This window comes from Malaya genurostris, chromosome 2, assembly GCF_030247185.1.
Source record: "Malaya genurostris strain Urasoe2022 chromosome 2, Malgen_1.1, whole genome shotgun sequence".
NCBI classification, from domain to species: domain Eukaryota; kingdom Metazoa; phylum Arthropoda; class Insecta; order Diptera; family Culicidae; genus Malaya; species Malaya genurostris.
Genome location: NC_080571.1, coordinates 83,186,349 through 83,330,527, shown reverse-complemented (window position 1 = coordinate 83,330,527; position 144,179 = coordinate 83,186,349). Strand labels below are relative to the sequence as shown.

Below are 144,179 nucleotides of genomic sequence, written 5' to 3'. Positions count from 1 at the left end.
TAATAAATTTAAAGAAGTCGACTGTAATAAAATGTTTTACACTGACGGATCATATCTAGACGGGTCCACTGGCTTCGGTATATTCAATGTAAATTTCACCGCTTCCTATAAACTCAGTGATCCAGCTTCAGTTTACGTCGCAGAACTAGCTGCAATTCAGTATACCCTTGAGATCATTGACACTCTGCCCACAGATCACTACTTCATTGTATCGGACAGTCTCAGTTCCATTGAGGCTCTCCGTTCAGTGAAGCCTGGAAAGCACTCACCGTATTTCCTGGGGAAAGTACGGGAACAATTGAGTGCTTTATCTGCAAAATCATACCAGATTACCTTGGTTTGGGTCCCCTCACATTGTTCCATACGGGGCAATGAGAGGGCGGACTCGTTAGCCAAGGTGGGCGCACTAGAAGGTGATATCTATGAAAGACCAATCTGCTTCAATGAATTTTTCAGTTGCTGTCGTCAGAAAACTCTAGCTAGCTGGCAGAATACATGGAATAGTGGAACTCTGGGACGATGGTTACACTCAATAATCCCACAGGTATCGACGAAAGCTTGGTTCCGGGGGTTAGACGTGAGCCGAGACTTTATTCGTGTAATGTCAAGGCTCATGTCTAATCATTATATGTTCAGCGCGCATCTCCGTCGTGTGGGGCTCGCCGAGAGTGGTGTCTGCGTTTGCGGTGAGGGTTATCATGACATCGAACATGTTGTTTGGACATGTGTCGAGTATTGTGATGCCAGGTCCCAACTCATAGGTTCCCTTCGGGCCCGAGGTATACCACCCTTCGTACCAGTCCGCGACGTCTTGGCAACTCGAAATCTTCCTTATATGACTCTCATCTATAACTTCTTGAAAACTATCAATGCTCAAATTTAGTGCTCTCCCTATCTCTTTCTCGTCTACAGCTCTACCGCACTCTTCTTTACGTTGCTGGAAGTATGGCCTGTGTAAACGATGCTTCGGAGCATGCACCTGCCTTGAACTGACTGAGTTGCTGGAAGCTACCCAAAAACGTCACATCAACGTCAGAACACACCAACGAAGCATCCCAATCCAGAATAATCTCTTCATTGCTACAAGCTGAAAAACATGAAGATTCATCGAACGCAAAATGTGTCTAAATGATGTATGCCACAAACCAATGATGTATTCAAATTTCAATTCAATACTGTGTAGGTCCCACCCTCCCTATGTCCCCTTACTAACTGGGGAGTATGCCGCCCCGTAATACGGCATCCCTTTCTCTCTCCCTAACAACAAGACAATCGGCCACGTTAAGCTAAAGCAAATGAGCCTAATAAAAATTTTATTTGAAAAAAAAAAAACAAAGCGCAATCAAATGAACTAAGTGAAAAACTTTCATCTCATATTCTTAAAGACTTTTATTGCTTGTCGGGAAATTTTTGAAGTTTAATTAATCGTTAATTAAACAAGTGGCAAGTGAACATTACTAATTATGAAGTAATCCAGCATTCAATAGTAGTGTAATTATGCGAAATAGTGACCATGTTGTGAGACGAATTGTTTAGCAGATATTCAGAAACATGACGAGCTGTAAGTCTTGAAACGAAAATGTGTCCTAAATTGAAAAGTGAATTTGTTTTAAATGAAAAAAAAACGATTACCGAAGAATTTAAAATCATTTCTTCCAATGGAAAAGTGTGACAATAGCTTAAATATTAATTTTTAAACATTTGACAGTTTGGTTCAGATACGTTGTAAGATATTATTCATGTTCAAAGTGATGAAGTGAAGGGATGAGATGGAAATAGGAGCTCAGATGAAATAGGAAGCCCTTACCCTATCTTTATTTGGAAATTATGAACAACCGCACCGAGTACACTATTAACGCCGGCGAATTATTTGATCTTTTTAGTTCAAGTTTGACTGTCAAGCAGTTATTTTATGTCGAGTATTAAAATTCAACTACTAAAACTTAGCAGCTTATTTCAAAGTTTGACGGATGGAAAGTTATTTGGGTTTATTCTACACTTGAAATAAAATGATATCAAGTGATGTAATAATTGTAATACAGTTGAAGAAGAACTTCGAGATAAATTTATTTCGTTTTGAAACATTTTGTTGGAGTATTTGACTGAAAGTATAATAAAAATTACACAGAAGAAAATTTTTCTATAGGTTTTAAATTTGAATTTTTTGCAATATTTCATATTTGTATAAAAAAATATCGACAAAACAAATTTTAGCACCCTACAAATTGGAACAGTATCGAATCAAATTAAGATTACCTTTTCTCCTATTTTGTATCGTTGCTCATCATGAAGGCTAGAAACACTCATCGCCTTGTATTTCCGGAAACGGAAGGCGGGCAAGAACAAAATTAAGAAATCTCGTATAGATTCGTAAGACCTTTCATTTGAATCTCAATTTGTGAAAAATCGGCCATCTCTGGGAAAAGTGAGTGAGTTACATTTTGAAGTACATAGCCACTTGTTATTTATTTATTCATTTCGTCAAGCAAATGTAGACTACATATAAATAATTTACAATGTTTACAATGCTGTATTCCTACGATTAAGTTGAGTTTTATTTTGATTTTTTGACATAGTTAGGTCAAGATGATTAAAAAAAAAAATTATGGTGACGCATAATTCGACTAACTGAACTATTCTTTGTATAAATTGTTCTGTTGTGTCTTTCTAAAACTAATTTCCGTGTTGCGATAGTAGTGAAGATGATTGTACGCGTTGAGAAATAATGTCGTTGATAAATTGAAAGATTATGATGTTCCTTAAGTGTTTGTATATTGAAAAGCATGCAACGTGCTTCATGCGATGGCAGAGGAAATGCTGTCCAGTTTAATTTACGAAGTAAATATACAAGAAATTGTTTCGGGATCGATTAAATCCGTTCTTCGTGAATAATATTATGCTATGCTGCTACTATATAATAATTTAGTTGTATATGTGCCCTTGAAATTACTACAGAAGCGTTTAATAAAGCCCAGTACGCCTAAATCTCGTACAACTTTACGTTTTTCTACAAGTTGGTTTCCTAGATGTATGTCTATAGATAGAGTTTCATTTTTTCCTATTGAATGTTATTGAAATAAATTATTTTTTTACATTGAGCTTGAGTAGAGTTTTGTGCACCAAATGTGGAATAGATTGATTTCGTTCGGGAATATTGCGACGTCGTTTATGTTTCTTATTTCCATGAGCCTCTTCATGTTGTCAGCATATATAAGCACTTTTAGATATTTGAATATGAAGAAAATGTCGTTTACATGCAGTATGAAAAGAAGAGGTCCGAGATGAGAGCCCTGAGGTACGCCAAATGTTACATTGATTGGTTCAGACCGAATGTTATGAAAGCGAACTACTTGTACACGTTTCGTTAAATATGATTCGAGCCATTGTAGTAGATTGTGTTCTGTTTCCAGTGCTTCCGGAATCGAGAACGAAGAACCAGTAAAGTCGGGAGGCCGAATGTCGTATACCATTCGAATCAGTTCGTCTAGATGACAAAATGTCTGTTTGCGTATGTGCAAAAATATGCACTTGATTTCCTCGGAGATGGTCGAATCGATTTTTTCAAGCTTAGATTCATATAAGAGGCCTCACTATCTCACTATTGAATTTATCCGGAATCGACTTCAGGTTCGGAGTCAATAACTCCGAAAATGGAGCCTCCTTCCTTTTTTGTTTTCATTCAGATGAAATGAAAATTTTCTTCACGACTACCTCTGTAATATTCATGAAAATATGAGTTATATGAAAAAAGCATCACTCCCAGAGCTTAAAATTGTCACGCATTCTCAATGAAAGAATACAATCCAACAGTCTCATATTTGCTTTTTTAACCCTCTCACTCGTAAATGACCGTATCCAAATCAAACGAAGAGATACGAAGCATTTTCTTCTCTCATTGTCACAAAAAAAAGAATATCAATGGCAACATCACTCGTTCCCCTACGACAATGCGAAATCAAAATAACGTCTGCAGGAAGAATCAGTCGAATTTCAATTTTCATTCTTTCATCGATTTGGCTATAAAGAGAGCCCAAAAACTTAATCAATGACTGTCCCTGAAAGTATGGACGCACTTTGATTTCGCTGTAAATAATTCACAAGTGTTAGATATTCAAATTTTTTTCGATATACTGATAATATTAGACTACAACAACAGAATATTATTCTCAACATTTGCTAGTTAGCCATTGTAGACTAGCTGGCGCACCTTCTTGCGAACGTTCGCCTCATTATATTCCGTACAGACTTCTTGGCGACAAGTTTTGACACTTTTTTTCCAATCTTTTTCGAACTGTTGAATGGTTTCGGCTGCCGAGACATGTTTCCTAAGATGTGCCTTCGTTAATGCCCAAAATTCCTCAATTGGTCGAAGTTGTGGGCAATTTGGTGGATTCATGTCTTTTGGGACGAAAGTGACATTTTTGGTAGTATACCATTCTACCGTTGATTTCGAGTAATAGCAAGAAGCAAGATCTGGCCAGAAGACAACATCCTTGATCCTTGTGGCTTCGAATCATGTATAGAAGTCGTTTTTGTAGACATACCTTGATCGGTCTGATCGATGCTTCTTGTTTCGGACTACGTTTTGGTTGTTTCTGCTTCTTATAGGTTCGAAGCTTCAAACGTTCTTTAGCACGAAGAACTTTTGACTTCGAAGTGCCGACTTTTTTGACCACATCCCGAACTGAAACCTCCTTCTTTTGCTCGAACGCCTTCAGTATATGTTTATCCAACTCAGGGTTAGCAGGACATTTTTTTCGACCCGTTTTCGGTTTATCCTCAAAGGTGTTATCCTCACCGAACTTCCTAATTGCATTTCGCACGGCTTTTTCACTTACTCCTGACATTTTTGCTATCTTTCTCAGTGACAGTCCGCGTTCTGTGCACCATTTGTACACAATTTTTCGACGTTGTTCTGCTGAAAGTCCACGCATTTCGAAACAAACTAATGAAAACGAATAAACAACTGCACAAGTGGTTAGAGAAGAGGACGCAGCCTTAAAAATTGACAGATTCTGAACCATTGCGAAATGGCAGCGGTTTTTGGTTGTGTCCATACTTTTTGGGATAATCTTTAATCGAAATAATTACACGGAAAGAACCTATTTGAAAATTGAAGATTGCTCAAAGTGTTGTCAGGGCAACTTTGGAAATGCTCGCTACCTATTTTTCACGACCAAATCGATCAAAATTCGAGTAGATAACGACCTAATTTTGAGTAGCTCACAGAAGAACTCGACAATGAGCGATTTCTTCTCAAAAAATAAATAAACTCGATATTCAGTGTTGATCTCGTTCTCATAATTTGCAAGCGGAGCTGAATTAGTTAAGCGCTATTCACACTAGGCCGTGACGTATCCGGAACGGGACTGGACCGGATCCCGACCGGGTTACGCTTCAAAATTGTTTAATAGTATGTTCACATTAGCGCTGATATCAAGTAATATACGGATATACTTGATATCCGATGATATCATGTGCGATATCACTTGATATCCCAAACAATTTGATGTCAACGCGTATTATCATTTTGGCATGATATCCGGGATATCATGCACGATATCATGTCGAGTTGTCGAAAATCGCAACTAGCAACACGGATAATGGCATTGAACGCACTCATTTATGAACGTCACTTCGAGAGTGACAATAAACAATCATAATAATTTCGAATTTTTCAACGAATACTGGCGTTCGGAAACCATAAAATGCAAGACTTCAACTATTGATTTAATTTTAATAGAGAAAGGTAATATTATTGATCTTATTTCTAATGGGAATATTCAATATGACAACTTGATTGTCAAACGATATCATTTCGATCATATGTGAATCTCGGTATATCAAGTGATATCCGCGCTAGTGTGAATATGGTATAATGCAGCTTCATGTGAATATTCTCACTAGACCGTGTCGTACCCGTGTCTGTATCGACACACGTCCGAAGCACGATCAAAGCATGCGTTGACTCAAAGCTTTCCATCCAAGGCTCCAAGACACAGCGGGAAATTCCACAAAAATGGTTAACAATCTTCTTCCGCATATCTTCTGTTGGTTTCGGCAATTTTTCGGTAATTATACCACAAACGAATTTCCAGACATGACAGTCACGATCTTTTCTTGGCGCACATCTACGGTCCTCCGTGAAACTGGCACCAATGGTGATAAATTGGTTGCACTGCTGAGTTCCCATCATACATTCATAATCTAGGACAGGACCAGACAACTGGCTTCTTTTTCCAGAAAAATATTTCTCTTCTTATTCCGGTTGCTCCCTGCTGTAAATAATAAATTCCTCGCGATCACTGTTGCCAGTAGAGATAATTATTCATTCTGAAAACTTTCTCCCCTTATAACATGCAATTATTTATCATTTGAAAACATTTAGACAAATGTTATATCGGTCAAAAATATAGCTCTGGATTCATTTGGATCAGATGTTTGTTTTGAAGAAAACGTTTAGTTGAAACAGCTTAATAAAATTTTTCTAAAACACTCAATTTTGGGTAATTAATTCTTGCAGCTTTATTAACTAAAGTATTCAACATATTCTATTTGAGAAAAATAATAACATACAGAAGTATCCAAAGATTCGGTGCTATTCTCAACCAACATAATCAATATTCTCGTCCATATCACACTTCGTGATTTCAGGCTTTCTCATTGTATCATCCAGTGATTGTTAAATGTACTCGTATACTTTCCACATTGACAAGACTTAAAAACAAATTGAACTTAAATCTTATGGAAATTAATAATTTTTAAAAGATGATCCGAAAAATAAAATATCCAATATCAAGCTACACTGTTACCGACGATACTGACAACACTTTTTCTACCACCCTGCAGTAATATTGATTTCAACAACTTGTACTTGCTTATGTCAATTTCAACCAATCACGAGCTGGTCCGAAATTGGTCCTAAAAGTGGATTAACAATTGTCAGGTCCTGTCCTAGTTCATAATGCAAATGTCAAACCGTGAGAACCCTTTCGATTCGGTAACTCATTTGTATATATTGAGATTTTATGGCACACTTTGGTTGAAATGATAACAATGCAATTGATCTCGCACTCCACCAAGCGGTGAGTGCGGTCATTTCAGAAGGTACCGGGAACGAACCACATTTTTTAAAAATATTCATAAGCACGTACTTGACTTTATTATTTATCTTTGATTATACGACATATCTCGTGAACAATCTGGTAGACCGCCCCATGTCTGTAACTAAATGCTATGGTTTTTTGCGTGTCTCCTGTTGCTAAATATCTGAAATCATGAGACGAACACAAACTATAAGCCATCTCAATGATCGTTATACATTTTTTGGTTGGAGTTTTCTTGACATTTACAAAGAAATCTTGTAAACAAATCAATGCAAATATCTTAAACAAACTGCCAGCCTCTCGGGAGTCACTGCTAATCGGAATGTAGTGTCATGCTTTTAAGACACTGATGAATTTTACTCAACAGCGAGTTGAAACAGGCTTCTGGCATTCGAAAATATTCCTTGATATCGTCATTCACAAGCTGCTTATATGAGGTGGTAAATTCACCCTCAACTGCTCTTTTTCGCCAAAGTTCGTGCATCCAAATCTTTTTTCTTTTTTTGTTTGTTTTTAAACTGCTGATTATCTTCGTCATTCAGAGCAATTGCAATTCTGACCAATTCTTCGTTGGAAAAATGTACCATTTTCGTGAGGAACAGAAGCACATCAAATTCAACGATTGTGTATGTTACTAATAGCAACGGTAGCGACACGGAAGGTTCACGGTATGATGAGAATATTTTACAAATAAATCCCGGCACGTTGTGGTCCCGTTCCGGATACGTCACGGCCTAGTGTGGATAGCGCTTTAGTCTTAGACATTTTCGTCTATTTTTAGAAAATTAAATTGACTTAGCTCTGATCACACCACTAGGTGGATTAAAACAGGTTTTTCGCTTTGAATGACGGTATGACATTTTCAACACTCTTTCCGTTGTAATTCTGGAACCGGCAGTCGGATCCGGATGAAATTCAGAGATGCCGTAAAGGACCATGTGATTTTTCATTCGAATCTAAGTTCGTGAAAATCGGTTGGGACATCTACGAGAAAATGAGGTGAATTACATTTTGGAGCTTTTGATCAGAATCTCCGGTACCGGAATCTAGATGTCGACCTTTAATTCGAATCTTAGTTTGTGAAATTTTCTTAACAATAAGGCATTTTTAAAGTGTAATCAATAGGACCTCTTCAAAGCGAAGTTTCTGTTGATCGATCCAGCTATCATGGAGAACAGTGAGCGCATATTTTCGTCACATTCATACACAGATAATTTGCGACCTTACCGAACTGATTATGATGGTATATGTATTCTTCCTCAAAAACTTATAATCAAGCAAGAAATCTGCAAAAACATTCCGACAAAGGTCAGCGTTCGGTAGCATGGTTCAAACTGGCGCCATCAAACAGTTCGTACATCACACGCACATACTCAACCGGCATTCAAGCTGGTGGCGGTGTGAGAGCGGCATTTTTGCACGCTCGTAGTTTTCATTCAAACATTCTTATACCGCTACGTTTTTGCCGAGCCCACACAACAAACAAAAGTGTACACCATCAGGTTACCACTCGTCCATCGATCTTCTGTTGATTGTATAATATTTCGCGTTGTTCCTTTGAGCTAACCAGATGGGAGCTCCCTTTCGACCATTCAGTATTCGGGTAGCGCTCAGTTCAATCAGACTTGTTCGGTTCCAAACCGTCCGGTAACGGTTTGAGTGCCCCCTCGTGTGTTGCGAATCATTTATTTTTTGTTAATCGAAGGAAGCACCAAAAGCATTATTGTTATTGTTGGTTTGAATTTTCATTGTAAAATGCTGACTGTCAAAATTTTCGTTTGTGTAAGTGATTTGTTTGTTTCAATTTGTCGGTCGATGGTTATTTTTCTCTGAAGGATGGCTTGGTTCCGTACGATTAGATGTTAGAACTGTTTTTATTTTGTTGTGCAGTGAAAAACATGTGATTAAAAGTGTAACCTAGGATTAAGGTACAATCGATCCTGAATGACATGTAGGAAAGATTAAAATATTTTGTTGCCTAATGTTGATGAGGTTTTTCTTTTGTATCTGATTGGCAGCTGAATGTAAAGTGATATAAGTGACACGGAAGGCAATATCTTATCGCATCGTGAGGTTGTTTTATTTCACTACTTGCCCAATCATTCACCAATAGAGACAATAATGACAGCGATTTGATTTTGCGGTGAAACAGGGTGGGGTATGAGTTGCACAATTAAAATACATTACAGATTGCGTTTTACCTGCTCGTCAACAAATACACATGAAATTGACGAGGTTATAGATTAATCGTATTCTTGATCGTAGAAACGAATTACTTAGTTTAGATTGTTCATTGAAAACTAACCATGTATGGAGATGACCTGATCAGCTGTGATACAAATGTGTTAATTGTTTTCGGCATAAGTACATACGAGTAGTTTCACACCCACCGAAAGGAACATACAGTTATCAAAAAACGGAAGAAATGTGGCTCAATTCTCTTGGTGATTGTTGACAGACCGGTGAAATCCTGTTTCGGATGCCATGAAAGTAGCTATATTTATCGATTAACCGGATGCAAGTGTTGCTTGTTCGAACCTTCAGAAAGCAAAAGGCTCAAGTGATATGTTCCACTGGATATTCAAAGATGGCTTATCAATTTGCGGATGGAAAGTCAAGGATAAAAGAAATAGGGAAAGCACTTGCGTAGTGGTTGAGGCGAGAGGATAGCGTCAAACAGAAAGAAAAAAATGTACGGGTGTGTAATGTCAGAGACATAACTGGATGTCGTGAATACGAATAAAACTGACACGATTTCTTTATACTTTCGAATAAGAATTGGTATTTGATCGATTGTGTGAATTGTGAAACTTTCTCCCGTTTCACTACTAGAATTTTAAATGATTTTTGACGTCGATTATATCATTTCGGATTTGCATATTTCATTGAAAGAAACTATCAAGATGATGTACAGGATTCATTTCTGCCTTTTAGAAAGATCAAATTGTGGAATTCTCTACGATATTTAGTACAGTTCGGAACATTTTTCTTGGACGATTTTCGCACAGCGAAAAGTGCACGAAACGAATCAAATTATTTTGGATTTTCACTAAACTGGTGATTTTTACCTTCGATTTGCAAAGAAGTAATCTTAATAGTTCTTTAGAGAACATTTAGTGCCATTAGAACGGCTGATTTTATATAATGTCCACTTTTCGTTTCTCGTTTTCTTTCTCTTCAATGTAAACGACCAGCAGCTCTGTTGTCTGATGCAATCGTTCTTGCTTGAATTGAAACTAGCTTTACGAACAAACAGCGCAACACATCCGCTCGCAGTGCCAAATGATGCGAAACTGGTTCTCGCCTTGACGATCGGAAGGCAAATGAGAACTACGACCTAAGCGTTTGAGGTTTTTAACCACGCAGAAGGTGCGCTCTCCGATGCCGCTGTTTGAATGCGTCTTCTCGCCCCGACGTCTGCTTCCATCCAACGTACAAGAAAAAATGATCGATGTTCGACCACGGTTCCCCTTTTATAACGTTCAGTTGAAAATATGTGCCTGACTACCTCAAAATCCTCGTCCTTGCGCGAAAACCCCAAGCAAAAGTAAAGAGTTTTCAGCTTTGTTTTAAAATTTTCAGAAAATTTTATTTTTGGGTTGTTTGTGGTTATCTCACACTGTTCAAAATATTATCCTTACCTATTTAAACAATATTTTAACTCGAAGCATACTGTTGAATCGAAGGTAGGGCATAATGTCCGTAGAGTGACTGTTAAGAGAAAATTCGAATATCAAAGAAATGGCTTTGTTTCTCTGGATTTTTATACTGTAAATAGAGAGATTAGCACTGCTAAAAGCTAATTATCAGATGTACAACTTTTCTTCCAAAATTAAAAGCTTTATTGCGAAAAAGTGCTTACAGATGTATTATTCAAAGTATTGTCCGTCGCTAGCGACAACTTTCTCCCATCTTTCCGGCAAATTTCGGATCCCGGCTGCCATCGAACGGAATAGGTGGAAGTCAGAAAGGGCGACATCTGGGGAATACGGCGGGTGGGGCGAGACTTCCCATTTCAGCGTTTCCAGATTCTTTTTGACCACTTTTGCGACGTGAGGCCGAGCATTGTCGTGTTGGAGGATGACTTTGTCATGTCGCTCTTGGTATTGTGGCCGCTTTTCTTTTAGCGCGTGACTAAGGCGCATCAGTTGCGTCCGGTAGCGATCTGCTGTGATGGTTTCACCCGGTTTTAAGAGCTCGTAGTAAATCACACCGAGCTGATCCCACCAAATACAAATCATAACCTTGACACAGTGAATATTCGGTTTTGCCTTCGACGAAGTAGCATGCCCGGGCTTTCCCCATGATTTTCTGCGTTTCGGATTATCGTATCGAACCCACTTTTCATCACCGGTTACAATTCGATGTAAAAACCCCTTAAGATTTTGTCTTTGAAGCAGTTGCTCACATACAAATAGACGGTGCTCGATGTCCCTCGGTTTCTACTCGTACGGCACCCAGTTTCCTCCTTTCTGAATCATGCCCAGAGCCTTGAGACGTTTTGAAATGGCTTGATGACTCACTCTCAACGATTCGGCAAGCTCTTCTTGGGTTTGGCACGAATCTTCATAATCCAATGCTTCTAGTTGTTCATCGTTGAAGGTTTTTCTCTTCCACCACCATGTTTGTCTTCGACTTCGAAATCACCATTTTGAAAACGTTGAAACCACTCCCGACACGTTCTTTTACTCAGAGCAGCATCACCGTAAGTTTATGAGAGCATTCGATGCGCTTCAGCTGCATTTTTTTCGGATTGTAACAGAAAAGTAAACTTCCCGCAAATAGCGAAAATTGGGCACATAAACAGACATTTTCGAGCGTGAATAATACGAAAACAAGAACAACTGTCACTGAAACGGCGATGACAATTCGTTAGGCACTATGTATTTGGTCAGCCTCAACCGGTACAGCCACCTATCGGAAAATGCCAAAGTTGTACACCTGATAATAAGTAGCAACCGACCATTAGTTTTATACGGTAAAAAGGCTTGTTTAATCGAAGCAAAACCTTACATCGAAAAGCTGCCTAATGATATTTTCAGTTTGTTCCTATTTTTCAGCACACGACAACTGTCAAGCTTGCATAGCAGAAAGATCCTTACGAAAAGATAGTGTTAGTGATACAAAATTTTTTAGGAAAAGTCTTGAATACTTAAGGGGTTAACACCACTGTAGAAGAAAAAGAGAAAAACTTTTTTGGGGAATTATTTTGGGATCCAAAAAATGGAGTAATCCGAATTTTGTATAAAGCACTTTTTAATATGTATATTCAAGAACAAAAAAATGATAAGTTTTTAAAATTGAAAAACAAAATGGCGGCTTGGTAGGGCATAGAGGTACGTAGGGGTTTTTTTAAATTAATTGATCATCTGTAAAATGGCAGCCCTTTAGAAATAAAACCGTATTTTTTCATCACAAAATTGTTCACAAAAAAAATATTGACAATTTTCCAAAACCCTCTACGTACCTCTGTGGTGATAAATATAGAGAAAATTCTGTAAAATTTTTGAATCGATTGGTCAAGATTTACTTGACTTATGTTTCCGGCCAGCTCAAAAAACGTTGAGTATAATAGTCGGAATCTCGCGGGAAAACTCCAAATTAGGACGTCTAGAAATTTTTCCCGCTTTCCATATTTTGGAATATTATTTTTAAGACCATACATGACCTTTTGCAATGAAAAAAAAAATTTCAATTTTTTGAAAATTCTACAGTGGTGTAACCCCTTAAAAAAGGAAGGGGACGTTTTGGCCAGCAGGACGCTTTATATCACTTTCCCCTACATTTCTTTTGGGCAGCATCCCGCATACGCATGCATGGCTGCCAGATGGCTGACTAAACGCTGCCAGCTGAAAAAATATGGCTGGCAGACATTCTGGTGAGCGACTGCCTCACCGCTGTCAGATATACAACTCAAACGATACAACCGTATCCACCAGGATTTTCCCACATTGAAATCTTTGACATTTTCAGCGAAGGTGAGAAGGTGAAAACGCTCGGCTAACTTAGATACAGGCGACTTCAAGGGGCAAATCACTCTAAACTTTGTCTGAACTCAAACAAGTTTTACCGGGAGTAAAAAAGTTTAGCAGGGATCTCGCTGGATTAGAATGGGATTAGAGAAGTTTAGCCGAGATCTGGAAAAACATTATTTTGACATAAGAAGCCGTAAACGTGGAAGCAGAGTTGCCAGATATTTTCATAGAAAACTGTACTGCTTTGTATAAAAAATCTGTATTTATCTGTATTCACTAATGAAAGGAAATTTCGGAAAAAATTATGTTTAAATGTGTTATTCCATTAGATTATTGTTAATGAATGGCAAATGCAAGGAGCATTCCTTTATATCGTAAGTCCTTGCCGCACTGACAAGAGCATTCAACGACGAAATTTAATTGTTTTTGTTATCAACCACAATTGAATTGAAAATCCATATACATTTTTCGTTTGAAAATGATGACTTGGAATTCAAACATGGAATTCAAACGCCCAATACGCAACGTCAAGTCAGGTCATAAAACTTTTCAGTATAACAATAAAGTTTCATGACGCCATGACTGCCTTGAACATGAGTTCAAATTGGTTTCAAATTATGATATAAATGTATTTCAGCGTTCATCATTAAACAGCTGCACGAAAAAATGTTCATTTTAATATGGGCAATCAAACACGCTTAGACGGAAAAGTTTCATTATTTCTTTCTTACTTTTTGTGGTATCTGTATAAATCTGTATTTAATTTGAAAAATCTGTATAAAATCTGTACTCTGTATTAAATCTGTATGCGCATGTAAAAATCTGTATAATACAGATAAATCTGTATAAATGGCATCTCTGCGTGGGAGCTCGAATGACAGATACACTTCAAACAAGATTAAGCAAAACTAGGTTGGATTAGTTTTAAATTACACAAGCTTATCTAGACTAGTTGGGATTAAATGAGATTAGAGAAGATTATTTTGGAATTACATGAGTTTATTAGTATGAAATTGTCTAGAGTTTAGAGTGATTTGCCCCTTGGGCGACTTTGTTTTGTCAAATTGGATTTGGTAGCCATCTGGTGGCCATGGCTGCCCATGTAGCCAAAACGCTATGCGGGATGTGCTTGTATGTGTTTATTGGTTACCTGGGTGATGCGTTCACCGTTTTTTGATGTCTTAATTTTATAATGGGGCGCCTTTTCAAAATACGCCCCGTGAAAAATGAGTGGAACTTAAGTTAACTTCCGATTAGTTCGTGTTCCGGTTCCGGAAATAGTGGTCTAAAACTTTGAAATTGAGCTCGCTTCGATATCGTAGTGAATACTCAAACGTTTTTCATTAACCTAGATTCAAATGGATGGTCCCACACAACATTTCTGAATCTTTTTGAAACCGATTTTCGATTCCAGAATTACAGAATAATTGTAAATCTTCATTCAAATCGACGTTGAAAAGAAATCTCGATAAATAAACCTATTTTGATTGACAAAATATTTCCGTATTTTTGTTGGAATGGATAGTGGAAAAACAATTCACACTGAAGTAGTGCGGTCTTTACGTATTACTGGGCCCGGAAGCAAAATTTAATTTCTGTGCACTGAAGTGGGTTATGTTCAACAATGGAGTAAGTAACTACTCGACTGTCAGATTTCAACCAAAAGTTAAAATTATTCGCGAAATGGTTCACAGTCTGAATTACACTTATCCGATTTTGGCACTCAGCCACTCAAATATGCTTGATTTTGACCCAAGTCCATCAATTCATCATGAAGTGCATTGACTTCTCTTTAGCCACCATATATTTATATTTTTTTTTGAATAAATACGGTAGTCTAATTGTGAAGCAAATAAACCATATTTCAATTTCAAAAAATTCTAGGTAGCGCTTCGCCGTGGTCACGGGAGTTCGCTGCCTATCCCGGGGTTTCACGCAATTCACCCAAAATTGTGAGAAAACGGGGAAGAAAACGGAAATTCCAAGAACATACGATTCTAGATAATTAATTTTTCTATCGATTCGTATATAAATTGTGCCTGATAAACGTTTTTATCGAAAGATTTCGTGCGAGTTATAAAAATAAATGAGTTTTTCCTTATTCTTTCGCACGCACACAATGTCAACGCATGCATTGGGGTGTGCAAAATGCCACATGCGGTAGACGCTAACAACATTTCTTTTGTTTTCATTGTCCGTTCTCTCTGCGTAAACATTGAACATAGATGAGTAGAAAATGTAAGTAAGTGTTACTACTTTGTAAAATAATTTCTATTCATGTTTCAGTAGAAGCAGAAATCAGTAATGATTTTCATCGCTACTGGCTTTGACGCTTTGTTGAAAACGTAGCACATCCCTACTTATGCGAGTTGTTTATAGCGAGAAAAGGAAAAAAAGAAAACAAAACGTTTTACAAAACTCGCACGAAATCTCGCGAAAGAAAAGCTTTCTAACTGATATTTTTCGCCAAATGCATAGTAAAATCGTTTACCTACAATCGTATGTTTTTGATTTTTCGTGAATCGGGTTAGTATTGGAGAAATTCGCAATTTAGGGTGAAATTTCGGCGACAAAGCAAGAGAAAGCAGTGAGTTGTCTCGCTTCGACCTGACCACAGCGAAGCGCTACCTTAAACTTGAACTATCGTCACCAGGTGGACTTCCTTACATAGAAAAATTCAGATCAGATTTATGCCACTTATTGAAATGGTCCGTGATATGATTACTCAAAAAAATTTTTTCCTACGTGGACAACATGTAACAGTATCGAATCACCAGGTGAAAGATTCTTACCAGAATTGAATTCGTTAAATATTTATTCTTCGACCAACAATCCAAACAAAGAAGAATATTTCATTCGATTGCGAAACATGCGATGCTGTACTATTATCTGGCGCACCGAACCGTCAACACCCATGGATGGTTTGCCCGCAAGCTGACAGTGACGAAACGTCGACGCTTTGCTTTAGCACACAACCAGGCAAATCTGAGCGTTTGATGATTTGTTTTCGCCGTTCAAAAATCGCCAGTCATTGCGCATATTTAATTTGCTAGGTAGTAGGAACTTGTGTGTTTTCGTGAATCTTTTAATCGTGGGGAGCGAAGGCCACGACGAGAGGGAACAGTGGAAGTGGAATTTACATACTTAAGTCATTTTGAAGTGATAATGTGACACTAGTAAATGCGAGCATGGAAATTATCAAGGATATATACTGGTTAATCACAGAAAATAGTGTATGTGTCACAATTTGCCTACTACAACAATATCGCACTTTCAGGCAATAATTCCCTTTTACATTATGTTACTGATGGACTGATAAGATAACGAACTTGGATACAGTTTTTTAAGCACACCCTTCCTTGGCAATGATGACAAAGCATTTTGGTGCTATCGCATGCGAGCATTTAAGATTGAAAAAAATATATCCCTGCGATTCTCAAATGTATCATTTATAACATCCAATTTTGTCTCAGTAAAAGATTCATTTCTTCAAGCCAGCCATACACAAATGTTTCATGGCCAGTGCTACGATTCTACGGACACTACGAATTCTTCCAAGTGCCGATTCGAACATACGATAACTAACTTGCTAGGGCAGCACCTCATACTCTGAACCGCCAACCCGGGCTCGATGTTCAGGTACGAGAACTCAAATTCAGATAAAATGTGTTGACCATTTAGAAGATTATCATTCATTTGACTTATAGACTTTGTGACCATTCAGTATACTCCAAGCAATTGGTGTGAATTGTGCAACATTAATTATTGCTGCCATTCGCTTTTGACTAGAAATGTTGAGCCGCATGAATAAAATGTAAAGTCTGTTGTTTGTAGCATCTTCTCAAAAACAAAGTCCACAGAGTATAAAGCGGTTTGGTTTGAATAAAAAACAAGTTCGAACATGTAGTTAATGTTACTTCCGAATTTAAGCATTTACTGCATACCGTATCGAAACAGAGCCTGAAAAGCTGGCATAAGCATGCACAAAGCAAGAAACCTACTTACATCTGTAAAAATACCACTTTTTTTAATTTCTGTACTTCACTTTATCAGCAAATACACGAGTAGCAGCCTCTAGAGCTACCTACCGAAAACTTGTAGTAAATACTACAGTTTGTAGCATGTTTTGACAGGAACGTGATCCACACGAAGCATTTACTACCAAAATTCAAGCATGCTACGTTTTATTCATACGGCCCATTATCTTCATCCAATATTGCTTGCAATTTGGTGTCTGTCAAACTTTTTATCTACGTTCTTCATTTCTTACGACAAAATCGATATATCTGAAACGTTTAAACCAGTGGTTCCCAAACTTTTCTGGATGAACGCCTATTTTTAATATATTATACGCTCTACTGTCTACCAAGTAGAAAAAAAAATATTAAAATTCTCCGGCAATCGGAACATCATTTTACAGTTAACTCAAGTTTTACGCGGTGGAAATTAATTAATAATTCAAGATCTTATCGATCAAACATTGGGTCGTATGAATAAAACGTAGCATGCTTGAATTTCGGGAGCAAATGCTACGTGTGGATCACGTTCCTGTCAAAACATGCTACAAACTGTAGTATTTACTACAAGTTTTCGGTAGGAAGCTCTAGAGGTTGCTACTCGTGTGTTTGCTGATAAAGTGAAGTACAGAAATTAAAAAAGTGGTATTTTTACAATGTAAGTATGTTTCTTGCTTTGTACATGCTTATGCCAGCTTTTCCGGCTCTGTGTCGATACGGTATGTAGTAAATGCCTAAATTCGGAAGTAGCATTAACTGCATGTTCGAACTTGTTTTTATTCATACCAAACCGCGCTATACTCTGTGGACTTTGTTTTTGAGAAGAGACTACAAACAACAGACTACTACTTACTACATTTTATTCATATGGCCAAAATAACATAACAAAATCTAACGCACAATTGGTCAACCGACGAATTAAAGAGAGATCGCCTGGTAGGAGAAATGTGCAATAAGTTTTTGCCTGCGAAGTTCTACCACACCGGCCATGCACTGTCAGATCAAATACCAAGTTCTTTCTTACTGGGAAGTCTTCTGAGCTGTGTATCATCACATCCACAGTAGTTCAGTTGGCAGAACGATTCGATTTGTAACTGTCTCTAAAAGCTTGTGACGTCAGTTTTTCAATTTCGTTTTCTTTTCTTTTTTTGATTTTATCAGTCATAATTTCAGTCGGTCTTTTCGTTGGGCAATAGAGAAAAGTTCTGCCTTAGATGTGTTTTCTTGTGGCGTATGTATGACATTTTTTTCTAGTGCTCGACCAAAAGTAAATTTTCGTGTCATTTATGTTTTTGGTTTTACTTGTGTAATAGACATAAACGAAAACATTTGAAATTAAACAGTTTATTTGGAACCCACAAGGTTCCACGGAGAAAATAATGACAAAAATTAAGTTTTGGGGACAAAGCTGTGAATGATTGTGTGTTTTACTTTTGTTAGTTGTTGGTTCTATGATTGTTAGGAAAATTCGCAAGTCTTCTCACTCAATAATAATTAACCGATATCAGGATCTGTATTTTGGTCCTGAACACTGGAACAGGTTATCGAGTAAGCTTTCTGGATCATAATACTGAATTTGAACCTGGATTCTGGATTGAGATTCGACAAGTTTTCTAGATCTGAAACACTGAATCTGGGCATGCATTTTTAACCAGTAAGGAGTGTATCGATAAGGAGTTAGCAACATGCAAACAGTTATTACTCTGAAATGGCATAATTTTTTGCAGCGTGTTCTGCGGTGACATGTTTGTTTACATGTCAATAACAGCTGCGCAATCGATTGGTTTCGGTACGGTTTATCGTTTCAATGATGAGTCGAATTGATCCGGAAACGCGAAAGAAAATTCTGAACGCTTGGTGCTCAGAAAGTGGTGTCACGTACAACGAAATTGCAAAACGCGTGAATGTGCATCACACCAGTGTCAAAAATATTATCGAGAAGTTCAGTAAGTCCTTTCTATGAAGGATTTGCCCCGATCCGGTAGGAAAACGGGTCCCAGCCAGCCCGGCCGGGACTTAAACGTGGTTGAGTACATCAGGAAAAACCCATCGGCGTCGACGCGGGATTTGGCCAAGCAGTTCAACACCAGCATCGGGATGATTCAACGGATCAAAGTTCGGAACTCCCTGAAAACGCACAAGAAACAGAAGGTGCCGAAAATGTCCCTAGTACAGCAAGTTCAGGCCAAAACGAGAGCGCGAAAACTGTATAATCGGATTCTACGGAATAAAGACGGATGCATCCTGATCGACGACGAAAGCTACGCCAAGAAAAGTCTCTCGAGCGCTGCCCGGACCGCAATATTATACGAAATCGGTGTACCAGGACCTGGACGACGCTGACACCACGATGACTATGGAAAAATTTGGGCAGAAAGTGTTGGTCTGGCAAGTCAATTTTCTTCACGAAGGGCACAATTAACGCCAAGGTGTACGAGGAAGAATGTTTGAAAAAGAGAATGCTGCCAATGTACAGAACGCATAAGGCTCCTCCTTCCTTCTGGCCGGATTTGGCTTCAACCCACTACGCCAACTCCGTTCTACAGTGGTTGTCAAAAAATAATGTACAATTCGTGGAAAAGGACATCAATCCACCGAACTGCCCAGATTTTCGGCCAATTGGAAGGTATTGGGCAATTGTCAAGAAGCACTTTCGGAAGGAAGGTACAGTGTCGCAAAACAAGCAGGAGTTCAAAAAAAAACTGGACAGCTGCCACTGGTCACAAAAGTAACTGTGCAGAATTTAATGAAGAATGTCAAGTCCAAAGTGCGAGCGTTTCACAGAAACTAGGATTTTCTTTAATATAATCAGTGAAATACATCAAAATGTAATTTTTCTACAATATATCGAAAACTGATGTCAAAATATGTTTTTTTCGCTTTTTTATTCAATAATCAATGTTGCTTGCTACTTTTCGATACACTCGTTAGATGTACTAAAATTTGCTCTACAGTGATAAGTTGCACAACCGTTTTTAATAGATTTAAAAATCTTTTTGAACATATCTAACATGAATAAGGCTCGGATCCGTACTGTATTTTACAGTATTGTACTGTATTTTGGACCCAAATACTGCGTACTGTTTTTCACTCTAAAATGTACTGTATTTTTCTTAGTACTGTATTTTGCATTTCAAAAGTACTGTTTTTTTTAAACAGAAAAAAATAAATACACAATTTTATTCTTTTGACGTTACGAATTTTGGTATACCGAATCTAGTTTATGTTCTGTGGCAATAAAATAAAAATAATGCCTGATATCAAGTGATATGCGGATATACTTGATAGTTGAGAATATTCCATACAATTTGATGTCAACGCATATCACAACCGCATAGCGAATATAAATACATGCAAACAGCCAGGGATTAATCTGTGAATCTGGCATCTCTGCACACAGCAAACGGTGAATTTTATCGCTCCACGATAGAAGGGCATATCTGCAAATGAGAGCCTCTCTTTTTTGACGTTCTTTTTCAATTATTGCTGCGCTTTTATAGAAATTTTCTCAGTTTCTAATAATATTCGAAAGATTAAGGATTTTGCTTGAGACTTATGCGAAGTGTTAATAATTATCAAATAAAAAATCAATCAGGTATTTTACGAACGCCAAATAAACAAAGACAATCTGTCATTTATAGCTCGGCCCTTTTTGTGAAACGATAGTACAGAACGAATGGAAATGTCAAAAAATTTGTCGTTCTCCTTTTCGTCATGAAAATATCACAAAATTGAGAAATGGCAACGTTTCAATTGTGAATCGCTGGGTGGAAATATTCAACCATCTTGAACGTGCAGATTGCGAGTATAAAGACATTGCTATAATAGTTGAGTATATTTCATGCTTACCAGGAACATCAGCATCAGTGGAACGCATATTTTATGCAGTCAATAAAACTTGGACCACAGATAAGACGTGCTTGGAAGTGGATACACTGGAAGCGATACTGATTGTGAAGTGCAATTCAAAGTACGAATGCGTTGAATTCTACAATTACCTCAAAACAAAATATGGACTGCTTCGTCAAATTTCATCAAAAGAGAAATACGAGACGGCAACTGCAGAAAGATCGAAATCGAAGGTCGATACAAATGTATACAATTGATGGTTATTTCATGATTCGTATATTTTGTTATTTTTTATTTAACTTAAATATTTATTTTATTTCAACTGAGAAATGAAAAAAAAATAATTAGAATATTAATTAATAGTATCTGATAATAGTTTTGCTTTGTTTTAGTCATCATTTTTATATAAAATGTGTACTGTAAAACGTACTGTTTTTTTAAAGCCTGTACTGTATTTTTTTGTTTTTTTCTGTAAAATGTACTGTATTTCAAGAAAAAAAATATCCGAGCGTTAAACATGAATAACAATTCTGAAACAATTGTAGAACATCTTAAAATTTCGATAAGCTAATGTAACTAGCTATTTGGGAAATGGCCACTTCGCAACTGGCATAAATGACGTTCAATTGCCATTGAAACGTTTCTGATGAAATGAAAAGGAATTTTGTTTTGCGTGTCGTTGTCTTCGAATTCGAATACATCTATTTCGTTTACCTGAATGGTTTTGATAAAATCAACAGATATGTTAGTTAAACTAACAACATTTTTCCGATGTTCGAATTTTCGGAGAAGTTCTTAGTAATTTTATTGAATATCCATACATACAATTGAATTGTTAAAAAGTCCCAAGAAACCCAGAAAAAAAACTGATAAATTTCTCTTTTAAGATACGTGCGAACTTTTTGATTTTCCACTAGAACTAGAAATTCTCTTGTTTATAACAAATAAAACTGATACGGTTCATTCAAAGAACACACAAATAAGGTCATAGATAAAATGAACCATTTTTTTTATATACAAAGGTTAAGTATGATCAAATCAACAAATACATTACCAATAACATCCACTTAGCCTTTGTTGACATGTAATAAATAGCTAATCTATTTCAACGATAAAATCAGCTGAAACAAATCATTCTTTTGTTAGCCTAGATAAGAATTTTGCCTCAAATCAAACAGTTATAATTGCGGCTGCTGAAGGGGAAAAAAGGGTTCAAAACAATCATATTCTAGTTTGAAATTAACAGAAACCAAACTTAAAGATCTACTGACAGTTCTGTTATTTGAAACAAGCTCCATTTCTCTGCGTGTAAATATCGTCAAACTATCAAGAATAGGGTTTGGATTATACATGGAATAATTTATAACACTGATCAAATGGTACTTTTACATTCCCGGTATATAAACAAAATTAACTAAAACAGAGTTTCCTTGTGTCATTTCAAAGTGTTATTGTACTATTAAGGTACAAAGTTAGGATGGTGCCAGTATCAGTGTTTTAATTTTAGGTTGTGCTGGATTAGTCAGCCGGGTAATCTATTTTAAAAAAATGTCTATCATTCATAAAAATATTGCATACCATATATATAGAGAGATAAGCTACCAGGGTAATTTCCCATATTGTAAGCAGTCTCAAAATGAAACCCCTTGAAATACTACCGTTAGAGCCAATAGCATTGTAAAAATTCGGTCGTGTAAGCTTCGTGTGCTTCCTTAATTTCCTGTAGACTCAAGTGGAATTGTGAAATCAAATTTTTGGCGACACCATCAGCGAGATAAGTAACTTTCGCGAATGTTTGTCTGCCTATGACGAAGCAATTATATTATATCAAGTGTGACGAGCCATCCATCCATCCATCCATCCATCGCGAGAGACCCGGAACCTTATCATTCCGGCGGTGATACTCGACGAGTGCTGAAGTGTTTCCATTTCGATTGCATTTCCATAGGTGCCGTTCTCGTTGTGACGCTGGAGAGTTCGGAAAATTAATTGCGAAAGTTACAGTTGAAAGTTAGTAGTGTCTGGTAGTGATAGTGCAATGTCAGTATGGAATCAATTCGAAGAAAACTGCCACCAAATCCACGGGAAAATGCCAACCTACTGTCCATATTGACGTTCTGGTGGACTATCGATCTGTTCAAGAAGGGCTACACCAAAGTGCTAGAACTGCAGGATTTGTTTCGACCGCTCGAAGTAGACAAATCGGACAGTTTGGGGGATCGGCTTGAAGAGTAAGTATTCTTACATTTACACCATCATCTGAGTAGTTGAATCATAAAACGAAGTGTTATCTATTTGTTATCTATGGCGAATTTATATTACGATACAAAACAGCCAGCATTAATCCACCGATCGGTGTTATGATGTCTTTCTCATATGTTTGAATAATTATCCCAGTTGAAGTTATTACAAGAAACTACAGAAAATTTATAAAATTACTTGTCAATAAAGCTGCAAATTGAACGCAATTCGTTTAACTATTTTGAAGATTTTGCACCTTTTTGCTGTCATGGTTATTTCAAACTAATACCGTTTCAATCTAAGTTGGCGAAAACTGATCCTGCTGTTTCTTATGTCGTTTTCGCTTGAGAACACTGTAACTGACTCAGGGTAGATTCATAAAACAAACACTTTTCATCAAACCGTGTTAGGTTCGCACTTAACAACGGGGGTTTGAACGAACCCGATATTAGAATCAGGTTCAAAAGTGATTCGATTTTCAGTTCAAGGACGTTGAAACTGGTTTCAAATCAACGGTTTGACAGCAGCTAGAGTGGAAACTGTGTTAGGTTCGGCATCAAGCGAAAGCGATATTTGAATATTCAAACCGGACTTCGAATGGATTACATAAGCTTTCTTCATGAGAATAATAGAAACATGTTCTTCGGAGTAGATTGAGATAGGTCGACTTTTTAATTACTAGTACACCTATCATCAAACCAAACTATTGAATACACTTTCCGAACAGTACTCCTGGATTCCATATACACAGTTATAGAACTGCATGGGGAAATTATAAGGTCAAGTGTGACGTAACCCCGGTAATGGAAAGATAGATAGATCTCTAATCAACGATCGAGCGACATATGGAGGGAAACATTCGTCGGGTCTGTGAATATATTCAGTGTTGGGAGGAGAGTTTTGAAATATGATAGCAGCAGCGGTTACGCTGTTATTAGTAATTGTTGTCGTCGTTATTGCCGCTACATCAAATTGAATCATACCAAACAGAGTAAAGTAATCAGTAAGGGGATAGCATATTGAAAGAACTACCTTGTCATTCCCGGGATGTAGACTGGTCTAGTGAGGAACCATTTTAAAATATGGTTGCTTTGATGGAATATTAGAATGTTTTCATATCCCTTCAATTTAATGTCGTACCTCTCTTATCTCGAACACATTAGATGATTAATTGTTTTGGAATATCAAACACTTTCCTGAACTAGCTTCTGAACTTTCGATTGGTATCAATAAAAGCGTCTTTCTCGATTATGTTATGTCGATGTTACAAGCTGACTAACCAATCTGCTTGTAGATAAGGATAATACTTATCATCATTAGTTACGGATAAATATATCGTTGAATTTTATTTGTTTTAATTTATGTTTCAAAGCGCACGGTCATTGGAACTAACTTTAGCTAATCGCGGTTTACATTACTTGCAAGTTTAATTTACCAGCATGCGGCTAGTTGTTTACTAGGAAATCTCACGAGTGTCTGGAGATAAAGACCCGTGTTATCTTGTTGCTGCAGTTTTAGATACGATATGTAAATAACGTGAATAGCCTTGAAAAAGAATAGCGAAAATTAAGGGCAAGAATTATTAGAAATTCTGAGAAGTAGCACAGATAAGCAGGTTTAATTTTCCCTGTAGTTTACTGGGTGAAGACATTTGAGATTCACTCCATAGTATAGAGTATCGTACACGTGTTTAGCACTATTTAATCGAGTCGCTTTCTAGAATGTTGCTTCAGGTGGTAGAGCATCTACATTTTTTTCTAATTTATGCTGTTTCATCCATCTTTTTCCTGGGTCTGTTTCTCGTTGGTAGTGATGAGTAAAAAACATGTTTTGAGTAAAAAACATGTTTAAATCCAGCTTCCTCATAATGTTCCTTTTTCATATAAATAACAGCAGAAATTCCCCGAAATGCTACAATTTAAAACAATGTTTGAAGATTTCTATTGCATAATATTACTACATTGATATAATAGGGGCGAATTTGAATTTTGAATTCAGGGGCGAGTAGGGTCGAACACTTTAGAAAAATTAATTAATTTTTTCTTTGTATTTTCTTGTAGTAAAACATTTCACGAACATTCTTATGAAACTTTCAAGCCTATCGTAACAAAACTCCGCAAGTTATGGGTCTTTATCTTTGCTTATCTCATACTGCGAAGAAGTAAGAGCTCGGCACACAGAGCCAAGATTTCTGCTTCGATTGACTTAAAAATTTAACGAAACATTAATGAAATGTTTCATTTTAACAAAATACAAAAGAAATAATATGTTTTTTTCGTAAATTTTAGACCCTACGGGCTCCCTAGAGTAATAAATTGTTTCCTTTGATTTTATATACGAAAACCTTTAAACGTGTTTGTCTCGAAAGCAGGTTTTGAAAGTTCGTGTCCATCGTCATTCAAAAACTACTGCACCAATTTTTTTTTTCAAATTTTGCACACACTTTCTACATGTAAAATACTAGACCATAACGTTTTGCTTTTCGTTGTTTGTTACTTTGGAAAGGTTTTACAGGTACAGGGTCCGGCACTCGAAGTGTAACCAATTAAAAAGGCCATAAATTCAGTTTGGAAAATTACTTTTACTTAATTCAAAGTACAAAATGTGTAAAAATAATACAAAATTCAGAATCAATTCACTTTTGCTCGATATGACCACCTTTTGCCTTGACTTGATGACTTGAGAGAGCGAAGGAGTTGCTTCGTTTGGCCGAAAGCGGTCAATTTCCGAACATTGTATTTTCTGACGAGAAAATTTTTCCAATTGAGCAATTCGTAAACTCTCAAAACGATAGGGTTTACTTGACCGACCGTTCATACGAGAATTTGAGTCATCGATTGGCCACCAGGAGGCAGCACCCGCAACAGATGATTGTTTGGGACGCTGTAACCGCAGATGGACGCTCTCCAATCGTTTTCATCGAGCCTGGCGTCAAGGTAAATGCGACATATTATCGGGAAAGTATTCTGGAGGTTGCTTTGAAGCCGTGGGCAGACAAACATTTCGGTGGCAGACCATGGACGTTTCAGCAGGACTCGGCACCGTCTTACAAAGCTCGAGTGAACCAAGAATGGCTGAAAAACAACGTTCCGAACTTCATCACGTCCACACAATGGCTCTCGAATTCACCAGATGCGAATCCAATGGATTATTCTCTTTGGGCCATTTTGGAGAGCAAAGTCCGAACTAAAAGATACACCAGTCTCGAGGCGCTGAAAAAAGTTATTGTCCGCGAGTGGGCCAAAATACCTGCAAGTCACATTCGGCCAAACGAAGCAACTCCTTCGCTCTCTCAAGTCATCAAGTCAAGGCAAAAGGTGGTCATATCGAGCAAAAGTGAATTGATTCTGAATTTTGTATTATTTTTACACATTTTGTACTTTGAATTAAGTAAAAGTAATTATCCAAATTGAATTTATGGCCTTTTTAATTGGTTACACTTCGAGTGCAAAATGTTGAATTTTTTCGTGAAAATCGTAGTTTTGACTTTATACAACTAGGGTAACGGCTCCCTATTTCATCTGAGTTTCCATTTCCATCTCTTCCATTCACCTCATTACTTTTAACATGAATAATATCTTACAACGTACCTGAAGCAAACTGTAGAATGTTTTAACACATGGATCAATAAGTCCCGAGACTAAAGCAGAGATGGCGCTCGTAATAAACCAGTAACCACGTCTTTCTAGAGTACTAACCTTTGCTTGAAACGGGTCAACATTTTAAGTCGATCCGACCAGAAACAGCTGAGTTATCGAGATTGGAGTAAAGTCGTTTTGTAGTTGGTTTAAAAAATGGAAAAAACCGAGTTTCGTGTTTTGATAAAACATTGTTTTTTAATGGGTAAAAACACCGTGCAAGCGGAACAATGGAATGAAAAATGTTATCCGGACTCTTGTCCATCAAAAGCAACGATTTGTCGGTGGTTCACCGAGTTTAAACGTGGTCGTACCGACACAAATGACGCGGAACGCTCGGGTAGACCTGTGGAAGCCGTTACACCGGAAAATGTGAGTGAAGTGACAAAAATTTTAATGAAAGATCGTAAAGTGAAGCTCCGTGAGATTGCTGAGATGACACAGATATCACATGGAAGTGCATTTACTATCCTTCATGAAAAATTGAGCATGAAAAAGGTTTTTTCCAAGTGGGTGCCGCGATTGCTTTCGATGGAATAAAAACAGCAACGAGTCGATGATTCAGAAAGCAGTTTATCGCTATTTACTCGCAGCAAAAAAAAAATTCTTGCCTCGTTACGTGACCATGGACGAAACATGGATACATCACTACACTCCAGAGTCGAAGCGGCAGTCATTTGAGTCCGAAGCGTCCGAAAACGCAGCAGTCAGCTGGCAAAGTATTGGCTTCAGTTTTTTGGGATACGTATGGCGTGATTTTCTTTGACTACCTCGAAAAAGGTAAATCGATCAACAGTGATTATTATATTGACTTACTGGTGCGTTTGAAGGAGGAAATCGCAAAAAAACGACCGCATATGCAGAGAAAAAAAAATCCTTTTTCATCAAGACAATGCACCCTGCCACAAGTCGATGAAAACAATGGCGAAATTGAACGAATTGGGCTTAGATCTGCTTCCCCACCCCCATACTCGCCAGATTTAGCCCCCAATGACTACTGGCTCTTTGCTGATCTTAAAAAAATGCTCCAGGGAAAAAGATTTGGCTCAAATGAGGAGGTCATCGCTGAAACTGAAGCTTGTTTTGAAGCGAAAGATAAATTTTTTTATAAACATGGTATTGAAATATTGGAAAAACGTTGGAATCATTGTATCACCCTAAAAGGTTATGTTGATGTTGATTATGTTGATGAATAAAAAAAAATTTGCAAAAAAAAGTTGTTTCAATTGTTTGTCTCGGGACTTATTGATCCATGTGTTAAAATGCGTATTCAAGCTATTGTCACACTTTCTCACTGGAAGAAATGATTTTAAATTCTTCGGTGATCGTTTTTTTTTCATTTAAAACAAACTCACTTTTTGATTAAGGACACATTTTCGTTTCAAGACTTACAGTTCGTCATGTTTCTGAATATCTAGTAATCGATTCGTCTCAAAATATGATCATTATTTCGCATGATTACACTACTATTGAATGTTGGATTACTTCATAATTAGTAATGTTCACTTGCCACTTGTTTAGTTAACGATTAAAAACTTCAAAAATTACCCGACAAGCAATAAAAGTCTTCAAAAATATGAGATGAAGGTTTTTCACTTAGTTCACTTGATTGCGCTTTGTTTTCATTTCATTTGGTTTCGCAAAGTTGCCAAGTTTTCTAATAATGTTACAAAAAAAATTTCTTTCTTCAAATGATCATCAAAAAGTATGTTTTTGGTATTCGTAACATTAGTTCAATTATATTGTTGATATTTATATTTCAATAAAACTGTTTCGGTTTCGAATATTAGCAGAAAGAGCGTGTATTTAACTAATGAAATAACCATTGTGTCAAATCTAGTAGCACTGGTTTCTTTCCGCTATACGTCACCATAACACTATTAAGTGTGTGTGTTTCATCGACTGTGCACAGAGATGCCAGATATTTTCATAGAAAATATGTATCCGGTATATTTGTTTTCACTAATAAAATGAATCAGTTCAGAAGTTTAAAGTTTTAATACAAATGTTTATTAGTGTTCATCATCAAATATTTGCACAAAAGATTAATAAACTTTTAAAGAAGTACTGCAATCAAATACTAACAGATACTCAGAGAGAAAAGTCTAACTTTTCACTTCTCACTTTTTATAAACCTTTATAAATCTGTATTAAATTTAGAAAATCTGTATAAAATCTGTAATCTGATTTAAATCAGTATGCGAACGCAAAAATCTATACAATACTGATAAATCTGTATAAATGGCATCTCTGGTTCTGCATTCTATTTTTCGAAGGGCTAATGCCTAAATAGTAACAATTCTTTTTTTGTTTTTCTTTTAAGTTCTCCAAATTAACTGCAAAGTAAAATTTTAAACTTAAAACGAAAGGTAACGAAAACGATCCAAAAAATTTTAAACGTCGATATGATTCCAAACTGTTTCTAAAAATGTTGTCTCATAGTTGGCATTAGGCCCTTTTTAAGGAAAATTCTGACATTTTGAACCTGAGAGTGTAATGTACGATTCCGACGATCCGGCTTCTTCCGTCACCGTCACCGGAACGTCAGCCTCCGTCAAAATTTGTCAAATGAGTTTTCCCTTTGCGCATTCACACGATCCAGCAGAGATCCGGAATGTCAACGTCCGTCAACGGCAAGCTCCGTCAACATTTCTCCGAAAGAATATTTGACGGGCTGTGATTATCCCACACATGCACGATTCATATGATTACGGTATTGAGCTGACGTTTGTTATGTATGTATTCCGTGTCAAGATCCCACTCTTAAACGAAATATACCACATGTAAGTAATTAAACTTATCAGTAGATTTGCTAAATACGTTACGTTGTTGAGTGGAACTGATTGTATTGTTTTTTCCTCTTTCTAGTTAATTTTGAAAGTTATTTATTCGATTAAAAGGTAGGAAAACAACAGATCGATTGGCTTCAAAAGCTCCCAGATTTTGTATTAGTGGAATAAAATTGTGCGAAACTAAGTTCTTCAAATTCAACGTGTTAGAAAATGACATGACGGACACGGATAGGAAACCGGATCGTGTGAATCAGAATGACGGTGACGGACGTTGACGTTCCGGTGACGGTGACGGAAGAAGCCGGACCGTCTGAATCGTACTTCATAGTTCAATATTTTGGTTTTGATTGCTGTCGCCATTGCTAATTCATGGGATGAATCAAGGACCAAGGATAGGATGGATTCAAATCCTTTGAGATGAAATTAGGAGCAGAGTAGTGAACATATCAGAAGTGTTTTTAGCTGATTTTTTTTAATTTCCAAGGAATGTGAATCAATTCCCAATGTGGAGCAAGGCGAACTAAGCAGAAATATGAAAAAATCGTAGTTATTTTAGTGACTAAATCAGATTTTTAAGGTAAAGTCCTTACAAATGAGATGAAACAGGGTGCCCTTACTCTACCAAAAATTCTAAAAAATTAAGAAAAATCAAATAATCTGCGCTGAGATACAGAGGACACTGCATATCATGATTTTTAAGAAGCGTTATCAAAATCACTTCTTCTACAGCTTATTTCTCAATATTTTCCACGAAAAAATCACGGAATGTTGTTTGAATTCATTTTGTTTAACGATAGTTCTAAATAAATCGCAAAAATGATGTTTTTTTCATCATTTAGACCCTACCCCTGCATTAGCCAATATAAAGAGGTAGCGTATGAAAAAAATATTCTTGAAATTGACATTTTTACACTAAGCACCATACCTCCGGAATCAGGGAATTGATCCGAATGAAAATTTGAATATTATTATGGCATCTTAAGACCTTCCAGTTGAATCTAAGTTTATGAAAATCGGTTCAGCCATTTCCAAGAAAAGTGAGTGACATTTTTTTCACACTTACATATCACCCTGTAATTCCAGAACCGGAGGTCGGACCCAAATGAAATTCTAGTTTGTAGAAAACGATTGAACCGAAAATTGACTGAAATTATTAGTCACACACATATATGCGAACTGTTTCGAAAAGAAATATACTGACCTCGACGAACTATTTCGAATAGTATATGGGTGTTATGTTCTTCCAGCAGCTATTGCTGTAAGCGGATTAAATCGATATAATTATGGATTTGTTTCGAATACGAAAATACTGCCATCTTTCTAAACTATATGTCATATTCGAACGATTATGTTGTCAAAACGAACCGTGCTAAAATGTCAAATGTGTCAATACGAAGGATGATGAAGAAAGTCTTTTTGGGGCTTTGAAACAATTGCATGCAATAGTATTAAAAATCGTGTTTCGCTTTGCTTCCAATCAAAAAAATTCCTACTGCTGGAACTCTGTTTCTGTTTTCAAGGTCAATGGTGATAGATATTGTCCAAAAACGTGACCGTCGTTTTATATGAAATGTAATTAAAACTTTGAAACTGCAAGACGAATCGAAGATAGAAATTGTATGAAACCTTTAAATACATCCTTTCAATCTAAACGTGTAACAATCGATTAAGCATTCCATGAGATGTGGAAGTTTGAGTTCTTTAAAGTTTTTGTCATTATTTATGGTACTTCCAGAAACTGTATTCAGAGACCAGCATAACCAGAAATAGTTCGTATGTCCATGAATTAGTATGACAAATAAATTGTAATTGTAATTTTGAGCCCAACTTTAAAGCTTTTGATAACGTCATCTTCTATGACGGTTTGAATTTTAAGAACTTATCACCCTGTAATTTCAAAATTAGAAGTCGGAATCGGATAAAATTCACCTATTTTGTATGGAATGGGATCTATCATCCTGTATCTCCTGAACCGGAAGTCTAATCTGATTAAAAAACAAACAGTTTTTATGAGACTTTACGACCTTTCATTTGAATGTGGACAAAATCGGTTCAACAATCTACGAGCAAAATGAGTGGCATTATTTTAATTTCATTACATATATCATCCTGTAGTTCCGAAACCAGAAGTCAGATTCAAATAAAATTCGGAAACCTTATATGGACGCATAGGACTGTTCATATGTGTCTAAGCAGGTAGAAATCAGTTAAGCTATATCCGAGAAATATTTATGAAATTATGTTTCACACACAAATTTTCTGACCCCGACGAACTTCTTCGAATGGTATAAGGGTGTATGAAGTTGTGTTCTTCCAGCAATTATTACTGCAAGCAGTATCAATTAATATAAATATGAAATTGTTTACAGTTCGCGCTCGCATCTCACCCGACACAGTCGAAAATCGTTAACGGTCGAAACAACAGAAACAAAGACAATACAGTGCTGTGAACAATGGAGTGTACGGAATGGTCAAACACGATTTAGCAAAGCCTGGAACTTGGCCTACAAGACCAAATTCAATTTGTATGTATTGCAAGCGTTGCAAAGTTAGACCAGCAGCAAATGAAATTGAAATCTTACTTAAGAGGGGAGTAGGGTCTAACACTTTTGAAAAATCATTTATTATTTTCTTTGTATTTTCTCATAATAAAACATTACAAGAATCTTCTGTGAAATTTTCAAGCCTATCGGAGAAAAACTCGGCAAGTTATGGGCCTTTATCTTTGCTTATCTCATACTGCGAAGCAATAAGAGCTCGGCACACAGGTCCAAGATTTCTGCTTCGATCGACTTAAAAACTTGACAAAACATTCTTGAAATGTTTCATTATAAAAGAATACAAAAAAAATATGATTTTGTGAAAATGTTAGACCCTAAGGCCTCCCTTGAGTAATAAATAGTTTCCATTGATTTTATAGACAACAAACTTTGAACGCGTTTTTCTCGTAAGCAGGTTTTGAAAGTCCGTGTCCATCGTCATTCGAAAACTACTGAACCAATTTTTTTCAAATTTTGCACACACTTTCTACATATAAAAAACCAGACCCCAACGTTTTCCTTTTCCTTGTTTGTTACTTTGGGGAGGTTTTACAGCTACAAAAAGGCGAATTTTTTCCTGAAAAATCGTAGTTTTCACTTTGAACAACCACCAAAAATTCAAAACATTAAAAAAAAATCAAACAGAAACGTTGGGGTATAGAAAAACTTTTAACAGATCGGCTGAAAAGTTCGTATCGTTTCTATGAGAGGGCGCCACTAGAATTAAATCCATACCATTTTCAGTTAGTACCAACCTTCAAAAGATACGTGTATAAATTTGACAGCTATCTGATTATTAGTTTGTGAGATATTGCATTTTGAGTGAAGCTACTTTTGTTATTGTGAAAAAAATGGAAAAAAAGGAATTTTGTGTGTTGATGAAACACTACTTTTTGATGAAAAAAAGTGCCGCCGATACCAAAAATGGCTTGATGAGTGTTATCCAGACTCTGCACCGGGCGAAGCAACAATTCGTAAGTGGTTTGCAAAATTTCGTACTGGTCATATGAGCACCGAAGACGATGAACGCAGTGGACGTCCAAAAGAGGCTGTTACCGATGAAAACGTGAAAAAAATCCACAAAATGATTTTCAATGACCGTAAAGTGAAGTTGATCGAGATAGCTGACACCCTAAAGATATCAAAGGAACGTGTTGGACATATTATTCACGAATATTTGGATATGAGAAAGCTTTATGCAAAATGGGTGCCGCGTGAGCTCACAATCGATCAAAAACAACAACAAATTGATAATTCTGAGCAGTGTTTGGAGCTGTTATATCGAAATAAAACCGATTTTTTTCGTCGATATATAGCAATGGACGAAACATGGCTCCATCACTTCACTCCGGAGTCCAATCGACAGTCAGCTGAGTGGACTGCACGCGATGAACCGAACCCAAAGCGTGGAAAGACACAACAATCGGTCGGTAAGGTTATGGCGTCTATATTTTGGGATTCGCATGGTATAATTTTCATCGACTACCTTGAAAAGGGAAAAACCATCAACAGTGACTATTATATAGCGTTATTAGAGCGTTTGAAGGACGAAAATTAAAAAAAACGGCCTCATTTGAAGAAGAAAAAAGTTTTGTTTCATCAAGACAATGCACCGTGTCACAAGTCGATGAAAACCATGCTGAAATTGAACGAATTGGGCTTCGAATTGCTCCCTCATCCACCGTATTCTCCAGATTTGGCCCCCAGTGACTTTTTCTTGTTCTCAGACCTCAAGAGAATGCTCGCTGGTAAAAAATTTAGAAGCAATGAAGAGATAATCGCTGAACTGAGGCCTATTTTGAGGCAAAGGACAAATCGTACTACAAAAATGGTATCGAAAAGTTGGAAGATCGCTATAATCGCTGTATCGCCTATGATGGCAATTATGTTGAATAATAAAAACGAATTTTGGCAAAAAAATGTGTGTTTCTATTAAACGATACGAACTTTTCAGCCGAACTGTTACTCTATATATGCTGCTTTGATTTGTTGACTTTTTACCAGTCTGCGCTGAGATACAGTGGACACCGCAAATCATGATTTTTAAGAAGCGTTCTCAAAAATACCTCTTCACCGACTTATTTCTCAATATTTTTCCACGAAAAAATTACAAAATGTTGTTCGAATGATACTTTTTATCATGCAAAAAATTCGAACTTATTATAATTATATATAATTATATAAACGCTACTAATGTAAGTGAGATTCAATTCAACAAGGCGTCTAACTGTGTGTACATTATCTTTAAACTTGAAAGCGATGCAATTGCATTCGCTTCGGTTAACAACGAGGTGCACAGCGTTGAATGTGACAACATTAAATACAAAATTCCTGTGCACATGGTGGACAATGCCATACAAGTACGCGTGCATGACCTTCCCCCGCAGACCAGCGATCAGTGCGTTCGGGAAATCATGTCGCAGTTCGGTGAAGTTCTTTCCATCGAAAGAGAAGTATGGCGGAATATTTTCCCCGGCATCCGGAATGGCGTACGAGAGGTACGTATGCAACTACGTAAGGCAATTCCATCTTACATCATTTGTGGTCAAGCTGGGACACATCCGTGTAAAACGCTCATTACCTATGAAAATCAGCTGGTTACATGTCAGTTTTGTGAACAACCTGCGGTACTACGGTAAACCTTGCACTGAAACTGCGAAAAGGACATCTTAAACTAAAGACAAGGTCTACCGTTCAACAACGAAATCTAGTCAGCGCAGTCCTCCTGTTTCACTATCAAACCAACCAGCAACTGCAACCAATGTACAACAAGGCGCATCTACAGCAACTAATTGCAATTTAAAAAAATCGGTTAATTCGGTCACGTAAAGCTTGTACGCAAATAGTCCTGAATCGAAATATCTTTTAAATAAAATAAATAAATTAAATTGTTTTGAATTTGAGAATACTGTCATTTTTCTAATACACATGTCATGTTCGAACGATTATGTTGCCAAAAACGAACCGTGCTAAAAAACGAAACGTCATGAAAAATGGTGATGTACATAGTCTTTTAGGTGCTAAGAAACAATTGCATAACACAGTATTGAAGCTTTATCATCAAGCGGGTAAAACTCCTACTACTGGAATAAGGGAAGATCAAAAATATCTCCGTTAAAAATGGATTTAACAATCTAAAACTTGTTGCATAGCAATCAACGTGCGGAATCGAAGTTTAGAAACACATTTTGCTTTCAAGGTTGTGACAGATATTGTCAAAAAACTGAAAATTTTGACATAAAACTTCGTATAACTAAAAAAATAAACATCCGATCTCAAATCCATCCAATAGCGTTCAGGGTAACGGGGTGACCTTTCATTTGCGACTTGTTTGATCAAAATCGGTCATATCTGAGACCTCGACCTTATTGTTGACAACACACATACAGACACACACATACACACACGGACATTTGCTTAGTTTGTCGAGCTGAATCGATTGGTATATGACACTCGGCCCTCAATTTTTTTTTCTGAAGTTTGTACGAATCCTATACCTATTTTTTATTTATAAATGTTTATAAAAACCTGTTTTAATCCACCTAGTGGTGTAAGTCTTTCTCAAGTACATATAATATTGTGGTATTCTATTCAAAATTTTTCTCTTCGATTTTTGAAAGAAACCAAGAGATTGTTTATGCATAACATACAGAATAAAACAGTGCTTCGATTGCGTAGGTCATCCTTAAGAAAAAGAAGTGGGTTCACTATTATATGCACTTTCGGCACCGGAACCCAAGAACCGGTATAATTAAAGTCGGTTCGTACGGCCACCAACTAACATGACATACAAACTCTACTAGTATGCACTCTAAATGACGATTAAAATGTTTGTTGCATCCGAAAATATGCAGTAAGTTTTGGTAGGCCCATAAGACCCTTCAATTGACTATAAGGTTGGGAATAACGGTTTAGAGTCCAGTTTATAACATTTTTTACGGTTTTTGTTCCGCCGGTTTAAGTGGCGGTGTACAATATTGAACACACTTTACCCTATAACTCCGGAACCGGAAGTCGGATCCGTATGAAATTCAGGAATTCCGTATTAGACCGGAGGACATTTCATTTGAATCTAAGTTTGTGAAAATCGGTTAAACCATCGCTGAGAAAAGTGAGTGAAATCTATTTTGGTAGATATGACCACTATTTCCGGTACTTCAGGAACCGGATACCGGGAACCAGGATAGCCGGAATCGGTTGGTGTAGTTGCCTACTGATAATGACTATCGATTTGTGTAGTTTTGAGACCAGTTTAGAAATTTTTTACGTTTTTTGTTTCGCCGGTTTAAGTGACGGTGTACAATATTGAACACACTTTACCCTATAACTCCGGAACCGGAAGTCGGATCTAGATGAAATTCAGGAATTCCGTATGGGACCACGAGACCTTTCATCTGAATCTGAAGTTTGTCAAAATCTGAATCTAAGTTTGTCAAAATCGGTTCAGCCATCTCCGAGAAAACCTAGTGAGATTATTCGAATATCAAGGTGTAATAAAATATATGAATAATTCCAAAATTAACTATTATTCGCCCTTATTCTGAATAACGACGTATTGATTTTTCGATCGAATGTGGTTCGATTGAATCATAGCTACCTTTGATTTTGCTAGCGTTATGGGGAATACAAATGAAATACGAGCGAAAAACGATACGACGTTATTCAGAATAAGGGCGATTGTCTTTTCAAGTGTTGAGAAAATTTTATTGGTAATCAGATAAAAACTATAATTTTTGAGAATGAATTTTGTGTATGCGGATTTTAAGCGGCACACGTTTTCGCTGCCCATAGAGTGAGAATCGGTAGCAGTTTTGGCATGTAGCCTTTTGCTTTTTATACACCAAAATTCTCAGTAAATTTACGATGTATTAGAACTTTGCACAACAATTATAGTCTGTATGATAAAGCTAGTCACTAATCGTTTAATTTAATTCTTCAATTCGCAGAAAATGGTATGCCCAAACGAACAGCCCTGGCCGACCGAGTCTCATCAAGGCCATCTTCCACACTTTCTGGTGGGAGTACAGCGTCCTGGGGTTCATCGTATTTTTCAACGACATCGTAGTCCGGCTGTCGCAACCTATTTTCCTTGGATTACTACTGCAATATTTTAGGTATGTCGTTAAATGAAAAAAAAGAAAAGACGATGCCATTGTTTACCAAATTCTCCCAACTCCACTCCACAGGAAGGATAGCGATGTGACATACGAAAATGCTTTATATTACGCTGGTGCAATCGTGATTCTGAACATTGTCAGCGCAATCACAATCAACCAGTATATCCTCGGTTGCTTCCAGAATGGCATGAAGGTACGGGTCGCGATGTGTAGCGTGATCTACCGAAAAGCCTTGCGGCTGTCACGTACGGCACTGGGTGACACCGCTCCCGGTAAGGTCGTCAATCTGCTGTCCAACGACGTCAACCGGTTCGATATTGTGTCCGTGTTTCTCCACTCGATGTGGTCGGCTCCGTTGCTGACCATTATTATTGGGGTTCTTTTGTACCTGGAGATTGGCCTGGCCGGCTTGATCGGAATGATTGTGATATTTATCGTGACGCCCATTCAATCCTACACCGGAAAGCTGACTTCGCGGTTCCGCTTCCAGACGGCACTGCGAACGGATGAAAGAATTCGACTGATGGACGAGATTATTACCGGAATACAGGTCATAAAGATGTACGCTTGGGAGAAGCCGTTCGCTAAGATTATCCAGATGGCTCGGAGAATGGAACTAAAAATCATCAGAAAGAGTTCCTACGTTAGAGCTCTCTATATGACGTTTTTACTGTTCACAACCAGGACCGCTTTGTTCTGTACAATGATGGCTATGGCGCTGCTTGGAAACGATATGACGGCCGCCAAAGTGTTTGTGGTGGCAACATATTTCAGCATCCTTGCCAATACCATGTCCGCTATGTTCGTGCGAGGTATTGCGGAAATTGCTGAGGCACTGGTCGCAATGAAAAGACTGCAGCGCTTTTTAGAATATGAAGAAAAAGATCAAATGCTTCAGAATTGGAAACAGAACTACCACGAGGAGTTCGGCCTGAACGGAGACAGTTCGGAAAAAGTAAAATTGATTGAATCGGAAACTCAACTACCCCCGAACGTTGCAATCTCAATGCGAAATGTTACAGCTCTATGGGGTGCAGTGAAACGGCAAAATGGGCCGGTTACGAAGTCTGATGCCAAAAATGGATCTGCATTGAATGGCAAAAAGGCGAATGCGGCAAACCACATTGACGAAGATGACGAATCGTGGAAAACGGCCACACTCTCGAATATCAATGTCGACTTCCGAAAAGGAATACTAATTGGCGTCATCGGACCGGTGGGTGCCGGGAAGTCCTCTTTACTGCAAGCAATTCTGAAAGAGCTTCTGCTGGAATCGGGATCAATCGTTACCAATGGGAAATGTGTTTACGTCAGCCAGGAACCGTGGGTGTTCGCTGGGACGGTTCGGCAGAACATTCTGTTCGGACATCCGATGGAAAAGGAGCGCTACGAGTCGGTGGTGAATGCATGTGCTCTGGTACGAGATTTCGAGCAACTTCCCGATGGAGACAAAACGATCATCGGCGAACGAGGAGCTGCCCTGTCCGGGGGGCAGAAAGCTAGAATCAGTTTAGCCCGTGCAGTTTATCGCCGAGCCGATATATTTCTGATGGATGATCCGCTTAGTGCCGTGGATGCTCACGTCGGTCGGCACTTGTTCGATATCTGTATTGGGCCCCGTGGACGGTTAGGTAAAGTTAAAGCTACTCGAATTCTAGTTACGCATCAAGTGCACTTCCTGAAGGCAGCTGATTGGGTCATCGTGATGAATGAGGTGAGTTGCGTTGACGTTTTTGTCTCATGGTTTATCCCACATGTCTCTTCTAGGGTAAAATAACGATGCAAGGTACTCCACATGATCTATCGCAAAACGGAGTCGACTTTGTTGAGTTGATGGAAAAAATGGAGGAGGAAATAGGCGATGGTGAGAGTTCAGTTATGACTTCGAATAAACGGCGGGGTTCAAGAGCTTCCTCGAAATCGTTTACATCCTCGCTTCATTCCGTCAACGATCTCTCTGATGATGAAGAATCAAAGAATAAAATCAGCGACGAAGAGAAATCAAAATCTCCAAACGTAAATGAAAATATGGAGCTTAGTTCGAAGGGAACGGTTCAAGGATCGGTTCTGATGAATTATATTCGCAGTGGAGCGAATCCTGTGATACTATTTGGACTGTTTACGTTGTTCATAGCTACTCAGGTGGCCGCCAGCGGAGCAGATTTGTGGGTCTCGTTTTGGTAATAAATGCGAGTTGTTGAAGGATGTAGAACAATTTTAACGCAGATTTTTTTTCTTTACAGGACATCTCAAGAGGAACAACGAATATTTCAACGGGACTACGGAACCACAATTGAACGAACTAATTCATCTAGCCCCGAGGATGTTCCTCCCGTTGCAGATGGAGGATCATTGTTAAGTACAGAGGCATGCATGGCAATTCATGGAGCCTTGGTAACGAGTATATTCCTGTTGGCAATCTTCAGGTAAAAATAGAAATCATCCGAACACAAGACTTATTCTAGCATCTAATTCCTGTCCTTCAAAACGTCTCAGATCAATCAGTTTCTACAAGACATCCGTTCGAGCGTCCCAGAATCTACACGACAGTATGTTCAAGGGTTGTGTCTCGACTCCGATGCGATTTTACGATACCAACACGTCTGGGCGTATTCTGAATCGGTTCTCCAAGGACATGGGTTCAGTTGATGAACTGTTACCGAAAGCCATCCTCGATGCGTCGCAAATCATTCTCAGTATGATCGGCACCATTCTGGTGACAGTGATCGTGAATCCTATGCTTCTGGTTCCCTTAGCGTTTCTTGCGGTCATTTTTATCTATCTACGACGGGTCTATTTGAAGACATCCAAAAACATCAAACGATTGGAGGGAATAAGTGAGTCAATCAATCAAACATAACATCGAATTCTAATCGGTAAACTTGTTTCCCTCTCCTTCAACAGCTCGTTCACCGGTATTCTCACACTTAGCTGCCTCGTTGGCCGGCCTGCCAACCATTCGTGCCTTCGAAGCACAGACTGAGCTGATCCGGGAATTCGATGCTCATCAGGATATTCACACTTCCTCGTTCTACATGTTCATCACCAGTTCCACGGCGTTCGGATTCGCCCTGGATTTGCTGTGTTTTGTATTTGTATTTATTGTGGTGTTCAGTTTTCTCTTGCTGGAGACTGGCCTGCTGGGAGATCAAGTTGGGTTGGCCATCACACAGTCGATGGCACTGACCGGTATGATGCAATGGGGCATTCGACAGAGTGCTGAGGTGGCGAATTTCATGATGTCTGTCGAACGGTTACTGGAGTATCGTGACTTGCAACCGGAGAAGCAACCGGAACAGCCGAAAGCGTTGAGTAACAATTGGCCTGAAAAGGGACGAATTCAGTTTAAAAATGTTTCCTATCGATACTTTGAGGGCGCTGACCCGGTATTGAAAAATTTGAACTTTGAAATAAATCCAAAAGAAAAGATCGGAATTGTTGGCCGAACCGGTGCCGGCAAATCGTCTCTGATTGGTGCACTATTTCGGCTGGCACAGATCGAAGGCGACATTCTGATTGACAGTGTCAATACCGCCGATATCACTCTGGAAAATCTACGATCCAAGATCGCAATTATTCCTCAAGACCCGGTGTTGTTTTCTGGAACGCTACGAAGAAATTTAGATCCATTCGAAGATTTCCCGGATGCTGATTTATGGAACGCATTGGAACAAGTCGAACTGAAGGACATTGCCAGCGGTCCCCATGGTCTGCAAATAGCCGTTGCGGCCGGTGGATCTAATTTTAGTGTTGGCCAAAGGCAGCTAATTTGTTTGGCACGTGCCATTCTTCGGAATAACCGGGTGCTGGTGTTAGATGAAGCTACTGCCAACGTGGACCCAAAGTAAACACGAAAATGTTTTCGAACCAAATGATAAATATATACACTAACGAATTGTTTTTACTTTTCAGTACCGATCGACTTATACAGGAAACAATCCGTGCCGAATTCGCAGACTGCACGGTGCTCACCATCGCCCATCGCTTGAATACGATTATGGACTCCGACCGGGTGCTGGTGATGGATGCGGGTGAAGCAATAGAGTTCGGATTACCGCACGATCTACTGCAGATGCCGGTGGGTGTCTTCAAGGAAATGGTCCTGGCGACTGGACCAGCAGAATCCGAAAGACTGGTTCAAATTGCCAAACAGAAATTTGATGAAACGGTGAGAGAGTGAGGATAAAGTGATGCAAGCAGCAACTGCCGTGTTTAGTAGTACAAAAAGTGTCCTTATGAGAGTCTTTTTACGATAGCAAAAAAAACACACCCATTACTACACGTTTTTATCACCGAATTTCAGTGGAATTGTGTATAAATTTTACATTTTTCGATGATCAAAAACTCAATTTCCTTTAAGAATCTATAGTCTTTAAATTGATGCTCAGTTTTGTTTCAACGATAAAAGCAGAGAAAAGTATCGTTTGAAAAACTCGAAATATTCCTGCGTTTGAATTTTACAATCTGCTTAAGAACTATTCTACCAAAATGTCCTAATTTCGAAACATTAACTTTAGTTAGGCACTTAACGCATGTATATTATTCGTTTAAAGACTCTAAATTATTTAGATGTAAAAACTATTTAAATAGTACAATACAATATACACAGTAAAGATAACCGGAAATTACAAAAACAAATCTTTTTTCAATAATCAATTACTTGCACACAGACTCTGTCATCGTGACGGGACAGAAATTCCACTGATTGATTATGTATCACATACATTGCCCCCCAGCATCTCGATTCCATTTTAAACGCTAACTCATCATGATAATAAATTGTCCAGCAGCGTCAACATGAGCCACGCTTCATCTTGTGTGCACACTTAACTACACTTAACTCAATAGCGTACAGTTACCAATTGAGCTAAATTGAATTTGATATTGTGTGAAAACGGCGCTTTGGACTCCAGGGCTACAAAAGGGGGAAAGGGCAGGAAAGGCTTTTGACAATTTGAAATGCTGCCGCAAACAAATTAACAAAGCGTGCGTTTGGTTTTCGCTAGGCTCTCTTTCGTACCTTAATTTAAAAATGCTCAGAGAACTTACTAAATCTACTGCCATCATTTGGTTAGGAAAATAAATATTCAATGCCAATATGAACATGTTTAAATGTTATTTCAGGGGCATTGCTCTAATTCATTTACTTTGCTCAACTACTGTCAACTGTATTAGGTTTTGTACCGTCACTGCTAACCTCAATCGGATGAACACATTTTGACAGTCCAGCAGTACTGTTTGTAAACAGAAATTTTTTGGTTTATCTGTTGACAAATTGAATGAGACCATTTACGGTCCGTATCGCCTAAATAGATATTTGTTCACGATTGGATACGGTTTGTTTGTGAGATTTATTAAATGAAAGTCACTAGTTGCAAAGTGTAAATATGATTGTTTGAGATGTGTTCTTCGATTTTTGTTTAAGCTTGTTTGAAAACAGTACCGCTGAACTGTCAAGGATGAATGCTTGTTCGTTTGTGACGTCATGACAAACCGTATCCAATCGTGAACAAATGTTTCAAAAGAGCTGTGTAGAGCGTACAAGTGAAAATTCCTTTCTTCTAAAAGTAGCTGTTCTTGAGATACTTGGATATTTTATTATAACACCATTTTTTATATTTCCATCAATTGTTTATTTGCCTGCTATATCTACAATTATTACGTGTACATGAATAATTCTTAATTATATTTAAGGTTTTAAGTTTTTGAAAATTGTGTTGTACTACGTGCATCGTCATTCGAATACAGTCTTGTGACGATTGTGGTTTCTGAAATCGGAACTGATGCATCTCGACGTCTCTGTTCTGCCCATTCATATGATTGTTTTGCAGTTGTGATTGGGTGCTCATGTAGTTTAGCCAAGCTTTCACGTCGTGCCATGGTCATGGTCCTTTACCGTGAGATGTTGCATGCACCCAGCATCAATGTTATACATTGATTCAAATTTACAGAGACTTGCAAATTTTTTTCTGTTTTTGTACTGCGAGGCAGCTCCGTCAGACATAAATAAAACCTTAAATGTAATTAAGAATTATTCATGTACATGTAATAATTGTAGATATAGCAAGCAAATAAACAATTGATGGAAATATAAAAATGGTGTTATAGTTAAATATCCAAGTATCTCAAGAACAGCTACTTTTAAAAGAAAGTATATCATGAACGAATTTATTGCCTTTAACCTGTAGAATTAAATTCTACTGTTTAAATGATTATCTTTCAACGAGAACTTGAAATTTCGAATATATCTGTAAATTGTTTGAGCTGTAACTTCTTCATTTTTCAAAAGTCACGGATGAGTTAGCCATCAATCTGTAGGTTTTAATAAGAGATTTAAAATAAAAATTATCAAAAAAAATCAAAGCCTGATTTTTTTTTAATTTGATTTTTTTGGTTCATTTTGAAATTATTGAGAAAAAAATCAAATTTTTTTTCAGTGTATATTTTTTTTAGAGAGCCCTTTGATTCCCTACAATTTCTTCCTGGACGCCACTTTTGTACGATGAACGGTTTCCGAATTACAACGAGACCCGTAAACTGTTTTAGCTGTAACTTCTTCATTTTTCAAAAGGCATGGTTTGCCATACTGAAGCCATGTGAAAAGTTTCATCCAAATGGGAGAAGGTCGATTCTGATTTGTCACTTTTTCGTCTACTCATTCCTGGAATTGTTCCAGTGGAAAAAAAACCTAGGAAACCCGCAAAGAAATCGGGAACCATGGAAAAAAGAAAACAAACACGAGTGCTTCTTATGTAAAAAAAATCCAAGAAATTCAATGGAATGGTTTTTAATTATCGCACGAATCGCCATCCTGCTCGTTTTACCCCAAATGCCCAGCAGATCTAGGGTTTTCTGTAGTATTTGTTCTGTAACTTGAAAAGCAATCGAGTGCGGTCTACTGAAATAGCTTGATTTGATGTAAAAAAGTTTGTAGAACCGAATGGAAGAACCTACACTGGCCGCACGAAACGTTTTGATGACTATTTTACCGAGATTTAAGGACAACTTACAATAAGATATCTTGAAATGGAGAAATGGAGTAAAATAGTCACCAGAACGTTTCGTGCGGCCAGTGTAGGTTCTTCCATTTGGTTCTACAGCATTTTTTTCTATAAAATAACCTGGATTTAGTAAACTTCCAATGAGTTTTACCATGATTTAAGACCGATTTACAATAAAATACCATAAAATGAAGGAAATGAGGTAAAATAATCACCAGAACGATTCGTGCGACCAGTGTAGGTTCTTCCATTCGATTCTCCAGACTTTTTTTTACATAATATAAGATAGTTTTCGTATGCTTTCAACGTGGTTCGCTTGAGACTTAAGGGTGATTTAGATGAAAATTTCACATATTGGAGGAATTGGGGTAAAATAGCCACCAAAACGTTTCGTGCGGCCAGTATAAGTTCTGGCATTCGATTCTACAGACTTTTTTCGATAAGATAATCTAGATTTAGTAAGCTTCCAATAAGTTACACCGAGATTTAAGGACGTTTTACAATAAGAAATCATGAAATAGAGAAATGGGGTAAAATAGTCACCAGAACGTTTCGTGTTTTGTACAGATATACCGTGAATTGTTCTAACCCATGATCAATAAAATACATAAAATACATATTCCTATTCCGTATGCAGCATAATCCGCACATACAACAGAATCCCATAGTAACAGACTGCTGAATACAAAATCTACAAATTTTGCAACCTGGTGTTGAGAGACATTACTTGCTTGTAATTAGCTGGAATTAGACGAAAGCGCAAACGAATTGCTATTTTTATCTAAAAATAATACAAAACATTCAAAACCGTTTCCTACATTTTCACTCAACCCAAGAATATATTATCAATTTCGGTATAAGCAAAGTCTTGGCATTACATTCCTTTTGTGGAATTTGGCCTTTCTGTTTCAACAGACTTCGCAGCCGATTCTTAGTGTACAGAATCATTGCATGGCTAGTAATATGGATCCTACTGACACTAAGAATCCTTCCAGGTAGGGGCTCGAACATACGACAACTGGCTTGTAAGACCAGCGTCCTATGCATTGAACCGCCAACACGGGATTTCAATCAATTTCGGTACTTTTCCCAAATAACTATACTTTTTCGCTTAAATACACCCTTGACAACATATTCGTGTTGCTCAAAAATTTGAAATATTTAAATTGTCAAAATATTGTATTGTCTTGTCTGTTGATTTTTCGTATAATCAGTAAGCTAGTAAACTTAGATCACCTAACAATTACAGAATATATCTACAATTTCAGTTGTAATAGCATGTTCGGCTATTCCGTGTAGGGTTGTAGTTAGAAATCGCACCGGAAAACCATAAATCACAAAAATTAAATATTAAAATAGTAGTTTCTCGCATTGGGTGTTTCGTGGAAAAAACACGTGTTTTCTCTGATAACGACCAATAAACCATCTGTCAACATTCATTATAAAGAGGATGCCGGATAAAGTGGAAGTCTCTCATAAAAAAAAACAAATTTCTGTTTTTTTTTTTATTTTGCATGGTGTTCAAATTATTACTCAAACAGTCATCGTTCGCCAAAAAATCCTCTTTAAAGCTGAAGTTGATCGATGGGTTTTCGGTCGTGATCAGAAAAAGGCACAAATTTCTCAATTCAACTAACACGACATCAAATCAAATCGTTAAAGAAAATTCTTGGACTCGATTGCTGTCAATTGTCTCAGAAGCTGAAACGGAAAACCCTGAAGGATTAAACAGTCTGAATTAGTCTAGCTCTGTATTTCTCAGCTAATTTCATTGGTGACGGTGACCGATGAACCCTTTCTTGCTGAAATTATTTTATGCTCTGGTATTATGTTTCCATACCGATCATTTGTTTACTTGTTCTCTTGTTTATTTGTTCCAGGGGCGGCAAGTTCGATGATAAATATGGGGGGGAGGGGGGGGGGGGGTGGGGCACAAAAAATTATTACTACAAATCATTAAACTTTTCAATATATAAAGCATTTTTATAAAGGAAGAGGTTAGAGCAAATAAAAAGCAACCGAGTAAAAATCACAAACATTTTCCCTACTATTCCAGTAATAACCAATATTCGAAAGTGGTACAGTATAGCACATTTCACATTATAGTAAATTCGTTCAAAATTTTTAGTAACTTAGTTAAGAAATGTAAAGGATTTCGGAGACGAACTACGGGGATAACAGAAAAAAGTTTTATATCATAAGATATTCCTAGCAAATTTTCTAATAATTATTCCAGTTGCCAAAATATTGCCCCCCCCCCCCTCAAATAAAAAAGTGCGTTGCCCCCCATAGTTGCCGCGTCTGATTTGTTCACTTGATCACTGGTTCCCTTGTTCTTACTTTATGTAACAACTTTTCACGGAAATGGCTGAATCGATTTTCACACACTTAGATTCAAATAAAAAGTATTGCAGTTGGATGCAAACTTCCTGAATTTCGTTTGGATCTGACTTCCGGTTCCGTAGCTATGGAGTAAAATGCAAACAAAAAGAAAATATGTGTACTAACTTTTCTCGGAGATGGCTGAACCGATTTTCACAAAATTATACTCAAATGAAAGGTGTTGTAGTCTCATAGAAAACTCCTGAATTTTATCGGGATCCGACTTCTGGTTCCGGAATTACAGGATGTTTATAGTAAAAATTCCGATTCCAAATTACTTACTCATTTTTTAAAGAGATGGCGTTGCCGATTTTTATTAACTACAATTCAAATTGATGGTCTTATGATTCCAAAACAAAACTTCTAAATTTCATCTAGATCCGACTGCCGGGTCCGGATTTACAGGATACAGAGTGTCGAACATTTCAAGCAGCAAGGATGCAAAACACGGAAAAATTGGGTTGCTGGGGACTCAAACCAGTTCCCATGGAAAGGCCTTGTCAGTTGACGGCCAAACGTATCCATTTCGGCCATACCAGTCCCATAGGCTTTCGGTTCCGGAAGTACCGGTAATAGTAATCGCAAACTCTAAAATGGAACGAATTAACTTTTCTCAGCGACGGCTTGTCTGATTTTTACAAACTTAGGTGAAATGAAATCAAATAAAAGGTATTATGATTCCATACATAACTCCTGAAATAATTTTACCAGAAACATCGAATCATATTTGCATCGAAATTGCATGCTTCGCGTAGGTTTTATGTAACTGATTTAAAAATAATACCCTGTTTAGCTTGAATTTCATATACAAAAAAAATCTGTTTTATTCCACCTAGTGGTGTAATGATGCCTCTCTCATATCAATCATACTATCATATATAGTACTGCGGTATTCTTTAAAATAGTTTTCTTCGATTCTTGAAAGAATAACCGAAATCGGTTTTTGACCGCCTACTGATAAAAACTATCAATTGGAGAAGATTTGAGGTCGATTTAGAATATTTTCACGGTTTTTCGTTCTTTTCAGTGATGGTATGAAATTTTTAACACACTTTACCCTATATTTCCGGATCCGGACGTCGAATTCAGATGAAATTGAGAGATTTCCGTATGGGACCTCAGGACCTTTCATTTGAATCTAATGACTATCGATTTGTGTGGTTTTGAGACCAGTCGGATCCGGATAAAATTATGGAATCCCGTATGGGACTGTGAGACCTTTCATTTGAATCTAAGTTTGTGGAAATCGGTCAAACCATCGCTGAGAAAAGTGAGTGAGATTCATTTTGGTATATGTGACCACTATTTCCTCGGTTTGTTTAGTTGCCTACTGACAATGACTATTGATTTGTGTAGTTTTGAGACCAATTTAGAAATTTTTTTACGTTTTTTGTTTCGCCAGTTTAATTGACGGTGTACAATATTGAACATACTTAACCCACACGCACTCACACACACACACACACACACACACACACACACACACACACACACACACACACACACACACACACACACACACACACACACACACACACACACATTGCTCAGCTCGATGAACTGAGTCGAATGGTATATGATACAATTGTTAACAAGTTGGTTTTTCAAGTGATTGCATAACCTTTCTATATGAGAAAGGCAAAAATAAAAGTGCAGAATTCTGTTGGGTTCATTTATTTTCGAATAATTGGTTTAATCGAAATGGAGCATGGTAAGTCAAACAATAAGCAATGAAACAGAAACTTGGTATCTATTATCAATATTCTGAAATAATTTTTTCATTGAATTTATCTTTAGTAGGTATTGAAAATGGAATAAGTTCATTAAAACTAGCCAGTAAACTCTTCTATCATGCATGTTTTATTAATTAATAGCCAAACAAACTACCCATGACCGAACCGGTCGAATTTTGATTGAAATAATTGCCTTATTAGGGTAACAGAGATATTTTTACCACTTCATATATTTTGGCCCACCCAAAAAACTTTATGGATTTAACCGATGTTAAGTAACCCATGTCGCATCAATTTGAAGCTAATCACATTAAATTACCTTTTGCGGGAGGGGTTTTCGAAGATATTACAACATTTGGTTCAGTTCCATGTAGTTCATGTTGCCCTTTCACTTCGACGGATTTTTTTGGCTATAGGAAACCGCTCTAATGAGTCGAGTCAGAATAAATTATCTAGAGCCTAGTTCTTCTCTATTGGGTAAAGTTCTGGAGAGTTTGGAGGATTGGCTGTTTTTGGTACGAATTTGGCCTCCGGTACGGTATACAATTCCAGGACAGATTGCCAAATCACACCAAAACATTATCTTACACATGTCTATTAATAATTAATGCAGGTAGAAACGAAGCTTTTAGATTTTCGACCACGACTATATATGACCTGCCAAATCAAATACTTATTCGGAAATTTGGAGACCGTCTTTGTCTGGAAATGCTCGGTAATGGCGTTATTTTGAATGATAAACCAGACGGCAGCTGTTTGTACTCTTCGAGCACGCATGTTCCATCGTCCATTATGGTACACGAAAAAACGGTACATTTCGGTAGTTTTAGTTTCGCGGACCGAGAGATTCAAATTTTGCTACCGTTCGTACAAAATGCATTAGCGCATTTCCACTTCATTCGACAAACAAGAATGTAAACATGTTGGACCACGAAATGAAGTGGAGAGTTGTCATTTAGGTGAAGCATTTCGTCGATCCGTAAATAATTCATAATATAGACTGAAAGAAGTGTCCGAAAATTATCATTGATAGGCTTTACTTACGTATTATCGAATCATATGCGTTGAATATGTCAAGTACATCACAATCAGTTCGCTTTCACATCTCATCCAAGTCAGTCGATAAAACAAAACCGCTTACGTTGGGGACAGAAGAAACCAAGTACAGTATTTTGTAGTGAACAATAGACCTCGAAAATGAGTGAACCAAACGAACAAAAGCTACCGCCGACACGAAAGAATACAATTGTTGTTGACTTCAGGCAGTGCAAAATTTGACTTTCGATACGAGAACTTGAAGGTTTGCTTAAGGAGCAAATGCATCTCAATGTGCACTAATAATGTGCACTATGTGGAGCATGAAAATATCAAGTACAACATTCCAGTATATATGGAAGATAGTGCTATAGAAGTGCGTGTGCATGATCTTTCCTCAAGCGTCATCGATCCTTATATTCGTAAAACTATGTCCCATTACGGAGAGATTCTCTCTATCGAAAAAGAAAAGTGGAAGAAATTTTTCCCCGGTATTCTAAATGGCGTACGTTTGTTACGTATGCGCTTGAGGAGGCCTATACCTTTTTATGTAACATTCGGTCAGGATACAAGAATCCCGTGCAAATCACTTGTTACCTATGACAATCTGTTAGCCACATGTCAATATTGGCAAAAAGCTGTTCACTACGGTAAGCCATGTGATAAACTGGACAAGGAGACAACCACACCAAAGGACAACGGTGCTTCCTTCACACCAACCCTAAGCAACCCCAGTACACCTGTAACAGTCACCAACAACAGTGAAGCATCTCCTTCAACGAAACCATCCAACGTATCCCCTATAGAACAAAGTACACCAGCTGCAGTTAACAACTTACCAATCAATCAACCAGCAATTGCAACCTATGTACAACAAGACGCATCTACAGCAACTAGCAACGAAATCAACAACAATACCACCGATGCGGCAATGGATGACGAGACGAACCGCGAACAAACTGCCCCTCAATCCTCGCAGGAGGGAAATGGAAGCGCCTCTCCCCCTAGAAAAAGGGTGACTACGAGATCCAATACAAAAAAAAATCTAAAAACTCAGCTCAATTGGCCACGTAAAGCTTGTACGCAAAAAGGCCTGAATAAAATATTTTTAAATAAAGAAAAGTGCATCACAAAACTGCAACAACTTTATTATTCAAAAGCGGGTATTGCCGGATGACGTGAATATGAATAGAACTGGCACCGAGTTTTTGATTTTATTCAATGTTCCTCGAGCGTAAAGCTTCTGCTGCTGAATGTTGATGAAAATGATTGTCAATAGTTCAGTAAACGACGCAAAAAAGTAAATAAGTGAATTAGTCACAATCAATGTTGAATAGATTTTATCGTGTTCATCTCTGATGATTAGCGTGGAGCATCACAAGCAAATCTATCAAAAAATTAAGAAAACCTATATTCTAAGCTCTCCATAATTGTCCTATACAACTGTCAGTTTTAACAAAAATGACTGAACATATATTGGATTGTAAACAGCCAAATTGATGTTCTTAGGTTTGACACTATGATAGATATTTACGATCAATACTTAGCACTCTTCTAGTGGGCAACGCAAGTATTCACGTCAAAAAGCATGCTTGTGGAGTCAATAAAAGTTTTTATAAACTTTCAGCTCTGTTGCAGTTTGTCATTCAAGGTTATTTACGCATAAGTAATATTGTAATTTTCAACAATTCGACCATTGCCTGGTTCCGCATAATCACCCTGTATACCTGTGATCATTTAGCGTGTATGAAGCTATCTGTCAGCCAGTTTCACCAATACGACGTAAGACAGTTTACATTCCCGTGCAGCACACATCGATGGTATTACAAAACCGACACATTCTTAGCCGGCTTCGTGATAGCACCAGCAACATCTTCTGTCTACATACATCTGATTCCGTTTACAGTACACATGTTGCTTTCAACTTGCTACTGCCCAAGGGTTCAAACGAACACACGGCTAGACAGGAATCAGCTCTTTAGTTCATGTCGATCTGTGAATGACAGACAATGTGTTATTTTGGTAGCGTCTTTCGGTGACCACACATTTCACACTCCGGCAGTTCGTACTGTCGGTCCGCCATTCGACCTATTTATCAGGTGAAAATCGTGCTTTGTGTCCCTTTTTCGACGGATGCTACCGGTTAATCAATCAAATAGTGCATAACTTGTGGACCGGATCGCGTAGAACGACGTTCAGTGCTTTAACTAAGCCATGTTTCCGTGTTGGCTTATTAGACGCTCTAAGGGCCGAAGAGAGTGCAGTGTTTCTGTCTAGTACTGTAGAAGTGACAAGTCGATTTCATAACTTAGAATTAGTTGATTGGAAAAGAATCTCCGGAGTTACCCCTCGCCAGAGAAGATTGCGCCCGAGCAGAACGTTGCACTTCATTCTGTTTCCCCTGTCAAAAGTACTAAACATACTGAGAAAAAAGTACCGGACCGGAGAAGAGAATACATACTTCAATCGTTCGCTGATTATTTTCAGAAGCGATAGTGAAGTACATACATGATATTTTGTAAATATGGCATAACATGAACATCACCGAGTCAATCAAAGAACACTAATTATTTGCTATTTTACTACTTAGCAGATTGTGCTTTATACACAAACATTAAAAAATACCAAACAACTACTTGATACTAAGCTGCTGCACTCCTTGGGTTTTCCGTAGTGAAGCCTCTAAAAAATGATGTGCTTTAAATATCCACAAAACTAATTATGCAACAAGCGGGAAATGTACGGTGCGTAATTACCAGTGTATTGTACACATTGGAAATGGACCAGTGAGTGTAGCCAGCAAAGTCCTTCGTTTAAAGTAGGACGCAGATAGTGTACCGCAACTGGACCGTTTACCGTAATACTGTGAATATGATTTCTGTCGAAGGTTGAAATCTAGTTGATTATGAGATACGTTAATTCTCATTCTTTGAAAATGTCGAATTTTTTTTAAACTACTAAAATACACCTTCCAAACGAAATAACTCGTTCAATGTATCAATTTGCGATGGTGACTTCTTCGATTTTTTTTCCGGAAACCTTGAAGAATAATTTTTCTTTTACTCATTTAGACAGCTATGCAATCAATATTAAAATCGATCTTTCAATAAAGGCCCTGAAAGCCGCATAGCACGAAATCACTAAACGTCCTATAAAGGCGTTAAAAGATTTAATTTTTCCCATAAATACGTTTATTTCTTAAGGCAATATATATTAGTTTTTCTTTGCCGTAGTATCCACCATATAAGTACTTTAATCCTAATATTTTTCTGAAAATAAACAGAAGCTTACTTTTTCAAACGGGGAATTACGAAGTTACGCAGTTTTTACACGGATTTCCTAGAATACGCGGTATTTCAACGCGAATTTTCAAAGTTATCCGGATATGGTGTTATCCCGATTTATTTAAGTCAACTCCCTGACACTAAGAAAGTTTCGATTTTTGCCTTTCTCATATAGAAAGGCTATGCAATCACTGTGAAACCCGACTTTTTAACCGTGGCTCGGTGGGCCGAATGTTATATACCTTTCGACTCAGCTCGACGAACTGAGAAAATGTCTGTGTGTGTATGTATGTATGCATGTAACAAAAATATGCGCTCACTTTTCTCGGAGATGGCTTAACCGATTTTCACAAACTATGATTCAAATGAAAGGTCTCATGGTCCCATATCCTGCTATTGAATTTCATCTCGATCCGACTTCCGGTTCCGAAGATATAGGATGATATGCACCAAAAAGGCGGGTGGGTATAGTCAGAGACATAACTGGTTGTCGTGAATACGAAAACAACTGACATGTTCCTCAACACTTCCGAATATCAATTGTAATAATTATGCAAGCATTCCCCTTTTTCACATTTTTCGCAAAAACAAAGAAAGCTTCAGTTGATCTCGATTACTGTGAATTTCACACAGCGAAAAGTGCACAAATCTAAGCAAACTGTTCTTGAATTGCAGTAAACTGAGGATATTTCCCTACGATTTGCGAACAACAAATCCTAATAGTTCTTTAGAAAACTTTTAGAGCCATTAGAACGGCTGATTTTGTGCAATGCTCTTCACCGTTGTTTTTTCACCAATGCTAATGACTGGCAGCTGTGACGTAATCGCTCTTGTCGAAAGCGAAACTAGCTGTGCAGACGACACAAAACACATCTGCTCGCAGTGGCGATAGAATCCAAACTGATTGAATTTTTGTTAAGAGATTTCCTTTTATGTGATTTCGTTTGTAGCTTTTTCACTATTGGGCGGTCCTAACGGCTATAAAAATAGCCGCATACAGAATTTTATTGTCGATTATTTCATTTCGGATTTTCACAATTTTTCGGAATATTTCAATGCTTTTGCTATACACGTTTAAATTGAAAAATTTCGATTCTATTGGTAGTTAGATTATATAAATCCTTTCACAGATCACTGAGCTATGAGCTTTATAAATACGAGAAAGGCAAACGCGCCTTATGAATTATCCTCTTTGATACTCGTTTATACCAAACATTTCAGAAAAGTTTAATTTTGAATTATTTGAGCCTATGTCACAAAACTGAAAATTTTATCATAAAATTGTGATCATATTTCCGATGGCATGTAGCAAAAATTATGTTGATTCGTTAGATACAACAATAGATATTCACGATCAAAAACTTATCACTCTCTCAGAGGGTAAATTTTGAAAAGACACCCCATAGTAAAGCAAGTCGTATTCACGACGAAAGATAGAAAAAATATGCACTCACTTTTTTCTGAGATGGCTGAACCGATTTTCACAAACTATGATTCAAATAAAAGGTCTTACGGTCCCATAGCCTGCTATTGAATTTCATTTAGATCTAACTTCCGGCTCTGGAGTTGCATGGTAATATGTTAAAATTAGAGAAAAAGTGTGCATTCAATTTTATCTGAAACAGCTCAACCGTTTTTACAAACTAAGATTCAAATGAAAGGTCTTATAGTTTCCAGATCCAGATATATTATCCAGATCCGACTTCCGGTTCCGGAACTAAAGCGTGATAAGCGGAAAATTACCAATTTCATTAGTTCGTTTCACAAACGATGGTCAAAAACAGGTACAAATCCCATAAAACTGTCTGATAAATTCTTCTAGTTTGCATAGCATGTTAGTTTGTGGGCATAAAAGCTTAATTAGGCACTACTAGTCTCCCCTTTTCCTGTTCCCGAAGCACCGAAAGTGGTGCAGCAAAACTTAAGAAATAGAATGCGATGCTTGAACCGATTTTCACATATATTGATTTGAATTAAAGCTCACATTGTCTTTAAAGCTACTGTGAAATTTCATCCGGTTCCGACTTCCGATTCCACAGTTACAGGGCGATTAGTGTCAAAGTATTCAAATCGCCGTACAGAATGACAATATGTACCACACCGAAATAAGAAGAAAACACAGAACAAACGATGCGTGCTTTGTTCTATTTCGTAAAACAGTTTTTTTTAATATTTTTTGAGAATACACCACAACTCGATGTTTCATTTATTTCTAAAACATTTCGCTTTAAAAATTTTCTAGTTTTGAGGCTTTTGCGCGGATTTACAAAGATACACGTTTTTTATGCGGATTTCCGAAGTCACGCGTTTTTTTAACGTAGTACGTAAAAAATAATTTCAGTGTACATGATCTTATAACTATTTCTGGTTTGTTTGCATACTTACTGATATGTATTTTTGTTCAAAGTAAAATAGCTGGCTATTGGTTGAACTCATCGAAGAGCAAGGATGCGTACAATCTTTATCTCAAGAAGCTGGAAAGTGTTCTCAGGAGACGCTTTATAGTGTTCGTTGAAAGCAATCGGTCGCTCATAAATTTCACCTTCAAGAGCATTACGTTTGGCTAAATTGTCGGCTCTTTCATAGCCTGGATTGGAGCAATGAGCTGAGCATAGTGATTTGATAATTATTATTCAATGTGTCGTTCAGATACTGTCTTATTTTGTCCAAGAAAAACGGTTCATTCTTACAAGCCATGTTTGAGCGAATTGCTTCAGTTGCGCTTAGATTGTCTGTGAAGAGGAAATAATGGTTTGGAGATAATGTGACAATTAAACTCAAACTACAATGAACTGCCGCTAGCTCTGCTATATAAACAGATGCATGCTCTTGAAATCTAAATGAGGCAAAAACAGTAGCCTCTTCAATCCGTGATCCGCCTCAACTTAAAACATGTTTGGGATTTCCATCAAACCTAGATGATCCGGGATTCCACGCCTTTCGCAACGCTTGTATGTTTCGAATAATAAAGTTGAGTCCGGGATTTAGGATGCTGTCACGGATAGGAATATATCTTGAAGTATTGATTTCCTGTGACATATACATAAAATATACTGTCATGAATCTAGTTTGAGATTGAAGTTCAGAGAGTTCAATACCTCATATATTATTAGCAGTCTTGATGAAAGCTCCTAAAAGCGATCTTTCAATGGAAGAACTCCTGCCAGAACTTCGAGACACATTGTATGTGTCGAATGCATGCAGCCTAATGCGATTCGCAAACAACGATACTGAATTTGCTCAAGTTCAATCATCTGAGAGTTTGTAGCGGAATGAAAACAAACGCATCCATATTCCATCACTAAAAGTATCGTTGTCTGCAGTGTTGCGAAAATATCAAATAATCAAATCTCACCGCTGCAGAAAATCATGCGCGATTTTCGACAGCGATTATCACTATCTACAATATCAATGATAATTGTGATCACTCGAAGTGAGTATGGAAAATATCACACCCCGTCCAATATCACCATAGTGATGTTTCGTAAACTCACACATGATTATAAATTATCATCATTGAAAATCATTCTCACAATTATCAGCCATGCAAAGATTTTCACTATCACATGGTGATATTCAATGAGGTGAGTGAAGTTTTGAAAATCAATTTCAACCAAATCTTATCATGCAGTATGATTATTTTTGGAATGGGTGGTGTCGAATCTCGATGTCTGAAGTAATTTGAAATTGTTGATAGTGAAATTCGGTTCGTAAAAATTCATCTAAACCCATGGCAATATGGATATTTTTGAAACGGGTATGATGAGTAGATGTTAAATATCGATGTCTGGAGTCATTTTGAAATCCAAGATGGCGGCTCTCGGATCATGAAAATTCATCTGAAACCATGCAATATGGGTATTTTTGGAACGGGTACGATGAGTAGATGTTGAATATTGGTGTCTGAAGTGATTTTGAAATCCAAGATGGCGGCTTTCGGTTCATGAAAATTCATCTGAAACCATACAATATGGGTATTTTTGGAACGGGTACGATGAGTAGATGTTGAATATTGGTGTCTGAAGTGATTTTGAAATCCAAGATGGCGGCTTTCGGTTCATGAAAATTCATCTGAAACCATGCAATATGGGTATTTTTGGAACGGGTACGATGAGTAGATGTTGAATATGGGTGTCTGGAGTCATTTTGAAATCCAACATGGTGGCTCTCGGTTCATGAAAATTCAACTAAACCCATGCAATATGGGTATTTTTGGAACGGGTATGATGAGTAGATGTTGAATATTGATGTCTGGAGTCATTTTGAAATCCAAGATGGCGGCTTTCGGTTCATGAAAATTCATCTAAACCCATGCAATATGGGTATTTTTGGAACGGGTATGATGAGTAGATGTTGAATATTGGTGTCTGAAGTGATTTTGAAATCCAAGATGGCGGCTTTCGGTTCATGAAAATTCATCTGAAACCATGCAATATGGGTATTTTTGGAACGGGTACGATGAGTAGATGTTGAATATGGGTGTCTGGAGTCTTTTGAAATCCAACATGGTGGCTCTCGGTTCATGAAAATTCAACTAAACCCATGCAATATGGGTATTTTTGGAACGGGTATGATGAGTAGATGTTGAATATGGGTGTCTGGAGTCATTTTGAAATCCAACATGGTGGCTCTCGGTTCATGAAAATTCAACTAAACCCATGCAATATGGGTATTTTTGGAACGGGTATGATGAGTAGATGTTGAATATTGATGTCTGGAGTCATTTTGAAATCCAAGATGGCGGCTTTCGGTTCATGAAAATTCATCTAAACCCATGCAATATGGGTATTTTTGGAACGGGTATGATGAGTAGATGTTGAATATTGATGTCTGGAGTCATTTTGAAATCCAACATGGTGGCTCTCGGTTCATGAAAATTCAACTAAACCCATGCAATATGGGTATTTTTGGAACGGGTATGATGAGTAGATGTTGAATATGGGTGTCTGGAGTCATTTTGAAATCCAACATGGTGGCTCTCGGTTCATGAAAATTCATCTAAACCCATGCAATATGGGTATTTTTGGAACGGGTATGATGAGTAGATGTTGAATATTGGTGTCTGAAGTGATTTTGAAATCCAAGATGGCGGCTTTCGGTTCATGAAAATTCATCTGAAACCATGCAATATGGGTATTTTTGGAACGGGTACGATGAGTAGATGTTGAATATGGGTGTCTGGAGTCTTTTGAAATCCAACATGGTGGCTCTCGGTTCATGAAAATTCAACTAAACCCATGCAATATGGGTATTTTTGGAACGGGTATGATGAGTAGATGTTGAATATGGGTGTCTGGAGTCATTTTGAAATCCAACATGGTGGCTCTCGGTTCATGAAAATTCATCTAAACCCATGCAATATGGGTATTTTTGGAACGGGTATGATGAGTAGATGTTGAATATTGGTGTCTGAAGTGATTTTGAAATCCAAGATGGCGGCTTTCGGTTCATGAAAATTCATCTGAAACCATGCAATATGGGTATTTTTGGAACGGGTACGATGAGTAGATGTTGAATATGGGTGTCTGGAGTCTTTTGAAATCCAACATGGTGGCTCTCGGTTCATGAAAATTCAACTAAACCCATGCAATATGGGTATTTTTGGAACGGGTATGATGAGTAGATGTTGAATATGGGTGTCTGGAGTCATTTTGAAATCCAACATGGTGGCTCTCGGTTCATGAAAATTCAACTAAACCCATGCAATATGGGTATTTTTGGAACGGGTATGATGAGTAGATGTTGAATATGGGTGTCTGGAGTCATTTTGAAATCCAACATGGTGGCTCTCGGTTCATGAAAATTCAACTAAACCCATGCAATATGGGTATTTTTGGAACGGGTATGATGAGTAGATGTTGAATATTGATGTCTGGAGTCATTTTGAAATCCAAGATGGCGGCTTTCGGTTCATGAAAATTCATCTAAACCCATGCAATATGGGTATTTTTGGAACGGGTATGATGAGTAGATGTTGAATATTGATGTCTGGAGTCATTTTGAAATCCAACATGGTGGCTCTCGGTTCATGAAAATTCAACTAAACCCATGCAATATGGGTATTTTTGGAACGGGTATGATGAGTAGATGTTGAATATGGGTGTCTGGAGTCATTTTGAAATCCAACATGGTGGCTCTCGGTTCATGAAAATTCAACTAAACCCATGCAATATGGGTATTTTTGGAACGGGTATGATGAGTAGATGTTGAATATGGGTGTCTGGAGTCATTTTGAAATCCAACATGGTGGCTCTCGGTTCATGAAAATTCAACTAAACCCATGCAATATGGGTATTTTTGGAACGGGTATGATGAGTAGATGTTGAATATTGATGTCTGGAGTCATTTTGAAATCCAAGATGGCGGCTTTCGGTTCATGAAAATTCATCTAAACCCATGCAATATGGGTATTTTTGGAACGGGTATGATGAGTAGATGTTGAATATTGATGTCTGGAGTCATTTTGAAATCCAAGATGGCGGCTTTCGGTTCATGAAAATTCATCTAAACCCATGCAATATGGGTATTTTTGGAACGGGTATGATGAGTAGATGTTGAATATGGGTGTCTGGAGTCATTTTGAAATCCAACATGGTGGCTCTCGGTTCATGAAAATTCAACTAAACCCATGCAATATGGGTATTTTTGGAACGGGTATGATGAGTAGATGTTGAATATTGATGTCTGGAGTCATTTTGAAATCCAAGATGGCGGCTTTCGGTTCATGAAAATTCATCTAAACCCATGCAATATGGGTATTTTTGGAACGGGTATGATGAGTAGATGTTGAATATGGGTGTCTGGAGTCATTTTGAAATCCAACATGGTGGCTCTCGGTTCATGAAAATTCAACTAAACCCATGCAATATGGGTATTTTTGGAACGGGTATGATGAGTAGATGTTAAATATCGATGTCTGGAGTCATTTTGAAATCCAAGATGGCGGCTCTCGGATCATAAAAATTCATCTGAAACCATGCAATATGGGTATTTTTGGAACGGGTACGATGAGTAGATGTTGAATATTGGTGTCTGAAGTGATTTTGAAATCCAAGATGGCGGCTTTCGGTTCATGAAAATTCATCTAAACCCATGCAATATGGGTATTTTTGGAACGGGTATGATGAGTAGATGTTGAATATTGATGTCTGGAGTCATTTTGAAATCCAAGATCAGCAATAAAAATATACTACGAAAGTAAGAAAATTGTTTGAAGTGATAGATTAAACATAGCAAATCTTCGAAAATATGTATAATTGGATTGTGTTAGTTTTCAATCGCCAATCATTTGGTTGACAGCAACCAATTTGATGTCAACAATTCGACTACCAGAATGCTCAACAAACGAGTTCCTTACTTTTCCCAAGCTTTAGAACAGTAGTATTGGTTCAAGTGCAATATTTGCAGAACTGTCGATGATAAATTTTTGATAGTGATTCTTAAATAAATGTCTGCTTTCGCACAATGAATTCAAATCTACAATACCGTCTCGAAGTGTTGCACTAATTTTTCAAAGAAAATTGTCCGTTTTTATCCGAAATTTGAAAAAAATTACCTCTATAAACAAACGGTAAGTAATGTCGGAAACATTACTGCAAAATCGACGTTAATGCGCAATAGCCTGCACAGTTGTCTTCTAGTAGACCTACAAGCTTATGAAATTAGAATTTAGAGATGCAGATTATAGCGACAAAATTACAAGGTTGTGTAGCAGATACTACCAATCACGGTGACGTTTAATATTTTCAATTCACACTTAATGCCATTTAATATATAGTAAATGGTTAATTGATGAGTGTTACTTGCCGCTAGATGACACTCAACTCCCGAAAAAGTTAAAACTCCGTGGTTTTCACTTCAGTTTTGGTGGGTAAAACACGGTGATAGATTGCATTCACGAGAATAAAATACCAACACCAAAAAAGAACTTCCATGCACTGTCCACCCTTCTGGCATCAGTTGTAGTTTCTTTCCTCTTTCAAATTCATCATTTCTCCGTTTTTAACAACAAAAATATTGAATGCAACACTGGAACCTGCAGAAAAATCCGACCGAAACACAGCGAAACAACGCAGAGCAACAAAGAAATACAATCGCACGCGACGAGCGTTCTACACAAACTAAGTTCAAATTTTTCGAAAAATTTTCATAAACTAGAAGTTCACATTTTGGATATCAAAATGACTCCAGACATCGATAATCGACACCTACTCATCATACCCGTTCCAAAAATACCCATATTGCATGGGTTTAGTTGAATTTTCATGAACCGAGAACCACCATGTTGGATTTCAAAATCACTTCAGACACCAATATTCAACATCTACTCATCATACCCGTTCCAAAAATACCCATATTGCATGGTTTCAGATGAATTTTCATGAACCAAGAGCCGCCATCTTCTATTTCAAAATGACTTCAGACACCAATATTCAACATCTACTCATCATATCCGTTCCAAAAATACCCATATTGCATGGGTTTAGTTGAATTTTCATGAACCGAGAACCACCATGTTGGATTTCAAAATCACTTCAGACACCAATATTCAACATCTACTCATCATACCCGTTCCAAAAATACCCATATTGCATGGTTTCAGATGAATTTTCATGAACCAAGAGCCGCCATCTTCTATTTCAAAATGACTTCAGATACCAATATTCAACATCTACTCATCATATCCGTTCCAAAAATACCCATATTGCATGGGTTTAGTTGAATTTTCATGGACCGAGAGCCACCATGTTGGATTTCAAAATGACTCCAGACATCAATATTCAACACCTACTCATCATACCCGTTCCAAAAATACCCATATTGCATGGGTTTAGTTGAATTTTCATGAACCGAGAGCCGCCATCTTGGATTTCAAAATGACTCCAGACATCAATATTCAACATCTACTCATCATACCCGTTCCAAAAATACCCATATTGCATGGGTTTAGTTGAATTTTCATGAACCGAGAGCCGCCATGTTGGATTTCAAAATGACTCCAGACATCAATATTCAACATCTACTCATCATACCCGTTCCAAAAATACCCATATTGCATGGGTTTAGTTGAATTTTCATGAACCGAGAGCCGCCATGTTGGATTTCAAAATGACTCCAGACATCAATATTCAACACCTACTCATCATACCCGTTCCAAAAATACCCATATTGCATGGGTTTAGTTGAATTTTCATGAACCGAGAGCCGCCATCTTGGATTTCAAAATGACTCCAGACATCAATATTCAACATCTACTCATCATACCCGTTCCAAAAATACCCATATTGCATGGGTTTAGTTGAATTTTCATGAACCGAGAGCCGCCATGTTGGATTTCAAAATGACTCCAGACATCAATATTCAACATCTACTCATCATACCCGTTCCAAAAATACCCATATTGCATGGGTTTAGATGAATTTTCATGAACCGAAAGCCGCCATCTTGGATTTCAAAATGACTCCAGACATCAATATTCAACATCTACTCATCATACCCGTTCCAAAAATACCCATATTGCATGGTTTCAGATGAATTTTCATGAATCAAGAGCCGCCATCTTCTATTTCAAAATGACTTCAGATACCAATATTCAACATCTACTCATCATACCCGTTCCAAAAATACCCATATTGCATGGGTTTAGTTGAATTTTCATGAACCGAGAGCCGCCATGTTGGATTTCAAAATGACTCCAGACATCAATATTCAACATCTACTCATCATACCCGTTCCAAAAATACCCATATTGCATGGGTTTAGTTGAATTTTCATGAACCGAGAGCCGCCATCTTGGATTTCAAAATGACTCCAGACATCAATATTCAACATCTACTCATCATACCCGTTCCAAAAATACCCATATTGCATGGGTTTAGTTGAATTTTCATGAACCGAGAGCCGCCATATTGCATGGGTTTAGATGAATTTTCATGAACCGAAAGCCGCCATCTTGGATTTCAAAATGACTCCAGACATCAATATTCAACATCTACTCATCATACCCGTTCCAAAAATACCCATATTGCATGGGTTTAGTTGAATTTTCATGAACCGAGAGCCGCCATGTTGGATTTCAAAATGACTCCAGACATCAATATTCAACATCTACTCATCATACCCGTTCCAAAAATACCCATATTGCATGGGTTTAGTTGAATTTTCATGAACCGAGAGCCGCCATGTTGGATTTCAAAATGACTCCAGACATCAATATTCAACACCTACTCATCATACCCGTTCCAAAAATACCCATATTGCATGGGTTTAGTTGAATTTTCATGAACCGAGAGCCGCCATCTTGGATTTCAAAATGACTCCAGACATCAATATTCAACATCTACTCATCATACCCGTTCCAAAAATACCCATATTGCATGGGTTTAGTTGAATTTTCATGAACCGAGAGCCGCCATGTTGGATTTCAAAATGACTCCAGACATCAATATTCAACATCTACTCATCATACCCGTTCCAAAAATACCCATATTGCATGGGTTTAGATGAATTTTCATGAACCGAAAGCCGCCATCTTGGATTTCAAAATGACTCCAGACATCAATATTCAACATCTACTCATCATACCCGTTCCAAAAATACCCATATTGCATGGTTTCAGATGAATTTTCATGAACCAAGAGCCGCCATCTTCTATTTCAAAATGACTTCAGATACCAATATTCAACATCTACTCATCATATCCGTTCCAAAAATACCCATATTGCATGGGTTTAGTTGAATTTTCATGGACCGAGAGCCACCATGTTGGATTTCAAAATGACTCCAGACATCAATATTCAACACCTACTCATCATACCCGTTCCAAAAATACCCATATTGCATGGGTTTAGTTGAATTTTCATGAACCGAGAGCCGCCATCTTGGATTTCAAAATGACTCCAGACATCAATATTCAACATCTACTCATCATACCCGTTCCAAAAATACCCATATTGCATGGGTTTAGTTGAATTTTCATGAACCGAGAGCCGCCATGTTGGATTTCAAAATGACTCCAGACATCAATATTCAACATCTACTCATCATACCCGTTCCAAAAATACCCATATTGCATGGGTTTAGTTGAATTTTCATGAACCGAGAGCCGCCATGTTGGATTTCAAAATGACTCCAGACATCAATATTCAACACCTACTCATCATACCCGTTCCAAAAATACCCATATTGCATGGGTTTAGATGAATTTTCATGAACCGAAAGCCGCCATCTTGGATTTCAAAATGACTCCAGACATCAATATTCAACATCTACTCATCATACCCGTTCCAAAAATACCCATATTGCATGGGTTTAGTTGAATTTTCATGAACCGAGAGCCGCCATGTTGGATTTCAAAATGACTCCAGACATCAATATTCAACACCTACTCATCATACCCGTTCCAAAAATACCCATATTGCATGGGTTTTGATAAAATTTTACGAACCGAAATTCACTATCATCAATTTCAAATAACTTCAGACAATGATTTTCGACACCACCCGTTCCAAAAATAATCATACTGCATGTTAAGATTTGGTTGAAATTGATTTTCAATACCACACTCACCTCACGGAATATCACCATGTGGTAGTGAAAATCGCGCATGGGTGATAATCGTGATAATGCTTTTGAATGATAATCATGTGTGAGTTTACGAAACATCGCTAAAGTGAGATTGAACGGGTGATGATTTCCCCCATACTCAGCGGTGATATTTGATGTTTTGAAAATTTCGCACACCGATATTAAGTGATAATCGTTTTCTAATATCATTCTCAGAATATCAAATGATTTTCTTCATGATGTTCGGCGATGATTTTGTAAGTGATAATCACCAACAATTATTATCGGCGATAATAACTGATTTTTGATATTTTGAGAATGATAATGCCAACACTGGTTGTCTGATACAATTTTATTAGATCTTCCGGATGAGCACCCCACAATGATCCTGTTATTGTTCGAGGAAAATTTACTCTTTGTTGGCATTTCGTTATCAGATACCTAATGTGTCCTTCCCACGTGCATTTGGAATCAAACCACATCCCGAGGCATTTGAATTTGAATTTCCCATCATATGAAGCTGAAGCTGCGCGGGATCATGCTTTCTTGAAAAGACGACCAGCTCTGTTTTCTCCGCAGAGAATTCGATACCCAGATGAACAGCCCAAACGGACAATTTATCTAAAGTATCTTGCAATGATTTTTGCAGATCATCAGCTTTGTATGCGTGTATTTGTCAAATCATGTCACTCAAATTTCTTAGAGATGGCTGAACCGATTTTCATAAACTCAAATTCAAATGAAAGTTTTGTCTTGAATACGACTTACTTTACTAATGGGCGCCTTTTCAAAATTTACCCTGAGAGAGAGTGATAAGTTTTTGATCGTGAATATCTCTTGTTGTATCTAACGAATCAACATAATTTTTGCTACATGCCATCGGAAATATGATCACAATTTTATAATAAAATTTTCAGTTGTGTGACATAATCTCAAATGATTCAAAATTAAACTTCTGAAATGTTTAATATAAACGAGTATAAAAGAGGATAATTCATAAGACGCGATTGCCTTTCTCGTATTTTGAAGGTTCATAGCTCAGTGATCTGTGAAAGGATTTATATAATCTAACTACCAATAGAATCGAAATTTTTCAACTTAAACGTGTATAGCAACAGCATTGAAGTATTTCAATAGTACACTATTGGAGTGGAGAGCATCACACAAAATCAGCCGTTCTAATGGCTGTAAAAGTTTTCTAAAGAACTATTAGGATTTCTTGATCGCAAATCGAAGGTAAATATCCTCAGTTTAGTGCAAATCTAGAACAGCTTGGTTACATTTGTGCATTTTTCGCTGTGTGAAATTAACAGTAATCGAGATCAAGTGAAGCCTTCTTTGTTTTTGCGAAAAACGTGAAAAGAGGAATGCTTGCATAATTTATACAATTGATCTAATTGAACTAATTGATATTCGGAGGTGTTTAAGGAACATGTCAGTTGTTTTCGTATTCACGACATCCAGTTATGTCTCTGACATTATCCACCCGCCTTTTTATGGGCCATATAATGCTATTAAATTTTATCCCGATCCGACTTCCGGTTTCGGAATTACAAGGAAATATGTGCAAATTTATGGAGAAAAGCGCACTCGATTTTCTCGGAAATTTCTTAACCGATTTTCACAAACTAAGAAAAAAATAAAAGGTTTTGAAATTCTTTAAAAAGTCCCCAAAAAAGTTTATTCAGATACGACTTCCGGTTGCGATATAACAGTGCGGTTAGTGAAAATTTTCAATTAGATGAGTATTTTTCCACATGCGATGGCGAAACGAGGTGCACTTTTTTTTTCTAAAACTAACTGCGAAATTCATCTTCTTGGCAGATCTTGTTAGTTAGTGAATATATCAAACTATTTTGGGACTACTAGCCTCCGGTTTCCGCTTCCAAAACCACCAATAATAGTGAAGAAAAGCTGCAAAAACGGAACTATCTCTGATTTCTTGTCCTAAAGCATGCTGTGCAATTTCATCCAGATCCGACTTCCGGTTCCGAAATTATAGGGCGATGAGTGTCAAAACATTTAAATCGTCATTCAAAATGACGATGCAAAACTGGTACGCGTCGGTACGTGCGGCATTGCTCCGTTCGCAGCGTGCTTTGTTCAATTTCGTATAGCGTGCAGGATTACCACATTTAATTTATTCAATTTGTACCCACTTGTAAGTGTTATTAAAAAATCATGATAACAATGCTTTTCTTTAAAAGTACACTTATTGCCTTTCTCATATAGAAAGTTTATACAATCACTTGAAAAATTGACTAGTGAAAATTGGCCCGAAGGGCTAAGTGTTCTATATCATTCGACGTGTGTGTATGTATATGTGTGAGTATGTGTCAAATAATGTCACTCATAAAATAAAAAATCTCATAGTCCCATAGGTTGCTATTGTATTTTATCATGCTTTCATAGGGTAAAGTGTGTTTAAAATTGCACACCGTCATTTAGAGCGACGATGCAAAAAGGTAAAATTCTTCTAGATTTGGCTAAAAACTGATTTAATTTGTAGGCTATATTAGTTACTTACTAAACGAACCGACTTCGGCTGTACTGGTTCCAAGTTTCCGGTTCCAGAAGTATCGGAAATATTGGTCAAAAACTCTAAAACGAGACCCACTTAATTTTCTCCGAGATTATTTTATTGATTGACAAACTAAGGCTCAAATCCCTATACTCTCATAGGTTGCTGTTTAATTTCATCAGGGTCCGACTTCCGCTTTCAGATCTGTAGGATAAAGTGTTTTTAATCATTTAGTGCCACGATGTAAAATAAAGAAAAATTCTTATTAACTCGACATAACTGTTTACAAATTGAAAAGGTTATGTTAGTTCCTACACAAAGAAAGTTTATTTTATTCTAGATTGAAAAAAAAAACTACAAGGAACAGCCCCATGGGGTTGTTCGAGCCATTGATGAGGAACAAGGCACCCAAAGTTTCTAATAATCTACAATCAAAAAGTTCAATCCATCCGAACCAACACCGAACATCATTTGTCTTGATTTGCATTTGTTTTATAACCGACGAAATTACATCATTATCCCAAATGTATGCAATTATATCTTTGTACATACTTGCGATTTCGATAATTAAGCTTCTCTTCGCTAAGCTTGTGTTCAAGTTTTTTATGCAAGCATTTTTTTTAGCGTTAAGTTTCTCTACCATTCTGCGATTTCGGTTAAAGCGATAAACTATTTCTCATTATCAATCGAGTTCATCTAATATAAATTAGAAATTAATCTTAAGCACTCAAAATTTATCCAGGGGTAGTTGTCAATTTCTCATGGGGAAACGACTTAACATGGAATTCCGAGCTTGCATGATACAAGATCAAAGCATACCAATTAAGGGCTGACGCCAGTGTATTTGAGGGCGTTTTAAAGGGCTATTTTCACGCTTCAAATCTGATTTTCTCAGAAACGGGGACGAATATAAAAAAACCCAACTGACAATCTCTTAGAAAATTAGTTTAGATTATTCTGTGAAAATTTCAGAATGAATGTTTGACTTTAGCGGTCTAGAAAGTCTTTTTTCTGAAGGAAGAATTGCATAGCTGAGAACGACAACTTTCAACTTGCTCATTGAATATCTCGCCTTCAAAAGCATGGATCGAAAATCTATCCTGACAATGTCTAGATAATTTAGTTTAAATGCGATTAGTGCATGAAAACATATATGTTGTCGCGATAAAAATTAAGTGAATGTTATTTTTGTAATGGAAAGTCCATTTCTATGGTGGCATTATTTTTTTCTGCTCTTGTATCCTGGTAACGTAACGAAACATGAGAGAGAAATAAAATCGGCTCAGCAAGGCTGGTAGCTTTATTGGATTTTATGTGATGTAGTCAAACTTGTAACCGAAAATATCAAAACTTTCTTGGCCACCCGGCCACATCGAGAGTCATTTTACACATTTACGAGAGAGCAACAACTGGCCTCAGCCCTTAAGGTGAAATGAAGCGGAATGCGACAATCGCGTTTTTGATCAATTATTCAAAAACTAGACCGATTTTCTAAAAACGAAAAACACTTAAGTTTTCGAAATCAAATTTATCATAACTAAGTATTCTTAGAATTTTGAAATTTTGCTTTGCCGAGCCGTAATTGGTTTTTGAAATGTATAAACGATAACTGTTCCGTTCCACGGGGATGATTTTAGAACTGAAAAGTAGTGTTGGTAGCAGAATTTCACAAAGAATCTGAAAATGCAACTCAAAATTATAAAATTTTAGCTAAAACAACCGAAATTTGAAAAAGTTTACATAAACTTTTCCGCATTTATTTTATTGCTTGCGCACTGCTGTTTCGTATTGAGGTGGTGTGAGAAATGCACGGTGGGCACGGTGGCATTATATCGTGAGCAAAAATTACATATAAAATTATGACGCGAATTTATGCAGCATTGGGTTTTGTGTTGAAATAAAAACGAGTTGAATACAATAAAATGGATATTGTAAGAAATTGTTTATTTTCTAAGTAACTGTCATTAATAATGCTAATAATGTCCAACTCTGTTGAACATTATTAGCATTATAAATGTTGTTGGTATTATTTTAGATTGTAGCAATTTTTATAGCAAAACTATAACTTCATCATTGACAAGCTACAGAATGGAATACAAACCAAGTATTATCGTGATACAAACAATGTTATAAACATTGAAAAACAACAGGCATATACATGGTTAGCAAGGTGGTCAATACATATACATATAACCTCATGTTAGTCATTCATGATTACTCATGATTTATTGCTCTAGTGTAAGAGTAATCACTAACAATAACGATTGAATTAGCATATATTCAAAGTGTGAAGGATTCAAAAATCCATTACGTCCACTCTTGTTCACAAGCCAATATAACGAGAGGTAACCCCACTGCGCTCTCAATCTGTAGTGTAGTGTTTGTAGCAGAATTTCACAAAGAATCTGAAAATGCAACTCAAAATTATAGAATATTAGCTAAAACGACCGAAATTTGAAAAAGTTTACATAAACTTTTCCGCATTTTTTTTATTGCTTGCGCGCTGCTGTTTCGTATTGAGGTGGTGTGAGAAATGCACGGTGGGCACGGTGGCATTATATCGTGAGCAAAAATTATATATAAAATAATAACGCGAATTTATGCAGCATTGGGTTTTGTGTTGAAATAAAAATGAGTTGAATACAATAAAATGGATATAAATCGTTTATTTGCTAAGTAACTGTCATTTATAATGCTAATAATGTCCAATTCTGTTGAGTTCAATGCATTGATGTTGCTGAAGCAATAAAGCTTGGCTGTGTAATATCGTATAACAGGTATTATTTTAGATAGTAGCAATTTTTTAGCAAAACTATAACTTCATCATTGACAAGCTACTGAATGAAATGAATCACTACATAATTTTAACTGCATGGTAAGATGAACTCATGCGAGTCAAGTAAATACTTTTACGTAAAGGCTGGAAGGGCCTGGTGAACTACTGGCAAAGATATCGAAAATTCTTGAATGTTCTCTTGTCTTCAATCATTCTTTTGAAGAAGCATCCATGATTGCTACTAAGCTCAGGCATATACATGGTTAGCAAGTTATTCAATACATATATGTACATATAACCTCATGTTAGTCATTCATAATTACTCATGATTTATAGCTCTAGTGTAAGAGTAATCACTAACAATGATGATTGAATCAGCATATATTCAAAGTGTGAAGGATTTAAAATTCCATTACGTCCAGTCTTTTTTACAAGCCAATATAACGAGAGGTAAACCCACTGCGCTCAATCATTGAAAAAAGTTCTTGTTTCTATGTGTCCGTTTTTCTTGGTATGCTTTGTGCGACGGTTCGTTCAACTGAAGCGGATAAAATTTTGCGCACATTTTATAACGCTACATTTCACCTTAAAGCTTCAAATCGTTTTATGACACGTTTTTGTCTTGCACTCTAGCAACAACCTACCTCTAGCATGCTACGAGTAGGACTGAAACGTGCTTTAATTTCGCTTCTATTTATAGATTCGCGTGCTTCCAACAACTTCGTTTTTGCATCGATTGACCAATCAGAGCGATGCTCTCTCTTTGATACATCGCTTACTCCTTCAAAACCGTCGTCTATGGCAGGGAAATCCTGTATGCCAAAGATTTTTAGCAGCCAAATAGGACACTGCTCGCTACTAATCAAAATTTCAATCATATATAATTGAAAATACGTGGCTTGATACATTCAAATCGAAACGTAGAAATATTTCCTATCAAATGATGAAATAATATTAATAATTGATACAAAATAGACTGAGCTGTAAGTGTTTAAAACCTGACCACATTTCTACGTGTAGTTTTTCTTGAGTTTCTGATTTGTACCCCTATATAGAAAATAAAGATGTGTACCACATCAAAAATTTCTTGACAGAATCTTCTCATGATATTTTTGAAAATATAAGTGATATGAGAAATCTGCATTATTATACCATTGGGTGGATTGAAAAAGGTAGTACTCAGGCCCGGTGAAAGAGGTGGGTACGGTGGGTAGCACAACCCACCCGAAAATTCCAAAGGTGGGTAATTACCCACTTGAAATTTCGAACAAAAAACATTATGGAGGCTAGTTCTCAAGGTAAAGAAAGGATGTAAAGATATACCGCAGAAAGGTGAGACGTGACAAAAGGGTCATTTGAGCAAGCAGAAATCTTTTAGTAACTTACCTTTTCCCTTCCAACAGAGGAGCCGAGCTTAATCATCTCATCAATGCGAATCATTCGAGTCTCTGATATACCGAAAAATACCGATAAAGGTCTTTTACTCTTTACATTCCGAACCGGCAAAAAAAAGAATGCAGTAGCAAGGAGAAAGTAACTTCTGGTAGCTTTGCCGGACTTAATAGTAAATAGTAGAAGTCCATTGTCGGAATTTTCCGGCAGATGTTTATGGTCAACTCCTCTGGTAGAAAGTGAAAGTTAAGTTACTAAAAGATTTCTACATGATCAAATGAACCTTGTCACGTCTCACCTTCTATATCTTCACATAAATAAAATCACTCGAAATCTTTTGACGTAGGACTACATTTTGATTTTTTATACTGGTGTGCAAATTCAAAATACTGAAAACCGTACAAACAGTGCTCAGGTTTTGAACATCTATATCTCAATCATTTTTAATTGATTTTCCATATCATTACATAAAATGCATTAGAAATATTGCTACACTTTGATTGAAGTAGATGAATCTATATCTAAAAAAATCATATTTCAGATAATTGGTGATTGAAACTTCAGTTAGTAACGAAAATCACTCATTCAAACCAAGATTCTGTATCGAATACACTTGTACACTTTGTGGTCCAGAAAAGAGGAAACAGTTTCTAACACATCGTTCAAAAAGTCCAGAAACTAACCAGGAAAACTTAATTTCGTGTGCAGGAGTATTTTTTATTCATCAACATTATCATTTTTAAATGACATACAATCGTTCTATCACTTTAATAATTTTTCAATACCATCCTTATGGAATGATTGGTCAATGGCCTAAACATCGGCTTCAGTTGTGGCGATGGCTGTTTTATTCGAACCAAATATTTTGCCCTGGCGTGTCTTTTTCTGATCACCAAAGGACAAGAAATCGCTGGGGGCTAGGTAATTGTGAATAACGCGGGTGAGGAAACAGATCGCAGCCCGTTGCGTTTAATTTCTTAATTGTTTTCATCGATTTATGGCACGGCGCATTGTCTTGGTTAACGGTGATTTCTTTGTTATTCTTATGAGGCGGTTTTTTTCGTATTCGCTCTTCAATCACATCACTAACTCAAAGTAATAATCACTTTTGATGGTACTTTTCTGTTCAAGATAGTTGATGTTAATTATACCTTGAACGTCTTAAAAACTGATGCCATGATTGTTCCAGCTACCTGTTACGTTTTCAGATGGCTTTCCCAGTCCCGGATAAAAATAGTGGATCTATGTTTCGTCCATTGTTTAATACCAACGCGTTCCATTTGACTTTTGTTGATTATGAGCGAACACGGCACCCATTTGGAAAAGATCTTTTTTATGCCCAGATTGTCGTACACGATCGTAAAAGAATTTCCAGTACCAGACTTCGCAGCCGATTCAGAGTGTACAGAACCATTGCATGGCTGGTGCTACGATTCTATTGACACTACGAATCCTTCCAGGTCGGGGCTCGAACATTTGACAGCTGGTTTGTAAAACCAGTTGCTTATGCATTGAACCGCCACCCCGGGACTTCATACATCACGATTATCCAAACTTGCTTATATATAACCAAAATTCTCAAAGAAATAATTTTGAAAATTCGCAGACACAAATAAGTTAAAACGGATCACAAAAGACTGCTGCCTCAATATTGAAAACAAATATTAGAAGTGATTTTGAAACCAGCTTATACCTTGGATGCGAAATTTTGTTTCAAACCTTTGTGCCAAAAACTATTCAAAATTCTAATTTACGCGTTTCAGGAAAAGTTTTATAGAAACAATATTTTATTTAAAAAACGACTTTGCACTTTTCAGGGATAAATATAATTTCTATTAGAATAGAGGAATACATACTTCAAAATAGTGGGTCTTTCTCCCCGGTATGAAAAATTACCCACCTGGGTTTCACATGTTTCACCGGCCCTGGTAGTACTGATGTAGTTACTATAATTTTGGATGATGCAATCCATGACGAGTAATTTGAAGTAACTTGAACATTATCAATTAAACACAATACTATCGTCTGGAGAGAGTGATGTTTGCACCATTGGGTGGATTATGATTAACAGTGCTGTTTACATTCGTATTTGGATGGTGCGCGAGTAGCAGATAAAGCTACTCATGTGGGGAGCACTGCAGTGTCCAGTTAGTCTTCATTCAGTCCTACTCAGATGCACCCGGTTTTTGTTTCGGGGAATTCGATGGAAATACGCGACCGTAGATTGATACGCGTTTGCCTCGTATTTAGTGTTGGCTTATTTCTACGCTAATTCTACAACTGCTGTGTATTGCATTTCAAACGAAGGACTAGATAAGCCCCATTCAGTGAACTTCTTTCCGGGGAACTTTATTGTGCGTAAAATAACGGACCAATGAACGACTCATGTTTCGAGAAGTAATCAAAAGCCTGTGATGAGTTCAATCAAGTACCGAGGAATTAGTGAAGCTAGTGGTTCTTTGACCCAGGCTGATTGAATAAAACTAGCCTGATTTGATGGAACTAGTGGAGGCAAACGTAAACATTTGATCTTATGAATGGTTGACAATATAGTATGGTGGCAATAATATGTTTTAAAGTTTGTGTGTCAAGATTACTATTCTAGTTCTTATGTTTATTCATATACAAATTGACATTCATGATGAGCAAATCAATGAAGCTGAATGAATCTATAATCACAGTCGGTATTGCGCAAGTGAATTGTGTTTTTAAGTCAATCGAATATGTTTAGATGTGTGTCTGTGCTATACCAGAATTGTTTGTGTGGTTGAATAACTGCCGGACATTTTTGTTGCTAAAATCTAAGACAGTGATTCTCAAACTGGTCTCTATAGCTCACCAGTGCGCTAAAAAAAACTCATGCTAAGGCTAAGGCCTACGATTTTTCGCAGTAGCAGAGAGTTTAGAAAGCACTGCATTCTACGACATAAATTCTATGTTCTCATTTTGCTTGAAACTGAAATCAAGAAATAGTAATAGAAATATTTTACTTAACACAGTACATGATCCCTAATCACAACACAAAAGGCATATAGTTTTATGTATACTCGAGCCTCGACCTAGAAAGATTAATAGTGTCAATAGCAAATGTCCTGTATAGAGTTTTCTATATGCTTGTGGTAAACCATTGGAATTAGGAGAGATGTCAAAATCAATCATATATCATATGATGTTTCACGAAGAATTCAAAAAATACATATCGGCCCTTATTACCGTTCTCACTTCCACTTCCACTTTCACTTCACTCACATATCACTTCACTTGATTTTACCTATTACCAGTATCACGCAGAGTGAAGTGGTCGCTGTAGTGGAAAAAAACTCATTTTTTCAACAAAATGTTGGTGACGTGATGTTCATAATGAAATCAAGTTCATCCAAGTAATTACTTTTGACTTTGAAGCGACTCCTGTAATAAATATCTACATTCACTTCACTCGATTTTCACCGTGAAGTGATACCGATAATAAGGGTCACAATCACTTCACTTGGTTTTCACCGTGTAGTGATATCGGTAATAAGGGCCATCAATTTGATGTCCGGAACGTGAGAACGATTCGATAATGAAAGCCGTAAACTAATTTCGACGGACGGTGGAGTTAACGTTAACGTTGACAAAAGTTAAATGATCGTCTGAATCGTACTTGAAAGTTGTTTGAGGTTAAGTATTTCATGGTGAAAACAAACAAATTTCACAATTGTGACGTAGCATTCTTGGATGTTAATAAGCTCAAACTTCCGTTTACGTACTCTTATTTTACGTTGCCTCCTTTTACGTAACTCTTTTTACGAACCAAATCCTAAATAACGCAATCTTTTTTACGTTTTCTACTTCGTGAATAGAGGTTTTTCATAAAATTAAATCTTATTTATATTCCATGGAATCACTACACTATCGGTATTTAGAGTAAACGATGTTAGAGGTATTTTAGAAATCCAAGATGGCAACTGCCAGTTTATTGATTTCTTTAAAACCCTTGCATAATGGATATTTTCGAGACGGATTAGATGTGTTTGTGGTCGTTGCGAAGGAATATAGTTAAACCAGTGGTCGTCTTCTTGGATTTTGGAACGACCCAAACATTGTTTTCCTGCTCCTACTCATCAAATTAATTCGCAAATATTGATATGATTAGGTTTTACGAATTTACGAACTACCGCTTTAGTTCGTAGATGCAGATTTCTGTGCAATACTTAGAATTGACCGCGTTTGATTTATTCCAAATATCGATTATTTTCACATTTCGGAAAAAGCATGTAAATTTACATCTCAATAGAAGCACATATCTTATGATCAAATAAGAACCAAAATTTTTATAAAAAAGGCAAAATTTCAATATCTTTATTATCGCCTTCAAAGTACTCCCCTCCTGCGGCAATACACGCATGCCAACGCTTGATCCAATTTTCCATACAAGTTTTATAAGCCGCCGAAGGTATGGCCTTTAGTTCACGCAGCGAATTCTCTTCTATGGTCTCTAAACGCGTTCCCCGCAATGGCAATTTGAGTCTGGGGAAGAGAAAAAAGTCACACGGGGCCATATCTGGAGAGTAGGGTGTTGGTTGATGATATTGGTTGAGTTTTTGGCCAAAAACTGCGACACAACCAACGCTGTGTGAGCCGGCGTTTTGAATGAAATTCAGCTTTTTTGGCACCAGCCGAGAAGTGACGCGTTTCCAACCCAAAACATCAGTTAAAATGTGATCGGCTGATCCATAAGAGATGCCCAACAACACAGCAATCCCTCTAATCGGTACAGAACGATTTTGCAACACGATTTGCTTCGTCGATTCAATGTTTTCTTCAGTAACAGATGTTGTTGGGCGGCCAGGGATCTCATCATGATCCAAGCTTGTACGACCACCTTTGAAGCGTTTATACCACTCGTATGCCTGTGTTTTTCCTAGACATGATTCACCAAAGGCCTTTTCTAACATTTTCAACGTTTCGGAACACTTCATTATAAAAATCGTCACACGAAAATTTTTCAACTTCTTTGTATAGATGCCAAACAAAAACTAATCGTACGGTATGCGTTAAAATTTGACAGAATGTGTATAAAAGTGTTGCCAACGTTGAGAGAATAAAAGTTTACCGATTGGACAAGCGCGGAAATTTTAAAATGAAAATTCCGGTTCTTTTTTGATCATAAGGTAAATAGAGCATCCCATTTTACTTGAATTTATAATTTAAAGCATGTAAAAATTAATCATCTAATCAATTCCACAGCTATTTTATCTAAAATTGCCATCAAAACAGACACACATTTCATTTTTACAATTTCGATGGAAATACGTGGTTTCATCAAAATTGTATTCAATCGTAGTTTTTTGACGGAAATGTAAAAGTGATGTTTTATCAACAGGTATATTATTTCGAACTAGCAAATGAACTGGTTTCACCAACTGGTTAAAATTATATTTATCACAATAAAAACCTTTACCTTTACCCGCTTGTGAGGAATTCGGGCAACCGTCAGAAGGCTGGCTGCATTCCGGCTGCTGTCAAAATTGTCCAGGCGAAATTGCGTCATTATCTCGCCGTACGTGTCTTGTTTATTTCCCTCCTCTTTCTTTTTTCTTTTATTTTATTCGACTTCATTTGATATTCGTCAATCCCGCATGAACGTACAAAAAACGAATCTTGAGACGAGGTAAATGAGATTGAAATATGGATATGTTTGGTAGTGAGAAAGTAATGTTATTGGTAATAACATTTTCCATCATTAATATATATGAAGGGCAATAACTTATTGTCTTTCATATGTATCTTTTATTGGAAAAATAAATCCAAGACGCTTAAAATGTAGAACCGATTCAAACGGTTCTGCCAATCTTGTATGGCAAGAATCCGACAGAAAAGAACCGTTAATAATCGCTAGGCGAAATTCTCTGCCGGAAACGGTTGTTGCATTGTTGCCAGACTTTTGCCGGAATTCTGGCAGAATTCCAGCAAAAATGGCCGGCAGAAATAGCCAGCCGTCTGGGGGGAAATCTGCCCGCCGCGTGCAAGTGGGTAAGCTTAAAAAGCCAGTTTATTTGTGGCATTGCGAAACACAATCAAAATAGTGTTACCTTTCCCGTACACAAAAGTTATGCAATCTCCCTAAAAAACTATGCTCGTGATCAGTTGGTCAAAATTTCGAATGTCTCTTTCTCTGTGAGAATGCAACAAGAATGTTCTAACTTTGATTCAGGTGAAAAAGACGGGTGGGTGATGACAGATACATAACTGGATAATGTTAACACGAATAAAACTGACATGCTTTTTCCACACTTTCGAATATCAATAATCTCAATGTTGTAAGCTTTCAATTCAATATCTATAATCTCAATGTTGTAAGCTTCACTTCAATCAATAATCTCAATGTTGTAAGCTTCACTTGCAGAACTATAAGAGTACAACTATAAGGCGAATTACACCAGAACGAAAAATTTAAGGGTTGTGTAACGGACAAGACTGATTCCGATGACATTAAAAATGCAATGTTCAAATTCATTCATAAGTTAATTTAAAACGATAACTTATTTAAATTAGGAATTAATGTGACATTATTTTCACAAATTTACTTGTCAAACCCGTCCCGAAAACACAAATTTAAATCGTTTTGAAAGAATATCTACAAACCGAAAACCGCCATCTTGGATTTTGGAAATTTGTGAACTATAAATTATTCGCTTTTTACGTTTCGCCGTAGTGGAAATAGTTATGTGCACTTAGCACCGAACCGGTACCAATGCGGTGCCAAAACCCCTAAATAACTATAAATTATTGTTATCCACTCGTCAATCGCGGGTAAAAAGTATCCATAAAAATTCATGAGACATGGTAAAATATTATTCACTTATAAAAAAGGATTTTTACACATAATTAAAACGAAATGAAACATATTAAGTCTCCTTGTGTCACCATACAAAGTAAGTGTTTGTTTTACTAGCAAATAAAACGTCCCGTAAGCCCACTGCTCTCAACCACTGAAAATATTCCGAGTTTCTGTGTGTCGGTTTTGCACGATACGCTTTGTGCGATGATTCGTTCAATTCATGCGCTTGAAATTTTGCGCGCGTTATTTTGGCACTGAATTTTTCCTTAATGCTCGTTCATACCAAACATTTTAGAAAAATTCAATTTTGAGTTATTTGAGATTTTTTCATACTACTGAAAAGGTGACCATAAATTGCTGAATATATCTCCGATGGTATGGAGAAAAAAATATGTTGCTGCGTTAAGTACAACAAAAGGGATTCATGATTAAGTTCTGCCCATTCTTGTATTTCTGAAACTGCGTTCCATAGTAAAGTTAGACGTATTCACATAAAAAAATCTAAAAAAAATGACAGTTTCTATTTGCTGTTTTTCAACATTGAACAACAAATAAGTCAAACAAGTACTACAGTTAGGTTTCCTTTAGAGTTGTGCCGCAAGAAATTTGAAATAAATGAAACTCTGCCCTCAATTGTATCGATTGTCAGTCAACAGTATGAAATAGAACTCCTCTCCGTGTTAGATTCAGTTCTGATGTTTTCAGTTGATTTGTGTAGTAGGATATGAATTCAGTGATGTCTTTCTTATTATCATTAATATTAGAAATTGATCAAATATCCACTCTACAATTTTCAACGACTTCTTCCGCCATTTTCGGAATTGGATCCTGGAACAAGTATATCCGGAATAAGTTTCCATGGACATCAACTAACAAGACTATGTATTGAAAAATATTTGATAAATTTTTCACGTTTTTGCCTTTCTCGTATAGAAAGGCTATACAATCACTGCAAAAACCGACTTTTGAACCGAGGCGCCGAATGTCATATACCATTCGACTCAGCTCGATGAACTGAGCAAATGTCTGTGTGTGTGTTTATGTGTGTGTGTGTGTATGTGTGTGTGACAAATATTGTCACTCACTTTTCTCGGAGATGGCTTAACCGTTTTTCACAAACTTAGATTCAAATGAAAGGTCTCATAGCCCCATACAAAGTTCCTGAATTTCATTTGGATCCGACTTCCGGTTCCGGAGCTACAGGGTGATATGCATAAAAATTGTGAAAAAAAATGTCACTCACTTTTCTCCGAGATGGCTGAACCGATTTTCACACACTTAAATTCAAATGAAAGGTCTTGTGGTCCCATACAAAATTCCTGAATATTATTTGGATCCGACTTCCGGTTTGGGAGTTATGGGGTAAAATGTGCAACAAATATAAAGAAAATATGTGTTCTAACTTTTCTCATAAATGGCGCGACCGATTTTCACAAACTTAGGCTCAAATGAAAGGTCCTGTGGTCCCATACGCAATTTTTGAATTTCATGCGAAACCGACTTCCGGACCCGGAAATATAGGGTAAAGTGGGTTAAAAATTGTATACCATCACTGAAAATGGGGAAAAACCTTAGAAAAATTTCTAAATCTACCTCAAATCTTTTCCAATTGATAGTTTTTATCAGTAGACGGTCAAACAAACCGATTTCGGTTATTCTTTTAAGAATCGAAGAAAATTATTTTGAAGAACACCACAGTGTTATATATGATAGTATGATTGATATGAGAAAGGCATCATTACACCACTAGGTGGATTAAAACAGGTTTTTTGCATCGTTATTTGACACGACTGTTAAAAACTTTTCTCACCCATTACCTTATATTACCAGAACCGGATGTTGGATTCGGATACAATTCAACATCCATGTATGGGACGTTAAGAATTGTCATTGGCAGAGCCGGAGAAACGTGTTAAGTCCAGGTGGATTATTTTGCAGTTTACCGAGGGGCGACCCAGTATTCCTCAATTCTAATGTAAATTTTATTTAAATACGACAAAATCCCACTTTTGAAAAAAAAACACTTCTTTCACCGGCCCTGCTCATTGCAGTCTAAGTTTATTAAAATAATTATTCAAGCCGTTTTGGTGCTTTGGACCACAATTTACGGTGCTTATACACGGGTAAAAATACATTGCCGGTACCATGATTAAAAATCATGAAATCATGAATCATGTCTATCATGAAAAATAAGTCATGATTTCATGAGCAATATGGGTGGTATCATGCACAATAACACATCTTTCATGTTTGCTTATGAAATTTCATGAGAAGGTATGATTCATGATTTCATGATTAAAAAATCATGGTACCGGTAATACAATTTTATCCGTGTAGATCTGGGAACTAGTGAAGCCGAAGCAAAGTTTGTTTGATCATCAACTAACAAGACCCTAAAATTTGAATAATTTTAAGCGATAGTATATTATGTTCAACACTTATGGCCCTATAATACCGCAACCGGAAGTCGGTTAAAATTCAATAACCACCTATGGAACTGTATGAACTTTCATTTGATTCTAAGATTTTTCCATCACTAAGAATTTGGTGAGTTCAATTTTTGAGTTTCTGAAAACTATCTCCGATTCTTTCGGAAGCCCGGGGACCGGTATAATTGAAGTGGGTTATTTTGGTCATCAACTAACGAGCTTTACAAACTAGTAACATTTGTTAACCAATTTAAAGGATTTTGCATCTTTTTACATGGTCAGTTATGATCAAATACTCTTGAAATTGAAATTTTTACACTTAAAAACAACTTATTTTGGAGTTCAATCCAATTTTGAAAATTTTATATGGAATCGCAAGAACTAAACAATTGTAAAAGTTTCAATATTTTCATGTTCACCCTTTGACCTTGTTAAATGGGACTTATTTAACACAAAAAAGAACCCTTTTAACAGACTTTCGAATTAATTTACTTCAGATCAAACTGTGTAACGCCTAATAATACAAATACTGGTGCGTTTTGTTCATAAAGTTTGTTATATTGCGGAGGAATGACTGATTTAAAAAAACGGATTTCACTTCATCCATCACTAAGAATTTGGTGAGTTCAATTTTTGAGCTTTTGAAAACTATCTCCGATTCTTTCGGAAGCCCGGGGACTGGTATAATTGAAGCGGGTTATTTTGGTCATCAACTAACGAGCTTCACAAACCAGTAATATTTGTTAATCAATTTAAAGGATTTTGCTTCTCTTTACATGGTCAGTTATGATCAAATACTCTTGAAACTGACATTTTTACGCTTATAAACATGTAATTTCGGAGTCGGAAGTTCAATCCAATTTTGAAAATTTTATATGGAATCGCAAGAACTAAACAAGCTACAGCTAATTGTAAAAGTTTAAATATTTTCATGTTCACCTTTTTACCTTATTAAATGGGACCCTTTATCAGACTTTCGAATTAATTTACTTCAGATTAAACTGTGTAACGCCTAATAATACAAATACTGGTGCGTTTTGTTCATAAAGTTTGTTATATTGCGGAGGAATGACTGATTTAAAAAACGAATTTCATTTTATTCAGTTTCCATCAAGAACATGAGAACTAGGAAGTTAGTCATCCGAAACTGCTTTAAATCATAAATGGTATGTAACACTGGAATACAAATGCTAGCACTCTATACCTTCCGGAGAACGGTAAGGTTACCTATATGTTCATGCTACTTGTTTGCTGTTGCGTTTCGCAACATTTTAACAACCACCGAATAATTCATAAAGCAATTATTTCCGGCAGGAAAATGTAGCATTTCACAGTTTTGCACCCGAAGGTTATCAATTTTCGCATTGAATAGATTTGGATTCAACCATCTCTCGGTTGTGAATTTGACTCATTTAATAAACCGTTAGATTTGCGCGGAGTAAGCTACCATTTAGACGTTATCTAGAGAGACGCACTAAAGTTATCGAAATAAAATTAATAAATTTATAAATAGTTTTCATCTAAATTGTGTACTTATTACTACTTCTAATTGTGAGCAGATTGTCAGAAAAATGCATTAAAAACAGCATATGAAGAAAGTGAAAAACACATCGGAAGTGACCAACAGAAATAAAATCCAGCGTAGGTGATAAGTGAATCAAACTAGAACGAAAAATGGATAACTCACGTAAACCGGAAAAGAAGAATCCTCGGAAGGGAGCCTTTTGTGTGTCACAGCTGTTGTTCACCTGGCTGCTACCACTGTTTTACCGGGGCTGTCAACGAGGACTGAACAAAGATGATCTTACTAAGTGCCTAAAGGAAGATAAATCGGAAGATCTTGGTGACCTCTTGGAAGAGTAAGTATTGCACGTGATTTCTGTTCTATACTTAACCTGCCGTAAAGCAATAAGTCAGCTGGATGGCCTACTTCGACCTTCACCTGATTTTGCATGCTATTTTGCAGATAAGATAATGTGCGTTTCGGTGTTGGAATAGATTCATATCCTCAATCCAAACATTCCGGAACGACTTGTTTGTTTTGTCAAGCACTACTCTGTTGAAAACATTTCTGGTTAATCGACCGACTGAGCAGGGTTTCGTCGGTGAAATAAGCAGACTGGCCAACAGATTAATAAACCGATTGTTGCGCCAGCTTATGAACATATTTTTTTTTAATTGGTAAAAAAGTAACGACTTTTGTAAACATGTATTTAAACAGCTCATAAAACTTTCGAATAAATTATTCTGCTTAGTTGGGAAACTAATGAATCAATTATAAAGAATCCGTTTTAGTCGGTGTCGTAATCATTTTCTTGATCGGTCTCCATTTTGTTTTTTTTTTATTTATCTAATTCGTACATGCGACTGTATTGTCCAAGCTTACACGAGTGAATGAGCTAACCTTCTCATGTACATCAAAGCATCCATCCGTCAGGGATGGTTTCCTTTCATGGATTACACACTAAATGAAAACACGAATAATTATAGTAATTAGGTTTTTTTTATGAAATGTTCATTGATAATTTCTATTGGGTACTACAGTCGGTCGACTGTCAAATTTTCTAGTTGACCTTAGAACTATCAAATTATAACATTTCGGCTGAAAAGTTCGTATCGTTTAATAGAAACACACATTTTTTTGCCAAAATACGTTTTTATTATTCAACATAATTGCCATCAGAGGCGATACAGAGATTATATAGATTATATAGCGATCTTCCAACATTTCGATACCATTTTTGTAGTACGATTTGTCCTTTGCCTCAAAACAGGCCTCAGTTTACCTCTTCATTGCTTCTAAATTTTTTACCAGCGAGCATTCTCTTGAGGTCTGAGAACAGGAAAAAGTCACTGGGGGCCAAATCTGGAGAATACGGTGGATGAGGGAGCAATTCGAAGCCCAATTCGTTCAATTTCAGCATGGTTTTCATCGACTTGTGACATGGTGCATTGTCTTTTTTTCTTCTTCAAATGAGGCCGTTTTTTTTAAATTTCGTCCTTCAAACGCTCTAATAATGCTATATAATAGTCACTGTTGATGGTTTTTCCCTTTCCAAGGTAGTCGATGAAAATTATACCATGCGAATCCCAAAATACAGACGCCATAACCTTACCGGCCGATTGTTGAGTCTTTCCACGCTTTGGGTTCGGTTCATCGCGTGCAGTCCACTCAGCTGACTGTCGATTGGACTCCGGAGTGAAGTGATGGAGCCATGTTTCGTCCATTGTTATATATCGACGAAAAAAATCGGTTTTATTTCGATATAACAGCTCCAAACACTGCTCAGAATCATCAATTCGTTGTTGGTTTTGATCGATTGTGAGCTCACGCGGCACCCATTTTGCACAAAGCTTTCTCATATTCAAATATTCGTGAATAATATGTCCAACACGTTCCTTTGATATCTTTAGGGTGTGAGCTATCTCGATCAACTTCACTTTACGGTCATTGAAAATCATTTTGTGGATTTTTTTCACGTTTTCATCGGTAACAGCCTCTTTTGGACGTCCACTGCGTTCATCGTCTTCGGTGCTCATATGACCAGTACGAAATTTTGCAAACCACTTACTAATTGTTGCTTCGCCCGGTGCAGAGTCTGGATAACACTCATCATGCCATTTTTTGGTATCGGCGGCACTTTTTTTCATCAAAAAGTAGTGTTTCATCAACACACGAAATTCCTTTTTTTGCATTTTTTTCACAATAACAAAAGTAGCTTCACTCAAAATGCAATATCTCACAAACTGATAATCAGACAGCTGTCAAATTTATACACGTATCTTTTGAAGGTTGGTACTAACTGAAAATGGTATGGATTTAATTCAAGTGGCGCCCTCTCATAGAAACGATACGAACTTTTCAGCCGATCTGTTATCTGCTATGTCTGCAAATTAGACGTGGAAAAAGCTATTCTCATAATCATATAATTAGAATTTATAATTAGATGTTGTTAAGTTTTGCATGAACATGATATAATATTACAAAATTTAACTGGTTTGACAGTTATCAAGCCACTGATAGCTGCCAAACGGTGTTCGTCCATCTCATTTTGTAAGGTTATGTCTCCTCCGTGTAAAACCTATTTATGTTCACCAGAATATTTTTATATAGCCCAGTTGGCGATGCACTGCAAATGGCAATGCACTGCAAATGGCAATAGTCTCACAAGCCAGCTGCCGTATATTCGAGCTCCGATCTAACAAAGGATTCTTATACCGTTTTCGTTTTTGAACCTACACACGGGCGACTCTGACTCCGAGTAAAACGAACACGTGGTACGCGCCCTAAACAACAACTAGAGATGGGCCTGTCGTGTTCCAAAGGACTATATTTACTCCACTCACTACAGGGCCAAACGGTTCATTTCAAAGAACCGTTCAGTGATGCAGAGTTCTGTTGAAAGAACTAGTTCTCCAGAGCCGTTCGTTCGTTCTATTCATAGTTGGTTTGTTCGTTCAAAGACTAAACGAGAACTTACTTTTGTAAGCTTAAGCGAGGAAAAAAGGTCCCTCGAAGTAGAACTGCGGTTTCAAGACGAAACTTTCTTATTAGTACCGTTCGTGAAAAAAGGTTGAGCGAGCTCAAAAAACAAAAAAAAGATCTTTCGACTTTGAACTAAAGAACTACCGTTCTCGCAAAAAGAACTATAGCTCGTTCATTCTTTCAAAAGAACTAGTTCTTTTGAACCGTTCGCGAACGAATTGCCCATCTCTAACAACAACTCAAAGAAAAAATAAGCAAAATCGCATGCGACCCGAGAAAATTTTCAGAGCGAAACTACTCGATTGGAATCCAATCTAGAGCGACCCAAGGTTGCTAAAACAAACATTCCAAAAGTTGTTTGGGCGACTCTGGGTCAGCTCACGGGCTACTCTGATTAATAAACGAAAACGATATTAGTGTCAGTAGGATCGAAATATCAGCCATGCAATGTTTCTGTAAGGAATGTAATACCAAGCCTTTTATAATATTATTATTACGACTGTTGAATTCTACTACATATTTATATTACGGCAATGGTGTTTTCCTAAGATTGTAAAAGTGTTGTAAGATACATAGCGAATGTGTGTAGTGATGTAATAGAAATAATAGAATTCAATGGTAATAATGATAATATTCTGGTGAAGTTGTTCTACAAAACGTTCAAAAGACAATTTAGTGATTGTGTAAGATTAGCAAGTAAAAACATGTTTAGGAAGGATTGCGCGTTCAATTTCCATACGTATGGACGAGCTTAAAATTGTCACACATTCTCAATGAAAGCAACTATTCAAACAGTCTCATTTTCAATATTTTTTTGTCTCATTCGTAAATGACCGACACCAGAACACACGAAGAGAGACGAAGCATTTTCGTTTCTCATCGAAAAAATGAGAGAGTATAATTGCCAACCAAACTCTTTCCTCTATGACAGGACGAACCCTCTCAGCAGGCCGTTCAATTTTGTTGATTTTTGAGCGCTTGTTGAACGACATATTGCACGAAATATTCGTTCAATTTGCTGGAACGGTTTGTTGTTGTTTTTTCTCTTGCAAAAATAGTGTGAACATTGAGTGTTACCTTTACATAGAAAGAAAATTTGTTGTTATTCTACGTAAAGTAGAAGTATTGTGCAGATATGTATTGTTAGTTTATACAATTAAGTGGAGAAAACTTCAGAAATTCTGCAGTAAAACTAGTCCAACGGGGCTCCAACTCCTCATGTTAAAAATGGCTCAACAATGGACCTCTGTCTGCCGGGTTTGTTGAACGAAAAAATGGCATTCGGTTCAACGGTCTGTTTCAAAATCGGCAAACGAAGGACCCGTGTTGGCCTCCCGTTGAACGATTGATTGGACTTTCATTGGACCAATGATTCAACGTATTGGACCAATGAAGGACCACCGTTGAACGTTTTTTTCTAAGTGGGAAACCAAACTAGCGTCTGCAGGGATCATCAGCAGAATTTCAATTCTCATTCTTTCATCGATGTATTGAAAATCTGTGACGCTTGGCTATGAAAAGTGACTAAAATATGGCAAATCGAAGTAAATACATCCCAGATCCTCTTTGGAAACCAAAACTACTACAAATTCGAGCACCAACAGGTAAAAGTTATTGTGAAACCTTTTTCTGTCATTTTCAATTCTCACATCTTCGGTTGAATATCGACACTGCATACTATGGAATTTTCAATGAAAAGTGCGAATGACTGAAAGGGCAAATGAAAGAAAAAACACGATTTTGAAACTACTGTCCCGCTTATGTCATTGACTGGACATGGATTTCATTCTCATAGTTTGCAAGCGAAGCTGAGAGTGACAATAATTTCTTGTCATTTTCGTCTTTTTTTAGTCAATGAAAATGACTCTTATCAGCTCTGCGTATGGTATTATGTATATAAGAACTTGAAAAATTATTAATTATAAAGTCGTTTGTTGTAAATTATCAATTTTACAATTGACTCAAATATCTAATGAAAAAAGTTTTCGTAATATAGGGTAGCGGCTAAACCGAACATTTCTTTTTATCTTGGTAGATAATGAGACCTACTTATTACTTATACTATTATTGCTCTGGGTAGCCGGCTACCAAGAATACGATGCCATCTTATCGCGTTTTATACTAATACGTGCTTCCTACGAAAATACGAAATTTCTTTCGGAACTTGTAAAATTCCGGACAGCCGGCTCGAACAAATATCTGTACGGTTAAAAACTTCACGCGCGCGTCTTAAACTTGACGTTTAACCCGAAGAAAATCTGGTCAAACGTTCCCCGAATAATCGACAGAGTTTAGTCTAGCCCGATTTTTAGTAAGGAGAAATATAATAAGATTGCCAATAATACGCAGAGAAATGAAGCCAAACTAACGAAACTGTTTGTAGATTTAAACTATCGAAACTATTTGTAGATTTTTAAATTTGATTTATGATGATTTCTAACTAGAATATGATAGTTTTGAACGAATTTTTCCCTTCCTCATCAACAATGTTATCTGTTTGATTTGAATCAAAAATTTTGTCTAGTCAAATGAAAATAAAATTGTTTTAGGTTCATTCTATTTTTGAAATAAACTAACTATTTATTACATATCAACCAAAGTTTAGTTGATGTTATCGGGAATGTCTATATCGATTCAATCCTGTTTTATGAAGTTAAATCACGACAAAAATTTATTCAATTTATATGTGATCTTGTTTGTGTTATGAACAAAGTTTACTATTTAAATGGACAATATTGAATTTATTTCTTTAGAGCAATTTTTTTCCGCGTGACTAAACATCATTTTTTCTTTCGCGAAAAAAGTTTGTGGGCGTTTTGAAAATAAATTTGATATACTTCTTTCATTCGATTGGGGGCTTTAAACAATCCAAGCGTATGTATTGAGAATTTATAATATTCTTGTAAATTGCATAACATTAAATAACACATTTTTTTACAAAATAATTATTTGATGCAGATATCTTGACCGGACTGATTAAGAACCAAACATTGGATACTAATCAAAATATCCGGGCTTCAATGTGAATTTATTTTAAGAATTTGAATACGAGCATAAACTGAAATAAAATAGCATCAAAAATTAACTTGCAAATAAATTTAAAAGAAATCATTCCATTCTTAAAACCAAACCAAAATATGTGATTGTAACAAACAAAAGCGTTAGTAGAAATAGCTAAATTTAAACTCATTTATTTCAACTAAAAAGTTTAAATTTACAAAATAATTTACCGTTAAAAATAATTAACTTAAACTAGAGTTCGTGCATTACAAACTTTTTTTTCCAAATTGAATTTACTGTGAAATTGTTTGACAAGGAATTGACAGGAACGCACAAGTAAAATATTTGTTATTTCTATCCAAATATTAATTGAAACAAACTTATCCACTAAAAAAAAACATCTTGTTCTGTAGTTTCAAGTAGCAATATTTGCAATATCAACCCAGATTTTCTTTTGTCACTATTTCAATAAAAAAAAATTCGTTGTATAAACCCAAATTTTTCTATTTTTACAATATTTTTCTCTGCATGAAGAAAAAATATCTCTAAAGAACGATCTCGCCAGTATCCTGCTTCTCCTATTCGCATTGCTGTAAACAACACGAGATGACACACCACCAAGCTTAAATTTTCTGACAAAGAGAAACGGGATGCCAATGTCAGAGACATAACTGAAAAACGTGAATTTAAACAAAACTGAAACGCTTTTTTCACTCCTCTGCACCGCATAATTATATAAGGCGGGGCAAAAGAAATGCAAAAAATGTGCTGCCACAGAAATGTATTAGCACAGAGAACAGACATCCAAACTAGTACAAACTTTTTCAAAAAAGGTGTGTAAAACATACAAGTAAAAATCCGCTAAAACTCACCGTTGCGGGATTACTGGGCAGCTTGAAGCGCCTCTACAGGAGAATTGCTACTTGGTGATTGCTTTTTAAAACAGCCGATAAATTTCTTACACAAATTGAAATCTCTACTTGGATGTCTGTTCTCTGTGGTATCAGAAGATAAAATTAAAGATTAAATAGTTCTTTAGGATTCTATACGAATAGCGCTCAAAGTATATCTTCAAACTGGTCCTATCGCTGGAATCTGGTGAACACACGGCGCGAATGGAATCTTTAATGACATTCTGTTAGTGACAAAAAACTCTTTAAATACTGAGTCAATAAACGTTTATAGTCATCAAGGTGGGACTAGCAAAAGTGAAACAAAGAATGCACGGACGGTGCGAATTCCATTAGTAGTGATATTAGGATTTTATAAGAAGAAAATATCAAACAGCTCGTTGGAATTGATTTTAGGTTCTTAGAAGAACCGAATCCTTAGAAGAACCGAATTGTCGAGTGCAATTTTTCTCTGTTTCGAACGGCACACTAAGCAAATCAATGGGAAAGGTCTTGTATTGAGTGCGTTTTTCTTTGATGAAAAGAACAAGGCGAATAACGATGTTTACAGTTTCAAGTCACTTAACAAGGTGGTGGTTTTTAGTTGCACTATGTGTAAAAGGGCCCTAAAAATGTTACCTCTGTCTTCGACTCTTCGTGGCGGATGAAAGCTAGTTAGCGTGATGAGTTTTACTATTTTATTCCAAAAATTGAGAAACCCTAACTTCTTAGTTATTTATGCTCATCTCGAACAGCTGAAAATGTGATCATAAATTGCTGATCCGATTTCTGATGACACGTAGAAAGGACGTGTTACTTTGTACCAACTTGAGCTATTCGATTCAAAATTCAAAACCTTAACACTTTCTCTCATGATATATTTTGAAAAAAAAGGCGGGTGGGTAATGTGAGAGACATAACTGGATGTCGTGAATACGAAAACAACTGACACGTTCCTTAACACTTCCGAATATCAATAGGTTGATCAATTGTATGAATTATACAAGCATTCCCCTTTTTCACATTTTTCGCAAAAACAAAGAAGGTTTCTCTTGATCTCGATCACTGTGAATTTCACACAGCGAAAAGTGCACAAATCTTACCAAGCTGTTCTAGATTTGCACTAAACTGTGGATATTTACCTTCGATTTGCGAACAACAAATCCTAATAGTTCTTCAGAAAATTTTTAGAGCCATTAGAACGGCTGATTTCGTGTAATGCTCTCCACCGTTGTTTTTTCACCAATGCAAATGACTGGCAGCTGTGACGTAATAGCAAAACTAGCTTTGCAAACGACACACAATACATCTGCTTGCAGTGGCGATAGAATCCAAACTGATCCAATTTTTGTTAAGAGGTTTCTTTATATGTGATTTCGTTTGTAGCTTTTTCACTAATGGGCGGTCATAACGGCTATGAAAATAGCCGCATACAAAATTTTAATGTCGATTATTTCATTTCGGATTTGCATAATTTATTGAAAGAAACTATCAGGATGCTATGCGGGATTCATTCCTTCCTTTCAGAAGGACCAAATTGTGGAACTAACTACGATATTAAACACTGTTCGGAACATTTTTCTTGAACGATTTGTTGTACAGCAGCAGATATTTTGTTCTCTTCCTCAGAACGCGTTCTGATTTGCTGGTGTTGACATGGGTCAAATGAGACAGGTTTTTCAATAGTGTACTATTGAAATACTTCAATGCTGTTGCTATACACGTTAAAGTTGAAAAATTTCGATTCTATTGGTAGTTAGATTATATAAATCCTTTCACAGATCTACTGAGCCATGAGCTTTAAAAATACGAGAAAGCAAACGCACCTTATGAATTATCCTCTTTGATACTCGTTTATACCTAACATTTCAGAAAAGTTTAATTTTGAACTATTTGAGATTATGTCACACATCTGAAAATTTTATCATAGAATTGTGATCATATTTCCGATGGCATGTAGCAAAAATTATGTTGAATCGTTAGATACAACAAGAGATATTCACGATCAAATACTTATCACTCTCTCAGAGGGTAAATTTTGAAAAGGCGTCTCATAATAAAGTAAGTCGTATTCACGACAAAAAGTTTCAATGTAAAATAAGACGCATTCACATCAAAATTGTTCTATTTTTGATAGCTCGGCAAGGTTGGTTGGCTTGGTTCGTGTTACAATAACAAATTTTTTAGCACAAAGCATTTAATCCTACTGTTCATGTAATTATAGCTTTAACGCACTCTAAGATTCTTAAAAGAATGAAAAAACTTATAAACCTCAATAAAAAACTGTCTTGCAATGACACATAAGACTAGTGAAATTTGAGATTGGTGCAATTTTGTCTTTCCAGACTTTTCCTTTTTAAGGGGTTGTGGCTCAAATGGGAATTTTTGGCTTATAATTCAAAATTATTTGTGATTATCCCTGACTTCCAGATATTTTACTTGCCGAAATCCAGTAGCTGATAAATTACCTTTTTTCAGATTTTTGTAACTCGCTCTTAGTACTCGTTCAGAATTTCTCCATTGGATAAAGTTCTGGCTAGTTTGGCGAGATTTATATCCTTCGCAAAAAAAAACGTACCACTCCACCATTGGTTTCGCGAAATGGAACGAGTCTTGACTCGATCCAAACTGAATGTCTCCTTCGTGGGATTGGAAAAAGGGTAGCATGCGCTTCTGAAGCTTTTCTCCTTAGTTATTAGGCCGTAGGCAGATGGTGCTGATTGTTATGTACGGTTTGCCGAATTAGCTGCACCCACAAATCGCCTGCCACATCAAGTACATCTTGTTAAATTTGTATACCTGAACAATTCCCGAAATCAACAGTAGAAAAGTAGGCAAAATCAGAATTGACTTTCATAAATTTAAATGAAACTTGGCACACGATTTCAGAATGGCAAAACATTTGTTTTGTACGGATAGAGAGACCAATTCGACTCGAGACAGTTTTTTTAAAAGGGCGGATGTATCTTTGCATACACTTTCTTCAAATCGCGGTAACTCGGAAACTGTAATTTTGAGATGTGCTCAGCGTCTTTTTTGATGTGATGATGATCACTCGCTATACATGCTTCTAGTACGTGATTTGGCCACCGTGTTCTGTTTATCAGCTCAGTAGGGGGCCTTGATTCGATAGGTTCGAATGTCCGGTGTCAGCAGCATAGTGTAGTGAAGAGCTACACCTCTTACACGACCATACTTGGGGACTCGAATTTAGTGTTCGACCCCCTCAATTAGAAGGTAAAATAGAATTCATTTCTTTCTTCTGATCATGCCTATATGAGCCTGCCTAGGCTCGGTTTTCTGTTCTAAATTTATAACAGATGATAACGGCAATTAAAACCACATAACTTTACAGATTGCTATAAAATTTTATGCATTACACTCTAAACTAATTTTACCCAAAATATGTTCAAAAATACATTGTTTTATCGAGAACAATCCATACTACTCAGAATAATGATGACATCTTAATTGTAAAATTCTATCCACAGACATTGGCATAAGGAAATCTTACGATCCAGGAAGGAGAATCGGCCTCCCCGGTTACGAAACGCCCTGTTCTATGCCTTCTACAAGCAATGCATATTCGACGGATTCCTAATATTTATGTTCGTTCTGATCAAGTAAGTAGCTGGATTATTAAATTTATGAGCCATATCTAAGCAATACCAATTTCTCCTGAAAAGATCTATCTTGCCAGTAGTCTTAGCCCAACTGTTGATAAAATTCCAAATGCCTACCAACTCCACTGACGCCGGAGGATTGATCAACAGTACAACCGTTCCACCTCAAATTACGGACGTTTTTCTTGCTACAACACTGCATTTCCTTCACGATCTGGACCAAAATGGAACCGAGCTGGAACGCGCCAGGCGAAGCATCGACAACAGCAAACACAATTCGAACCCGAACCATTTCAATAGTGATGATTACCGCGATGATGGTAAGATGAAATTTGTTGTGAAAGTTTTCTTAACTTTGCGTGTCTCATTCTTTCTTCTTAAGCATAATTGGCGAATATTCAACCCACAAAAGAGTTTCAACCAAGTTACGGTCATTCGGCGGAGTTTCAATGTTGTTTTTACATCATTAGTTGAAGGTTGTTCAAATAGTTCAACAGTTGCTCTAAGTACATAGTGCCAGTATAAACCAAATCTATTAAAAAGTCTCTTTGACACACTTAATTTTGTTCAGTAATTATTACTCCTTCTGACGAGTTCTCAATAGCCGAACTGTTGAGAAGATTAGCAAAAAGAATTCTTTGCCTTTTTGTAATGAAATTAGAATATTTGCTAGATGAGCTGATATCTTTGATATAGAATAAAAATCTAACCGGTTGCAAGATACTGCCATGAGGCAATCCAGAGATAACGCAGACGTTTCACGACGAGTTATAAATGACTAGAACCAAGTTTGAAACTCTCTTCAATGATTTTTTATCGGAAGCTGCAAATAATTCGATATAGATAGCGTCAACTTGCAGACGTACTTGTGAAGATCGAATAATAGAATACCCCGAATGATGAATGCAGATGTTGAGCTTGCACATTATTCATCATGGCCCCTTCAGAGCTAAAGTTATAAATTGTGAAACTTATTGCATATTTAACGACTCGCAATCGATAGTCGGCACTAGAAATATACCAATAAACTCTAAGGCAATCACGAATGGGTTAACAGATGAATTGTTCAAATTGACATACTTCAAGTGCAAACATTTATAGCTAAACCAGCGAACTATTTTACTACTTCACGAGCTGTATGAACCAGAATAAACGCCGGTATTATATTTGCACCATGTCATTATGATGATAGCGGCGGTGCAAACTTAGTTCCGTGAGGGCGTAGCACGATATAAATCGGTGTTTTAGGTGCAGTGTTCCATATGACTGAATTCGGCTTACTCAATTTGAAGTTGTCCGACTGAAACTTCTGATAACATTGGAAAGAGAACAGAAGCAAAATACTAAATATGTCTCGTATACAAAAAGTACCGAAAATGAAAAAAATATAAGCATACATAATAGAATAAGAAAAAGTTTTAGCTAGAAATAATTTTTTCCTTGTCCATCTTGCAATGTATGGGCGGTTGAAAGAGAACATCATTACCTATCTTCGAATAAAATTCAACCAAATCAAATATACAGGGTCCGGCACTCGAAGTGTAACCAATTAAAAAGGCCATAAATTCAGTTTGGAAAATTACTTTCACTTAATTCAAAGTACAAAATGTGTAAAAATAATACAAAATTCAGAATCAATTCACTTTTGCTCGATATGACCACCTTTTGCCTTGACTTGATGACTTGAGAGAGCGAAGGAGTTGCTTCGTTTGGCCGAATGTGACTTGCAGGTATTTTGGCCCACTCGCGGACAATAACTTTTTTCAGCGCCTCGAGACTGGTGTATCTTTTAGTTCGGACTTTGCTCTCCAAAATGGCCCAAAGAGAATAATCCATTGGATTCGCATCTGGTGAATTCGAGAGCCATTGTGTGGACGTGATGAAGTTCGGAACGTTGTTTTTCAGCCATTCTTGGTTCACTCGAGCTTTGAGAGACGGTGCCGAGTCCTGCTGAAACGTCCATGGTCTGCCACCGAGATGTTTGTCTGCCCACGGCTTCAAAGCAACCTCCAAAATACTTTCCCGATAATATGTCGCATTTACTTTGACGCCAGGCTCGATGAAAACGATTGGAGAGCGCCCATCTGCGGTTACAGCGGCCCAAACCATTATCTGTTGCGGGTGCTGCCTCCTGGTGGCCAATAGATGACTCAAACTCTCGTATGAACGGTCGGTCAAGTAAACCCTATCGTTTTGAGAGTTTACGAATTGCTCAATTGGAAAAATTTTCTCGACAGAAAATACAATGTTCGAAAATTGACCGCTTTCGGCCAAACGAAGCAACTCCTTCGCTCTCTCAAGTCATCAAGTCAAAGCAAAAGGTGGTCATATCGAGCAAAAGTGAATTGATTCTGAATTTTGTATTATTTTTACACATTTTGTACTTTGAATTAAGTAAAAGTAATTTTCCAAACTGAATTTATGGCCTTTTTAATTGGTTACACTTCGAGTGCCGGACCCTGTAGTGTAAATCAACTTCGAATTTTAAAAATCGTTTAGATTTTTTCCAATATTGGTCAGAAATTTCGATAATTTTGTGAAAAGCACTATTACAACACTTCTCTGTAGGTTTTGTCATTTGAAAAACAGAGGCAAACAAAGTTTGGCCCTTTTCATAAGACAATTTAGATCAATTTTGGAAAAACAAAGTAGGAAACGCGAAATTTGTCATAGGTTTTAGTAACATATTGAGTCTCCTACAAATCTTCTTCACTTTTCCCCACAACCGCCGTTTACATCTGAGCATAGTTCGTCCGCTGCAACAACTATGTCAGCCCCTTAACTTACAATCAGCACATGTAGAAACCGTAACAATTGTATAAACAGTAGTACGTCCAATATGAAAAAATTCATCACATAAATATCAGCGCAATTTTCATAGTTGGCGAAATCAATATTTATCACGGATATTGTTCACTGTACGCACAGCTAGGCAAACGATGACTGAATCAAAACAACATCTGACATAGTTGTATTACCGCATGCACCGATATGAACAAATTTTCAAACGTGTTACGATTTGTAAATTTTGAAAGATGGTGTCTCATATGAAAGTGGCACCCAAATCGTGATGGCACCCCGTGTCGATCGTAGTGACATCTGCAAAGTGTTCGCCACGCAAATTGAGCAAATTTTACACACAGCTCTTATGTGAGCTTGTATATGTGTTTTCTGTGGAGGCACCTTTTGAAAATACAGAAAACATTTCTTCTGAATGAATGTCCACTATGATGTTCTACGGGTTTGTTACAAATTTTGAAAAACTTGTTTCAATGCACCTAGTGGTGTTATGATGCTTTTATGGTATAACTCATGTTTTCATTAATATTACTAGGCGATTTTAAAAAAAAAACAAAGATATTGAATAAGAACAAAAAAGTTTGTTCAGGCATACATTAGCATAATCGTTTCAATTTTTAACAGTTTTTACCCAAGTTTATATGAATTTTTCGTTTAGTGTATTTTCGCTTTAAATGACGGTTTAAAATTTTAAACCCATCTCACTATGATGTTCTGAAAACGATGTCAGATCCGAACAAAGGTAAAAAGTAGTCTATTTTTATAAACTTTGAAAAGAGTTTCGTTTTTTTAATTGTCGTCTACTATTTCCGGTACTTCCGGAACCGAAAGCTGAGAACCGGTACTTCCTTTTTTTTATTCAATAATATAATTTTTAGGCACACTGTCTAAGCTCTAAGATGCCAAGAGCTTTTTCTAATTTTAATTAACGACTAACTTAAAACTAGGGTAGTATCATTAGGTAATGTCGTATTAAGGTCGCAGTGGTCGACTTTGGCAAATCCAGTCTTCAGCTGGCGATCGGCACCGGCCGGTGGATTGAATATATCATGAAAGTCTTCCAGATGACGTTGGTATGTATCTATGTTGGCCGCATCCTTCGGTCCGTGTGGGTCCGCGGGAAACACCCCCAGGCTACGAATACCCGGCGGGTGGCCCGCATGCTGTTGATAAACTAGAGCGGCCTTCCGTGGGCGATGATGGTGTTGTTCAGGAAAAAAATGAAAAAAATATAGAGAAGTAAATATTGCGGAAAACGGAGTAAATAGGGGATATGGGAATGAAATGACTAAGAACGGCAGAGATCTAAACCGGTACTGCTGGAATAGATTCGTTAAGCCAGCAAATAACATAACCTATAAACTGAAACAGTTTTGAACCAAACTTGAAAGAATTTCTACGTTTTGCCTTTCTCATTTAGAAAGGCTATTCAATCTCTGTGAAAACTGACTTTTGAACCGAAGCCCGAAAGAGCGAATGTATCATACCATTCGACTCAGCTCGACGAACTGAGCAAAGCTCTGTGTGTGTATTTATGTGTGACAAATATTGTCACTTACTTTTCTTTTGGATCCGACTTCCGGTTCCGGAATTGCAGGGTGATATGCACCAAAAAGGTGATAATAATGTCACGCACATTTCTCGGAGATGGAAGGTCCTAAGATGCCTTAAGAATATTTCAATATGACGAGTCTCAATTTCATACACACTACCCTGTATTTCCGGAAACGGAAGTCGGATTTGGATAAAACTTTACATTATCTTATGGAAACAATACTTCTTATTTAAATCTGAGTTTGCGAAGATCGGTCTGGCCGTTTCTGAGAAATTGGAGGGATTTCCGGTTTGGAGCACACAAGCACTTTCCCGGTGCTTCCGGAACCAGTAACGATGATCCAGTACACCCAAAATCAACATATTTGGTCATCAACTAACCATACCTGCTTAATTGAAGTATTGTGCGACAATTTCATAGTATTTGGCTTGCTTGTATAATCAGAGTAATGTACAAAAACGCACGTATCAGCCGGAAGTCGAGAGTTACGGGATAAAATGTGCAAAACAATAAGTAAAAGTGCATTCAGTATTCTCAGAGACCGGTCACACGATTTCCTTCAACTTAAAATCAAATTCAAAACCCTATTCAAATCCATAGCTTGCTATTGAGTTTCATCCTGAACCGACCACTGGTTCCGGAGTAATGGAATAAAATGCGCAAAATAAATTCAAAAAGTGCACTCGATTTTCTCAGAAACCACTCATCCAATTTCCACAATCTTAAAAAAATGAAAGGTTTTCAAATCCCATATAATCGTACTGAATTTTATCTTCCGGTTCCGGAATTGCTGGCTGATACGTATAAAAATTTCATTTTCAGGAGCGTGTTTTTTTACATGACAAGGAAATATCGAGCAAAATAACTTCAACTAGAAGAATGGGAAGATGTTCGGCTGCCGGCACGCCACCGTAACTTTTGACAGAAAGTAGGTAGCGTCATTCCGACAAATGTCATGTGTGTGTAATAGCAGCACGTTCTTTTTGTGCCGAATACCAAAGCAATCAGACGCGTGTACTTTTTGTTGCGCTCAAAACAAATTTTAATTGCGTGAAAACCAACACAAAAGTTTTCTATGACTCTTTTTATTTTTTTATTTTTTTTTTTTTTTTTTTTTTTTTTTTTTAAATAACTATTTATTGGAATATGAGTTAAAATTAAATTATTAAGATTTAAATTGGGTGTTCAGCCACAAGTGGTGACTTTTCAGCCCTGTTATATATATATATATATATATATATATATATGTATATATATATATATATATATATATATATATATATATATATATATATATATATATATATATATATATATATATATATATATATATATATATATATATATATATATATATATATGATTTGGTTATTACCATGAAGACATCATTTGCTTCCGCAATTCTGAGATTTTTGTGTAGGGAAAATTCTAAACCTACTTGTATTGTGTAATGGGGAAAAGGAACTTATATACTAACTTACTAACTAATACAGAGAGCGAATCGATTCAATTGAAGATTGCATCGATTTTTGTCGGAATTTGCTTATAATATTATGTGACATTACATCTAATGGTTCTATATTTGTGAGTCTGTGTAACTCATTTGTACTAAACCAGGGAGGACGCTTCAGAATCATTTTCAGAATTTTATTCTGAATCCTTTGAAGCGTTTTCTTCCTGGTGGAACAACAGCTTGACCAAATTGGTACCGCATAAAGCATGGCTGGTCTGAAAATTTGTTTATAAATTAACAATTTGTTTTTTAGACAGAGCTTAGAATTTCTGTTTATAAGAGGATATAAACATTTAATATATTTATTACACTTTGCCTGGATTCCTTCAATGTGATCCTTGAAAGTGAGTTTTTTGTCATACGTTAAACCTAAGTATTTAGCTTGATCAGACCATGTCAATTCCAAGCCATTCAATTTGAGAATGTGATTATTGTTTGGTTTAAGAAAAGAAGCTCTTGGCTTGTGAGGAAAGATAATTAATTGCGTTTTTGCTGCATTTGGTTTAATTTTCCATTTTGACAGATAATCACTGAAAATATTTAAACTTCTTTGTAGGCGACTGCAGATCACTCTTAGATTTCTACCTGTGGCTAACAGACTTGTGTCGTCACAGAATAGCGATTTCTGACAACCAACGGGTAGATTTGGAAGATCAGAAGTGAAAATATTATACAAGATTGGAGCTACACTCGAACCCTGCGGAACACCGGCTCGTACGGGTAGCAATCCAGATTTACAATTCTGATAGCTAACCTGAAGAGTACGATCAGTTAAATAATTTTGAATCATTTTGATCAAATAAATAGGAAACTGGAAATCAGACATTTTTGCTATTAAACCTTTGTGCCAAACACTGTCGAATGCTTTTTCTATGTCTAGAAGAGCAACTCCAGTGGATAACCCAGAAGATTTATTTGATTTTATCATGTTCGTTACTCTGACAAGTTGATGAGTAGTTGAATGTTCATGACGAAATCCAAACTGCTCTGGTAAAAAAATTGAATTCTCATTTATATGAGTCATCATTCTTAACAAGATAATTTTTTCAAAAAGTTTACTGATAGAAGAAAGTAAGCTAATTGGGCGATAACTTGATGTTTCTGCTGGGTTTTTATCAGGTTTTAGGATAGGAATTACTTTAGCGTTTTTCCATCTTTTTGGGAAGTAAGCTAATGAAAAACACTTGTTGAAAATTTTAACCAGGAGTCTCAAGGCAACATCGGGAAGATTTTTAATAAGAATATTAAAAATTCCATCATTACCAGGAGCCTTCATGTTTTTAAGTTTTCTAATAATTGATTTAATTTCATCAAAATTCGTCTCAATAATGTCATCGTGTGATAACACTTGGGTTGAAATATGATCATATTTCAGTGAGACTTCATTTTCAATAGGACTCACAACGTTCAAATTAAAATTGTGGACACTCTCGAACTGCTGAGCAAGTTTTTGAGCTTTTTCGCCATTTGTAAGAAGTATTTGATTTCCTTCCTTGAGAGCAGGAATAGGTTTCTGAGGTTTCTTAAGAACCTTAGAAAGTTTCCAGAAAGGTTTAGAATATGGTTTAATTTGTTCAACTTCTTTAGCGAAATTTTCATTTCGCAAAAGAGTAAATCTATGTTTAATTTCTTTTTGTAAATCCTTAACTATGTTTTTCATAGCAGGATCACGAGAACGTTGATATTGTCGTCGACGAACATTCTTCAACCGAATGAGCAGTTGAAGATTGTCATCGATGATAGGAGAATTTAATTTAGTTTGAGCTTTGGGAACTGAAAGATTTCTAGCTTCGATAATATAATGATTCAAATTATCAATTGCTGTGTCGATATCCGCAGAATTTTCTAAAATAGTTTCATGATCCACATGATTTTCAATGTGAGATCTGTAATCCAACCAATTTGCTCTATGATAGTTGAAAATAGAACTAATTGGATTAATTATAGCTTCGTTGGAAAGTCTGAATGTTACAGGAAGATGATCTGAGTCAAAATCAGCATGAGTAATCGGTTCACTACAAATGTGACTTTGATCTGTTAGAACCAGATCAATTGTAGACGGGTTTTTCACGGAAGAGAAACAAGTAGGATTACTGGGATGAAGAACTGTAAAGTAACCAGCTGAGAGTTGATTATGAAGTATTTTACCATTACTGTTATTTTGCCTACAATTCCACTGGACATGCTTAGCATTTAAGTCCCCTATTACGAAAAATTTCGATCGATATCTTGTAAGTTTTTGCAAATCGCCTTTAAAGAAATTTAATTGTTCGCCGGTGCATTGGAATGGCAAATATGCTCCAGCGATGAAATAAATTCCATGAATGGTTTCAACTTCGATTCCCAAGCTTTCAATAACTTTAGTATTGAAAGAAGGTAAAATTCGATGTTTAATTTGCCGTTGGACAAAAATGGCAACTCCACCACCAATTCCAGTAAACCTGTCAAATCGATGAACCACATAATGTGGATTACTTTTCAATTTTACATTTGGTTTAAGAAAAGTTTCTGTCACAATGGCAATATGAATTTTGTGAACTTTGAGAAAATTATAAAATTCATCTTCACTCGATTTCAAAGATCGAGCATTCCAATTTAAAATATTCAAATAATTATTTAACATCACTGTTAAATTTTAAATTCATTATAATATTATTTGCAAATTTCCATCCGATTTGAAATGCTTCAAAAAGTGATGAAGTCGAATTCATTTGGATGATCATTTGAAAAAGTTGATCTTGTAGGTAGATCATTTTATTTTCAGTTATATCGCCTAAATCGACTTCATTTAAAGAAGCGAATGGCATTGAAGGAATATTTGTAGGTAGACTGCCATTAGAAGAAGATGATTTGGCCGGTCTACCTATTAATAAATTGTTTTCGTTAGAAGAAGAACTGCAAGGCGGTCCTGTGTTTTGATTATTTACATTAGAAGAAATAGGAGATAGATTTCTACCTAATATACCAGCATAACTGACATTAGAAGAAGATGATGACGAGGTCGATCTACCTGTCAATAAATTGTTTTCGTTAGAAGACGAATTGGCAGGTGCCTTAGAAGAATTTTCAGGTATGTTCTGTAAATTTAAGGTCGTTGATTTGACTTGTTGTCTAAGCGAACGAGCGTTTAAAATTTTTTCCCTGACAGGACATTTCAAATAATTGGATTTATGATTTCCATTGCAATTTGAACATGAAAATTTATCAGTGGTTTCATTCATTGGACAAGCGTCTTTCGAATGCGATTTACCACAATTCAAACACCGTATATCCATATGACAATTTTTGGTTCCATGACCGAAGCCTTGGCAACGACGACATTGCGTTAAGTTTGCAATACGATTATGCCGTTTATAATGTTCCCAATGAATTTTAATGTGGGAAATGAAACGTACTTTTTCTAAAGTTTTCAAATTGTTTACATCACTTCGATTGAAGTGTATTAGGTAAAGTTCATGGGAAATTCCAGAGCGTGGTTTAGAAGTACCATTCGCTCTTTTTTTCATAAGTATTACTTGGGAAGGGGCAAAACCAAGCAATTCTTTTAGTTCATTTTTAATTTCATCAATACTTTGATCATTTGATAATCCTTTCAAGACAGCCTTGAAGGGTCTGTCTGATTTTATATCATATGAATAAAATTTATGAAGTTTTTCGGACAAATATCGAATAAGACTTTCGTAATCTTCCAATCCATCCACCAAGACTCGACATTCTCCTCTTCGTCCGATTTGAAATGAGACTTTTACTTCCGGGAGAAAAGTAGAAAGCTCAGTACGGAATGCTTTGAAGTCGGAAATCATCACCGTCACTGGTGGCATAGATTGATGTTTCTTCCCAGAACGACAAGCGTCCATTTTGGGAATTTTTGAAGAATTTTCTTCTATGTCGCTACAATCGGATTCAGGAAGAATCTCGTAAATATTGTTAGACGGCATAGGATCAACGGAAGGGAAATCCGTCCGTTGTCTTTTATTTTTACATTCAGATTCTATAAGATCGTGAATGTTATTAGAAAAATGTTGAATAACGGATTGTGATTTATTCCGTATTGAATTATTTTTAGCCTTAGGCTTGTTGCCTTTCCGGTTGGACGCAGGCATTTTTGAAATTAATGAAATTTTAAATTAAATTAACTAGGCTAAATTAGTCTTCGATTAGACTCCTAGCTAGCCTTAAAAAAGGCTGATTAATTTCTTAGTCACTCTAATATCACTCTTTGTATCACTTAGTCACTCTAATATCACTCTTTGTATCACTTAGTCACTTAGTTAGTGATTCAGGTAGCCTTGAAAAAGACTGAAGCCTTGAATCAATGAAACTCTAGGTAGCCAGAAATAAAATTCCAGGAGCCAAGCGCTATACGCGTGCGGTGCGAACGACTGTTCAACACCGACTATGACTCTTTTTATAGTTTCATAAATTGAAAAGCATCAATCGGAAAGGTGAGTGGATTTAATATTTATGAGGCGAAATCGATCTATTTCGTGATTGAATACTGGATGCTATCAAAATTTTCGCAGTCAAAGTTTTATTTCGACATTTTCAAAATGTCTACCGATTTCGGTTACCGGTACTCAATTTTTTTTTTTTTTTTTTTTTTTTTTTTTTTTTTTTCTCGACAAATCCGCTGAAAATTGTCAGTGATATGCAGAGATGCCAAGTCTGTAAATTTGTCTGTATCAAATTTCTCTAATTAACATGTAAACCTTTGTCGTCTAAAGACTTTTACAGACGTTTGAAACTTCGATTGTTTGCAGATATTCGTCAGAAATTACAGACTTTTGAAAATAGGCGCGATCTTTTCGTTTTTGCTAGCTAAACTTATTGCTTATTTCGGGCGATATGCAACATGTGTACAAATTGACGCCTTCAATACATCCGTCATATAAGTACAAACTTTGGTTCTCTGGTTCTGTTAGCCATGGCGGCTTCAAACAAATCGACCAAGGCAAGGAAAATTAACTTTAATGCACTGTTTAATGCCATTAAACGTTGCTTAGTGGATAAGAAGCCAATAAATTCGACTGCAGCAACGTATTCAATCCCGCGAAGTCGGTGGAAGACCGGCCAAATCAACACCAAAGGCGCCACCATCCAAATCATTGGCCAAGAGAGCCAAGGCGAAGTCACCATCAGACAATGAAGACTTTTGTCCAAAACGCCTCCGAAAAGAATAAATTCCGTTTTTTCATTGAATAATTGCAGTTTTAACTTATATTTTTCCATTTTTAGCGAAATTTCCTGGGGTGCCGGTATCCGAACTCCTTTTTTGAATTGGCCGAAATTTATCACTTTACTAAATTGATAATAAAGTTTTTTCAATCGATTGAATCAACTTAGTTTCTTATTCAGTTGTTAGTTAGGGACTTTAGCTTTCCATTGATGTATAGATGTCTGCATAATGTGCACTTAGTCAGAAGTTTAAAAGAAAACGGTGCCGGTAACCGAACACTCTCCCTTATAATTCTTCAATTGAAAAGATTTGATTAGTTCATGCTCAAATACACTGATTTTAGGTGTACCGAATATTTGTTCCCGGTTCTGGAAATACCAAAAAAAAATGATCGTGTACTCCAAGCCGAAAAGCAATCCCATTTCTCAGAACCGGCTGAACCGATTCAAATGAAAGGTATTATAGTCCTATATGTATGTTAAGTGTAGAATTTTGGCCGGATCTGACTTTTGGATTCGGAATTATAGGGTTAAGTGTGTTTGAAATTGCAACCCGTCATTTAGAGCAAAAAAAAATCTTCTAAAAATTGTTTCAATTTGTAGGTTATGTTAGTTGCTGGCCAAACGAACCGGTTTCAGCTACAATTGGTTACCAGTTCCCGGTTTCCGAAGTACCGAAAATCAAACACGAAGTTCACTTCATTTTCTCAGAATTGGATGAGTAGATTTTCACTAATTTAGACTCAAATAAAAGGTTTTATGGTCTCATAGACTAAAGCTTGCTTCATATAGAATTGGAACAGACAATTGCCTGTATTTCAGTTATTTATTATTAAATTCAAGATATTTTTATATACCAATGTAACGTTTTCTTCATACTTTTAAGAAAAAATACGGATAAAATTATTCGTCACGGCACACCTTCTTCGTCCATCTTTTTAGCTATCTTATTCCAGCAGGTCGTCATCTGATTGATGTCTTTGACCATCTTTCCCTTTGCCTTGAGTCTCCTCTTCATGATTGCTCAGTATTTTTCAATAGGGCGGAACTGGGGCAGTTGGGTGGGTTAAGGTTTTTCGGAACAAACTGGACCCCTTTCTCTGCATGCCATTCTTGAACGACTTTGCTGTAATGACAGCTTGCCAAATCTGGCCAAAAAATTACGGGATGGTCGTGGGATCGAATGAACGGCAAAATTCGTTTTTGGAGACACTCTTTTTGGTGTAGTTCCGTTGTCATTGTCTTATTTGTAACGAAAACTTTTCGAAGATTGGCTTGAGGCTTCCGAATCGTCGTCAATGTTTCCTTATACCGTTTGATAACGCGCCATTCGGTATTTCTGGGCAATTTCAGCTGTTTAGCTAGCCTAGATGCAGACCACAATTTTCCAAATTTCCCTTCTTTCGGCTTCCATGTTGATTGTTTACAAAGTACAGTCGATTTGCGGAATGTCAAAAATCATACCTGAAGCTGACAAAATTCCCGACACGTGGGCGCCAAGAACTTCCAAAGCCGTCCACCACAATATGAGGAAAAGTTTGTTCCAATTCTAAATGAAGCAAGTTTTACTACTAACTTTTGTTTGGATGCGACTTCTGGTTCCGGAACAACAAGGTGAAATGTGTTTAAAATCTATAACGTCATGTAGAGCGAAAATACAAAAGATAACGAAAAATTCCTATAAACTTGACCCAAAACTTTCTATAAATTTTAATAGTGTATGCTCAAACCAACTTTTTTGTTCTTATTCAAGATTCAATGAAAACTCGTTTGAAAATCCCTTGGTACGATTTATTAAAACATGAATTATATAAGAAAGGCATCGTTACGTCACTAGGTGGATAAAACAGTTTTTTTTTATTTTTGGGTATAATTGAAAAAATCTTGATTGACATGAATTTGTTACGCTTTTAGCCCGTGCTGGCGGTTCAATGGATAGTGTGCTGGTCGTATGTTCGAGCCCCGACCTGGAAAGATTCTTGGTGTCAGTAGGATAGTAGCACCAATAGGAATGTGATCTAAGGCTTTGCTTTTTGAAATTTTTACTTTCTCATTCATAGAGATAACTGAAAGTATATTAATTTTTATTGATTTTTCAGCATTATAAAAAAGAAATATGAAGCTGATAAATTTTTATGAAATGTACTGCCATATCTTCAATTTTTGATATTTCACATCCTAAGAATTTTCCGAATTCTTTAACTAATTTGGTAATATCAAGAAAAGCGAAACATTTTAAAACGAGGATTACAGAAGTGTCATCCCTGGTCGTTTACAAGGTTTAGATGATTAACCCATCTGTCGCTGGAAGGTTTCATCAAATTTTTTAACGAATTCTCAGTAAAAAAATGATTTGTGTATCAACAAAACTTAAGATACTTCTGACACACTTAAGGTTTCATTGCATTCAAAGCTGGCTAGAATGTAAGTATGGCTGCTCGAGACCTGCCAAACGATATAACAATTACCGAATAATATTGAATGTATTCAACGCATAATTTGAGCCCGAGTGGAGGGCGCTGTTTACATATACACCTAGAAAAGCTTACATCTTTATAGATGCACATAAAAGGAGCGTCGCAATTCACTTACATTCACAAAAATATGTGGAAATAAGTCATATTATGAACTTCACAGTTAATTTAGCTGAAAGTCCCGGTTGGCGGTTCAAGGCACTGCACACTTAGAAAATGTTACATCTTCATAGATGCACATAAAAGGAGCGTCGCGATTCACTTACATTCACAATACAAAGCATGTAAAGATTAGTCATATCATTAACTTCACAGTCAATGGCCCTTATTACCGTTCTCACTCCACTTTCACATTCACTTCACTTACATGTCACTTCACTTGATTTTACCTATTACCAGTATCACGCATAGTGAAGTGATCACTGTGGTGAAAAAAATTAATTTTTTCAACAAAATGTTGGTGGCGTGATGTTCATAATGACATCCAGTTCATTCAAGTAATTACTTTTGTCACTGAAGCGACTTTCGTAATAAGGACCTACATTCACTTCACTTGATTTCCACCGTGAAGTGATACCGGTAATAAGGGCCAATTTAACTGAAGCTTACATCGATATAGACGCAAAATGTATATTTACATGTTAGTAGATGTAATATTGTGTCATCACCGAAGAAATTACGACACATTTGAATTTACGTCAAGCGCAAATTTCATTTTTTCTAAGAGTGTGGTCTTATAAACCAGTTGTCGTATGTTCGAGCTCCGACCTGGAAGGATTCGTAGTGTCAGTAGAATCGTAGCACCAGCCATGCTATGGTTTTGTACACATTGTATCGGCAGTGAAGTCTGTTGAAACAGAAGGTCAAATTCCACTACAGGAATGCAATACCAAGGCTTCGCTTTTAATTAAGCTGAAGCTTCCATCAACACAGACGCAAAATTTATTTTTACATGGTAGTAGATGTAATATTTTTTCATCATCGAAGAAATTACGGCATGCTTGAATTTACGTCAAGCGTAGATTTCATTTTTCCTAGGAGTGTATATTATATATTTACATCAATGAAAATATTGTTGTTTGCTTGAATAAAGCAAGCAATCAAACTTTATAGCTGGTCAGATTTCGAGTCAATCATTGGTTCATTATTTGCTAATTCTAAATGCTCAAGGATCGCAATGTATTCAAAACAAGTTCATTTCCCGCTTAGATTACAGCAACAGTCGAGATGATGGGTACGTTGACCTTGCCGACGAGGAAGGACCGACCCGAGTTCGCTCGTTATCAAGTGCAGCCGACATTATCGATTACGCCTGGAACGACGTGTACGGCCTGTCGACGGTCTTGGTGATACTGACCTTGCTGGGATGTTTCTGCAGTCACCATTCGGATCTGCGTCAGCGGCTGCTTGGGGCACGAATGCGGATCGCATGCTGTTCGGTAATCTACCGTAAGACACTACGGATATCCAAGAAGGCAGCCGGTCAAACACCGGCCGGATATCTGATCAACCTGCTGTCGAACGACGTTAGTCGATTGGATTATGGGTTCATATTTTTGCACTATGTTTGGGTGCTGCCATTTCAGGTTCGTTACAGGATTGGATCGAGTTGGAGGAAGTGGATGATTAAGCTACTTTTTTTTCATAATTGCAGGCAATTTTTACCTGTTACCTAATTTGGCGCAGTGTCCAGTGGGCGGCTGTGGTAGGCGTCGTTGGATTATTGATTAAAACCATCCCAGTTCAGACTGGACTCGGTCGGTTGCAATCCGTGCTTCGACTAAGAGTTGCCCAACGAACTGATCAACGGGTCGGCATAATGAATGAGTTGATCCAGGGAATACAGGTGATCAAAATGTACGCCTGGGAAAAACCTTTCCACACAGTGGTTTCGTTAGCACGGAAAAAGGAAGTCCAACAAATTCGGTGGGCTTCGTACATTCGAGGTATATATCTGGGTACGATGATGTTTACGGAGCGATCAACGTTGTTCCTTGCGATCGCTACCTGTTACTTCGAAGGCCGTCATATCACTGCTGATATTGTGTTTCCGATGGCGCAGTTTTTCAACATTTTACAGCTAACTGCCGCTATTTTCTATCCATTGGCGATTTCACTCGGAGCCGAAGCTTTGGTATCGATCGACAGAATTCAAGAATTTCTCGGAATGGATGAACAAAGTACAAATATAGCTGGATTGCATAAAAACGAACCCGACGGTATTGTAAAGGGTCCTTCTAATACCGTTGAATTGAGAAATATCTCCGCTACTTGGGAAAATGAGAAGGAGAAAACTCTACATGAAGTGTCATTAAAAGCTGAAGCGGGAAAACTGTTGGCTGTGGTTGGTCCAGTTGGTGCGGGGAAGAGTTCCCTATTTCAGTTGCTGTTAGGCGAGTTACCGATTTTGAAGGGCGAAGCAATCATCAACGGCGACATTTCCTATGGATCACAGGAGCCTTGGTTATTTACCGGAACCGTTCGGAATAACATTTTGTTCGGTTTACCGTACGATCGCAAGCGGTACCAGGAAGTGGTAGAGCATTGTGCTCTCGTTACGGACTTCGAACAACTTCAGGATGGCGATAAAACGGTAGTCGGTGAACGGGGTACTTCGCTTTCCGGTGGGCAGCGAGCAAGAGTGAACCTGGCACGGGCCGTTTACAAGAACGCCTCTATTTACCTGTTGGATGATCCTCTCAGTGCCGTGGACGCTCACGTCGGACGGCAACTGTTCGATGAGGTAATGGGACCGAAAGGCTACTTAGCAAAGCAACAGGCCACGCGGATTCTGGTTACCCATCAGGTGCACTTCTTGAAGGACGCCGATTGGATTGTAATTCTTGAGAATGTAAGTTAGCTGATTTCAGTTTACCAAATGTTAAGATTTTCATATTTAACAGGGAAAAATTCTTATGCAAGGAACTTACGAAGAACTGTCGCAAAGTAATTTAGATTTCGGTAAACTGTTAGGATCAAGTGAACAAAAGAAGGATGCCATAGAAGAGGACGAAACAGAAGATTTGACCGATGAAGATATTCCTTTCATTGATGGTGCAAAGTCTGACACCTTGAAGTTGAAAAATTCTATTTCCGTTCCGGGACTGAATGCTCTATCATGTGCGGTGAGTGCTCTGAATCTATTTTGTGTTTTTACTTTCTATATAAACTTTCTTTGTCTACAGTCCAGTGTAAGTGAAAACTTGGGACGAACCACATCTGAAGATCAAGCGGAAGGTAACATACCGATGAAAGTTTGGACCACTTACTTTCTAGCTGGAGGCAATATCGTTTTGGTGTTGTTTACCTTCATTACACTAGTTTTCACTCAAGTCGTTGTGAGTGGTTCGGATTACTTTGTCACTTACTGGACACGTCAGGAAGAACGGCGCCTACGAGATATTCCTCAGGAATACTCTACCGGGGACTATCTCTCCATGTACGGAGTATTAATCATTGCCATCGTTTTCTTCACGATCTTTCGTGGTTATTTGTTCTTCAACATCTGCATGAAGGCCTCCAGAACACTTCACGATAGAATGTTTGCCAAAATACTCGCTGCTCCGATGCGGTTTTTCGATACCAATCCATCAGGTCGAATTCTCAACCGATTTTCGAAAGATATGGGAGCTATCGACGAACTACTACCGAAATCCATTATGGATGCCGTTCAAGTGCTGCTAGTCATGACGGGTATCTTAGTAGTCATTGCCATCGTGAATCCAATTCTCTTACTTGCACTGCTGGCAGCTGTCATCCTGTTTATGGGTGCACTAAAACTATACCTTCGACCGGCACAGGATCTAAAACGTCTCGAAGGGATAAGTACGATCCAACCACTGGGAATTTCAGTATACATGAAAATTTACAATTCGGTGTTCATTTCAGCTCGCAGTCCAGTTTTCTCACATCTGTCAGCAACTCTTAGCGGGCTTTCAACAGTTCGTGTCAACGGGGCTCAGCAGAAAATTACTCAGGAATTCGATGCCCTCCAAAATGTACACTCGGCCGTATGGCACCTAACAATGTCTAGCAACGCTGCCCTAGGTCTCTGGTTAGATTGCATTAGCACTGCCTTCGTTGCATGTGTAACATTTAGCTTTATAATGCTCCATGAAGGTAAGCCGTGTCGTGTTTGGGATATTTGTCAGACTTGATACCATTTTCCATCATTCCAACAGACACCTACAGTGCCAACGTCGGTCTTGCTATTTCGCAAGCGATGATCCTAACCGGAATGGTTCAGTACGGAATACGTCAAACGGCCGAGTCCATGCAGCTGATGACGGCGGTTGAAAGAGTAATGCAGTATACGGAAATCGAAACCGAACGTAATCCACCAAAAAGTCCACCCGATGATTGGCCTTGGCGAGGGCAACTGGAATTTCGACACATGTATCTTCGATACGATCCGGACAGTGTTCCGGTACTGAAAGATCTTAATCTAAAAATAGCTCCCACCTGGAAGATTGGTATTGTTGGACGTACTGGAGCGGGTAAATCTTCCCTAATTGGAGCACTGTTTCGACTTGCTCCAATCGACGGAAAGATATTGGTAGATGGAATTGATACGGGTGTCGTATCCTTGGAGTCACTACGATCGAAGATTTCCATCATACCCCAGGATCCGGTTCTATTCAGTGCCACGATTAGGTACAATCTTGATCCGTTTAATCTCTACGATGATGACAGCTTATGGAAAGCAATTAATGAGGTTGAGCTTCGCAGTGCCGTAAGCGGTTTGGATTATATGGTCACCGAGAGTGGAACAAACTTCAGCGTTGGTCAACGTCAACTGATCTGCCTTGCGAGAGCTATCTTAAGAAATAATAAGATTCTGGTACTTGATGAAGCTACGGCCAACGTAGATCCACAGTAAGTTTTTTGTTACTCATTTGACATACATTCCAAACTAAAAAAACTGTATTTCTTTTAAAGAACTGACGCACTGATTCAACGAACAATCAGAGAAAAATTCGAACATTGCACGGTTCTAACAGTTGCCCATCGCCTGCATACCGTTATGGATTCCGATCGAATATTGGTGATGGACGCCGGAGAAGCACGTGAATTCGATGTACCTCATTTACTTCTGCAGCAAGAGGGAAGTATCCTGAGGGACATGGTGGAAGCAACGGGGCAATCTGAGTCAGAATCTCTCAAGCGGGTAGCTGCGGAAACATTCGCCCGGATGGATCCAAGTCGACACCTTCTCAGCGGTCTACCAAATCCATGGAATTTCAACAAGAACGGCCAATAGTACTTAGCTTGGAAGGAGGCTATACGGTCCAAAGTATACCGGAGAATCTTGGTCACGTAGTGAATCGCGGTACAACCGGATACCATCAATTTTTGTGATGGGACCAAACCAGAGCGATGCCTACTATAGTATATAGTTTGATTGATCGTCAGAATGATATAGATATAGAGTTTTTGTCGTTTTATAGCTTAAGTACAAAATAACAGGGACTAACCTGAGCTTGAAAATAAAAATTATTTACATTTATAATTTATTTTTCATTGCTAAAGTATTTACTCCTACATACACTCAGGATAGTATTAATTAGAAGTCTGTTTTTCGTAAAAAATCGACGAGTGCGTTCCAACAATGATCTCGTTTAGTGAAGTATCATTTCTTACAGGTACCTACAAGGTGCGAAAGGAAAAAAGGTAAAAATTCTCATTTTTACCTATTTTAAGTAAAAAAAAATATTTCGAGTACAGCTATTTTGCTAAAAACCTCTTTCCCTTTTCAATCCTTAGGTCATGTTTAGCCCCCGGTGAACGACAAAAATGGTTAAAGCCGGGGTAAGTAAATTAGATAAAAGAAAAAATAGATCCTATTTGACGTGACATCCAGCTGTAGAACAACGTATTAAACCTTAGAGGAGTTCTCCGCCATCCAAGGAAGCACTTGATCCCTCAAAATACCAATGTGTCGACACTGCTTTAACGTTCTACTTACAATCTCAGGAAAACAACCATCGATGGAACGCGCAAAAGCTGTTTCATTCGTTACTGCTGGATGAATCTTCAAGAAATAAACATCAGTTTGTTTAAATAACTGTTCCAAACAAACTGATATTTGTCGTTTGGATTTCTATTCAACTACAGCGAAGAAAACTGCTTTTGCGTTTTGCCACAATGGCCGTTCTCCTAAGACTGTAAATTGTCCCTTAAACACCAATGTGGCATTTTTACACTGTTGGATGCCTCCAAGTCAAACATCATGATATCGACCGGGTGTTTGATCAAGTGTATATTTGTTTATTTGTTTATACTTGTTTATGAACATGTACGAGGTCTGTTGAAAAAGTTCCCGGAATTTTTTAATTGCGCGCATCTGGAGAGTCCGGCGGTCAAATTTTTTTTATTGTGTTGGTACATATGTCCCTAATGTATGGTGAAATTTTCAGCTGTATTCATTGTTTACATTCTGTCTTGTAGCGGCTGGTGTAGATGTGTTTTCTTGAGCTCGGCGATTTTTGTTAGTTTAAACAATGGAAGAATTGAAGAGTCAAAGAATTTGTATTAAATTTTGCGTGAAAAATGAAATAAAGTGTAACCAAGTGTGCGAAATGTTACAGAGATCCTACGGTGAGTCTGCTATGAAAAAAACAAGTGTTTACGAGTGGTATAAGCCTTTCCAAGATGGCCGCGAAGACGTTGAAGACGACGAACGCTCCGGTCGACCCAGCACGCCAATAATCGATGAAAATGTGGGAAAAGTGAAAAAAATGATTATGGATGATCGCCGAATCACTATTAAAGAAGTTGCTGATGAAGTTGGCATATCCGTTGGCTCATGCCATCATATTTTTTCAAATGTTTTGGGCATGAAACGAGTGGCAGCAAAATTCGTTCCAAAACTGCTGAATTTTGATCAAATTTTTTGGCTAAAAACAAGACTTTAATCATGCTCCAACCTCCTTATTCACCAGATATCGCTCCGTGTGATTTTTTCCTGTTCCCAAAGTTGAAGAGACCCATGAAAGGACAGCGTTTTTCATCGATTGAAGAGATAAAGGCAGAATCGCTGAGAGTGCTACAGAGCATTACAAAAAGTGACTATCAGGGGTGTTTCGAAGACTGGAAAAAACGCTGGCATAAGTGTATTATATCTAGGGGGGATTACTTTGAAGGGGACCATATAGATGTAGACGAATAAATAAATATTTTTTCAGAAAAATGAGAATTCCGGGTACTTTTTCAACAGACCTCGTAAACGATGTAAACCGAAATAAGTTCTTAGTTTCACAAATTAACCTAATTTCAAAATTTAATCATCTTCGCATTTTTTCTTGCCGCACCCTGTATTGGTCGATCGAAAAATTCGAAGGCTGTCTCTTTGTTGACGCTCTAGCATGACTTTTTTCTGAACAGTTCTGAGAATTTTACTTGCTGCTGAATCCTACGGATCAAATTCAAGAGGGACCATAAATTCTTGTTGTACTATACCAATGCTTTTTTTATTCAAGATTGCACATTCTTGGGGGAAAGGAGCTTTCGATTCCATCCAGTGACAATTGAAGGGCACTCTGTTCCACAGTTTAATTAACGCATATGCACCAACCAACAACAAACCCGATAATGTGAAAGATGAATTATATGATCACCTAGACAAGACCTACGATGCGTGCCCTAAATACAACGTGAAAATCACCATCGGGGATTTAATCGCCCACGTCGGAAGGGAAGAATATTTTTTCCCAGTTATTGGTAGGGAGAGTCTTCACCCATCTACCAACGGCAACGGCCTTAAGTTGATTTACCTCGCCGCAGCCAGAGGAATGGTGATCTGTAAACACACCTGAAAACACCCAAATGGTGAAACATGCTCCTAAATCGACCATGGTTTTAACAGACGGCCGACATTTCTCCGATGTCACCGGTGTTAGGTCTTTCCGAGGACCAAACGTAGGTTCCGACCACTATCTGGTGGTATGCAAGATTCGAGCACGATTGTCCAGCGTCACAGGTCCCAAACGGAAGGAAGTCATACAGCGGCTTTCGAGTTCGGCTGTATCCGAAGAATACATACGAATACTCGATGAACGAATCGGATAACGATATGACGACGATAGTTTGAACACGGTGTGGAACAGTTTCACGACGCGGTCAATGCAACAGCTACCGAAGGGAAAATCAACTGAACGGTTAGTTTGATATTGACTGCCAGAAGCCTTAGGGAGTTGAGAGCAACTGAAGCCTTAGGGACTTGCAGAGGCAGAAAACTCTATTGCTGAGACGACGCTCGGAGGTTTTATAAGACGGTGAACATCATGAGAAGAATACCGTACCACCGTACCAGTTATGATCAACGACCGAGACGGAAATCTGTTGACCGACATCAGTGGCTGCCAGGTGGAAGGAGCACTTCGAGCGATGTTTAAATGAACAATCGATAGGAAAGAGCACGATCAGAATGAGGATTGAGGCCCACCCACGCTAGACGAAATACGAAAAATGGTTAGACAGCTTAAAAATGGAAGGGCCGTTGGGAAGAACGGTATTCCGGCCGAACTTCTTATAGTTGAAAGTGAGCGGCTGTACTACGAACTCCACCGAATGAACCGAATGATCTGGGAAGAAGGATCACAGGACTGTAAAAACTATCGAGGCATAACACTCCTCAATACCGCAAGATACATTCCTTAGCGGTTTTCGAGAAGGACGTTCAACGACGGACCAGATGTTCACCTTGTGACAAATTCTCGATAAGTACCGGTAGTACAACTTGCGGACTCATCATTATAGATTTTAAAGCAGCTTACGACACAAAAAAATGAATTGTGGCAGATCATGTTAGAACATTGCTCTCCGACAAAGCTAATCAGACCTTGTTGACGGTCTGGCTTTGTGGAAGGAATTCATGATACACAACACCCTTGTAATCAATGAAAACTGTGAGCGTCATCTACCGCTTCTCTCATCGTCATTCACAGATTCACGGCCACTTCTGAAACGTTTCGGGCCACTGATAAACGACTTTAGAGTATCGTTGTCGAAACCCTCTTCTAACATTTGCAATGTTCATTATTTTTACGTTTCGTCTTCGACTCATCGGTGCAGAGCAGTTCAAATGATGAGTCAAAGACGAAACGTAAAAATAATGAAAACGGTTATGTACCCTAGCACAAAATTTGGCTAACCCCTAAATGATTTGCAATGTTGTCGTAAAGAAGAGTGTTCGGTTACCGGCACCCTTTTCTTTTAGGCTTATAACCTCTGACTAAGTGCACATTATGGAGACATCTATACATCAATGGAAAGCCAAAGTCCTTAGCTAACAACTGAACAAGAAACTAAGTTGATTCGATCGATTGATAAAACTTTATTATAAATTTAGTAAAGTGATACATTTTGGACATTTCAAAAAAGGTGTTCGGTTACCGGCACCCCAAGAAATTTCGCTAAAAATGGAAAAATATAAGTAAAAACTGCATTCAAAGAAAAAACGAAATTTATTCTTTTCGGAGACATTTTGGACGGAAGTCTCCATTGTCGGTGGCTTCGTCTTGGCTCTCTTGGCCAATGATTTGGATGGTGGCACCTTTGGTGTTGATTAGACCGGTCTTCCACCGACGGGATTGAATACGTTGCTGCAGTCGAATTTATTGTCTTCTTATCCACTAAGCAACGTTTAATGACAATAATCAGTTCATTAAAGTTCATTTTCCTTGACTTGGACGATTTGTTTGAAGTCGTCATGGCTAACAGAACCAGAGAACCAAAATTTTTACTTATATGACGGATGTATTGGAACCGTGAAGTTGTCCACGTGTTGCATATCACCCGAGATGTCAGGTAATACAATAAGTTAAGCTAGCAAAAACGAATAGATCGCGCCAATTTTCAAAAGTGTGTGATTTCGGACGAATTTCTGCAAACAATCGAAGTTTCAAAAGCCTGTAAAAAGACTTTAGACGAAAAATGGTTTACATGTTAACCTAGGACAGGACCTGACAATTGTTAATCCACTTCTAGGACCAGTTTCGGACCAGCTCGTGATTGGTTGAAATTGACATAGGCAAGTACAAGTTGTTGAAATCAATATTACTGCAGGGTGGTAGAAAAAGTGTTGTCAGTATCGTCGGTAACAATTTAGCTTGATATTGGATATTTTATTTTTCGGATCATCTTTTCAAAATTATTAATATCAATAGGATTTAAGTTCAATTGGTTTTTAAGTCCTGTCAATGTGGAAAGCATACGATTACATTTAACAATCACTGGATGATACAAAGAGAAAGCCTGAAAACACGAAGTGTGATATGGACGAGAATATTGATTATGTTGGTTGAGAATAGCACCGAATCTTTGGATACGTCTGTATGTTATTATTTTTCTCAAATAGAATATGTTGAAGTTACTTTAGTTAATAAAGCTGCAAAAATTGATTACCCAAAGTTGAGTGTTTTAGAAAAATTTAATTAAGCTGTTTCAACTAAACGTTTTCTTCAAAACAACCATATGATCAGAATGAATCCAGAGCTATATTTTTCACCGATATAACATTTGTTTAAGTGTTTTCAAATGATAAATAATCGCATGTTATAAGGGGAGAAAATTTTCAGAATGAATAATTATCTCTACTGGGGATTTACAGCAGGGAGCAACCGGAATAAGAAGAGAAATATTTTTCTGGAAAAAGAAGCCAGTTGTCTGGTCCTGTCCTAGATGTTAACTAGGAAATTTATTAATTCACAAAGTTGCAGACTTGACATCTCTGCATATAACTGACAATTTTTCGCGATTTGTCGAAAAAAATGGGGTGCCGGTAACCGAAATCGGTAGAGATTTTGAAAATTACTAAAAAAAACTTTCGTTGCGAAAATTTTGATAGCATCCGGTATTATCAGGTGTACAACTTTGCTTCCGCCGTTTTCCGATAGGTGGCTGTACTAGCTGAGGCTGGTCAAAATACATAGATGATAATACCATCAAAGTGAGTGTGTACAGTGCCTAACGAATTGTCATCGCCGTTTCAGTGACAGTTGTTCTTGTTTTCGTATTATTCACGCTCGAAAGTGTCTGTTTATGTACCCAATTCTCGCCATTTGCGGGAAGTTTTACTTTTCTGTTACAATCCGAAAAAAATGCAGCTGAAGCGCATCGAATGCTCTCAGAAACTTTCGGTGATGCTGCTCTGAGTAAAAGAACGTGTCGGGAGTGGTTTCAACGTTTTAAAAATGGTGATTTCGATGTCGAAGACAAACATGGTGGTGGAAGAGAAAAAACCTTCAAAGATGAACAACTAGAAGCATTGCTTGATGAAGATTCGTGCCAAACCCAAGAAGAGCTTGCCGAATCGTTGGGAGTGAGTCAGCAAGCCATTTCAAAACGTCTCAAGGCCCTGGGTATGATTCAGAAAGAATGAAACTGGGTGCCGTACGAGTTGAAACCGAGGGTTATCGAGCGCCTTCTATTTGTATGTGAGCAACTGCTTCAAAGACAAAATCGTAAGGGGTTTTTACATCGAATCGTAACCGGTGATTCGATACGATAATCCTAAACGCAGAAAATCATGGGAAAGCCCGGGCATGCTACTTCGTCGAAGGCAAAACCGAAGCCGCCAAGGTTTTGATTTGTATTTTGGTGGGATCAGCTCGGTGTGATTTACTACGAGCTCTTAAAACCGGGTGAAACCATCACAGGAGATCGCTACCGAACGCAACTGATGCGCCTTAGTCGCGCGCTAAAATAAAAGCGGCCACAATATCAAGAGCAACATGACAAAGTCATCCTTCAACACGACAATGCTCGGCCTCACGTCGCAAAAGTGGTCAAAAAGTACCTGGAAACGCTGAAATGGGAAGTCTTGCTCCACACGCCGTATTCCCCAGATGTCACCCCGTCTGACTTCCACCTATTCCGTTCGATGGCACACGGCCTGGCAGATCAACATTTTCAATCCTTCGAAGAGTTGGAAAAATGGATTGCTTCATGGATAGCGTCAAAAGAGGATGGATAGCGTTTTTCGAGCCGGAATCCGAAAATTGTCGGAAAGATGGGAGAAAGTTGTCGCTAGCGACGGACAATACTTTGAATAATACATCTGTAAGCATTTTTTCGCAATGAAGATTTTAACTTTGGAAAAAAAAACAGCGAAAGCAAAATTGTACACCTGATAAATCATGGAATAGATCGATTTCACTCATATATATTCAATCCACTCACCTTTCCGGTGACGATTCCGGGAACTTTTTGATCAAGCTAGGATCATCTGTGGAGTTCAGCTTTGTTCAGTTAGCAAAACTTCAACCGACGACCTTCAACTTCATTTAAAAGCAAATACCCGGCTTTAACCAAGTTGCGGTCGTTCGCCGGCATTTGGCCTTTCTGTTTCAACAGACTTCATTTTTCGGACATCTAACGCACCGAGTAAAAATGAACAAACATTCTTATTGACCGTGTGAACACATTTCAGCATATTATTAGTCAATGAATTGGGAACCAACTTTTTACAATAGGATATATTGGTTGTTACGTATCAAAATAATAAAAAATTTAAAATTTTCTCGAAAAACAATGAAGTTACATTTTATTTTTACGGGTCGACAACTCATGAAACCACTATTGAGATCGAGAAAATGTTTACTTGCATTTTTCTGAGTTCGTAAAATGCATTGCGATAATGAATCCCAAAGTTACAGAAGGCAGGAGATCCCCAAAAAAATTATACTCTACGTCTCAAATCGATAATTTTCATTTACTCTTTCGGACAGTCACATTTTGACAAATTTTCCTTGTCTATCGAGCATAATGTAATTGACGGTTGTTGTTCAAGTGATTCCATGGTCAAGCCCTCTGTCGAACATAACGTAACCGATGGTGGAAGGTCAAATGATTTCATTGAGAATCGTCGCTCTTGTGTTGGTACAACATCTCGGCCTGGTAGACATTGAATATCTGTTGTTGTTGTTGGTGTTGGCATTGTTGCTTCTGTTGTTTTTGCTGTTGTTGCAGTTGTTTCTGTTGTTGTTACTGTTGTTGTTTGACCCGAGCATGGAACATAGAATTCTGGCTTAATATCAATTGCTCCAACCAGTGTTGGTTTGACTTTTTGTGGTATAACAACATCTTCAACGATCGGTGACAGCGCACAAGACGGAAGCTTGGTAAGTGATAGCGGCACTGACGTACGGGAAGCTACCTTATCCAAACTAGACATTTCAGGATCCATGTTCGTTTCGGTTTTATGTAAGTGTTCGGAAATAGACGTTGATAGCGAAGCTTCGTTCTCTGTCCTAAGCGATTCTTCGGTTTTGTCTTCGAGATCACTGACAGTCTTCTTTCTCCTACTACTGCCAAAGCAATTCCAACCACCTGTACCCGAAGCCTTATGTGCTCGCTTCAAATCGTCTTTTGTAGTCTGAGTACCACGGATTCTCTTTCTGGACATCGGTGGAACGGCGATACTCTCCCATGAAGGCTGTTCTTGAATTGCTAGTTCTCGGCGACGACGGCAGGCTTCGTGACGCGCATGTCTTAGATGTTTTGTACAGCTATGTGGCGGTGGTGGAACAATCATTGGAACGGGTTTTATGGTGCAACACGGACAACATAGTGTCTTGAAACGCTGCTTCCTTCTACGACTTCTTGTTCGACTCTGCAGCGCCTTTCTTACTTTGGCCTTATGTTTTTCATCATTGACGATTCGGTCGTTCCGTTGTTTAACGAGCTTTTCACGCTGTTTCTTGTAATGCTCAGCCCGCGTGAGTTTTCTTCCGAAGCAAGTGGAACCACGCTTGGTCTTAGGTTCCCTTCTCGTCCTTTCTTGCTCAATTCGAGTCAAATCACACTTTCTTAATCGAACTATGGGTTCTTTACGTCGCTCCTTTCTTTTGAAACACGTTCTCCAACCAATACTACTCTTCTTTTTCCGTTTAATTCTGGTTTTTGATTTACGCGAGTTCAGTGTTCGTGCATCAAAATTTTGGCAATCGCACGATTCCCCTGTGTTCTTAATCCCAGCAGTTTTGCGACCCGCTTCTACCGTGGGGTGACGACAACCAGCTCGTTTGGTACACTGTCGAGCATTCTTTTGTAGAGATTCTGAAGCAAAAACGATCGATGTGTGAAGTAATACATAAAGTTTTCAAAAAAGAACTGCTAATTTAATGAGAAACTTACTATCCTTTTTGGCCACCTTGTCCCTTTTCTCTTTCAGGATTGGTCTGAAAAACCATAAAAAACTTTCAATATTTGAAGCATGATAAAATTGGCGTAAACCTCACAATTTTTCGTTGATGTAATCCCGAAACGCTTTTGTGTACGGTCCCGGTAGGAAACATCGATCTCTTGGCACCGCTACGAACGCCGACTCATTGTGGATTTCTTTAATCGAACGCAATACTTCTCCAAATAATGTGTAAACTCTGGAAATGTTCTCAAAACACTCGGTCGGTATTTTTTTAGTGATTAGAAAATTATTGAATTCGAAAACCTTACACATATCCATTGTAGTACAGCAACCGATTGATACGCTTCACAATCTGATATTTTTCCAATTTCTGGCGCTCGACCTCAACTTTGTGGGGGGCCTGGAGTGGTTGACCGTTTTTGAAGAAAAATATGGTAATTCTTTCTTTGGACATATTGGAAAATTTTGAATTTAGAAAGTTTTCCAAAACTATTACTTTTTTTGTTTATTTCAAAATGACTTTTGAAATTCTACTTAGTAACCCATGCATTCTTGGATTGAATTTAAAAAATTCTATCAAATTGTTCATACTCGAATTATTATTGCGCAAATGTATAACATTGTATCACTTCCACCCGCATAGCGTTTTGGCTACCTGGGCAGCCATGGCCACCAGACGGCTACCAAAATTGATTCAGTGACGGTTGTCAAATCCAATTTGACAAAACAAAGTCGCCTGTATCTAAGTTAGCCGAGCGTTTTCATCTTCTCACCTTCGCTGAAAATGTCAAAGATTTTAATGTGGAAAAATCCTGGTGGATACAGTTGTATCGTTTGAGTTGTATATCTGGCAGCGATGAGGCAGTCGGTCACCAGAATGTCTGCCAGCCATATTTTTCCAGCTGACAGCGTTTAGTCAGCCATCTGGCAGCCATGCGTATGCGGGCAGTATTGCAAAACAGTGAGAAAATCGTTGTTAGGCCGAAGACCATCTCGCGAATTATATAAAATTTTAATTACAGTTTGACAGTCGAATAGTTATTTTATATCGATAAGTTAAATTCAACTATAACTGCAGCCCATTTCAAAGTTTGACGAATGGAAAGTTATTTGGGTTTATTTTGCACTGAAAATAAAATGATATAAAATTGTATAACAATTTCAATGCAGAGAACGTAAGAACAACGAGGAAAACTTACTTCGTTGTTGTTCCCCCCCCGTGAATGACCGATAGGTTAAAACCGGGCTAAAATAAACAACTAACTAATTACACTGATAAAAATTTGCACGATCGATTCATATGTAAATAGCACTTCAATTCAATATGCTTTTTCATTTCAATACATAAAAAAGCGATTTGTTTCAAGATTTCATGTGCAAATTCACAAAGATACGAGATTAGATTATTTTTCTTTTAGCTTTGATGTGTTTTTCCTTTGGATGTGATGTGTTTTGCTTTGAATCGAACTACATGTGTTGAACACTTCGTTTTCTAGTGGGAATGAGTACAGCAAAAAAGTATGTGGAAAACACTTGAATCGGTCAACTCTGTTTCAATTGAAATCTGTGTGGAAAACTATGTGACATTCACATGAAATGCATATAGAATCTAGAGGTAACGGTATATCTGATCGTTTTTAAGTGCATTTCATATAAACGTAGCACGATTTCCACTAAATATCAACAGTTTTTACACTCATTTCATGAGTTAAGTGTTTATTTTTATGAATTTCATGTGTTCTACAAGCAGTGATAGATCGAATGCTTTGCACGCGATGCTAGCGTGCAAATTATTTTCAGTGTAACTAATAACTTCGTTTGACAATGTATTGGAACTTTTTATTGGGGTATTTTCTTTGACTGAAAGAATAAAACAGAGATTACACAGAAGAAATATTTACTAAAGATCTGAAATTCGATTTTTTGGCAGATTTTTTTCAGTTTTGGAAAATAGTATCGAGCTGTCAAAAAAATGAAATGGGTCAAGACATGAAGTGGGTTATATGGAAATTGATCACTTTTATTCCTGTAGTCGAAGAACACGCAGACCTTTTCTGTAAATAGGATCGCGTCTTTATTCAGCTTAAATCATGGCAGTTCGTCGTTAGTCTTGGTTGTAGCAGAGGGTCCACTAGGTGGATACAGTGAACGAGATTGCTCGAATCCCAATTCACGACAATGGATACCAGCATCAGTATGACTGTGCTTCAGTGGTACAAACCAGTAATAGAGGCTACCACGTTTGGCATAATGGTTATTGGTGATGCTCGACTCTATTTTCGGTGGGTGTATATGTATCAAATAATCTCGCTAGGTTTTCTTGGAGATGGCTGAACCGATTTTGACAAACTTAGGCTCAAATGAAAGGTCTAACGGTCCCATACGGAATTCCTGAATTTTATCTGGATCCGACTCCCGCCTCCGAAGTCATAGAATAAAGTGTATTAAATATTGTACACCGTCACTTAAACCTTCCAAACAAAAACTGTTAAAAAATTATACACTGGACTCAAAACCGTTATTCCTTATCTTAGGATCAAATGAAAGGTATTATGGTCCTACCAAAAGTTACTGCATATTTTCGAATACAACAAAAAATTAGATCGTCGTTTAGAGTACGATGGCAAAAACGTATAAAATCTTCAAAATTTGAATAAAAACTAGTAGAGTTTGTACGTCATGTTAATTGGTTGCCGTCGATTATACCGGTTCTCGCGTTCCGGTGCTGGAAGTACATATAATAGTGAACCCACTTCGTTTTCTAATGGATGGCCTAACCGATCAGGAAACTGTTTCATTTTTTATGTTATACTATTTAATACACAAACAATCCCTTGGTTTCTTTCAAAAATCGAAGAGAAACATTTTGAATAGAATACCACAGGATTATATATGAGAAAGGGATCATTACACCACTAGGTGGATTAAAACAGGTTTTTATGTTTAGTTTCACGCATGACGAAAAAGACGAAAATAAACAAAAAGAATCTGACACTTGCTGGTATGGTGTTTCGAAAAGTCACTGATAATTTAATAATTATACTTACTGTGTAGACTTTCTACGATAGGTGATAGAAAATCTGATTCAATCTTGATTCTTGCAGCCATTTTGTTCAAAACTTTTTCAATATATGCTTGACAGTATTGCCACAATTGTCAGGGAATAAAAGGATTTTCAAGAAAACATATATACATCAATACAGCGACACTTCAAGCCCTTCAAGCTGACATGTTATGGCATTGATCTATGTCATAAAGCTACACACTTTAGTCATATGTTCAAAGCATTCTATATCAACATGTCCACACTCAAGATTAAAATGTGATGACATATGATTGAGCCATTTGACGATAGTAGGAGATACATTGTGTAATAAGCAGGCCCGTGCGCAGGAGTCGATTATGGCGCTTTCGCTTTAAGCAAACCACATCCATACATTTGTAACATGTTGTAACTGGGTTAGTTTTTGCTTCAAGAAAACAAACCTTAGCATACACCATTCTATCCGACATAGTAATTTTTGAAACATTTTCTATATCCAAGTAATCATTGAATACAAAACGTAGTCAAAAGATGTCAAATTAAAAAAAGTAACTGTTTTGAAAATAAGTAGTACAAAATTTCTAATCATGTCCAAACCCAAAATTACCATCTACTTCTTCACAAACGGTCAACCCTTCAAACCACCGCACAAAGTTGTAATTGATCGTAGGAAATTGGAGGAAAATCAAGTCGTGGAACGCGTACACCGGCTCCATTACTACAACGGTTATGTGTATGAATACCTATTGTTTACTATTTCACTGTCAAGTTATAAAAGTGTTTTCACACTGTTTCAGCGTTTACACCATGTTCGGAGAGCTTCTACGCTCAATCCAGGAAATTCATGATGAGTCAGCGTTCGTTGCAGTGCCTCGTGATCAGTGCTTTCAGCCAGGACCCTATGTGAAAGTATTTCGGCAGTACATAAACGAAAAATTGTAAGAATATCTGATTTTGTTCTATGATAGAATAATCAAATTTTGTTCTATTGACGACTTCTTTGAAGGCCAGTTCAAAAAGAGAAGACGAAGCCGGACAAGAAGAAAAAAGCAACTACCAGTAAGATTAGAATCTTATATTAAAATCTTTTTAGAACTTGGAACTCACAGAATAGCTTAAACTTATGTTTTTGGGGAACAAATTTTCGGGATTAACACATTTTTTTTTTAATATTTCTATAAGTATTTTGATGGATTTTAAAAAATATGAAGCATCAAAAATATTTCTTTCCACCGCAGAGCCGTTGGGAACAAGTTACGGGTGCAAAACGACGGTGCCACGGGCCGCCAAAGAGGTTCGATTCTGTCCGGGTTGTCGACACGTCGCTGTTGACACCCGGTGCAAAGACTTTGGACCCCAGTCGGGTAGAGGCAAGCAAGACACGTGTAAATGCCGGAACGTTGACCCTCACGGAGAGTGCGTTCCGTTACCTGTACAGCCGAAGCGTAAGGCAAGGCGCAAGAAAAGTGGAGGATGGAGCACATGTTTCAAGAAGAAGGAACAAAAGAAAGAACCGGTTATTCGTATGAGAAAGCGGGATATGGAGCAACTTGAACAGGCAAAAGCCAGAAGGCAACGAAAAGCTAAGAAACGATCAAGCGCTGCTTGTTGCGCTAAAAAGCCATCGAAAGACGAACAGTACAAGAAAATGCGTGACAAAATGGTTAGAGAGCTGAAAAACCGGATCGAAAAGGAAGAAAGACGCAAGATGAAGGAACAACAAGCAATTCGGAGTCGTATGAAAAGTCGCAGAAGAAGACAGAAGTTCGTAGCTAGCTGTTGCCCTTGTTTTGTAAAGAAACCTGTGCCCATTTGGAGGCAACCAGCTCCGCACAATTGTTTAGAAGATCTGAAAAGGGCTCGCGATCAAGCCATCCGTCGTCGAACAGCTTTAAATATTCCAGAGCAGACTTCATGGGAGAGCATAAATTTTCCACCAAAATTTCGGAAAAAGATTACCAGTACTCAAACCACTAAGGAAGACCTTAAAATGGCACGTAAAGCCAACAGCAAAGGCAGCTGGTGTTTTGGAGGTGGTAGAAAAAGGAAAGTTGAAGAAGAGGTAGATTTTTGTGGTTGACCGGGAGATGGAATTTGAATAATAAAGAAATCGTTTAGAGCATATATAAAAATGGTTAGTACGTAAATAACAATGAACGTGTTTGAATTTCTAAATCTTCGTCGAACATTCAGTTGGGAAAAATTAATAGTGACAGCCGTGTGTGACAACCTAGTATCAGGGCCGCCGAGAGTAAATTTGGTCCCGGGGGGACTGCAATATTACGGGCCCCTAAACCTGAGAAATACCAAATATTGTGAGAATGGGAATATCATCGAATCAAGAGATTTTTAAATACATTGTTTTAACAAAATAATTCGAAAGCCAATTTTTTTCGATTTGTGATATTTTGTTTTGTTATGAAGAAAGAAAAAAACAATACAGATTTTCCGATTTTTCTGGCCCCCTAAAAAGTTCAGGCCCGGGGGGATTCCTCACTTTCTTCCTCCCCTCTCGGCGGCCCTGCGTAGTATCATGTGCTGAAATTAATTCATACACGGAAAAGTCCGCGATCGCAAAGCAACTAAAACATTAAATATTTTTCTGAATTTGATTGATTAAAATTTAAAACAATTAATTATTATAATTATTTGAGAATTAGTCATTTTTTATTTGATTATGTTGATAGGTAACGAAACGACACAGTTGAATAAAGACATACACCCCAAACGGAAAATGAAACGATCATACTCCCATATGTTACCTGTATGCGTGAAAGCGAAAGTGTCACAATTGTTTTAAATAATTATTCAGTTATCTGAATTGAAATATATATTGCAAATAAATATCAGTGTAACCCAAGCCAATTATTTAATTAATTAGGTAGAGTTAAAATTGCAAACTGATGATTAGATTTGTTGGTAATGAAGAATACAAGCATTGCTGTCAATTGGTTTCGTTACTTTCGGCACGTCAGAATAGACATTGAACATTTAGTGTAAAATAAGCGCGTTGTAAATAGCAATGACTTTACGTCTGCTAATGCACTGATGAGCTGAATGCGAAACGTAAATAATTCAAAACTAAATCGACGTTCGATTACGTATGAAAGCGCTCCGCAACACAACCGACTATGAAGCAATGGATGATGAAACGAGCCGCGAACAAAGTGACCCTCTGTTCTCGTTGGATGCCGAATATTCAGTGTATAACAATTCAAATTGAGGAACGAGTTTAATTTGGAAGTAGCTAACTAGACGAAAGAGTTCTATTTGAGAAATCCTTTTGTTACGATGTTTTTTTTTATTGACAGTACAATCAAAATAAGTTAGTCCGATACACGACAATTTGGTGTTTTCCTCTTTTATATTCTCATTTATTCAATAATACAATTTAGTAGCGAGGGATTTGGAAAACTCGAAAACGATATTTTCGATCGAGTATTTATTTTTTATTCTGTAAATAACTTGTGCTAATAAATTATTCGATTATTTTGGAAATTTCTCAAAAATCAATATAGATTTGCATGTGGTTTGAACATTTATTGTGATCATACATAGTCTCACTTGTACATACTCGTATAGTACTCCTCCTCTAGATCGTACAAATCCGCTGCCATATCATCTCGCACCGCCATCAGTTTGTTATCACGATCCATCTGGGTACTCCGGTACAGCTGAGAGCTACTACAAATTGCATCGTTGACTGAGTGAAAATCATTGAGAATCAGATACTGCTTGATATCGGAAACAAGTTTCATTAGAGATTCACCAGCACGTACTGAAAAAAAAAATACGACTTAATTTCATACTATGCCGAAAAATGTTTCCCGGTTCCTACCTATATTGGAGGCACGCACTTGCATTTCATATGTGTCCTGCTCGCACTGCGTCATCTTTGATAATTGAGTTTCATTTTCTCCTTTGGCAAGGCGAACAATTTCTAAAAGGTAAAATGAATCTTGCTAAGTGCATCAAACCAGATCATTGAATCTAATTAATTTGAGAAACAATAGCAATGTATCAAAATTTTTCTATGAGTTATGCTTGAAAATTCTGTTCTCAGAACTTGATTACTGATATTTAATGAATAAATCAACATCGCAAACAGGTCTAGCAGTTTTGTCATTGATTCAATATGTTCGTTCATGTTTAAATATTTTTTCCTTGAAATGATACACCTCTATTTCCGTGAAATAAATTCTGATTTCAGAGATATCCGAGAATAATAAAATAGCAATAATTTAATTCACAAATCCAGTAGCCGGCTTACCTTCAAAGTTTTCCAGCATACTTCGAACATCTTCCTTCAATCTTGTGTTGTATGATTTGAGAAGAGCTTCTTTGGATTGCGTTAAATTCCGCTGCATTTTAACTACCCTGTTTTTCACTAATATTGCAAGCTAGTTTTTAAATTATATTAAATCCACCAAGTGCTGAACTAAAACGCATAAACATCATTCTTTGATATTGTTAGAAGCCAAACTAAAATGTAAACAAAAATTATTGTTCTAAAATTTTAGTACATCGATAGATGCATTTACACTGAAAATCATTGCTACGTATTTTTTGAGGAGAAATCACTCATTTTCGAGCTCTTCTATGGCTGTGAACCATTTCACGGTTAATTTTAACTTTTGGTTAAAATCTGACACTTGAGTGGTTATTTGGTGTCGAGTAGTTAAATTTGACTAAAACTGTGACCCATTTCAAAATTTGACGGAAGGAAAGTTATTTGGGTTTATTTTCCACTGGAAATAATTTCAACTAAAGAATTAGTATTAGAATTTTCATTGCGAGATTTTTTTCAGTGTTGGAAAATAACTATCGATCTGTCAAAAATAACCATGCTCTCGAGCAGGGTTATTTTTGACAACATCAAATTAACCACTCGAGTGTCAGATTTTAACCAAAAGTTAAAATTAACCGCGAAATGGTTCACAGCCTATATAATCTACCCAAAATTGGGCCGTTATCAAGCACTCAAATAAAAATTCACGTTCGATTCACTTGAAAAATCACGTAGAATGGTTTCAAATGTCAAATTGAATATTTTACGTGACGAAAATGAATGTTATACGAACATCCCCTAATATGAATAGAGTCATCACATAAGGTTTACGTGAATTGACCAAACGTCAAACAATCTACGTGAATTTCCATTGTGAAAAACTCGATTTTGAAAATGGCGAACAGCGGCCCTCAAAGTGTAAGTAGTGTAAATATTTGCGAGAAATGTTATTTAATTACAATTTTTCACTACATCAACCGGACCATTCCAGTATGAAAGTTTCCATGTGTTAGACTGGACTGAGTGCCTGCGTGAGCCCGAAAGTTTTCCCGCTCCTACCGAATGCTTCAAATGCCGTTGGTCCAACGAAAAACGAGTTCAAAATCGGCATGAAGTTAGAGACACTGGAACCATGTAATGCGACATCAAATTGCATCGGTAGTGTTGGAGAAGTTCTCGGATCTCGACTTCGGCTTCGGTTGGATGGCAGTGACAACAAAAACGATTTCTGGAGGCTTGTCGATTTGAGATACCACGACGTTATTAGTTGCTTTTAAGCTATTGAAATTATATTCTAATTTTCTGAAATAAATGTTTTATTTTTCATGGTATATTCATATATAAATAGTAATTCTCTGGTATCTAAATTTAATATGAACTGATAGGTAAATGAGATATGAACAATACATTACATTTTACCTATGAAACACGTAACTTTTACTTGATTGTGCATTTAACAGTTTCTAAATGTCAGTCCATTAAGACCTACGTGAAAAGTAGGGTGGAAAATATTCACATAACTTTTCACGTAACTATAACATGATTATTATTTTGAGTGAGGATAAGGCGCTTAAGCAAGTGCTATCGTAGCCAACATCTGGGGTATTTGGTGGGCAATTAGAGCGCTCAGAGTATGGTAAACAAACATTCGAGCATTTCAAATCGAGTAAAATCTTCATTTCCTTATCGTAGTGGTGATATTCTCATCGATAATTTGCGAGGAAATGCGGTAAAGGGTACTGAATAAACACGTAATTTGTAATATCAACTTTTGTGAGCCATTCTTCTTCATTGTTCTGGTTTTTGCAGAATGATGCTGGCCACAGTTACATGACGTCATAGCAGGAGGCTGGTCGTTATCTACTCAAACTTTGAGTTGATCGGTAAAAATGGGTAGCGTGCTTTGTTATGGCAAAACACTTGTACTAAACTTACATTTACCTAAACTTTCCATCTATCACACGTTACCCAAAATTGGCGAAATGCATTTTGGTTAATTTTTGGTAGGTTTTAACCCAAAATTAGGTAGCGGCTGGTAAGAGTGTATAATTTCGATTGGGTGGATTGGTTATTCAATCTTGAATAGCGGCCCTTACACGATCATTAAAAGTGTCATTACTAAGTAATGACACTTCTGCTCAAACGCTCGTCATTACTGCATTACTGTACATCATTACTTTTTAGCATTACACGTTCATTATTAATGATGAGTATTTGTAACTACTCCAGCAATAGCAATAGCAATATTTTTATTTTCGTTTAGCGGAAAATAAATTTGATTTGCTATTGAAACGTTAAGGTTAATGAAATATTAACAATTTAAATCTACACTTTGTAATTTTTTTCGCGTATAGTTCTAAAGATATTCAGCACTTCCACAAAAAAATAAGAAGAAGAAATAATGTTGGTAATGATGGAAAATCCGGAATTCCATCATTACTCGTGTCATTACTGAACTCGTAGACCTTACACGATCATTAAAAGTGTCATTACTTTTTAGTAATGACACTTTTAATGATCGTGTAAGGGCCGCTAATAAGAACAGAGCAGCGATTATCTTTCAAACAACCATATTTATTTACTAATTCATATGAAAAATTTCTTAAGTCCAACAAATTATTTTATATTTACATTATACAATGTATTGAAGGTCCATCAAGAGGACATGCATAAATGGACGAACTCAAACCCCACTACGATATTAATTTTACAAATTCTGGATCGTGGTCCTCTTCTTTGCTCACCCTCTTTGCTATCTAGGTTGACGATCGAATCATCATTAATAACACTCACTTTTTCTGTATTGTCAAAAACGCTCATAATTTTGATTTTAAGGGCTGAGGACAATACCGCAAAGTGGTAGGTTTTTTGATATTTTCCCGTTTCAAATTAAATTTTCTTGGAAACGGTGCAGAATATAGAAAAACCCACCTGACAATGTCTTCGAAATTTAGTTGAGAATATTCTGTGAAATTTTCAGAATGATTCATTAATTTTAGCGGTCGTGTTGTATTTTTTTCTGAATGAAGAACCGTGACAAAGTCTAGATAATTTAGTTTAGATACGATTAGTATACAAAAAACATATATGTTATCGCGATAAAAATAAAGTCTTGTATTTTTCTGTGAAACAAAGTCAGTTTCAATGCATCCACCATTGTTTTCGCTTTGGTTTCCTGATAACATTCTGAAAAAGGAGAGAGAAATAAAAATGGCTCGCCAAGGCTGCCAAACACACAGACATTCAATCTTTGTGAAAGTTGAATATATTTTTTCATTGTTCATTGGAATCCATGTAATGTCCAACCCATATGATAGATTAATGTGATAAAACTTCTCATCAAAATAATAAAATGTATGCTGGCAACCCGGTACAGTTTTCTCATATACGAGAGAGTACAAGAGAAATACGATGCGCAAAGGGAGTTGCGGTCGATTTAAAACTCAACACGTGGCTCTCTGTCCTCAGACATCAAGGATCACAAAGAACCAACGCGACGGGAAAATCTGAACAATTTTCTACAAATTGGTGTTTATTTGTCTTCGACATCACTACAGTCATGGTGAAATTGAATGAGAGTTTTGACAGGCAAAATTTTAAGACACTTTTCATTAGATTTAACTACAAATGAAGTAAAGCAAATGACAAAAGCATGAGCATGAATGGTTAATAATACAAGAAATTAGTTATTTTTTACATATTTGTATAATACATGAAATTCATGAAAATATACACTTAACTCATAAAATGAGTGGAAAAACTATTGATAATAAATGGGCATTATGCTACATTTATCTGAAATGCACTTTAAAACGATAAGATGTATCGTTACCTCTAGATATGAATTTCATACGAATATCACATTCCACATAGATTTCAATTGAAACGAAGTTGACCGAATCAAGTGTTTTGACAATACTTTTTCGCTGTACTCATTTCCACTAGAAAATGAAGTGTTTAACACATGTAGATTCAATAGCAAAACACATCACGTCCAAAGGATAAACACATTGAAGCTAAGTGAAAAATAATCTAATGTGACCAGGGGCGGTAAGTTCCATCAAATATTGGGTAGCCACAAAAAATTATTACTAATGATCATTGAACCGACGACATTGAACTTTGCTATATAAAGCATTTTTATAAAGGAAACGGAGAGGTTAGAGCAATTAATAAGCAAAGAAGTAAAAATCACAAACATTTTCCATACTATTCCAGTAATAACTAATATTCGAAAGTGGTAAAGTATAGCACTTTTCACATTGTAGTAAATTAGTTTAAACATTTAAGTAACTTAGTTAAGAAATATAAAGGATTACGGAGACGAACTACGGGGATAACAGAAAAAAGTGTTATATCATAAGACATCTCTAGCAAATTTTCTAATATTTATTCCAGTTGCAAAAATATTGGGGGGCATGGCCACTCCAATAAATCTTTGCCGCGCCTGAATGTGGCATCTTAGTGAGTTTGCACATGAAATCTTTTAAAAAATCGCTTTGATTATGTATTGAAATAAAGTGCATATAAACCCCAATTCAAATTAATTCATAAATATTTTCGGATTCGGATGATTGAAATTTCAAACCTTCTACCGTTTAGAACGGCTATGTAAAAAAAAACGAAATTATTTCCTGAACAGAATCAGAGCCGGTGAAACATATTAAGCTCAGGTGGGTAATTATTCGTACCGGGGAGAACGACCCATTATTTTGAAGTGATATTTAATCGATTTTTAAATAATATTTTGTTTCGATGTAACTTTGCATGAGACACGTAAATTCGAAACTTGAAGTGTTTTCGATATTTTGTTGTGAAACAAAATTGCGCATTTAAGGGTTAAATACAATATCAAACTACAAAATTTTTGTCAATATTTGTTTGGAATATTAAGTCAGCAGTCTTTTAGATTCCGTATAAACATATTTGTGTTTTCAAATTTTCGACATTATTTCTTTAAGAATTTTGGTTACCCTGATCGTTTAGTTGGTTGGGGTTGATGGTGAAAGATGTCTCGCATGAATCGAAAGCAATGTCTTGGCATTACATTCTTTCTGTTGAATTTGGCCTTTCTGTTTCAACAGACTTCGCTGCTTATTCTTAGCATACAGAATCTTATGACTAGTACTACGATCCTACTGACACTATGAATCATTCCACGTCGGGGCTCGAACATATGACAACTGGCTTATAAGACCAGCGCCGTATGCATTGAACCGCAAACCCGGGCGAATCGAACGGTGCACAAAACAAATCCAGCCACTGATGTGCACAGCACATTGTTAAAAAAAAGTCCCGGAACCGACTGAGATGACGTTTGTAATGTCAAACTATCATCATCGTTCAGAAAACAAGTGTCATATTTTCACGTCAATCGCACCACAAACACTAAACTTACCGACATATAAGTGACGTTACTTTTTGATTCACGAAAACTTAAAAATAACGAATTTCGTTTATTGATTAAACATTGCTTCCTATAAGGAAAAACCGGGCAAGTCCAGAAACGGTTTAAGAAGTGTTACCCGCACTCAGATTAAAAACAAAGATTTGTGGTATTCTGATTTTAACGTGACCAAATTAAGCAGTCATCCGGAAAAAATGTGAGCAAGTTTTGATAATCGTTATGGATGAACACAAAATCAAAGTCCGACTGAACTGGAAGTGCTTTTATGATCGTATGCATAAATCTGGCCATGAAAAAGATCTTTTCCAAATAGGTTCCTCCTTCGCTCACAATCTATCAAAAGAAACAACGCATCAACAATCGAGAGAGCTGGTCGGCACTGTTTAGTCGCAATAAAAAGGATTTCTTGCGTTGGTATGAAACAGTGGACGAAACATGGATCTATCTTTTTTCTCCGGAGTTGTTTCAACATTCAGACGGGGAAAACGCAACAGGTAGCTGCAACAAGTATGGCGTCAGTTTTTAGATGCTCGAGGTATAATTAACGTCGACTATCTTGAAGAGGAAGTACCAACAACAGTTTTTAGTTATTAATGCGTTTGAAGTATGGAATCGTAAAAAACGGCCTCATATGGAGCAGAAAAAATCACCTTTAACCAAGACAATGCACCGAGCCACAAGTCAATGAGAATAATGGTCAAATTGAACGTATTGGGCATCTGATCTGTTTCTTCACCCACCATATTCTCAAAAACCTAGCCCCAGCGACTACTTGTCATTTGATGATCTGAGAGAGTCATCACCGCAACTGAAGCCTATTTTAAGGCCATGGGCAAATCATTCTATAAGTATGATATAAAAAATTTAGATAATAAATAAAGAAATTTTGCTCAAGTGATCTTGTTTTCCTAGTTAGTTCCTGAACTTGTTGGATGATGTGGAAGCAACCTTCTCTACGGCAGTATCGAACCGCACAGAGTGCAAGTCGATTCGACACTGAATTTTGTTTTCTGTGAGTAATTTTCTCAAATAGGAACGCACTCATTGAAGTGCAGAAATCATATGGAAACCGGGAACTTATGTATACGAAACCGTCATATCAATTAGAGGAATTACAATGGTTTGAAAAACAGGGAGAATTAGACATTGTTCGTGGTTGAGTTATATATGTTCAAAACCTAACCACTGTGTATATGGTTTTACTTCTATATTTTGAATTTGTACCCCGGTATAGAAAACAAAGACGCAATCCTACGTCAAAGGATTTTGAGTGATTTCATTTATATGAAGATAAAGAATGGAAAGGCGAGATGTGACAAGGTTGATTTTAGCAAGCTGAAATCTTTTACTAACTTAACTTTCGCAAGAGGAGTTGAACTTAAGCATCTCATCAATGCAAATCACTCGAGTCTCTGGTACTTTCTACTTGCGGCTGCATTCTCGTACACAATTAATTCGTCACTATCTCTAATAGTGGAAAAGTAAAAATAGCATGATAGGTTTCCATCAGGTAGCGGTAAGTGCAGCGCTTCTGAAGACCGCTTACAACCTAGGCTAAACAGTCAGCACACTGTGACTCTGGGGGCATAAGCAATAGTTCGAATAAATCTTTCATTCTGATGTTCAACTAGCTGTATAGAGATTGAGAAAAATATCCATACAGTGAAGAACTCAATGTGTATAAGAATGCTGTCGCAAGTAGATACTGACAACTTCTGGTAACTTTTCTTTACCAATTCGTATAGTAAATGGTAAAAGACCTTTTTCGGTACTTTCCGGCATACCAGAGACTCGAATGATTTGCATTAATGAGATGCCTTAACTCGACCCCTTTGGTTGAGGGTAAAAGTTAAGTCACTAAAAGATTTCTGCATGCTCAAATGACGCCTCACCTTTTTGTTGTATATCTTCACATCCTTGCTCTACCTTGAGTACTAGCATTTCATAATTCTGATTTTATTTATTATTCTCAGTTACAATAAAACTACTTTTATTGTTATAAATAATATTAATATTACTATTATTTTTATTTAGAAATTTCAGGTGGGTAATTACCCACCTTTGGAATCTTCGGGTGGGTAGTACTACCCACCGTACCCACCTCTATCACCGGCCCTGAACAGAATAGTATTTTTTCCAACTTCAATAAGTAGTTAACTATTCGCAATGGTCTGGCCATTGTCTACGTTCTCAAAGCAGACAGACGCAAGTTTGTCTGCCAACGTGGTGTCATGCGGCAAAGAAACTAACCGTCCATCAAATATAAATAAAGCGTTTCAATAAATGTTGTTTATTTATTTGCAATTGTGTCACACAAATATTATTTTTTCTTCTTTTTCTTATCCTTGAATCTATCAAGAACGCTAGTCGATTCCAGCGGAATGAAATCTGGTGTTTCCTGAGAAACGATTTCTTTCATCGATTCTTTCGCACTCTTGATGTTTTGAATAGCTTCCTTCCGTTTAACTTCCTTCACGATTTGTTTGTTGCGGAACCGTTTTGCTTTTGACATACGATTTTTCATCCGCGGCTCGAAGTCAATCTTGGGTACCTTCATCGTCAACAGTTTAGCTTTGGTGTCCAGCCGTTCCTTCATCGAAGGCACATCGACCTCCCCGATTTGCGTTGGATTGAGAGAAATGAACTCAGACGGAATCTTCTCCAGCAAATTGTGAACTTCTTCCTCGCGACGCTGTGACAACGATTGGAATGGATTCGCTTCCATTGTGTCGAAGTTGGGTTCTCCGGAACCAGGTACAATAATCGACGTGTACCCCGTGGCGGTTGCAATGCCAAGAATATCTTCGTATGGACAGAAACGTACGTTCGAGATGGATGAAGGCAATCGTTGGCGTAGGTACGGATGAAGTTCTCGTTGAATCAGGTTCGGTTTTTGATAAATTTCGCATATATTGCCGATCGAAATTGCCATAAGACCTTTTTGAGACAGATCAATGCCAGAAGCAGCAGTTTGTAGTTTGTAGGTTTGCATAGGACCTTCGAGCTGACGAATGTCCCATAGTTTAACCGTTCGATCGAGACCTGCGGTCGCCAATTGTGTTCCGCTAGGATCAACTGCAATCGCCGTCAGTGGCATTGAATGACAAAGCATTTTTGCCAAAGGTTGACGTACTGAAGGAGCCCACATTGAAACAACACCTTTGGAATTTCCCACACATGTAACGGCATTCCAAGGATTTTGGCACATCATACTGATACGGCCCATTCGTGAATTGTAACAGCTAACTGTTTTTCCAATAGAAATGTCCATCCACGACAAATAGCCTTCATCGTTAGCGGAATTCAACAAAAAGTGAAAAGGTAGATATTCTAGCCTTGTCACCCGGTTCATTCCCTTAATACAATGGATTTCAGTGCCCTTACTATCATACACATGAACCCAATTTTTCTGTGCTACAGCAAACATTGTTTGATTCATTAACCAAGCCACATCGTGAACTGATTCCATCACATTCATTTCACACAAAAGTGACTTTCTGACCCAATTGAACGCGGCAACGTGTCCTTTTTTACCACCGAGCAACAGATAATTTCCATTTTTAGTGTACCTCATACGGTACGGCCCAAATTCTAACTGTAAATTAAAATGCTTTGCTGCAGTAGTGATATCAACGTTGTTAACAATTTCAGCCTGCGTGACCTCGGTGGTCATCTCATCATCATCAACTTCCAAGTACCCTTCATCTTCGTTCAGCAGAATCTCTGCCCGTGCCGCCTGCTCAGCAGCAAACTCAATGTTGATCTCTTTACGTTTTTGTCGAATTTTCTGAAACTTGGTTTTGATTCCATCTAGATTAAGCCCACCTCCACGCGAATGTCGCTTCAGTGCTTCTGAATCAACAGGGATCTCGAGTAATTTTTTCTTCCGCTTGCGTTTTCGTTGTCCAGATTGACGATCATTAACTTGTATTGTTTCCATATCAGCCATCGGATCCTTTTTTATCTTGATACATTTTTTGAGATCTTTTGCGAGCGGTTTGATATCTAGATCACCGTTTTCGTCGGCAGTATCGAAATACCGTTTGGAGACCTTTCCCTAAGATGAAGAATATTAACCATTGGAAGCGCAATGAAACAGAATAACTTACCATTTTGAAACGTTCATAAAACTACACAAAATTAGCAATAAACCCTTTTTCCGTTCACACCAGTTACTAGTAGATAGTAAATTCAAGGGCTATGGTAGCTAGCATGCCGTTTTGTTTTGATTTCTGAAATTTTGGGTTCGGTATATTCGGCTGTCAGATTTGCTAGCTAAAGAGAATTACACTACGAAGTCATGAATTGTTCCTCTCTTAACTTTTCGTAGCGCCTATAGCGATGATCAGTGAAACTAGAATGTTGTACACTCTTAACGACTATTCACACATTTCAGTTCCGTGGTGACGGTTCAGTGAAAGTGTCCTCAGTGCGCCGTCAGTGTTCTGTTTTGTCGGAACCCTTCCGTTCCGTTTCCGTGCTATTTCCGTTCCTTCACAGCAAATGCAGTGACATACCGACTTCAGTGAAAATAAAAAATCGGTGACGACGAATTTGAGTTTGCCGGAAGGACGCTACACTGACGGCGAGCTGCACTGAAACGGCACGGTGCCGGATAGGTGTGAATGTGAATGTGGAAAACATGCTTGTAGCTAAACCTTGTAGGACCCTGTTAGAATGCAAACAAGAAATCTGCTCAGCTTTCACTCTGACCCACATTATCAGATCCAAATCAATATCGAATTGACGAGGAATTTTCATTCGGAATTCTATGTGGAAATCACGCTGAATTCCGAGTAAATTCCAACTCCAGTGCAACAACCGATTCCGAATGAATTTCGCCTTAAACCGGTTGATTCAGAAATTTATCCGAATTGAGTGAGAAGATGTGGACTGTAAATTAGTTTTCATTTAATTCTTTAACAATTTTGCATGTTTTCGACGTGCATCATATATTAACTAGATATCAAGCGCTCACTCTTCCCGAACAAATCATTGGCAACATCTTTTTTTGCGAGCATGACAAGACCACATTGAATCTCGTAAATAGAAGTACGGGAGACATGATATGTTGAATGTGATGCCGTGCGATGACGTTGCTGAACTGGAGATTGATTTCGTTTCAAGCTGACAGGATTTATTAGAAATATGATCAGCAATTTATGATAAAATTTTCTGTGGTATGGAATACCACAAATTACTAAAAATTCAGTTGTTTGATTTCAACTATTATTTAAAAAAAAACTCTTGACGCTTGTTTGTCTTTTTTGTGCTCAGACGACGCTTTTGACACAGTAGGTATGAAATCTAAAAATTGATACGTTTCATTCATGCTAGCATGTGCAGTTGACTTTTAATATCAGTAAATTAACCTTTCTTTCATTAAAATTGTTGTAATGTACCGTGTGTACTTCTACAGACAAACAATGCTTTACTCTGTTTTGCCATGTCTTATTAATTTGTGTGTTAGAATAAGTGTGTCGTGGATGCGTCGTACTTTAGCATGGGTGCACCGTTATAATTCTGGATGTAAAGGAATGAAAACTTGCACCATTTGCACAACATATCAACTTATGAGAACCATTTTAGATATTCAGAATTGTGAAATTTTATTCGTATTCATGTCATCCAGTTATTTCTCTGACATTACTCACCCATTTTATATTTAATATATTTACTCGATAGTCCATATGAAAGGTTTTAATAAATATCATAGGTCATGTTTAATGATAATCATTAATGTAAAATTTGTTCTATGATTTAATTCGAAACCAAACCATTTGGAAGATGCCGTATCAGTATAAACCAATCCATACCGAAAACTAATCACATCATAATTCTCCCATTAATTAAAGTATACAAATTAATTTACCAACTTATTAAAAAAATGGATTCCTTTTCCATGGAAATACATTCTTGATGCATACATAACGATTCAGAAAATCTCTTACCATGAAAAAAGAAACATTTATTACAGAAAAAGCACAGAAACTCAATACCTGAAAAATCACCTGTAACCGATAACATCGGGCAAGCATGGTTATAAGGCTGACTAAATGGGCATTGTTGACACAATAATTTAAATCAAAATCGCATTTTTTGTGCTTTTTAGTAAAAATGGCATTGATAAATTTCTCGCGAATTTTCAAACTACTAACACTTTAAGGATTGAAATTTACGGATGTGGGATACGCCGTAGTTGACGAGCAGATGCGAACCATCGGCGCGACGATATTACTTAATCGAGTGTCTATATTACACGCTGAGCTTCTGGCCTTGAGAAAAGCTACCGAAATCATAGCTACATTGGGGACAGTAGAATATGTGGTTCTAATAGATAGCTTGATCAGTTTAACAAGTCTGTCCAATAAGAGAACACATTCATACCAATCTCAAGCATGGTTCGAAATTAAACACCTCGTTGATAAAATAGAAAGTAAGGGATCATCGATGTGGGTTCCATCACATACAGGTATACCACTGAATTAAACAGCAGATATAGCAGCCAAATCAGCAAATCAAAATGGTGAACCCGAAACATTTAAATTCTCAAGCATCGATTTCAAGTTTCCGGTACACACGCGAGCTTTATCCAGTTGGCAACGGGGTTGGAACACCGGTACAAAAAGCAGATTCTGCTTTGCAATTATTCCCACAGTCTCAACGTCAGCGTGGTTCAAGGATGGCGGATTTAGCAGACGAGAAGTTGTCATTACATCAAAACTCATAAGCAATCACTCAAGACTACCGGCACACTTGTTCAGAAAGAACATAGACGACGGTACCTGTCCATGTGAAGATGCACTGGGTAGTGGGTACACCAGATCACGTACTGTTTCATTGTAGACTATACGATGACAACGGAAGAGTTTTATAAAGAACGATCGTCGATATAGGCGCTGGAACTCATTCTAAAGAGGATGGATCCCAGACTGATGTCGGCAATTGTGATTTTTTTTGAAGACGCGAAAACAGATCTATAAGAAATATAGAAGTATGTAAGTTGAAATTGGCCAAACTATGGCAAGAAGAGACCAGGTTTAATAAAAACAAAAAAAAAAGGATTGAAATTTTTACACCGGAAATTCACATAGATTGTTTGACGTTTGGTAAATTCACGTAAATCTTATGTGAAGATCCTATTCATTTTGGGGATGTTCGCATAAAATTCATTCTCGTCACGTAAAATATTCAATTGGACATATGAAACCATTTTACGTAATTTTTAATCAAACGTGCATTTTTATTTGAGTGATACTGTTTTTTAATGCACAGAGCAAAAGCGCTATTTCTCATCAGAGGGCACTGCGTACAGTTAATTTCTTTGATAGTTCTAATAATTCATGGAATTTTTATTTTCTGAGGGACTATCAAAAATAGGCACAACGTTTAACACATTATTAAATTTTATTTACATACTGCAAGAAATCTAAAGATTATAAAGTAATTAGAATTATATTTTTCGATGAGCCATTTTTGTGAGTATGACATAAGCGTTAACACGTCAATTGTATCAATCCGGAATAAACGTAAACGTATTTTGTGTAAACACCCTCTTAACTGAGCACGAAGTAAAAACCTTGTACCGGTACTCTCCACAAGATTTCTCTTCGAGAGCTTTTCGCAAAATACTAGCACAATTACGAGCAGGTCATGGAAGCAGAGAAACTTGTTGAATGCGCTAATCACTCTTGGTAACTGCAGCACGAAGATCAGTTCAGTTTAGTTCGTGTGATTCTGTGAGAAACCTTCTTAATATTCTCTAGTAGCCATTACCTTGAAACAAGATGAATAATGGGAAAGTTCTTATCTATGGAGGACGTGGTGCTTTGGGGGCCACATGTGTTCAACATTTCAAAAACAATAATTGGGTAGGTAACAGATAAACATATTTGTCGAAATATTTTGATTTTTGGTTGTTTTTCACATTCCCTCAGTGGGTTGGTTGTATTGATCTCACGGAGAATGCAAGTGCTGACTTGAACATCATTGTAAACCGAGATGACGATTGGGTTAGTCAAGAGCAAAGCGTACTATCGAAAGTGGAATCGTCATTGAATGGCGAAAAATTGGATGCTGTGATTTGTGTGGCTGGCGGATGGGCCGGTGGTAATGCCAAGAATAATTTGGCGAAGAACTCCGATCTTATGTGGAAGCAATCGGTTTGGTCCTCTGCCATTTCGGCTACAGTTGGTGCCAATCATCTTAAAGCAGGTGGACTGCTCGCACTGACCGGTGCGAATCCTGCTTTATCTGCCACTCCCGGTATGATTGGTTACGGAATGGCCAAGGCAGCTGTTCACCAACTGACCAAGAGTCTTGCTGGAAAGGACTCTGGGCTTCCTAATGATTCGTTGGTAGTGTCCATATTGCCAGTAACATTAGATACCCCAATGAACCGGAAATGGATGCCGGACGCCGACTTTGGAACTTGGACACCATTGGAATTTGTTGCCGAGTGAGTATCTCCTATACCTACAGTAGCTAAAAATAATGTGTAGAATTTACCATTATTTTAACATTTTATTTTCGTGTTTTTCAGCCTCTTCCACAAGTGGACTAAAGGGGAAGAACGCCCATCAAGTGGAAGCCTGCTGAAACTTATAACAGCCGATTCTAAAACAGAGCTAGTGTTGGCAGAATAAGATTAGTGATTCAACGAACCATCATTCCATACTATGCTCTCTGTACTACACATAAATATTATCTTTATATATGTTATTGCTTGATTACAAATCAGTTCGCTTTTGCAAATAAAACAAGCTATGTGATTTTAAATGTTTTCTCTGCAATCTTGAACTACATTCCGTACAAACTGGTTGCTGCTAATATGCTAATGAAATTTGAAATTGAAAATGATTGCACACATCTGTGTATCTGTACCTTTAAAGCTATCTCTCATAATAAAATTTCCCACCGTGTTATGCTTACATAACGATTTACTCGCGCTTATCATCTTTCAAAGAGCACACTAAACCGTGGATATGTTTGACCGATATAGCTGCAATCAATAGTGAGTAGTGATGTGCAGTAATTTTGATGTAATATCACAATTGCGTTGGTGTCGTTCTAAAGGTTGTAATAACACATGAACTTTAAAATACCGGGCCTAACAAGGAGAACACGATTTTTTGGTTCAAAATTAACTTTATTCATCAACGTAACCTCCATCAAGAGCAACACAATCATTCCAGCATCGCTTTGACATTTCAATACCATTTCATTTCAATAGGCCTCAGTTTCACTGAGCAGTAGTCGCAGGGAGCCAAATCTAGCGAATACGGTGGATGTGGGAGCAATTCGAATCTCAATTCATGTTGTATTGCCATAGTTTTGATTGACTTGTGACACGGTGTGTTGTTTTGATGAAAATAAATTTTTTTCTTGTCATATGCGGTCGTTTCTTTGCAATTTCAGCCTTCAAACGCTCCAATAACGCTATATAATATTCACTGTTATTGGTATTTCCTTTATCAAGATAGTCGATAAATATTATACCACGCATATCTATTGAGAGTGCGAAAAGAATCTGAACTGTTCTGATTGACGTTTAGAAGTATAATAATTTTATTTAATGAGATTTATTATCTATGCCTACCATGATAAGTGTTAAGTCACAGGTTACTGTTCTTCAACACTCCTCCTTAAGCTGTTGACTTCAAATCAACAATCCCATCGCCTTTCGATTATTTTCAAGCTTGAAGTGGTTTGGTTAAACCATTTGCTACTTGCTCACTTGTTTGAACGTAAGAAAGGTTGACAATTCTTCGATCCAGTGCATCTCGGATGAAGTGGTGACGGATGTCAATATGCTTCGTTCGTGGTGTGTATCCGCCATTGCGAGCAATACAAATTGTGCTCTGGTTGTCGCATCGCAATTCGATTGGGTCTATTTCTCTCAGTTGTGACATCAGTCCTTGCCACCAGGATGCTTCTTGTACAGCCGCAGACAGAGCCATGTACTCGGCCTCACAGGTCGATAGCGAAACAGTAGTCTGCCGTTTACAGCTCCAGGATATTGCTCCTCCTTGCAGCAAGAATATGTAGCCGCTCGTTGATCTCCTGTCATCTAGATCTGATGCCCAGTCTGCATCGGAATATCCAATGAGTTTTGAGTTGGCATGCGTAAAATAGCATAGCTTCATCGTCGATGTTCCTCTCAGGTAACGTAAGAGATGCTTGACTGCTTCCCAGTGCTTCGGTCCAGGATTATTGTTGAACCTACTCAAAAGGTTAACAGCAAACAGGATATCTGGTCTAGTGCATTGTGAAAGATACATCAGGCATCCAACAGCTTCTTGGTATGGAATGTTCTTCATCCTCTCTTCCAAATCTCCTTGTAAAAACGCCGTTATGGCATCCATCTGGTCTATTTGCAGATTTAACTTGGCTGCTAGTGCAAACAGATACCGCAGTGAACTGTGACGAACAACAGGAGAATAGGTTTCGTCGTAGTCCACCCCCTTTCGCTGCGAGTATCCTTTTATGACCAACCGTGCTTTATAGCGACAGATGTTTCCATTGGCATCATGCTTCGTCTTGTAGACCCACATTGCTCTACCTTCCGGTAGCTTTGTCAGCTGCCAAGTGTCGTTGTTCATTAGTGCCTCGTATTCTTCCTTCATGGCAGCCTTCCATTGTCCGGAATCGTTCCTGGATAACGCTTCTTGATGTGTGACCGGATCATCATCATTTCTGACATCGGCTTGGGGTGAGGGTTGAACAACCGCACTTAAATGACCTTGGACGGCAATATGTGGTCCACTGGCATCGGTGTCTGCATCATCAGACTGTAATGAATTGATATGCGGCAGACATTTGCTCGATAGGTGAAAATCGTCATACTTGCCTGGTAGTTTGTGCTCCCGACCGCTGCGCCTCAACACCTGTGACTGAGGTGGATTTGAAGATTGTCGCGGTGGGAGCACTGGAGTCACATCATTCACAGATTCTATGGATGTATTATTCTCACCGCTACTATCTTCGTTCGCATCGGTAGTTTCATCACAGACTAACAGACAGGACACTCAAATTAGATTCTTCAATCATTTTAACGGTCATTTCGAATATTCCTTTATTTGGGACAGTACTCACATGTGTCATGATGGCGCCACGCTACCCTATCAAAAACATCCTGTCTGTCATCTAGACTGTGTTTATTTTTTTCATTTACCAACAGAGTGGCCATTCATACAGAATTACCTGTAATGTATTGATTTGTATACGTCCATGCGAATTTCATGCAGGATACAGATTTAATACATATTGCCAAAACTATTTACATAATTGTGCCTATTTCTCATCCTCCAACGCAAGACAAAATCGAACCCGTTTTGTTACATTATTTACTTGCTTCTGGTCTGCCGCCACTTAATTTCGGGTGAAAACTACCAACACAATAAAAAATAGTCTAGATGAACGACGTTACCTTCCAATATCGCGAAAAAGTTAAATATATTATCAACGTAATCCAATAATTTATTGTGACGATTCATTTTCATATATTTTGATGAAATCAGGCATCCCTGCAAGCAGCTGATCGGTGTTGACAAACGAGGGGAAACC

The 144,179-nt window shown here is 37.3% G+C and overlaps 7 protein-coding genes across 17 annotated transcripts; 4 read left to right on the top strand and 3 right to left on the bottom strand.

Annotated features, from left to right (window-relative positions):
- Positions 1-8,666: 8,666 nt before the first annotated feature.
- On the top strand, positions 8,667-41,899 carry LOC131427112 (ATP-binding cassette sub-family C member 4-like). 2 transcript variants are annotated; one of them, XM_058590036.1, is made up of 9 exons: positions 8,667-8,888; positions 22,895-23,177; positions 37,104-37,271; positions 37,344-38,988; positions 39,042-39,454; positions 39,518-39,700; positions 39,771-40,111; positions 40,179-41,118; positions 41,187-41,899. In XM_058590036.1, the coding sequence occupies exons 2-9, from the start codon at positions 22,993-22,995 to the stop codon at positions 41,452-41,454; spliced, it is 4,143 nt and encodes a 1,380-aa protein (XP_058446019.1). In that variant the 5' UTR covers positions 8,667-8,888; positions 22,895-22,992; the 3' UTR covers positions 41,455-41,899. The 2 variants fall into 2 exon arrangements, with proteins under 2 accessions (XP_058446019.1, XP_058446020.1); XM_058590037.1 differs by lacking the exon at positions 8,667-8,888 and adding an exon at positions 8,907-9,034.
- A 9,494-nt stretch (positions 41,900-51,393) lies between these two features.
- On the top strand, positions 51,394-111,239 carry LOC131427678 (ATP-binding cassette sub-family C member 4). Of its 10 annotated transcripts, none has more exons than XM_058591088.1 (11): positions 51,394-51,524; positions 81,775-82,074; positions 92,083-92,214; positions 92,278-92,534; positions 106,940-107,316; positions 107,385-108,581; positions 108,634-108,855; positions 108,916-109,555; positions 109,619-109,849; positions 109,912-110,605; positions 110,669-111,239. In XM_058591088.1, the coding sequence occupies exons 2-11, from the start codon at positions 81,890-81,892 to the stop codon at positions 110,988-110,990; spliced, it is 4,257 nt and encodes a 1,418-aa protein (XP_058447071.1). In that variant the 5' UTR covers positions 51,394-51,524; positions 81,775-81,889; the 3' UTR covers positions 110,991-111,239. The 10 variants fall into 10 exon arrangements, with proteins under 10 accessions (XP_058447071.1, XP_058447061.1, XP_058447062.1 ...); XM_058591081.1 differs by adding an exon at positions 66,482-66,599 and having other exon boundaries at positions 51,422-51,524; positions 108,634-109,555; XM_058591078.1 differs by having other exon boundaries at positions 108,634-109,555.
- Positions 111,240-118,423: 7,184 nt separating this feature from the next.
- On the bottom strand, positions 118,424-120,395 carry LOC131430437 (uncharacterized). The gene is made up of 4 exons (XM_058595437.1): positions 120,185-120,395; positions 119,971-120,111; positions 119,867-119,910; positions 118,424-119,788 (listed from the first exon to the last, which is right to left on the bottom strand). The coding sequence occupies exons 1-4, from the start codon at positions 120,328-120,330 to the stop codon at positions 118,443-118,445; spliced, it is 1,677 nt and encodes a 558-aa protein (XP_058451420.1). The 5' UTR covers positions 120,331-120,395; the 3' UTR covers positions 118,424-118,442.
- Positions 120,396-123,439: 3,044 nt separating this feature from the next.
- Positions 123,440-125,200, top strand: LOC131430886 (uncharacterized). Its single transcript, XM_058596131.1, has 4 exons — positions 123,440-123,652; positions 123,717-123,857; positions 123,926-123,978; positions 124,158-125,200. Exons 1-4 carry the CDS (start codon positions 123,507-123,509, stop codon positions 124,997-124,999), a joined length of 1,182 nt encoding a protein of 393 aa, XP_058452114.1. The 5' UTR covers positions 123,440-123,506; the 3' UTR covers positions 125,000-125,200.
- A 1,244-nt stretch (positions 125,201-126,444) lies between these two features.
- LOC131429873 (mediator of RNA polymerase II transcription subunit 22) lies at positions 126,445-127,401 on the bottom strand. Its single transcript, XM_058594307.1, has 3 exons — positions 127,190-127,401; positions 126,758-126,859; positions 126,445-126,697 (listed from the first exon to the last, which is right to left on the bottom strand). The coding sequence occupies exons 1-3, from the start codon at positions 127,284-127,286 to the stop codon at positions 126,480-126,482; spliced, it is 417 nt and encodes a 138-aa protein (XP_058450290.1). The 5' UTR covers positions 127,287-127,401; the 3' UTR covers positions 126,445-126,479.
- A 7,276-nt stretch (positions 127,402-134,677) lies between these two features.
- Positions 134,678-136,896, bottom strand: LOC131429742 (WD repeat-containing protein 46). Its single transcript, XM_058594070.1, has 2 exons — positions 136,724-136,896; positions 134,678-136,671 (listed from the first exon to the last, which is right to left on the bottom strand). Exons 1-2 carry the CDS (start codon positions 136,724-136,726, stop codon positions 134,935-134,937), a joined length of 1,740 nt encoding a protein of 579 aa, XP_058450053.1. The 5' UTR covers positions 136,727-136,896; the 3' UTR covers positions 134,678-134,934.
- Positions 136,897-140,250: 3,354 nt separating this feature from the next.
- On the top strand, positions 140,251-141,392 carry LOC131429743 (dihydropteridine reductase). Its single transcript, XM_058594071.1, has 3 exons — positions 140,251-140,485; positions 140,552-141,072; positions 141,157-141,392. Exons 1-3 carry the CDS (start codon positions 140,402-140,404, stop codon positions 141,257-141,259), a joined length of 708 nt encoding a protein of 235 aa, XP_058450054.1. The 5' UTR covers positions 140,251-140,401; the 3' UTR covers positions 141,260-141,392.
- The last annotated feature ends 2,787 nt before the right edge of the window (positions 141,393-144,179 follow it).

Excerpts from the sequence above, each read along its gene's own strand:
- LOC131427112 (XM_058590036.1), top strand. The coding sequence starts at position 22,993 with ATGGAATCAATTCGAAGAAAACTGCCACCAAATCCACGGGAAAATGCC. Across the intron at positions 38,989-39,041 it reads GGGTCATCGTGATGAATGAG|GGTAAAATAACGATGCAAGG; the intron begins GTGAGTTGCGTT and ends TGTCTCTTCTAG. Across the intron at positions 41,119-41,186 it reads ACTGCCAACGTGGACCCAAA|TACCGATCGACTTATACAGG; the intron begins GTAAACACGAAA and ends TTTACTTTTCAG.
- LOC131427678 (XM_058591078.1), top strand. The coding sequence starts at position 81,890 with ATGGATAACTCACGTAAACCGGAAAAGAAGAATCCTCGGAAGGGAGCC. Across the intron at positions 107,317-107,384 it reads TTTGGGTGCTGCCATTTCAG|GCAATTTTTACCTGTTACCT; the intron begins GTTCGTTACAGG and ends TCATAATTGCAG. Across the intron at positions 110,606-110,668 it reads ACGGCCAACGTAGATCCACA|AACTGACGCACTGATTCAAC; the intron begins GTAAGTTTTTTG and ends TTTCTTTTAAAG.
- LOC131430437 (XM_058595437.1), bottom strand. The coding sequence starts at position 120,330 with ATGTCCAAAGAAAGAATTACCATATTTTTCTTCAAAAACGGTCAACCA. Across the intron at positions 119,911-119,970 it reads GATTACATCAACGAAAAATT|ACCAATCCTGAAAGAGAAAA; the intron begins GTGAGGTTTACG and ends ATGGTTTTTCAG. Across the intron at positions 119,789-119,866 it reads CAAGGTGGCCAAAAAGGATA|AATCTCTACAAAAGAATGCT; the intron begins GTAAGTTTCTCA and ends TTTTTGCTTCAG.
- LOC131430886 (XM_058596131.1), top strand. The coding sequence starts at position 123,507 with ATGTCCAAACCCAAAATTACCATCTACTTCTTCACAAACGGTCAACCC. Across the intron at positions 123,858-123,925 it reads CAGTACATAAACGAAAAATT|GCCAGTTCAAAAAGAGAAGA; the intron begins GTAAGAATATCT and ends ACTTCTTTGAAG. Across the intron at positions 123,979-124,157 it reads GAAGAAAAAAGCAACTACCA|AGCCGTTGGGAACAAGTTAC; the intron begins GTAAGATTAGAA and ends TTTCCACCGCAG.
- LOC131429873 (XM_058594307.1), bottom strand. The coding sequence starts at position 127,286 with ATGCAGCGGAATTTAACGCAATCCAAAGAAGCTCTTCTCAAATCATAC. Across the intron at positions 126,860-127,189 it reads TATGCTGGAAAACTTTGAAG|AAATTGTTCGCCTTGCCAAA; the intron begins GTAAGCCGGCTA and ends TTTACCTTTTAG. Across the intron at positions 126,698-126,757 it reads AGTGCGTGCCTCCAATATAG|TACGTGCTGGTGAATCTCTA; the intron begins GTAGGAACCGGG and ends TTTTTTTTTCAG.
- LOC131429743 (XM_058594071.1), top strand. The coding sequence starts at position 140,402 with ATGAATAATGGGAAAGTTCTTATCTATGGAGGACGTGGTGCTTTGGGG. Across the intron at positions 140,486-140,551 it reads ATTTCAAAAACAATAATTGG|TGGGTTGGTTGTATTGATCT; the intron begins GTAGGTAACAGA and ends ACATTCCCTCAG. Across the intron at positions 141,073-141,156 it reads CCATTGGAATTTGTTGCCGA|CCTCTTCCACAAGTGGACTA; the intron begins GTGAGTATCTCC and ends CGTGTTTTTCAG.